General features: G+C 32.3%; 6 protein-coding genes across 9 annotated transcripts; 4 read left to right on the top strand and 2 right to left on the bottom strand.

The window, feature by feature from the left end:
• Positions 1 to 9,320: 9,320 nt before the first annotated feature.
• LOC124356662 (ribosomal RNA processing protein 1 homolog A) lies at positions 9,321 to 33,290 on the top strand. Its single transcript, XM_046807793.1, has 9 exons — positions 9,321 to 9,615; positions 17,530 to 17,609; positions 22,791 to 22,934; positions 24,371 to 24,535; positions 24,681 to 24,863; positions 25,108 to 25,382; positions 28,142 to 29,093; positions 30,062 to 30,140; positions 32,995 to 33,290. The coding sequence occupies exons 1-9, from the start codon at positions 9,438 to 9,440 to the stop codon at positions 33,147 to 33,149; spliced, it is 2,211 nt and encodes a 736-aa protein (XP_046663749.1). The 5' UTR covers positions 9,321 to 9,437; the 3' UTR covers positions 33,150 to 33,290.
• Positions 33,291 to 37,957: 4,667 nt separating this feature from the next.
• On the top strand, positions 37,958 to 49,541 carry LOC124356663. 3 transcript variants are annotated; one of them, XR_006921883.1, is made up of 4 exons: positions 37,958 to 38,447; positions 44,306 to 44,384; positions 45,576 to 45,910; positions 48,278 to 49,541. XR_006921883.1 is itself a non-coding variant. In XM_046807794.1 (3 exons), the coding sequence occupies exons 1-3, from the start codon at positions 38,415 to 38,417 to the stop codon at positions 45,785 to 45,787; spliced, it is 324 nt and encodes a 107-aa protein (XP_046663750.1). In that variant the 5' UTR covers positions 37,958 to 38,414; the 3' UTR covers positions 45,788 to 46,417. The 3 variants fall into 3 exon arrangements, 2 of the variants coding, with proteins under 2 accessions (XP_046663750.1, XP_046663751.1); XM_046807794.1 differs by lacking the exon at positions 48,278 to 49,541 and having other exon boundaries at positions 45,576 to 46,417; XM_046807795.1 differs by lacking the exons at positions 37,958 to 38,447; positions 48,278 to 49,541 and adding an exon at positions 39,725 to 40,031 and having other exon boundaries at positions 45,576 to 46,417.
• A 4,718-nt stretch (positions 49,542 to 54,259) lies between these two features.
• Positions 54,260 to 72,965, bottom strand: LOC124356664 (protein YIPF6). Of its 2 annotated transcripts, none has more exons than XM_046807796.1 (7): positions 72,807 to 72,965; positions 70,337 to 70,459; positions 68,529 to 68,607; positions 67,668 to 67,710; positions 66,569 to 66,694; positions 65,700 to 65,857; positions 54,260 to 60,195 (listed from the first exon to the last, which is right to left on the bottom strand). In XM_046807796.1, the coding sequence occupies exons 1-7, from the start codon at positions 72,834 to 72,836 to the stop codon at positions 60,080 to 60,082; spliced, it is 675 nt and encodes a 224-aa protein (XP_046663752.1). In that variant the 5' UTR covers positions 72,837 to 72,965; the 3' UTR covers positions 54,260 to 60,079. The 2 variants fall into 2 exon arrangements, with proteins under 2 accessions (XP_046663752.1, XP_046663753.1); XM_046807797.1 differs by lacking the exon at positions 54,260 to 60,195 and adding an exon at positions 60,567 to 60,631.
• A 3,294-nt stretch (positions 72,966 to 76,259) lies between these two features.
• LOC124356665 (39S ribosomal protein L48, mitochondrial) lies at positions 76,260 to 87,004 on the top strand. The gene is made up of 4 exons (XM_046807798.1): positions 76,260 to 76,438; positions 82,630 to 82,877; positions 84,266 to 84,368; positions 86,764 to 87,004. The coding sequence occupies exons 1-4, from the start codon at positions 76,421 to 76,423 to the stop codon at positions 86,947 to 86,949; spliced, it is 555 nt and encodes a 184-aa protein (XP_046663754.1). The 5' UTR covers positions 76,260 to 76,420; the 3' UTR covers positions 86,950 to 87,004.
• A 5,567-nt stretch (positions 87,005 to 92,571) lies between these two features.
• On the top strand, positions 92,572 to 98,758 carry LOC124356667 (KRR1 small subunit processome component homolog). Its single transcript, XM_046807799.1, has 2 exons — positions 92,572 to 93,275; positions 98,272 to 98,758. Exons 1-2 carry the CDS (start codon positions 92,733 to 92,735, stop codon positions 98,740 to 98,742), a joined length of 1,014 nt encoding a protein of 337 aa, XP_046663755.1. The 5' UTR covers positions 92,572 to 92,732; the 3' UTR covers positions 98,743 to 98,758.
• A 5,233-nt stretch (positions 98,759 to 103,991) lies between these two features.
• On the bottom strand, positions 103,992 to 113,827 carry LOC124356668. Its single transcript, XM_046807800.1, has 4 exons — positions 113,524 to 113,827; positions 110,409 to 110,534; positions 108,827 to 108,899; positions 103,992 to 104,575 (listed from the first exon to the last, which is right to left on the bottom strand). Exons 1-4 carry the CDS (start codon positions 113,566 to 113,568, stop codon positions 104,133 to 104,135), a joined length of 687 nt encoding a protein of 228 aa, XP_046663756.1. The 5' UTR covers positions 113,569 to 113,827; the 3' UTR covers positions 103,992 to 104,132.
• Between the last annotated feature and the right edge of the window lie 355 nt (positions 113,828 to 114,182).

Below are 114,182 nucleotides of genomic sequence, written 5' to 3' on the forward strand. Positions count from 1 at the left end.
GTTATGCAAAAAAGTGATGATCTGATCCTAAGATACTTAACTAACAGTCAGTACGCAGGTGTTCAGCAGTCAGTATGGTGTGACGTGAATTCTAGAGTTTTGGTGCATGGAATGGTAATGGGAAAGGGGGAAGGACTGTGATGATGGCGTCCATCAGCGTACGGTGCTTGCTCCTCCCTATCTATAAACATTTACACACCTTCCATTAGCGTACTTCATCTACTAAGGGGAGTATGTTTATCTATAGTAATAGGTTACATACAAAATGCGAAGCCCATTTAATAAATTAGTATTGTTACAAAACAATCTTCCTCATATGTTTCCTCTTTTGCAAAATGCTTCTCTATCAGAATCTCTAATATTTATTTTTATGTCATTACTACATTTTTTTGTTATTTTATTATGTATTTATGAATTCACTGTTTTTTTTAAATATCTTCATTAAAGCCAATCGGTTCCTAACGTATTAATATTCTTACAATTATGTCTATGTGTTTACAAGAAATGTTTGAATTTGGAAAGTTAAGAGTTAATGTCTGTATTTTCTTTTTATCTAAAGTTCTGTATGTGAATTTGGTAGGAGTGGTGATCAGTAGTACAGTTTACATACTTATTCTTATGAGTAGCTTTAAGCTCAAACTATTATTACAATCAAGTATATTTATATTTTTACTAGATCTGGTCAATCTGCTTCACACAAATGTAATATTTTATCATCTCCTTTCCTTGTTGTCTAGTCTAACCCTTTATATCGTATGTTGTTAAACAGTTGTTGTTTATCTGCTATTTAATTTTGTATGTATATATTATATACACATGTTATGTAATTAGCAATAAATATAACGTTTTACATTAACAGTGCTCATTCTATTTTCTGATTCTGCATTACCTTTGATTTTTGTGGTTATACTTGCATCTGTTGGATGTATTAATAGTATCAACATATAAAGGGAAGATGACATTTAGGTGTCCAATTTCGTGTTGGTAGCAATGTATTCAAGTCTCCATCACATGTAATAGAGAGTTGCCACATTGTAGATACATTACAATATTGTAATGATACTGTATGCCATGGGTGTAATCAGGATTAGTATTTCTTCACCGTCAGTGTTCATCATTTCAGAAGAACTCAAATAAAGAAACTAGCAAAGAAGGATCAAAATTGATTACTACACCAGATATAAGCTACTACCTTCCAATGAGTATCATTTTATACTGATAATAGGTAATAGGGTGGAATAAAATTACAAGTTTTGATTTTTAATTTGTAACAGTGGATAAGTTGCTTTTCGGTTAAGATAAGATAAAATAAAAATATGGGAAATATTGGAATATACCTTGATTTACCACAAGGATGTTACAATTACTTAAAATTGCAATATTTGCTACATATTACAGTCTTATTAAGAAGTTGTAACATTTTAAATTTCAAATACTGTCAAAAAGGAAGTTTTATAAATAAAACAATTTTATTACAGCGTATATGAAGCACGTATTGAGGTATCAAAAGAATGGTATATTGTATAAAATTTTTCTGATATTAGAGAAATAACCCATAAGAAAAAATTCAGTTGTCTTTTACAAAAAAAGTATAAAAGAATCATAATTGAACCATGAGTTTTATTTTTTTAAGTTTATTGTTCAGTTTTGTTTTTCATAACTTTAAATCCCCATAAATCAAGTTAGAAACAACTTTTTGATGACGGATTTCAATGTTTAACTGGGATTAAATAGACATTTCATTGTTTTACCAAACTCAACATATGCTTCATTGAAACTTTTTACCTGAATCCTGGATGGGATAAAAAAAATGAATGAATGAATAACGTTTATTCCAGCAGTTTATAGTAACATATATACAATGTTTCTTAAATGAAATAGCTATTATTATATATACAGCAGCTCATATATGTAGAAGAAATGTAAGAAAAATGTAACGAATAGCACAATGAAAATAACAATACTGGAAAGCCTACATGGGCAATCTGCCTGTGCGTAGGCCTAGTTGCATCTAGCCGCCAACGTAAAATTTAAATAAAACGCTGGAAAAGCATTCAAAATTCATGAAAATCCTACAACCAACGGCTTAAAGCAGTGGGAAGTTATATCAGTCTAAGTTTCGTAGTATTAGTAGCTAAACATGGTTGAAAACATAACCTAAGTATATTTATACTAATCATATATTTTTTTAATACAATTTAACGGTTTCAAGATCAAAATTAGTCCCAAAAGAAGTTTACTAAAAAGAGCTAGCTTCTGTCATCTACAAAATATTTCATATTACATTGTTCTGTTAAAGACATAAGAAAACAATGGTTTTTGATTGCATATATGGTTTTATTCAGTGCAGTTGAATAGTGGTATAATATAATAATAGTACAATATAAATAGTACTACTAAATAGTACATCTTCTCCTAACGCATTGGCATGCACTAGAGACTCACTAGAGCCTCGGACATGCACATGCTGTTTACTCACCCTGGAAGTGTATTGTGAAGCAAACCAGTTTGCAGTTTCAGCAGTCTCTCAAAAAGCTGAATACACCTGATCAGGTTCTCCTGGGGAAATTTACCACCATTGTCCTGAATGCCAAAGGTAGCACAACGCTCCCTTAGTATCCTACCAATCCAACATGGCTGACTGACTGCAGTCAATGTGAAGATGCTTCCCAGTTTAACTGCATTTAAGTGTGTAATTCCTCAACAAAGAATTACTCTCTTGTGCACAAACTTACCTGGATATTGTAAGTCCATTTCTATACTTAAGACAACAATTAAAATCAAACACTATTTGAGAAAAACCTTCAAGAGAAACGTGTATGGAGAGCTAACCAATTTCACAATGGCAACAGAGTAAACTTATATTTCAAACATGTACTAAGAATTCCTGCCAAGATTACCTTCAGAGAATTTCTTTTTTCTATCTATAAATATAATAAGAACATTTTTAACGTGTAATAAATACTTTCAAGATCACTGCTCAGCTGGTATCATGTCATGCATGATGTGTAAACCTTTCAGAGAAACGCCTAAAGGAACTGAATGAATAAGTTGATACATGGACCTGCAATATCTGTACTAATTATCCAAGGCAGCAGTCTGGAACATCCAACAAGCAAGATATCAGTCTTTAACAAGAGCTCAAGAAATCTGGAGAATGGACATTTCACCTAAGTCACTTATAAATGAGGGAGATCAATCTGCCCCTTACCTACACAGAGCAGAATTTCTCAAAAACTCATTGGCAAATATTGAAAATAGCCTAATTGAAAACAATCCCCTTGAAGACATTTTAATAATGAAGAAGAAAACTGGAAATGGCATCCAAAATAGGATCAACTCTTCTGGAAAAAAATCAAACTCCTTAAAAAAATCTCAGACTGATTGCCACAATAGCAAGTACTGAAGAAAAACTGGAGGAAAACAAAAAGAAATACATTTGCAAAATAGAATCCCTTAGTCAAGAGCCGAATCATTTGAAAATCCAGTCTAATAAAGAAAAACGAATTTCAGTTAGTAATGCAAAACATTTTTGAAGAACAGGACAAAAAAAATCTCAACAAGTAATTTACTGGAATTTATACAAAATTAAAAGTCTGGAAATGACGATTTCGACAATTTAGAAGAAAAAATCTGAATACACTGACAATCCTGCACTGACTAAAACCACGTCCACTCAAACCTCTGACGATAGTACCTCTCATACTTTAACACAATCCCCATCATTTCACATAGAAAATAAGCTATTAAAGAAAAGGCTCGACCAAATTGAGCAAGTTGGGAACAAATTAACAGACACCATCAATATCGTAATGAACTCGAAAGAACTATACCTTCTGAGCGCTATTCACCTCATACTGCACGCATCAGCCACAAAAGAACCTTTTCGTTAATACCCATTTCCATGTCAGTAATCCTAATGCTGGCATAAAAAGAAAAACCAAAAGACGGAATCTGTTTAGCGTGTTCGTACAAGTTGCAAAGAGTCGGAGGGCCAATTTCAACTATAAGATCGTAGAAATCAGTAAGAAATCTGACGAAACAGACGATGATAGTGACAAACCAACATAACTTACAGTGACACTATTTATTCAACAATACGAATATGGATCATTCCCGGCTCTAAGAAAAAAAGGGGCAACTCTTGACACGAAAAAATCTGAAACACTAACCAAATAGTGAGCAAATAAAATACTCCCTAGTGACACTTCATGATGTAATAGAGATCTACACCCATCTGGAGAGAATGAACACATGACCAGTTGTTAAATGAACAGTGCAAGAGAAGAAAATTTCTTTTCACAGCACAAGTTCTAAAAGAGGAGGAAACTTTTGAGGCGCTTTTAATCAAAAACATGGACGATCTTAATGTTTTAACCAGCCAGACCTCTTTCACATAATATATTAACCAAACTACCACTAGGAACCAGTTAAACCCTGTCCAAAAAACTGAACCCAACTGACATCGAGAGAGCCAGCCAAACCCTGTCCAAAAAACTGACTTCAACTGCCACTGAGGGAGCCAGCCAAACCCTGTCTAAAAACTGAATGTCACTGTAAATCTGAATACATAATCTCAGCCTGTAACGGCCCGGGTCCCAGTCGGTTGCATAGGCGGGGTTGAAGTAGTAAAGTCAGCCGGCAGTGTTATGGTTACTACCAATACCAAGTGTAGGCTGAATGTAGGTTTTTATCAGGGCGCCACCCCGTGGCGGGTTACTTTAGTTAGGGACAATACGGGGATCTGACCCTCCCGTAGTTGGTATAGCTCTCACTGGTAAGGCAGACTTTAAACAAGTAACCATTCATGCATGCAAACCTCGACAACAAAATCACTTAAGTTATGGACCTGAACAGAATTGAAAACCAATAGCTTTCTCAATTAGAATTAACTTAGGCCCAGGCTTGGTTTTTATAACAAATAAAGAAAATGTTCTAAGTATCTGGCAGTTCCTATACCACAATTTCTGCGTAGTTGTTACCTATTCTCAGTACTTTAATACTATCGGCATGCGCCAACTGTAGTTATATTATTTAGATATTTATAAGAAAAGGTTAACTTCAGTAACAATTAAGTTCCAATTATCAATAACTTGAATTTATTAATCACATTAAGATTATGATGTAAATTTAAAACATGATTTTTAGAGCCGATTTTTATTTTTATATAAACTAAGTAATGTAAATCTGAGGTCCAAAATTTTACCAGAAATAGTAAAATAATTAGCTAGCTCTCGACAAGTAATATATTTAACAGGTATGTTCTGGATGTGCCAAACTTCACTTAGTTGTTATACAAATAAACACAAAAACAATTGTACAAATATTAAAGTTTCATTTAAACCATCCAATTCTTGGTAAAATATTTTATAAATAAGAGGCATGAAAATTAAGACGTAGGTGGCCACCATGCTAGACATACAATTAAACATAGACAATACACAGATAAATATAGGTACCAATTTTACATATAAATTTTAACGCAAAACTAAACTAAAATACGAAGGCAAAAATTCCTAGCTGGTGTGAAGACACTCCACTTGCGAGCGAGTCCCGCAACCGTCCACAAAGTCCACAGCTGCTTTCAAATAACGTGTACACAAGTTCAATATTTAAGTATGGCCATACAAGAATTAAAAAAAGTTTGACTTATCGTGTCGCAGTCACTTCTCATGCCCGTGATTCCCCAACCAGTCAAGTCGTGACGCAAGGAAGTGAGGTGCGCGTACTCCTCACAGTCAGCGAAGCTCACAGTAGACCCCGCGTACAGTCTGTGCCGCTCAATGTCCAGGCGCGTGCAGTTTGCCTCGCGTACAATCCGGAATGAACACCAGAACCCTCTTCAAAAATATAGCAAATTACGGAAATCCTCCCAAGGAGCTGAAGAGGGTCTGTCACCTGCCTCAACTCTGCACTCCGCTAAAACAGACCAGGAACTCCCAAGCTCAACGTCCCGTTCGTCACTCATCACTCCCAGCGCTAGGTGGACGAACCTTGAACTTCAGCTTTCGTCATCCGGTAGCCTACTTCATTGTAACCGATAACAACAATCAAGTTATCTATCTGGTCAAGGTCAGGGTGGACACACTCCGTTTCCTTGGTGGTTGACGAATTTTGCGTTGGCGCGCCACTACGCAAATATAACTTTGTTTAGTTGATCAGGCTAAACTTTCGTCCAGTAGACCAAGAAACGAGCGTTTCAAGCCTGGACTAACATATGAAACACCTCTAAAAAAATTCAGGTGCTAAAGACACCCATCTCAAGTTTAAGGCACTCAGTAGGCATCAAAATTCAGCATTCATATCAGACGCTGGCAATAAATAAAAAGCGCTCTGATCAATCGTTAATCAAGAGCGAAAGAGAATAAATGTACACAACCCCATATAAACTTTTTACATTGAAACAAATAATTACTGACCCTTATAAAATTGCTGAGCATTTCAACAAGCACTTCACAACCATAGCTGAGGAAACCCTCAAAGAACGTCAAATTAACACTACCCCGCCGAGATATTATCAACCAGATACAGTTGTTAACAAACTTAAACTAATCTAAACTGACCAAAATGAAGTACGAGATCGTAAATACTATCATCGATTCACTCAAACCCAAAAAAGTCAGCAGGCGACAATAAGGTCTCAGCCAAACTTATTAAATTCTATAAATCATAACTGATTGAATCCATAGTGGACATAATAAACAGATCTTTAGAACAGGGCGTATTCCCAATAGGCCTTAAAACATAAAGTTTATCTAAAATATAAAAATTGAGACATCGCAGAAATTAACAACTATAGGCCCATTTCACTGATAACAACCACCTCCAAAATTCTGGAGAAAAATTACGGTTGCGTGTAAAGTCGGGTTTACGGGCGAAGATTTTACGTGACAACGTCTTTTTCTCGGTAGAATATTTATTGATATGAATATTATTAAATTGCACAATAGGAACAAGGAATTTAATGAAAATAAGAATTGCACAAATTTTAACTATAGAAATATATTTTGTTTACTAAAACATTGTACATAATTTGAAATTAATTAAAATTTGTTATTGTAAATGGTAAAGTTGAATAAAACATTTACTAAAATTGGAATTTGAAATTCTTGCTAAACACAAACTCCGCGCGTGGTGATTGGTCGGTTTAGTTCGTTTGTTTGGTCGCACTGTTATGACAGGTCAGAGGTTATAATTTGTTATTTTAAATGTTTGACTAGCAATACGCGCTGTTTCTTCTCAATCGACTGAATTACGATTGATTGCAGAGTGATTTAAACTAATAATTTACTTAACACTATCAACATTTGTCAATAGTATGACATAACCTATAAACTCAGTTTCTCAACTTCTGTGTCAATCTAACAATTAATCAATCAATCATAGTTTACGATAATGAAATATCAGTGTACAATTATTTACCTTTATTGTTGTAGTTGTTGTAAATGACGAATCTAAGCACTCCACATTTTCACGAATAAACATAGTTATCTGCTTTATCCCGTGCGGCGGACCCACAGTTATCTGCTTTATCCCGTGCGGATCCCGTGCGGCGGACCCACTGGACGGGCATCGTAACGTTACCGGGCGTTACACTTTTTCATGAGTGACTCCGAGCCGCAACCTAATTTAAGACGTTGTCACGTCAAAAAATTGTCCTAAAAAGACTCCATGAACTTCTTGAAGCTAACAGTCATCTGATTCCAAGGCAGCACGGGTTTCTCCAAGGTAGATCAAACACTTCAGCCTTTATTCAAATTGTGGAGTCTGTGATAAACCATCTTGTAAACCATCCGTAAACACATGATTGAACTAACCTGCAAGAGCAAAAGCACAGAATTCAAAGTCAAATCTAATCCACTGGAAGTGAAAAGAGCCGTACATTAAGGCACTGTGCTTGGACCAATCCTTTTTATACTTTTGACAAATGACCTCCCTAGCTTTCTGCTCAACTATTGTTAAACGGTTTTATATACAGATGACACAGCTATCATTCTTGGCAACAGAAACAAAGATCAGCTTGACATACTCAGTTTTATTGCCTTTGAAATGACAAAACAATACTGTGGCATGAATGATCTGGCTCTAAATGAAAATAAAACACAACAATTAATTCTTACTGAAGCTAAGAACAGCCAATCCCACAGCCTTCCGTTATTAACACAACCAAATACCTCGGCTTAACCATCGACAATACTCTTTCATGGACACCCCATACACATCAACTCATTAAAAAACTAATCAGCAACATATATATGTCACCAGACGAATGAAACAAATAAGCGATCCCAAACGGCAAAGATTGCTTACTTTGCCCTGTTTGAGTCGGATTTAAGATATGGCTTAGTGGTCTGGGGTGAAACAACGGCCCAGAACTTACAAAGTATCAGTCGTACAGAAAAAAAGCAATTAGGGCCCTCACCGGATTGAACTACGGTGAGAGCTGCAAAGAAGCCTTCAGAGAGCCAAGATCTTGACGATAACATCATTGTATATTCGCGAGAACATCATGTACGTTGTTAGTTCTGATCAAACAAGACTAGCGGACCAGCACTAATACAACACTAGAAACAGGCATAACTTCCTCCTGGATCCTCACCATATCAGCCTTTATGAGAAAAAGCCTGCGTACGAAGGTGTAGCTTTATTTAACTCACTACCAGACCACTTGAAGAGACTTTCTGTGAATAGACTGAAGACTGTCACAACCGACTGGCTCCTGCAACACTCATTCTACTCAGTGAAAGAGTTCTAGGACTGGAAGAACAATACACGATCACTGCCTTCATAAATAACTTGTTTTTATCTTTTTTTCTAGTTTTTTTTAATGACTGCATGTTCACTTGCTCTGTCCTAAATTTTTATTGTGATTTACAATTTTGTGTGTTATTGTTAAAAAAATCAGTATTGGTTCATCATACCGATAGTGTTATAAGTAAATATCGTTTGCCAATATCAATATTAAAAAACAGGTCGGCTTATCGTACTTTAACCACCAAATCCACACAAGAAAATAATATCTCGTAACTTTTAAAAGATATATCACATAATTCCTTCATATTCATAACTATTTTCAAATTCTCAAAAATTCAGTTACTTTTTGTTGTTTATTTTTTACATTAAACATTATTGTAATCAGTAAGTTGAAAATATATGTTAAATTAAAATATATAGTAATCTTTAATTATTCATTGGATACAAACAATCAAACCCTTCGTTAAACACAACCGTATATCGAGTATAAACCGCTTACCAAAGTCTTCCCAAGTCTGTCCAAACTTTCGAACGTAAATTGGTACCAAACGGAAATCTTTTTTTAAAATTTTGTATTAGTTTTCGTAGTCGTGGGTCGTGGTTGGGTTAGTGAATGCGTGTTATTTGTTAGGTTATTTGAGTGTGTTAGGGTTACTGATATTAATTTACTAATAAAATCAATCATGACTAAGGTTATAGAAGAAGTTCATTTAACGACTATTAAACCCAAAAACGAAGTACTATTACTAGCACAAGAAATATCGTTTGCCAAAGTTCTTGCATCTAACGACAAACGTCTTAGAGATCGCGGCCTGAGGAGGCTAAAAAAGTGGTTTACGGCCCGTTCTCAAGGATCAGCAGGTAATTAAAGGTCTCTAAGATAGGATATCCTTTTGGTGTAAGATCATTATTATAAATGTTTGAAATTTCATATGTATCATAAATGTTGTAGGTTATTTAGCCTATTTAAATTGCTAGACAAACCTATGGTTTGTAACATCGCTTTATTACACAAACTTTTGTTATTTCATTAAATATATCCCTATTTCATTCACAAATTACCAAAAGTAAATCAATTTGTGTAAACAAAACAGTTTAGACAAAGAAAAGGCAAAATTAACCTAAAAGTATGTCTGAGATCCTGTAGGTGTAGTGGGACAGTATTTTTAGGTCTTGCTGGCAGTGCGGTATCAGTTTACAAAATCGTGACCATGGAAAGGTATGTTAATTTTTTTTCCCTGAAAACTACAATTTTTCCTGAAAACAATAGTGAAGAAAAAATTCGTCGGCAACGAAAATCAAAGGAGTTACGATTTTTTGAAATCCTCTGAAAACTCTGTTTTTGACAGTACCTCTGGCAATTTTACTGAAATGATGACGTTAATCCTGTCAACGATGCCTGCCCGCTGCGCACTGCTTGCTCTTTTAGAAAAAAAAATTAACTCGAGCTTGCAAAAGTCGAATCCCAGATCACGTGATGCCCCTGATCCTTAACCCTCCAAGTGTTGTTCGACAAAATTTTGTCGGTTATTTTCCATTCTTAATGCAATAATGGCCGAAAGGCATCAATATAATACAATGATATACTTTCCCCCCAGTTTATATGCACCTGTGATAATAATACTTGGCTATAAATGCCCAACCCATGAAAAAAAAGTCCATTTTTCATGGTCACGGTATTGTAAATAAATACCGGCAGTGCTTTTCTTAATAATGAGGCTAGGTTAATTGGCTGCAGAATAATAAGTGCCACCACCACAATTGAGTCATTAACCTACATAAAACTTCGGTTTTCGATATTAGGATGATGGATAATATGGATGTTTCCATACCTGACAACTTTAGTGACATTATTATACATTCCTAATTGAGCTGAAGTATATTAAGCGGCCACCACCACAGTCAATCATGATTATTGAATCAATGATATTCATGCGTACTGAATCCCTGATATTCAGGACTATCCAAAATCACTGAAAACAAAACGTCCAACCAAATTACGTAATAGGTATTCCAAATATCAATATAGTTCTGCTGGTTTTAAATCTTGAAAATTAATGTATTAACGGTAAAGAAAAAACTATTTAGCCTATATATTTATAAAATGTTACACACAAAACCATGTAATATTTACTTACTTTTTACTATTTTCAAGGAAAAACATTTCTGACTTCTTATGACACAAAGAACACGGTATCAATTTACATTAACGTGACCATGGAAAGGTATGTTCATTTTTTTTCCTGAAAACAATATTGAAGAAAAAATTTGTCGGCAAAGAAAATCAAAGGAGCTACGATTTTTTTAAATCCTCTGAAAACTTTGTTTTTGACAGTTTTGACGCCATAACTCAGCGTCTGTTCAAACTCAGTATAGCCAGATTTTAAAAACCGATTATCATACCAACAACGAGAAATTGTCGTACTTTCATATAAAATAATCGGGTAAATCTTAAGCTCAGCGACTACCGCTCCAATCGCCGTAATTTTTTGCATACTAACACAGGTTAACGTAATTTCACCGAAAACAATAGTCCCGATTATCGCTAACATATAAAAACCAGTTTTTCGGCAGTAAAATGTTGGCAATACAAAACACATAAATAACGAGATTTTCGACTATCAAACTAAAAACAATGGCTGACCATGGTCGTTTTGATGAGTTTACAGTAGTCACGTGACAAACAGGAAAGTTACTGATTGGCCGGGCGGGTCACGTGACCTATAGGACGGCTTCGATTGACCGCCAGACGTAAACAAACAAACCCACATGGACAAGGAATAATTAGTGAAGTTATTGACATGGCGTGCGATGGTTCTTGTCACACGCTAAAAAGACCCTAGCTTGCGTATTCAAAACTCAGATCACGCGATGCTTGCTCTTTTAGAAAAAAAAATTAACTCGAGCTTGCAAAGTCCAAGCCCAGATCACGCCATGACTGCTTACACACACAAAACTCAGACAGAACTAATGCAGGTTTCATTACAAGCAAAAGGTAACCGGCGCGCGTTTATCACTGATAAGATAAGACGAGTTTATACTAGAAGTAGTACCTGGACTACTGCCCTATGAAATAATAATGCCAAAAAAAAAACGAATAAATGCGATGTCAGTCAGGTTTTTTTTAATTTTATTTTTTCCGACATTTTTTTTTTGGGGGGGGGGAGTAAACGGCTACGGCGATAATCGGGATTATATTTTTCGGTGAAATTACGTTAACCTGTGTTAGTATGCAAAAAATCTCGGCGACTGGAGCGGTATTCGCTGAGCTTAAGATTTACCAATAATCGTACCAAACACATTTAATGAAAAAGTATGTTATGTTCGTATAATAAGTTAGGTACTTTGGGATTATACCGACCACACCAGTATGAAGAACACAAAAATATAAATTTATAGAAACAAACATGATAGAACGAAAAAACAACTGTTTAATTATTACAAAATTACAAACATTTCCAGGTACTGTGATCGGTATTGTTGTCGCTGTTATCTTATCTTTCTCGAGAATCCCGATTAGGGCAGGGCGCGGCATCACATGATTTGCACGGTACTTAATTGCCTTTCCATTACAATTCAATTTATATTTCTGATCAGCCCCTCTAGAATTTGATATTTTACTGATAGGTACTATCTCGAGGGATGTTTTTCTTTCACCGACATCAGCGCGGGGCAGCACCTTTGGTGCTGCCGAAGTCCGCGCTGATGGCCGGAGGCACTCGCATTTTGGGTGGTGGAGTGTGATCAAGAATAAAAACAAGTTTTGAGTGTTTTTCAATAAAGAGTTTAGTTTTAGTTTGGTAATGTTTGTTTTTGTTGAATTTTGTGTTTGGAGAAATGTAGAGGTAAAACACGGAAGTTATAACAAAGCGACGCACCAGCTGAACAGGCGGCGAGACTCTGCAATCACGTTATCTACTAGACTGCTCGACTTTTACCTCTGTTTGAGGGTGGGGAGGGGTTTGCGATAAGACAATTCCTGTTTTATATTGACAAAATATTGTTCTACGCTAATCTAGTAATCAGTAGAAGCAAAATGTCAAATAACGATTCATGTCTGGGTGTGGTCGGTATAATCCCAAAGTACCATAAGTTATGTTATAATTCACTTTTGGTTTGTTACTTGTATAAATTTGTCAAAAATCTTTCATGGTACGATAACAACTACCCATCGTGTATCTTACCGGCGCATAAAATCAATGAAATTATCGTACCTTTACGATAATTATTGTACCTCTGGCAACACTATCCATATTTGACAGTTTGGTATTACTCCGACCCTTCTCAAATAAAGAAGGGACGCCATTTTGAACTACTGTTGTTCCTCCACGTCTATTCTTAACCTCTTAGTTCAGTAGTGGTAATGGCACACCTTTGTGTTGGATGTTCGGTATCTCACGTGGAAGCAATTCGTAAAGACGAGTATACGTTAATCCTGTCAACGATGCTTGCCCGCTGCGCACTGCTTGCTCTTTTAGAAAAAAAATTAACTCGAGCTTGCAAAAGTCGAATCCCAGATCACGTGATGCCCCTGCTCCTTAACGCAATAATGTCCGAAAGGCATCAATATAATTTAATAATATACTTTCCCCCCAGTTCATATGCACCTGTGATAATAATACTTGGCTATAAATGCCCAACCCATGAAAAAAAGTACATTTTCCATGGTCACGCTAATGTAAATAAATACCAAGAACACAAGTACATTGTCATTGTATTTGCCGCCATTAGTCAATTACCAAACACATGATTATCAGTATGTCAGTAAATATGACCTGAAAAATTGTTTAGACCGTTGTAACTGGGTTGATATTTTGGTTGGCAAAGATGCTAAAGATATGTATGACACCTTTCGTAACATTTTTATATATTTGTTTAATGTTTTTCTCCCTATGAAGACAAAGACTCTAGAAAACAAATGTGTTAATAATACTTGGTATTCACATCATCTTCAAAATATTAAAGATACTATTATATTTTAGTTTGAGGTAACTTAAAGTACTGAAGATAATCATATTAGAAGAATGTATAAACAAGCACTATGTGATCCTAAGATAAATGCTAATGATAACGTGCAATATATAAAAAAATTCTGGCAATGTAAACAAAGCAGTATGGCAGTTCGTAAAGAAAGAAAGGATGAAAAACAACAATTGTGTTCCTGCTCCTGATGCTGATGAACCCTTCTATTATACCATCTTGGATCAGTTTCTATAGATGATTCAATACACGATAACAGTCTAGATCTACTACAGAACACAAACCAATTTAATGTAAATTTTAAGAGGTTTTCCTCCTAAGGGTGTCATGGACTGTATGTTTAAGGTTAAGTCTTGTAAATCTAAAGGTGTGTGTGTGTGTGTGCACGCGTGTGTGTGTGTGTGTGTGTGTAATCATCTAGTGATGCAGTTAATCTCCATTATTGAATTTCTTTTGGCAAGGTGTTTTAATGAGTGTCGGAAAGTTGAGAAAGGTGACAGGCATAGGAATGACAGCTATATGCCAACTTCTCTAATCCCTATTATTTAATTAGCTAAATACTTGCAGTACAAATGAGAAGGATTTTCTATCAAGATTTTCCATGCGTCCATCAGTTTGGTTTTAGGCCAGGAATATCCATGGTTGGTGGGCTGGTGTCCCATGTTGTTGTTGAGTTTGATGAGGAAGATGCTATGACTATAGTAAGGCTTTCGACTGTCTTGATTGGGACATTCTTTTGAAAAAACTTTTAAATTATAAGTTAATTGACATTGAAAATATATTATTTTAAGCATATTTCTCTCATCGGCAACAAAAAGTGTACATTAATGAGGGATCCAAAGAGACTAAGTTCTACATGGGTTCCACAAGGGTTGGTTCTTGGACCTGTTTCATTTCTTATTATAATTAATGACTTAAGTAGTAATGTTCCATCTAATACCATAATGTTTGCCGATGATGTTGCACAGGAGGCTGTCTTTGTCTTGTCTTACAGGGGAAAGTCTTTGAGGCTGCCTTCCTGATTCGGCTAAATGCATTTCTGGAGCGTTTTGAGATTTTGAGTCCAAATCAGTTTGGATTCAGGAAAAACAAATCTACAATCGATGCAATTTCGAATCATCTGGATAATGTTGTCGATGGGTTGGAGAGGCGAGAACATGTGCTCAGCGTATTTCTCGACCTTTCCAAGGCGTTTGACTGCGTGCATCATGAGACATTGATGAACCAGTTAGAGCTTTGTGGCATTCAGGGTCTTCCTCATAAATGGATCTCGTCTTATCTCAGGGACAGATACCAGTGTGCGCAGATCTCAGGTGTCATATCGAGGAGAAATAAACTGGTTCATGGAGTCCCACAGGGATCTATTCTTGGGCCAGTTCTTTTTCTTCAATATGTAAATCGAATAAATTCATCGATCCAAAATGGAAAGATAATTCAATATGCCGATGATACGACTCTGCATAAAATCAATTCCAAAAGAAAATCTTGAAATTGAATCCTTCATTGCTGTCAATTTTGCTGCATTCAAAATTTTTCTAATATCAACTTAAGAACAAACAGTACAAAATCTAATGTCATAAACTTTTGTCTCCGACAAAATGAAGATGTAAGCCACCCGGCAGTTTTTGTAGAAAATGAGCTCTTGGAGAATACTGACTGTACCAAGTTCCTAGGGATGTACCTCGACAAAGGTCCAACCTGGAACAATCATGTGGACTATATCTGTGCTCGTGTTACTTCAGGCATCTACGCCCTGCGTAACCTTGTCAACTATTGTTCACAAAAAGTCTTAAGAATAGCTTATTTTGGCCTGATTTTTCCATACCTGACATATATGGTTTAAGACTTTGGGGCAGCTGTGCCAAATACAATCTAGTAAGAGTATTTAGACTACGAAAAAAAGCTGTTTGAATAGTTTTCCAATTGAACATCAGAGAGTCGTGCAGGGATGCTTTCAGGGAGCTTGAATTGCTGACTCTGCCCTGCCTCTATATATTGGAGGTTGCTCTGTATTGTTGATCGAAGTGTGTTCTTATTTGGGGCAGTGACATTCACTCCTACGAAACTAGAGGCAAGGAGAGTTACTGTGCAGAACAGCATAGGACGGTGGCTTTCGAACGCTTGCCGTCACAGGCTGGAGTCAAATTTCTCAATCTGCTCCCTGAGGGTCTTATACAATCGGATAATTTAAACCAGTTTAAAGCTCTTCTGAAGCGCCTACTGGTGTCGAATGCGTTTTATTCTGTCTAAGAGTTCATGGCTGGCTGCTGGGAGAATTAGAATCAAAATTTACATAACAATTAATTAGTAGAGCCCCGAGTCTCATGTTGTATGAATGTTGGCGTGAATGGACAAGAGATGTATGTTTGAATGAGTATTGTAAGTATGAATGTGTATAGTAGGGAATTTTTACTAATAACATAAACCTGACTTTTGCAATGCAATGTCTTATTGCCAAAATGCAATAAAGGAATTATTATTATTATTATTGTTGTTTACTATGGGAAGGAAACTCTCATGAAATAATCACATTGAAGAACTGTGTAAAAAGTTGTCCAGGATTTTATGTATTGAGATACCTCAGGAATTACTTACCAAAGTGCTTACTAACGTAATTTTAGTATGTTCTATGGTCTCATTTCCTGTGGTTTGTTACTATTGGGAAATTCCTTTAATGTAGATAGAGTATTTGTACTTCAGAAAAAATCCAATAGACTCATTACCTTTTCTTCTTAAAATGAGAATTGTAATCCTCTATTTATTAGGGAACACATTATTACAATGGTGTCCTTATGTACATTTTTAATGCCTAGTCTATACTAAGCAAAATTGATATAACCTGTTATTTATTGAATAAACTTGTGCATGACTACAATACTAGTGCCAGTAAATAATACTCATGTACCATATATATTAGGTGAAGTAGGTCCAAGTCTTTCTATGTGTCAGTTGGGGGGTACTTATCTAACAAACTCCCTAGAAAGTCACATGATGTGTCACACTGATTTAAAACCGTATTGAAGGAATGGTTAGATCCTTTTATTCACTGTATGAATTATAAGAACCTGATGTGAATAGTATGTTGTTTTAAACTATTTTGTTTCATACAATTATATATGAATTTTAAATGTTTTATATTTGACTTGATCATCTTGTATGTAAATGTTTGATGATCCAATAAATCAATCGACTAAAAGTACGGCAGTTGATTGAGAAACATTGTAAATCCATGAGCCAAGTTCACTACTTTGTATTTGTCAGTAGAGTACACCAGATACAGCTCTAGTATTAAGTTTTGCTTAATAATAGATCAATCTGTAGGTTAGGTACCTCAAAAATTAAAGCTTATATCTGAGAAACCAGAGGTATCAAATTTTTAGTATGCTATGTCTGTTTACCAGTTTTACAGAAAGCTTACAAATGACTAATGAAGATTTGTCAGTACAAGGGATATTACTGTTAGTAAATGGGATTTAAGAAGCAAAAACTAATTTTTAATATCGTCTTATGTAGGCATTTTATAGTGCACTGTTAACTTATTTGATATAACAATAAATGTTTGTGACCTACCTAGATGTCTCTCAAGTCAATAAAATGAAGACAAGAGTTACAGTATTGTAGTAACCACTGGACTAAGAAGAGGTCAGGACCTACTTTAGTCATTCTTGAAAAAACTGAATGCACCATCCTAAAATATAAATCCTGATTTATCCAAACTGAAAATGTTTTTATGGATTGAACGATTAAATATCTTACTGAAATTTACAAAGTGAGAGTTTTATATTTTGTTTGCAGATTTCACTAAAGAAGATCACATGAGAATATGGAAAGGTCTCTTCTACTGCATGTGGATGTCAGATAAACCATTAATTCAAGTAAGATAACACAGAGTTCTGTATTTATATATTGCATTATTGATTTAGTTATGTTTATAGTTATGAAGCCCAGCTTGCAACTGTTTCCTCTCTGATAAATCAGTGATTATCAAAGGAGTTTTGGGAGAATAAACCCTTTGAATAATAATATTTCAGGTAGATTTTGTATTTAAAAATCAGCCTATTGCAATTGTCATGGTAGCGCATACTTGAAGATTTTTCTTAACTCTACGCAAATTCATGGGTGGTGGAGCCCGTAGGGTATTACAATAGTGTCTACCCCCATGACGACTACCATATCGCTCCCCCTAAACCTACCAACTTTGATAGTGTTGCTATAAGAAGGTATATGTCATGAAATGCTGAATACTGTTGCCTGAGGTAATCTAAAAAAGATTTAAATATCTGATTGTATTTTAAATGTAGCAAATCTTTATTTCAACCTGGAACTACGTAATAAACATTGCTTATCTTACAAACCACTAAAAAAGTTGAAAATGTGTTGTTTGGAATAATATTATGTAAATTTCTTTATATACCCATGTAAGATTGTGTAATTTGTGTTGTGTGTCTACATTGAAATAATAAGCCATACACAAGAAAAAATACAGGGTGGTTATAAATTATTGTACACATTTTAAGATTGAATAAATAAATAACCAATCAACTTAAAAACATGGAAATTGTTTTATTAAATAGCAAATTTAAAACAGTTTTATTACCAATGAAGGACAAAAAGATTACTGTTACTCATACTTTTACAAGGAAACTAAACTAATTCCACGTGCTCTCCGAGGTTTGCACACAAAGTTTGTAGTCTAAATTCAACCTCACACCATGTGTTTCTGAGCATTGCTGGAGTTATGCTTCCAATAACCTCTCGAACTCTATTCTTGAGTTCCTCAATATCTTGAACTTTTTTTGGCGAAGACTCTGTCCTTGACATAGCCCCACAAAAAAAAGTCTAAGGGTGTAATGTCTGGGGAACGTGGAGGCCAAGGAATTGGACCATCCCGTCCAATCCAACAACCAGGAAACGTGTCATTTAGGCAGTCACGTACTATCTTACCCCAGTGTGGAGGGGCACCATCTTGCTGCCAGTAAACATTTGGTTGTCTATGCTCAATTTGCAGTATTGCAAAAAGTTCAAGCATGTCCAGGTATACCTCTTTAGTGACTCGGTTCTGCGAAGAAAAAGGGTCCTATCACTTCATCTATAGCCAATGCACACCAAACGTTTATTTTAGGGCTGTCTCTTTCTTGTTCTCGAACATTATGAGGATTTTCAGTACCCCAAATCCTACAATTGTGTCTATTCACCTTACCAGAAACATGAAAGGTTGCTTCATCAGAAAAAATTACTTTTTTCAAGAAATTGCTTTCTCCAATGTTTATTGTTTGTTCTTCGAGGTCAAGTAATCTAACAGCAAAATCGTAGCGTCGAGGTTTATTGTTAGGTTTTAGTTCATGTAATAACTGAATTTTGTATGGATGGAGCTTAAGGTGTTTGTGCAAAATTTTTAAGACTGTTGATCGAGGTAATCCTAATTCCAAACTTGCACGCCGAGTAGACTTACCAGGGCTCCTCATAAACAATTCTCTTACTTGATCAACAATAGCTTCAGAAACTGGAGGTCTACCAGCACCTTTTCTATGTTGGACATTTCCCGTCTGTTCAAACTGCCTATACCAGCGTTTTATAGAATTGTTACTCGGAGGATTGCGGCCATACTCTAAACGAAACCTTCTTTGAACAGTTATTACAGATCTGCTTTCATGAAACCAAAGAACACACCTTGCTTTTTCTTGCACACTAGCCATTTTGATACTGAGGTTAGTTAAGTGTTTGTTTAGTCAGCTGTAATTAACAGCTGGTGTGGAAAGATCCAAATTGTTGACCAGCTGACTATGTCACAACACAAGTCATTAAGAAGAATTATACCTTACACCCACAGTTTAAGTGACATTTTTACTTTCTTTTTACAACTACTTTTTATAATTATTGTAATGTGTACAATTATTAATTTTCAGTCAGTATATAAAACTGTTTTAAATTTACAATTTAATAAAACAATTCCCATGTTTTTAAGTTGATTGGTTATTTATTTATTCAATCTTAAAATGTGTACAATAATTTATAACCACCCTGTATATTCTGGTTTGTTTATGGATGCAGAGTTATTTAAAAATACAGTACTAATTTGTAGCAATTCGTAAATATTTTAAGTAATCTATAAACTCTATTAATGGATCACACATATATATTTAAATAGATCAAAATTTTAAAAAAGTTATGAAAATATTTGTTTTTAACAGGTTGACTGCCATGAGTACCATAAATGGCACTCAGTAGTTTACACCGTGGGGCCGTGAGTACCATATTTGGTACTCACCATTCTGAAAATTCAGTTTTATTTTTGTTTGTTTTTTCGAAACAATAATTAAATTAAATGTTTTTTCAGAAGGGTGTTTCTTATAAAAACATGTGTTTAAGCTTTTTATGACTTTAGCAAGTAATTTTATGTTTCAGTCATGTGACAGTTGGCAGCACTTGTTTTGTTGTTTATTTTTCAGTTGAATGGATTTGTTGGTTATGGTCACTTGTTGACAGTGCATTAGTGTAACTTAAAAAATGGATAATGAGAATGACGGATATATTTTACAACTATTAGATGAAAGTTTCAGAAGTTCTGAGGCAGGAAATGTTTCGTATGATGATAGTGACAATTTCATTGAAGTTTTTGATGACGATTCAGATGCCGATCCAGATTTTGTGTTCAGTTGCAATGAAACCAGTGACAGTGATTATTGACTACGTTGAACCAGCCCCAAGTACCAGTACTGGAGTATCACGGAAATGTAAGCTTATAACAAGTACACAAGAAAAATCATGTAACACACACAAAAATATGTCTAAACAATAATAAGCAAGTAACTAAAAAAACTCAAGTTCATACTAAAGCTAGCATTCAAATGGAACCTGAACAGCCTATTGTTGATGGGAATGACGTGAGTAGATCAAGATTATCCTAATAGGTCTCATAATCAACCTACTTGTTTTGAACATTGGGCAAAACATGGAAACCAGTTGACACAGTTTTCAATATATACCCATTCAATCTTGAAGGCGATGAAGTTGGAATCAACCCTGACATAATTAACACCATGACAAATTTAGCTCCTGTAGATTTCTACCAACTATTTTTAGATGATGAAGTACTATCTTTATTAGTAACTCAAACTAATAGATATGCTGAACACAATGCTTGACAGCTCAGCAAAATACAAACACAGGCATCAGTCCCCACTCTCGGCTAGGTAAGTTGAAAAATTGTACTGCCGAAGAAATGAAGAATTTCTTAGGTATAATTATGTTGATGGGCCTTCAAAATTTCCCAAGTATTACTGACTATTGGCGTCAAGATGATTTGTACGTGTCACACATTCCAAAAATTATGTCACGAAATAGATTTGAGCTCTTGCTGAGAATGTTTCACTGTGCAGACAACGAACAAGAGCACAAGGGTGATAGGCTATTAAAAATTTCAAAACTCGTGGCAATATTGAATGAAAAATTCAAATACTATGTAAAACCTAAAGATCAATATGTATTGATGAATCAGTTGTACCTTTTTTAGGTCGATTGTTTTTTCAACAATATTGAAAAATAAAAGGCATTATTATGGAGTAAAAGTATTCAAAATTGTGTGTGGATGGTGGTTACACATGTACTTACAAAGTATATGCTGGAAAAGAAAAGGAGCCTGAGCAAGAAGTTTCAGCCAAAGTTGTATTAGAATTAATGGAACCTTATCTTAATTTTGGCAGAACTCTGTATACTGATAATTGGTATACAAGTGTTAAGTTAGCAAAAACTCTTAATGATTAATAGTACACACTTAGTAGGAACAATCAGGAAAAAAACCGGAAAAATTTACCTAAAGACGTATTGGTAAAAAAGTTGAAAAAAGGTGAAATAATAGCCAGAAAAAATGATGATAACATTGTAGTACTGAAATGGAAAGATAAGCGGGACGTATTGATGTTATCGATGAAGCATGGTGACGAGATGCAGGAGATAACACTGAAGGGTGGAAAAAAGAAAATGAAACCTACAGCAACCATAGACTACAACAGTGGCAAGTCCTTCATAGACTTTAAGTGACAAATGGGATCTTATTCTTCACCTCTTAGGAGATCAGTCAAGTGGTACAGGAAAAATTGCAATTGACATTCTTCTAACCACATGTGTTATCAATGCTCGGTATTTGTTTCAAAACAGTCACAGGAAAGAATTTGACCATTTCCGAATTTAGAGAGTCACTTGTGAGAGAACTAAAAAATAAGGACCAAGATCTAGTAGACCTTCCAGGGCAACTGTGAGTTCTCATACACTTCAGAAAAGCAACAAACGAAGCAAATGTTGTGTTTGCTATAAACAGCATCAGCTAGAGGGTGGAAGGCAGTTGGCACAAAAAGTTACAAAAAAGGTTTCAACCATTTGTTCTGAATGTGAAATTTTTTCTCTGTTCGGAGTGTTTTTTTTTGCCAAATATGTAACAAAGGTCAAGTAGATTTATCACTAGGCAAAATTGTTATAATTCAATGTGTCTTATGAATTAGACTCTTATCTACACTGTATTGATGTGTGTTAGTTTGGTTCAGTTTTGCATAATTTTTTATAATATATCTTTTTTAAACAACCTGTGAGTGCGTACTTAATGAGCCTAACCCTTTTATTATAAATATTCATAGAATAATCTCAGATTTTCGTTTATGTTGCTTCTAATACAGCATGATAGATACAAAAATGTTCTTCAACCACAGGGCCATGAGTACCATTTTAGGTACTCGTGTTCACCCACAGGCCATGAGTACCAAATATGGTACTCACTTAAAAAAAAATTTATTTTATTAAAATTTTTACTAAATTTACTTTTTATTAGTTAATAATGTATGAAAAAAAAAACAAGTATTTAACAAATTTTATTAAGAAAAAAATTGTGGCCTCAGGGTATAGACATCAAAAAAGGGAGTGGCAGTCAACCTGTTAATGTTTACAATGTTAAAATGCTATTTGTGCCATCAATATTCTTAATGTACATCTAACTCTTAGACCTAATTATTATTATTATTTTGAAATTACTTTGTTGTTGACTTTATGTGTTACTATAATTTCAGGAAGAATTGGCAGAAGAAATTAGCCGTCTAATTCACAGTTTTGCATCATTTAAATCTTCCCTCTTATTTATTGAAACATTTTTTGAATCCTTGGGTGTGGAGTGGTTTGGCATTGATCAACTTCGCTTGGATAAGTTTATGATGGTAAGTTTTTAAACTGACTGTTTTATTGTCCTATAACACTACTAGTGTTTGTGTTGATAAATTACGACTCTTTCAATTCAATGTCAAGTGAAAGTTTTGGAACAACAGGCTTTTTTTTGACATTAACAACTGTGCCCAATACTTGCACAGCCTCAATCTCACAACATAGTCTTCAAAAACCGTTTGAATTTTGTCTTGTGCACTGCAGGCAACCTGTGTAGGTCTACCATCTTGTTGGCTGACGCACACTGGCAGAGGTCAGCTCTTAAAAATTGTTAGGAATACACTTTGATCGAGGGCTGACTTGGAATGGGCACATTGACCATGTTTGCGCCAAAATATGCTCAGGCATTTTTTGTTCTGAGATTTTTAGCCAAATACTGTCTGAATCAGGTACTGATTACAACATATTATGGTTTGATTTATCCCCATATTGGGTATGGAATGATCCTTTGTTTTGTATGAGTCAATGTGCCAAAACCAGAGGCCGAGATATACACAAGTATGAGACAAGTGGCAGAGCAAACTACTGAACTGGGAGACACAAAACAGTGGTTTATGAACGCCTACCCTCGCAAGTGGGTGTTTAATTTCCTAAACAGACTTCCCAATTCAGTTGAAGGTGCTCCAACGCATAAGGCATTAAAGACTCGCCTAAAACACTTCTTGGTGTCTCAAGCATTCTATAACGCATGTGAGATTTTGGCACTCGACTGGGAGACCGCCCAAGTAGAAGACTTGACTCCCCTGTACTAAGTGGGTTGCATTGGCGATGAATGAAAGAGGTGTGATTGAAAAATTGTATGTATGAATAAATGTGTATTGTTTATATGAATATCTTAAATCCATATTGATGTTTTCCTTACAATGTACCTATTGTAGCTGCAATAAAAAATATTTTGAACAAACTTTTGTTTAATTGAATGGATAATTTTAATAATATTTTCTTTGAAAATAGTTATTAACAAATTATGTATTTAGAAAGTGGAATATATTTTAAAATTAAATTAAACATTGTATGTCCAGTGATAGAAGTGAGCTCTAAATATACCAGTGATAGAAGTGAGCTCTAAATATATCAACATTTTGGTATTTTCTCAGACATTTGTTTTCATTCGTTATATATGAGTTGTCATAAAACACATTTGCAGAATTTGTCCACTTAATCGACTTTGATCAGAGTCTCGAAAAGAAATCTGCCTTTTTTCAAATTTTATAAACTATTGGAAAATTAAAAATAAGTAAATGTCAACTGAACTAATTTCTGTTCTCAAATTCATTTTTGTGTAAAAGACAATCAACACGAGTGGCAGTTTTATTGATGATGATGAAACTTAATGGTATCTTGGTTCTATCTTAGAAATAAACATTCAATTAATCATATTTAAACTATTTTTTAGTGATTCCATTTCAAAATGTGTCTTAAATCGTTCTAGTTGGTGAGGAGGTTCATGCGGCAAAGCTTTGAACTCGTTGCTCGCAGTGGGTGGTCCAAAGATCACGTGCAACAACTATCAGACGTGTACTACAGGACCTTGAATGCTGCACCCCTTGGGTTGAGTATGCACATAATCGAGGTTTTTTGTGAAGAGTTAGCCAAGGTAAGAATGATTGTTAGTGTCTGGATGTACAATTTTTCTACTGTTAGTTAAATTTAAATTCTCTAAAATATTGTTCAATCACCATCTGTTAATTAAAAAAAAAATTATGTTGTAGAGCGAATTAATATCTTAATCTATTTTACAGGTGGGGAAAGGTGAACTTTCAAGCGAAATCATCCTGCTTTTTATTACAATGTTTGCTCGCTTTTTGGCAAATCTTAAGGATGGACGACTCATATCTCACATCACTCGTCGAGTATTTTTGCATCTTATTCGTCAAACAGAAATGGGCGTAGAGCATGAAATGAAATTTGCTGCATGGAAAGAGGTAAAGTTTATCTTCTAATTTTAACTTTGATTTTGACAAGTAAAAGATTTTATAAGCAAATTATACTAAATTACATTAAAGGTGTCACAAGTGTAAAGTCAAACAGTATATCTAGAATTTAATTTTCTTTCGATATCAGATTGACTTCATTTAGTACAGAATATCATAATAACATAACATATTATGTTCAACTAAAGATTAAAGTTTTGTAAGAATTTCTTCATCAATGGCACGTGTGTTCCAGTATGGGTTCCCTGGTGGAGATATTGATGCTGCAGAGAGAGTGGAACTAGAGTCCGAGGAGGAGGAGGAAGAAGAAGAAGAAATGATGGAAGGTAGTGAAGATGAGATGGTAGAAGAGAGACAAGTGGGGGTGGATGCGAGAGCAGGGAATGTGGATGTACTGCTACCTCCTCTGGATTTTGATCCCTTGGAACTGCTTGAAGTTCTCAAGGAACTCAGGAATAAAAAGGAGACCACCATCAAAGCCAGAAAAGCCCTAATCCAACTCATATCGAAGTTAGTAGTACTCATATAGAAAGTAGTCTTTGTTACTCTCAAACTTCAATCAAACACCAATTTTATGAATTCAGAATCATAGATACGTAGATCTCTAGTAGATGGTTGCAAACCGTTTATCCCTAGATCTGTTTAAACCCCTTGAGTGCTATAGCCATATCCCAAATTTATATACATAAAGTGCTGGGCTGTATTCTGTAAATTTGCAAGGGTTCCGCAAAAACTATTGTACGTACAACAACTCTCCAACAGATTGTCAATAATTCTTTTTTTTTCAGCTATAAAGGAAAGAGTGTGATACATATTCTATTATTGTTGAAACAAGGATAAAAACTCAACATTTGACAATTTTGGTTCCCGTTAGAAACATAATTAACACTTTGTACCCTGGGCCCTTAATACATGTTTCGGTGTGGCTCTCTGGGGGTTTTATTATGATTTAAAAAAATTCTGTGTTATTACAGTAATTATGTTATAAACTCATACTATATATCTTTTTAAAGATAGAGATACATACTTTTCTTAATGTATACAAATATAAAGTTTATTTTCAAAATAAAATTATTACATAATATTGAATGTTATGTAAAAAAATACAAAAAAAGTTTTTGCTACATAGCTTGTTAGTTCAGGTAGTTCGCCTTAGTGTGGTAATTTTTTAAAGCACAATGGTCTGAATGAAATACAGGATCTCGCACATTTTCGTTTAGATCGTTCATAAAATCAATATTTGGTCCCAAGTGTGTCAAAATCATCGTAATTTTCCGACTCGGAGTTAAACAAAAGATCGCGAATTGCATCACTTTTGATTTCATCACCCATATTATTTAAACTAGAAAATAATAAGTAAAGAATATAAAAGAAAATCAACAGAAAGTCGAGAAGAAAGAACAAAGCGAGTGTAAATACAAAACAAAACACACGGATAACCTCACATTGCTTACATTTGCCTTTACTTCATTCACTAAGAAACTAAAGTTCAGATTTTTTCAAACAGTTAAATTCACATTTAGAATACATTATAATAACATTTGCTTCAGTATTTGTCAGCAAGATTTGTAGAAAACTTAGTAAGGCATCACTAAGACTCACAACAAAACACAACGTGAAACACTACAAAGCAAAATGACAGTACCGACGATCAGCCGCGGCGCCTACGATTAGCTGTCTAGACTCGCTTGTAATATGACGATAAATATACGTATTTCATTACTAAAACGTGACCCAGGGATCTCAAAACCAACAAATACGAACTTAGACAACCAATGAACATAATAAAAATATTTGAATCCTAAAATAAGATGACTGAGCTAAATAATACAATTAAATAACACGACCCGAGGTATACTCGGGCGCCGGTAGCAGGCGTTGCCGACGCGGCCCGACCTATACTCGGGCTCAGGGTACAAAGTGTTAATAAAATATTATAAACAAATAAAATTTAATTTATTATTATTTCTACTTATTTCCATTATTTAATCTTTTTGACATTATTATTTATATTTACCAATCTCATATTACGTGGAACCAATGTTACAGTACAAATGAAACTCATGGTCCTTGACAACCATGAGTTTCTTTAACAGTTTTGACCATTTTACAGTAACTCATTAGAGAACGATACAGTTGGAAAACAATTCCAAAGATATCCAAACCAAAATGTTTGTATTCATATTTATTTAGGTATCTTTAACTCCAGTCCCTAAAAAATCCAGTAGCTAAAATGTCTATAAATGAAGTTGATTAAGGTAACTTTATAGTTCTTTATGTATTTAGCATAACCCGGGATGTATTCTATATTGCTGTTCCGAGGAATTGATGTATCATTGTTTAACCCTCCAAGTGATAGCGGCTCAGACCGAGCCGTTAGGGACCCCGTCTGAATCGATAACGGCTCGGTCCGAGCCGTTCGTGAAAAACGACGTAAAATAATAACTAGTATCGGAATTCAGCTATATTTTATACTAAACGGTTTAGAAAGATTTCCTTTACTTGATACTCTATGTCGTATATTTTCAAGCAGATACAAATAAACATTATATGGAACTTGTTGATGAAAAGTACATTTTTTGGCAGTTTTTGATTTGTTTATGCTGGTGAAAAACATATTCAAAATCAATTTCATGTAAATATAAACTACAAGTGTTATACATCTTTGTGTTCAAACTTAAATTATTGTGAATCTTTTGTATATAATGAATTTCAAATATGTTACTATGGAAATTGTGAAAAATAACCTCAAAAATATAAGTTTTGTTGGAAAAATTTGTTTTTCAAGGTCATTAGTAAATAATACAATGAAAAAATTTTCTTGGTAAGTTTTTCTGTATCATTACCATTTAGTACATATTATAGTGAACATTTTAATATATAATATGTTATATTTCAGGTATATTTGATATGTTTTATGAATTAAAACAAAAAACACTGCGCATCATCATAAAAAGGCCTATCACTGTAGAGTAATATGAGTATCACTTGGAGGGTTAAGTTTGATAATTGCATCAGAGTATTTGTTTTTTAGAGAAAGTAAAACTGGATAAGCCCTATATACTTATCATAATTAAGTTACAAGTAGTTCACACGAGTTATAATTATAATCTTATTTTTGTTCAGGCTAGCTGTGTTTAAATTAAGCTATTTTAAACTAAATTAATTTCACTACGTAAACAGCTGTCAAATTGTAAAATAACCAATAAAATTTCAACTACAGAGATTTTGCTAAAATTGTCTAAATAAATATTTGTGTTTTTTTGTAGGTATGAACAGCTGAGTGCTGGGAAGTATCCACTTGGTCTTCACAAAGTGGCACTGCCAAACAAAATTGATAAGAAGAAGGAAGTAATGAAAGCAGCAAAGAAACTATATTTAGAAGAAAGAAAGCTAATTCATAGCGAGAGTGAATCTGAGGAAGATGGGGATGCTCAGACATCTAAGAAACAAAAAAGAGGAAAAGCAAAAAAATTTAAAAAATCTGTGTGGAAGATTTCTGAAGCTAATGACAATGAACATATAGAATCAGAACCCAATAATTCGTGGGAAGTCATTGAGTCAGACACGAAAGTTAAACATTTGAAGAAGAGAAAATCTGATAAGGTAGAAAGTTCGACGAATGGTATTGTTAAGAGTAAAATTAAAAAGGCAAAGCTTTCTCAATTTTCTGTTAGCGATAGTAAAGAGAACAGTTTCTCTTCACCAGTTTCCAGTACACCTAAGATTAGAGATAACAGAAATGTGTTGGAAAAAGCTACATCAAATCTTCAAAATATATCAACGGAAGAAATCAGCACAATACAGAAATCAGTTAACAAAACAAAAAATAAAGCGAGCAAAAAAACTAAAGCTGAGAACAGTGACACTATCGCAAAGATAAATTCTATAGCAGAGCCTCAAGACGATATTCAAAATAAGAAAAAAATCAGGCAACAAAACAATAAGAAATTACAAAATGCATCTTCACAACCCGAAAATGAATCCACGAGCTCAAAAAATGAGGAAATTGAAACATCAGATTTGAAATTGAACATGTCAACAGAGAAAAATAATGGTTGGGGTGGTGAATGGGATGAACCACTCAAAGATGGTGAATATGAAATATTTATTCCAAACAAAAAATATGTAGAGAAAAGAAAGTCACTCGGGCTTCCTTATCCTGTTTCTTCATTTGTTCAGAAATCAGCAGAAAAAATCACACCGGTTAACAAAATAAAAGTAAGTATTCTAGTATAACTTAGTATTTACTTGTAATATTTTGATACATACACCAAGTCAATAATTTTTAATTAAACAGTTCTGTCTGCAAATTATTAAATTATTAGTCATTGTACACTTCATGTCTTAAAAAAAATTTCTCCCTCCTTTTGAAAGGGACCAATCACATGATCAACCGTGTCAGACCAGTTGCAGAAAGGACTGTGGTAAGACTGCCACCTGGCATTCATTCACTGTACTCCACCAATGAGTTGTCGTCATAAAGTTTTGTTACATAAGCAGTAAAACGCAGTAATTCACTTATTTTGTTATAAGTGTCCTTATTTTGGTTATATATTTATAATATGTTTTTATGTAGTTGCAAATCACACAGTTACACATTTTATAATTTGTAGGAATCTACAATAAAAAGTATGTTTAAAAATCACTGATTTGAAATATTCAAAATAGCTTTCTGTTGAATTTAAAATCTAGGAATCTATGCTTTGAAGCCTATAAGATTCATTGTGTTTTACTAAAATTGTAACACTCCTTCTACCACAATAAGCTTGATCATTAAATCTGATTGCTCTTTTACTTTTTGAGTTAGATAATCAAGATCTTATCTGTGATGTTGAATCAACCTTCTAAGGCCTGAGACAACAGTGGATATGAAATTATTGTTGAGCTATTTGTAAAAGTTACTAAAAAAGGTTCCTAATAATTAAAAAGTTAAACAAATTACAAAATATACCAATCTCTCTCTCTCTCTCTCTCTCTCTCTCTATATATATATATATATATATATATATATATATATATATATATATATATATATATATATATAGCATTAATAATCTACACATACTTAGTTTACCAATAGGCTGTTGTTATTTTGATTTATTACTCACCGGGAACACAATAAAACAGGACAAAGTTGCTAAAACAATAAAAGGTGTGAATAATATTTTATATAACTTATGTTTCAGGCTGGACTGAAGAATCTGACGTCAACTCCCGGCAGCCAGAAGAAGGTGGAATTCAACCTTAGTGCAAACTGTTCACAAGGTAAAAGAAATATTTCAATCCAAATTAGCAATTTATAACAAATTGTGTTTCCTCTTATCTTTTTGGAATATCAGTACAACTCTCTAAAAGTAAACACCTTCAATATGCTTTGTCTCAAGACTAGAGAGCTTTTTTTTGTTGTTGAAAACATTATTCACAGATTCATTTGTCTTGACATGTTGAATATTTCTGCCCTTCAAAAAATGTAAAAAAAAAACTTAATTTTTTCAGCTAGAAGTGGTACAATCTTAGTATGCTACTCTGTGATTTTCCAAAAGAGAAATTTCCTATAAAAAGGTTGTGTACAGCAAGAGTAGAAATCTTGGCAAAACCTGACGTGACCTTATATCTTGAGATTTTAGTTTTCAAAGCAATGCCAAATATTAAAAAGTCGCGGTAAAAATATTGAAGATATTGAACATTTATAAAACAATGGATTCAAGCTGCAATTGAATTGCGTTACAGTTTAGGAAGAGATTAAATTTTACTTAGACTTCTGCAGGGATATGTTTCGCATTCATATCAAGTTGAGATAAAACAAAGTAAAACTGTTAATTACGTTTTTTCTCAAACTTGTTTTCTCATTTCTAGATAATGTGTATCTAACACAAGAAATACAAAAATTTTTGACTGGCCTGCTTTACTAGTTCCCTTTGCTCAGCCAAAAACCATACACAATATCACCGAATGCAGAGTCATCATAGTTAACTTTGGCGAGAAGTCAACTTCCGATTTTTAGGGGGCGGAACAACCATGTTGCGGATTAATCGGGGTGACAAATTTCAGCAACAACAAAAAATTATTAACCCTTTGAACCCCAGGCGACGAAATATCGTCGCCGAGAAGATATGCGAAGATCCCCGCGGCGACGATGTATCGTCGCCAATGAAGTTGCGAGAATCCCCGGGCGACGTAATATCGTCGCCATGGTATACGCGTTTAATACATATTTATTTGAAATCGTAAAATACTTATTTTATGAGTATTAATACATATTTATATGTATTTTATTAAAATACTAATTTTTTTATTTATTTATTTACTAATTTATTTATTTAGGTAATATCAGTGATTTTTGTGTTGTACGCCTAGAGGTTTTTACAAGTCGCATACTTTTATATAAAAATTCAAAAAAAAGTTTATTTTTAGAGATATCAATATAATTTTTTTTTGTACATACACAAAACTAAATTTAGAAAAATAAAATGTGGGTGCCCATATTAAAAATATTTCTTATTTTTTAATTAAAAAATCTTAAAATCAATTTTTTTGCCTAAAAATCTATATACATATATTTTAAAATTATTTTAATGCTGTTAAACATTTTTTTATACTTCAGACTAATCTTTTTCTGTGTATACAATTTCATTCTGGACATTTTGGTGTGTAATACAAGACAATAGCATAAAAAATAGCAAAAGTATTAATTTTTTTACAAACAGTATGCAAAACAGCTGTTTCTGCTCCGGGGATTCTCGGTAGTTCTTAGGTCAAATGATTTTGGTACGTTTTTTCCACCATCAATATTTTGGTCTGGGGTTCAAAGGGTTAATTGTGCGGTCAGTGCAAATTGAAAACATTTCTACATCTTTTTTAGCAATTCTACTTCATTTTTATTTAAATTGTTTAAGTAATACTAATCGTAAATATCAGATAAAGAACTGCCATGTAGCATTTGTAGGATAATTGGTGAGATAATGTTGAAAAATAATAAATGGCAGTGTAGTGAGTGAAAAAGGGCATTTGTAATAACAACAGAGACAGTTACATGTAGCTTGTGCGCTTGCCGCTGGCTGTGTCCGTATGCCTCTTCACTAATAGCAAGTGTTTTGATTGTAGCTATTTTTAGATTCCCTATTTTGTTTTTAGGGGTTTGAGGAGGATTTGCCGGCTGAGCCCTAGGTCATGAATAGAACATTAAATAATCACGTTGAGTGTTTGCTAGGTTAGTTGGGAGTGTGCTTTGTGACAAGCTGGTTTTCCGGAGATTACGTTTGACCATAATAAGGAAGGAAGGTGCTGCAAAAATACAATCAATAGAGTTGTATGCTCTTTTCAAGTCTACATATGTACAAACAATATATTTTGTTAGAAATCTTTTGATGTCTAAAGACCCGTTTTAAGTTGAAAATTTGTTTTAGATAAGATCTGTTAGGTCTTCTGATACTGGGGCTTGGTATTCACCAAGTTTTCTTTCCAACTATTGCCAAGTTTGATAAAGAAGATATAGTGAGAAAATCTTGTATTAACTCTAAACATTTATTGTAAACAAGTTCTCTCCCTTTTGTTCTTTTTTCCAATTTTCAGGAATTTATTTTGTTTGTCAGGTATGTTTTATATGCTGAAGCTGATTACAAATTTAATGTTCTACTACGATCCTATCTTCACTGAATGCTTTGTTGTCTTAAGTTTCTTGAGTTGTCTAATTAATTCAATTTCATCTGGTTCTTGTGATTCTTGTTGGTTTTATCAATTTTGAGTGGAGTTTTATCGATTTTTATGGATTTATTAGTGGGTTTCAGAAGGTTTTTAAGTTTCCCAAATATTCAGCTAGTTTCCTGCCATTTTCTTTATTGCTGTGGGTCAAACTGTTGTTTTAATTTTTCAAACAAAGACTTTGGGGTTGGTTAGCAGTTAATTTTGCTTTTACTGTTTGTACAAGTTTCTTGTATTGTTTTTTTCCAAAGTTCTTCTTAATAGTTAAAAGTTGGCCCATTTTATGTTTTATCTTAGCCTGTCTCATTAATCTATGTGTTTCTTCTCTCTCAGCTAGAAATGTATTGTTTGTATTTTCCGTTTTTTACTCTTCCAGTTCTATGAAATGTTAGTGGACATGAAAAATATTTTGTTTTAGATTACAAGGAGTACACACTGCAGGTGAAAAGCAGTAAAAAGCAAGTCCCATTTGACGCTTCCAAAAAACCAGTGCAAGGCCTGCTGAAGAATTCTACACCAAGCCCAATCAATCCTTTCTACAAGAAAAAACTAAGTTTCTTGAAATCACCATAAAACAAAATTGTTTTTTAGATATCCATTTTGTTGTAAATACTTTTATATATAAATTTATATAAGGATCTTCTGGCATGGTATTAATAATTGTGTATATATTTATTGTAATTAAATAGATTTGTTATCTTTTGTTTTTTAAAAGTGATTTTTTCTCGTGGTAGTCCTTTTTTCCAAAGTTAGAAAGTTTCGTGTGATAAATATACAATGTAGATGTACACACATTATACAATTACAACACAAGAAGCACACATGGAAAGTAAATACTGTTATGCGCTGACATCACCTCAACTCAATTGTAATCAGTTCACAGATGTATGTGGTGGGTTTGGTAGCCATACACTATTAACACTGGAACTGGTAATCGACAACATAATATCGATCTGAATTGATTTATGAGTGGCGACATTGTAATGTCAATCTGACATGCATATGTTTTTACAGTTCATGTAGTACATAAATCAACCCTACCACCACTATTTTTAGCTGTGTTTGAAATTAGAAAGAATTACTGATTTCAGTAGTGAAATTTGTTTTGCTGTTTTGGCAACAGTGGTGCCATAAAACTTGCCAGAAGGATCGTCTTCATCTAGTCATTTCGAAAATTGTTTCTATAGTTTGGTTTATTATTTTGGTTTATAGCTCTAGCTCTGTTTTGAGCAATACTAAGCTAAATTTTGGTTTTTGGAAACATTTAGTGTACAAATTATGTTTGTTTGCTAATTTTTGAAAATGATTGTACCCATAGTAACAAATTTAAGTACATACAAATACAAAAGTTTAGAGATGGTTATTAATTAATTTATTGTTTTGTAGTGCATATCTCTAAATTTTGGTATATTTTGTAAAAATGTAGTGTAAGAATTGATGTTTTTAATAATCGCACCCATAATAACAAATTGAACCTTTCGTGTACTGTTCGAGGTTATACCATATATTTATTTTTTCTTAAAGAGACCTGGATATGAAGAAGAATAAATTGGTTATATGAGATTCTAATATTTTTATATTATCACACTTTACTAGTTGTTTTCCCACCACTAAATAAAAGATATTTTTAGTTTAGTCTTTTTTATGGTTTATGCATGATGTTCTTATACCATAACTATCTTTACATTTTCCTGAAAAAATAATGTATTACACATATAGGTTTATAGTAAAAAGTACAAAACATCCAAAATGGCTTGCCAACTGAGAAGAAAATGACTGCCATTTTCAGTGTTAATAGTTTGAGTGGTTTTTATTGATGTCGTAACAACAAATTGATTTGTATTAAAGTTATCTATGATCATTTACAATATATAAAACTTGTAATGAATTGATTGTGAAATTTGTTCTAATATCCAAAATTTATTGTCAGATACATACAAAAGGAAAGGAATAAACAATTTGTTGTTCCATGAAAATGTTTGGCCTCATCTATATCAAAATCTATTATTTTGTGTGTGAGTAATGACTTTATCTAAAATTTTTCGAATTATCTTATTTTCTCTTTTTTGATTTTGTTTTATGTCAACCTTTTATTTAAAACTAAAGTCTAATTTTAATTTGATTACATATATACACAATAAGGAATAACAGATTTATTCAAGAAAATTATAAACATTTCATTTTATTTACTTGAAATGAAAACGTGTCTTAAAGAATGGGTTTTTAACTACAGTGAAATGTGAGTTGCAACATATATTACCTTAAAAACTATTTCTCAAGTCCAGTATTCATTTACTAAGTTTAACTTTCACAACTGGAGCCAAGACAAGAATATTAAACCATCTAGAACAGGACCTACTTTCTAGTAGGTAAGTAACTTACTAGCAGTAAGCAAATACTTAGGTTTTGTACCTGTATGAGCACTTCTGGTTTTAGTGATGTATATTTCCGATGCCAATATTGACTTTTCCTTGTTGCCAAAAAAGTTTATATTTATGGTGATTGTAATTTACTTTGTTCTTAGTATGTTTTGTTCCATAGTTGAACAAACCCCAAGGGTTTATCGAAATTAGAATAGGCTTGTATTCATATCAGGGACCGTAAGAATGTCCATGTAAAATTTGAGTACAATTGGTTGAATATTTTACACGTTGAAGCAAAACAAATAAAAAAAGGCACTATATTATTAAGATGTTTTATTATTAGGATGTTTATCCTAAAATCTTGTATTGTGGCCGAATCTAGTTTTAGGAACCGCTGTTCAGATGACTATTTTATTTTTGTTGCATAAGAACAATGATTCATCTTAAAACCATTTTACTTACACATTTCAGCTCCAGATGTCTGTGTTATTTTTTACAGTAAATGTAAAAATAATAATGAATCTTTACATGACACAGTGCTTGCCCGTTCTGTAAACAAAAACCTTTTTACCCACAATAACATTTTAACATTTGGTATTTTTGTTTTAGGTATTTCAGTTTAAACATAAATTTAATGCCGGTCAGATTAGTTATGTAATGTAAAATTATTTTAGAAATTTGTTAAAGAGAATTTAAATATTGGTAATCATCATCATCATCATCGTCAGACGTTTCCGTTCTCACGGGTCGTCGTCGTACACAGCCTCCTCCACTTTAGTCTATCCTTCCAGGTCTCCTCTTCATCCACCTGCATTTTCTGTAGTCCCCTTCTCTCTATGTCTTTCCACACTTGGTCCTCCCATCTTCCTCTCGGTCTTCCTCTTGGTCTTCTTCCTCCTTCCTCCTTCTCCAGTGCTATTCTAGGCATTCTATTATCTCCCATCCTCTTCACATGCCCCATCCACTGTATTCTTCTTCCTTCCATTGTCTCTTGCAGTGAAACTACCTTCAATCTTTCTCTGGTTATTTCGTTCCTTATTCTATCTCTTCTTGTAGTCTTCTCTATCCCTCTTAAAAATCTCATTTCTGCAGCTTGCAATCTGCTTAAATCCTTTTTAGTCCACGTCCACGTCTCTGCTCCATATAATAAAATTGGTTGGAAATAAGATTTATACATCAATACTTTTGATTCTTTCCCAATGTTCCAACTCCACACAATCTTCTTCACCATATTGAAAAACTTTCCACTCTTCCATATTCTGTTTCCTATCTCTTCTCTTATTGTGCCCCTATCTGTTATGATACTTCCTAAATAACAGAATTCCTTCACCTTTTCAAGTCTTTTTCCTTCAACTAACACGTCTTTGTTATTTCCATCCCTTCTCTCTACTTTCATTACTTTACATTTTTGTATGTTCATCTCTAAACCATATTTCTTCGCCACTTTTGCCCATTTCTTTAACTCTCGTTCTAACTCTTCTTCCCTATTTTCCCATATCATTATGTCATCCGCATATGCTATTGTCTTAAGTTCTTCTGCTCCTCTGTTTCCTTGTACTTCTAGAATAATTTCATCCATTATAATATTGAAAAGGAAAGGTGACAATATGCTTCCCTGCCTTACTCCTCTCTCTGTTTTAAAAGTATCTGTATATTTTTCTTCAATTCTTACCCTGTTTTTACATATGCCGTACAGGTTCTTTATTCTTTCTACTATTCCCTCACGCAATCCTCTCTTTCTCATACTCTCCCATATCCTTTCTCTCAGTACCTTATCATATGCCTTCTGTAGGTCTATAAACGCTACCATTGTATCTTTTCCGTATTCCCACCTCTTTTCTAACACTTGTCTCATCACAAAAATAGCATCCACCGTTGACCTACCTTTCCTAAAACCACATTGCTCCTCTCTTCCTGTTTCTTCCAGTACTGGTCTAATTTTCTGCAACAGCCTCGGAAAGGATGGAAAATATTGGTAATATTAATGTTTATTGAACTTCACGCCTATACTTGTAAATATCCATAACTGATATAAACATATATAGTATTTTTTATAAGAAATGAGTTATAGGTACAATTTAATTAGTAATAACCATATACTTATGCACAATAAGGTTGAAATATCTAACACAAACAATATATAATTATAAAACTAACAATTCAAGAAATAACCTGTTATTATTTGTCTGTAGCGCCTTCAGTCCTGAGTGTTGATTCTACTCCCCTCCCTTTAACATTAACACATGAGTCCGAACAAAAATTATAGATTGAACTTGGGATATGTAGATTACGAAACAAGTAAATATAATATGTTAGTAAGAAACTTCCATTTTCTTCCAACTTCTATTTGAAATAATACATTGAGCAATATTAGTTCCAAAAATAACCAAACATTAAAACAAATTTTACCTTTAAAGAAGAAAAAAATATTAATTGTTTGTGAATCATCAAGTTTAAAGAATTTCAGCAAAACATTTATTTATTAATTATTGTTAAACACCAAATAAAATATTACAGATAAAACAAAAATTAATTACAATTTCTCAAATACATTTAGTTATGTTTAAGTAAATTTGGTAACTACACTAACAGGATTTCTTTAAATAAAGGATAAGCTGTACCCTTAAACCCCTATTTTGCTCATGAGCCACTCGCTATGATTAAACAGAATAAGGAAGAGAGTTGATACAATACAAGGTCAATGGTACTGATAAAAAGTGCAGTAGTCACAGACAAGATTTGAAGCTGTGCGATCTCTAACTCAGATCTAGTGTAATGTATTAGACTGCTCGGCCATTGCGTCTCCTAAAAATAATTTGTTGTTTTAGGATGGAAATAACTCATGTGACTAATAAATAGGCCCCAAATCGTCCTAGCCATTGTGTACAATGTCTCACCTTAGCACACAAAAAATTTGCTAAATAATACCTTCTTTTTTTAGAGACGTCTTTCTCAATCATGAATTCATCAGAATTAATTAATAGATAATTAAATGGACTACTACTAAATGACTCAACAAGTAATGTAAGTAATTAATTATTAATCATTAATTCATCAGATTGTACTTGGATTGAACATGTTTATGTGATGTACTTTACTTGCTTAGTGAATTGTTTAACACTATCAGTGAAGTAACAAACATTTCAATTGACTGTTGAATAATGTTTAAAGTCGAACAGATGCCAGAAACCTTTTGACAGTCCATGGTTGGAGTCCATTAGGCACTAAGCCATTTCCAAACTACCGGAAGAGTTTCACCAGTTTTGTCACATTCCTACACAAAAGTCAGCATGTTCAAGTGGTTTAGACAGCATTTCTACAGTAAACAGTGTGTCGATAAATATTGGCCGAATCCTGAAAGCAAAGTTTGTAAAACCATTTATAAATGGTTTTGTTATGTATATGTGTTTATATTTTTGGTGTTTTATGTCTGGTTGATGAGTTGGTGTGTTCCATTAGTATAATTAAGTAGACTATGGGATGGGTACAAAATTACACAACAAATAATGTAAGTAACTAATTATTAGTAATTTATTACTAAGTGAAAATTTAGCTTTATTAAGTTGTAAAATAATTTCCAATCCGTAGTTTTACATCATCACAGATTGTCAATGTACCTCTTAAAGTCTTCTCTTTCAGTATTATAGAACACAATACTCTATAAATAACTAATTAAAAAGTTAAGATATATATTTTGAACATTTTTATCTAAAATTATTTGGATATCTTCAAGGTTGTTAATAAATTTTATTTATTTTTTAATATTAAGATATTAGAAAACATAGGCACCACTGGATTTTAAATATTTTTAACAGCATCAGAGGAAGCTTAAATAAACTCTGGAAACACCACCAAAAAATAATGTTTACACATAAAAACAAGAAACTTTGATAAAACAGTGTTTTAAAAATGATAAAATATGATACAATGGTACAATATTATTGTTTTCAACACACACACACAAAAAACATACTGTTTTAAAAATCTTAAAATATATAAGTTTTAAATTGGGTAGTAGTATAATAATTATGTTCAAAACATAATTTCTAATCAGTATTGAAAAACTCAAGCACAATTTCAGTTGAATAATTCAGTACATGTTCTTTTTATTTGTAATGAAATTATGTTACCTACAAACAGATGTTAATGTACCAACACACGATATAATGTTGACTCATATTACTAATTTTCAATTATTGTTTATCATGTGTCTACTTCTGGATGTGTTATTGAAAGGTTTAAATTAAATAAGGAAGTTTATTCATGCAACAAATCACATTTTGATCAAGAGCAACATGTAACAAAAAAAAAAAAATATATATATATATATGGGGAGGGCCAATCATGTATAGACACGAGATAAAACCAGTGAACATCGAAGCCTACATAGCTGTGTAGCTGAGGCTTAAAAAAAGAGAAAAAAAAAAATATATATATAGTCCCAGCGGAGCAAGTACTTTTTGTGATTCAGTCTTTAATAAAATTAAACTACGCTTTAATGTTTATATGTTTTAAATTATTAATTTTTGAAAAAATCTTTTTAAGTAAAACTAAATCATTTTAATTATTTAGAAATTATAAAAATTTCAATTTTGCTGTAATTTAGTCTTAAAAGAAAAGAATTAATTAAATGAAAGTTGGAACAATATTATACCTATCATGTTTTATAATAATCTCCCTTCCTATTGTTACACAATAATTTACAAATAATCTACAATACTTCTGAAAAAACATGAAAGATTTATTCATGGAATAACATGGAGAATGAATAAAATACACTTTTATGTTAGTGTATAGACAGTCACGGAGTGTAAAGTGCGTAGCGCGTAGAGTACAAAGGTGCACTTGACAATGGCTCGTAGTTTATTAAGGTGCCAATCAAAAGTGAGAGCAGACTGTGCCAAGAATAAATCTGCCGAGCCGTCCAATGTTGCCAAATGCCAACGCCACTGTCATTGACAGATCATTAGTTTTAGTTGACCATTTGATTGTCCATTTGTGTGAGCAGTGACAGTGGCAATTGCCTGTGAGTGGAAGTTAGTGTTTTCTTTGACTGTCTGATATATTTCTATCAGCCTTTTTACAAATGGAGGTAACAATGTAGAACCTATTATTACATCACTGTAATTGAAACCAACACTAGTTCTATTGTCATCTAATGGCTAACCAATAAGTTTATTTACACGATGTTGACTTTGGTTTTAAAATAAGTTCATGTGGTTATTATTCTGTTCCATTCTCAAAATATTTATAACAGACCAAATCTTGTATAAACATACCAGTTTACTTCTATTCCTTTATCACATGTCAAAATTATGTTTTTATTCACTATGGACTTAGAAAATCTGCAACTGATTTAGTCATAATGAACAGTATACTAGAATCTAATTTTCCTTGATAAAACAACACTTTATTTGCAAAAGTATTTTTAAGGCAAGGTTGTCTTGTATGTCAGAACAGGCCTACATAAGTATCAGGAATTTCACATGTATCTTTACCCCAAATATGTTGTTAACATTTAGTTCTTAATCATCGAATAAGTTCAAATTAAGATTGTAATTCTTTAAAATACTAATTTATAACTCTGTTTACAAGAGGTGTTTATATTTAAAAGAAATGTTTATTCTATAAGTCTACACAGAGTAGTCAACTCACAAAATTAACTTGATCTCTTCATTTTAAATGTTCTAAAAATAGACTGTTAAATCCTCCTATACCAACTATTAGTGTTGCAATCTCGTATGCCATTAAAACTTCAATAAGTGAAACTAATTCAAAATAATCATGTTTTGTATTTGTTTCATGTACTATTATCAAGGCAAAACACTAATCAAGTAACAAACTTTTATCATTTGAAAATACAACGTACATACATATAATACGGTCTAAACACCTGTTCTTTTCTCCTGTCTACAGTTGTGTTTTGTGCATTAAGCTGAAATTCCCACACAGATAAAGCAAAAAAATATCATCTCAACTATATAGCTTATACTCTCAGTAGGCTAAAACTCTTGTATCTACGAGACTCAAAAAATTATCTGATTTTCATATATACACTCAGTAATATCACTGGGAATGTCTATAGAGTCACCTCCATAGTGAAAAAAAAACAGAAAATAGAATTATTCTTAATTTTCAACCACGTAAATTAGGTTAAGAATACTTTGTAAAATCAAAAATTATGACAAGTTTACAAATTGTACACCTATGAAACAGTATTATCAGTAACAGATTACAGAATCAAGTACAGGACAATTATCACTTCAACACTTGACACTATAGTGAATTAGCATCGAATTCTCATACGCTAGAATTTTGTTGAAAGAAACCATATAAACCAAGGCTCTAAGTTCTATGACATACTTCTTTCTGGCATAAAGGTAACACAGAAGAGAAGCTTAAGTCTAAGTCTACATTAAAAGCACTCCTAAATCAGTTTACACCTTACTCTCTCGAAAAGTTTATTTTATTTATGTAGTAGGCATTGTTAGCTGATTTGTTTTTGTATTTTGAATATATTTTTTCACCACACTGGAGTGTACTCCTGAGAATCTTCATCTACGGTACACGAGGAAGATTGCTGTCTTCTCAGATTATGGGTCTTGAAGACAGGTCATAGGCATCTGAGGAAACATCTTCATAGGGTTGACATTTTTTTGGGTGATATGCTTTGTAGATAATGTAATGAACAGGAGGAAAACCTGATTTTTGATTGCCCTGCAATAGTAAGGGATGTGTTATGCCATCTTTGGCATTTCAGACAATGGTAGTAAATTTGACAAGGGTTGTTTGCATTGTTCTGTGGGACTGCTGAAATTATAACTGCTAGGCTTCACAGTACACTTGTGGGGTTTTCTTAAGGCCCTAGATACTCCAGTGGATGGATATTAGGCTCCCCTTTAGAAGAAGAAGAAATAAAATACAACATATGTTTAATTTTATCCTATACATTTTAGTTCTGAAAGTTTAATTTTAAGAATTGCACTGATAGGAAATATATGGGTATGATACCAATGTCAATAAATATTTTAATACAAAATTAATAAGGAAAATTTTAATTGAGTTTAACTGAGTTTTAATATATAATTGTAATAAAAGCATTCAAAAAATGTAAATCAAAGGCTACCCCTTTTACTTAAAAGTACAAGATATATCTAGTCTTACTTAGTGACTTTTATTTAGCAAAAATAATAGTTTCTTAGCTGGAATAAAATCTCGGAGAGTGTTTGTTAAACTATCTAACCTGCAATTAAACTGAAAATCTAACAATAAAACCATTCATTAATTCAACAAGCTCTATCAACCCGTAAGATGGGATTTCTAGACCATAGATTTCCATAGCCCAATAGCTTCTAAATGGTTAAAGTTCTAGAAGGCAGAGCTTGCAAAAGTCAGGAAGTGCAATATGCCAAACACTTCTAGTAGCTTGATGATAGTTATGTGATTACACAAAGTGTAGCGTGTAAAGGCCAATTTCTACAGCTGAAACTGTGTATTTTGTCTTCGTGTTCTGTATATACTACAGTCGTCCTATTCGTGTAAAGACTACTGTAGTTTAAGGAATACAAGAAATTTATGATTCTGACTTATCTATCAGAGTGGTTATAATAAATTTATTTAAATGTTCAGTTAGAACCTCTTATTGCTGTTATGACGAGTTAATCATATAAATATCTAGAAGTAAATTTAGTTTTAACTTAAATATCATTAAATCCATCAGCTGCTTGGTTACACCTTTATCCTGGATATATTTTGGTATAGGAATTTTATATCCCCAGATATAAAAGTTTTTCCAGAGAGAGAACTTATACAAGGTAGAATCTATTTTCCCTCTTGCAAAATCAAACTTGCCCCATCATCCATGAAGCTGTTCAAAAAGACCTAGAAATCAGTATATGAAAGTTCTTAAAAATTATTTTCATCTTCATTATCTTGAAAATTCACCATCTGCTAATAATTTTTCTTTAATGATGTTTTAAACTGCGGGAACAGGAAGAAATCTGTTAGTATCACTTCAGGTGTGTAGGGTGGATATCCTAGCCTGGTAACACTGTTCTTGGCTAAACAATTACACACTAACAAAGACCAATGTGCAGGGGTGTTGGCATGAAGCAAAAACTTGTTTCCCAACAATTTTTCTGGGCGTTTCCATCTGATAGCATCTCTTAAGCGTCTAAGAAATTCCACCTTAAGTTCTTTGGTCACTGCTTGTCCGTCTAGAATAAACTCGTAGTGAGTTGAACCTTTATAGTAAAAAAATCATTTCCTTACTTTTTGTCCAAGCAAAATGTTTCTTACCTAGGAGATGTTTTCGTCTTCCAATCAGGAGACTAATGTTTTCTTCGAGGCTTGTAGAGAAAACGCCATGTTTCGTCAATTAAAAAAAATTAAATCTGCACCATATTAATTAACTCAACAAACATTAACATTTGATTTTTTTGTGGTTTTCATTTATCATTATTGGAACCATTCACAAACAAATTCTTTGCATGTGCAAAAGATCATGAAGCATGCTGTGGACACTATCATGTGATAAATTTACCTCAAATGCAATTTTGTCAATCGTTAGTCTTTTGTTTGATAGAACTTGCTGTACTCTCTCAATGTTTCCATCACTTGTTGCGTTGAAGGTCGTCCACCATGAGGGTTTCGTCAATGCATACATGACCTTCACAAAAACATTTGTGCCACTCACAAACTTGATTCTTCTTCACCGTCTCGTCTCCATAAGCATGAATTAAAAACTCAAAGAGTCTCATGAGGTGACTTTTGAAGAAAAACACAAAATTTAATGTTTGATCACTGTTCACTAATTTCCATTTTCTTAAATCGAGAAGGGTACCTTGCAGGCACACGAAAACACTCTCCACAAGTAAACAATGGCAACTGAACAATACCAATTCTATAGATATTCTCTCACTAGGAGTAGTACCACTGCTGAATGCACTGTGTGTATATTTAAATTGATTCTGGGACCTTATTGATTTTACCGAATACAAGTTTATTTATATTAGTAACTGAAGTAAACATGGTTCAAGTTAGTTTATTATTCAATTTATTTACTAGTATTGATTAGATAGAAACATATAGTTAAAAAGCAAGGATTAGATAAAGTTTTGAAAAATAGGTAAACAAATATGTTTCATTTAATTTTTAAATACTTTTTCTATGAGATCTAACAAACCTCTCCCCTTTCACAAATTTCATGTTTTGTGTATTACTTATTATTTGCTTCATATTCCAAAGCATAATTTTATTTATACAAGAATATTGTTTTAACTTTTAAGGAAGTGCATAAATAATTCAGTAACGTTTCTAGTGATAAAATTATTATAACACACTGTTTTAGATACTCTTGTTTTTCAGAATTCTCTTGAAAGCAGATCAGATTCTCCAACCAGACAGAAGAAAGTAGATTTTGACCTAACCGCTACCAGTGTACAAGGTTATATAATTACTTAATATAAGTATATAATATTATTGCTATGATATAAAGATCTCACTTTTCTTAATATCGGACTATCTAAATTTGCCCATAATTTAAACTATTACTACACTTTACATTAATATATGTAAATTTCCATTAACATTGTTATTTGAGAGAAACTTTCTTTTAAGTTTTTTACATGACTTGTTTTTTGTTTTGCAAAAATATTAGTAATGCTAGCCTGTAACCGTAATCCTATATGCAATATTGAAGTTTGTAACAGAAGTTAAATTTTCAGATGCTTCACTGTAATCTAAAGTAGGTACAATTTTATCATTAACTCAATTGAGGTCATCATAGGTATTAAAAATAAAACATTAAACATAAATCTTACAAATAAATAATAAGGAAATACATATATACAAAAAACTACCAATGATTTTGCCAAAAAATGACATCACGGAACAATAATACTGGCTGGTGTCACCTTTTGACTTTTTTTGGCTTGGTTGGATTGTTCTATAAAAATATTTATAAATTAATTTTTTATGGCAAAATTTATTTTTTCATTTCTATTTTTAATCAAAATTCTTCGAACAGTGTAATCAAAATATTTGAACAAAAAAAATAGCTTGGAAGTAAAAGTCTAAAAACTTTTACACATTTAAGATAATTTTAAACAATTTTTCATATATAAAATAATTAAACTAAGTATTTACTAATTAATATTATATACTAAATATGGCCAAAATCAACTTGTTAGTTTAGTCATAGTCGATGTTTACAAACACATTCCCAGACATTTTCCAAAAACTTTTACTTTTGTCCACTGCAGCCCAAAATTTAAATTTTTTTACTACACATTTTTCTATACTCTTTGTGTGTGGGGAAGAAAGTAGAGCATGCTGGAGGAATGAAGGAGGGTGAAATTGTTCCTAATAATCATCACATACTCTAGTGTAAATACAGACATGAAGTTGCATTTCAATCAGTTTTTCTTACCAAAACAAAATGGTCAGTAACGCTGACCCAAAATTAGTTGCCTGCTCTATCAAAAAACAAAATGAGGTCACTTTTACTAAATTAAGTCGTAAAACATGTAAACTATTAAATACATTAAATATCTTCTCCAAGTTTGCTAATTAACATTGTATGTAATTAAAACACCACAATAGAAATTACAAACATCTTAATTTCTTGTTGTTTTAGATTTTTATGAATACAGGCGAAAAGTAAAAAGAGGAAAATATCCCAATCCCTTTGATGCCTCTAAAAAGCCAAGTCAAAGTGTTCTCAAGGATTCAACGCCAAGTCCGATCAGTCCGTTCTACAAGAAAGCATATAACATCAACTACTGGACCCCAGCAGTGTCAACTACACAACTTATAGAACAGATGGAGTCCTTCGACACAGATGAGTGAAACTGTTGGACAGACAGCAATGAGTTGTGTCGTGTCTAAAGACATTGAATCGTGATATGTGAAAAACTCATACAAACTTCTCCTATAAAAGTCTTTCTCAGATTAGTTTGGGTTTTTGTAAAAGTATGTATATTTACAGTTTAATTAGAAAATTAAACAATTCCACTGAAAAATAAAATACTACACGTATAATAATAGAATTTAAATACTGTAATTTTTTCAGTCACCTTTTATGAATCTGAAGCACTCACTATAAAAGTATATAAACTACTCACTTGTAAACAATGGACTATTTTGCTAGATTCTTTATACTGTCAAATAATGATATGGTGAGTTTAATGTGCTACTGAAAGGTAGAGTACTAGTATCTGATTTGAACCGGAACCGTACTACTGAAGGGTAGAGTACTAACTAGTATCTGGTGTGAACCGTGCTACTGAAGGGTCGAGTAATAGTATCTAATGTGAACAGTACTACTGTGCAAAATTATTGCACACCCCTTGATTATATTCATTAACTCAAATGTTATATTAACTTAAATTTAGCTTGTTTCATGTAAAAATACATATAGAATAGGGATGTCTTTTGTAATTAAACAGGATTTATTAGTAAAAATAATGTAAAAGTGTTTTTACATTACAGAGTACAAATTAATCGTTTCCTGTTCATTATCTTTGTAGCTAATTCTGTTGTGGTACATTTTAAATACCTGGTATTACTTCCTTTAGCACGAACCACAGATTGAAGCCTTCTACGCATCCCTCAAATGAGATTTTGTATGGTTTCTTGGGCGATGATTTCTCACTATTCCTGGAATGCTTGTTCGACCTCATGTAAAGTTTGTGGTGCGTTATCCCTAGCCTGAATCAGTCTTTTAACAGTGTCCCACAGATGTTCTAAAGGATTTATGTCAGGACTCCTTTGAGGCCAATCCAATCTGTTCACACCAGTTTCTGTTAGGTAGCTCTTGCAATGTGTGGGCAGGCGTTATCTTGCACTAACAGAAACTTTTCACCAATAAAAGGTGCAAATAGTATAACATAGTTTTGTAAGATGTGCAGTATGTACCTTTCTGCATTAAGTGCTGGGCGACGGACAGTTAATATTGCTGTCCAGGCTTCAAAACTTATGCCTCCCCAAAAACATCACAGAGCCGCTTAAAGAAAGGCTCCCTTTGAGCAAATCCCACTTGATAATATCTCTGCCCATTTCTTTTTCAGACTTGCACACGTATATTTTGACCTCTTAAACTCACTCTGGTTTCATCAGTGAATAGAACTTGTTACCATTACTTCCATTGAGTCCAGTTAAAATGATCATGAGCAAATTCAAGTCAAGCAACACGGCGCTGCGTGGTCAAACGAGGGCCTAGCCTCTTGTTGGTCACCCTAGGCCAGCCTTGTCCTGGCCTTCTCTCATCGAATTCTGTTTCCTTCACAATTCCTAGAGCCGTCTTACAGCTCTAAGAATAGTGGTATGATGCAAATCTAACATTTATGCAACTTCCCTGTAGGACTTAACCTTGTTGCAATAAACAGCTTTCCAGGGTGGCTTCAGCAGCATTTAAATAGCAAGGCATGATAAAAAAGAAACACTTTACACTCAAAACTTAAAAAATAATCAGCGATAATCACAATTCTGTACACAAGAGAGAATGCTCACTAAATTTCTGTAAAATAAGACTGGAATCCAGATTGACCTTTGTACCATGCAGAGATAAGGAAATATAGCAAATGTCCGAACTATGACCTTTCCCTAAGTTACATTCTACAAGCTTCTTCTTATTGGAATCAAATGCTTAATTTAGGAACAAACACTCAAATAATTAAGAACATTAACTTGTTTTTGTGGTGGTCTTGCTTACCTTTATGTTACTACTGATACCAAAACCACTCATTAAGTCTCAAGCAGATGAAAACCTTTTTTTTTAAAGGTGCAATAATTTTGCACAGGAGTGTATTAAGACCTGAGTTGCTCAGTAGCCAAAATGCTAACAATAACATCATTATACATATAATCTTCATTTTCTATTACATATGTGAAGGTAGCAGTAGACCTAGTGATACACTTCTTACTTTCCAAAACAAAATATATATTTTTCGCAATCACTCATGTCTCATACTTTTCATTTGTAGTTAAGTGCATAGCTATTAGCAGTAGAGCTTGTTCGGAAATAATTCTCAAATTCCTAACTTAAAAATACAGCCACTCCAATTATTGTTACCAAGTTTTTAAGATTTACAGTTATTTGGTAAAAAATTAATAATTCCATATAAATCTGTTGATATTTATTCTATAAATCATGCCAAATGATCAAAAGGTACAGTTGTAATCATTTGACAGAAAATTCCCCATCTCTTCATATTAATCCTTAAACTGGCAGTCATTTGTTCCTTAAATGGCAGGCCATTATTAAGAACTTTAAACGTTTTGTAAAAGATACATTTTTTCTATAGACCTATATGTGTAATATATTATTTTTTTTTTCAGGAAAATATGGATATAATTATGGTATAAAAACATTATTCATAAACCATGAAAACAATGACTACACTACATTTTTTGTTTTAATGGGGGACTGTCATTATTAAAGTGTGATAATAATATAAATATTAAAATCTGAGATAACCAATTTATCCTTTTATCTAGTTTCAGAAAATATTTAATGGTATCCAGGTTCTATTTAAGAAAAATTATAATGTATTGTAAAACCACAAATAGTACAGAAAAGGCTAAATATGTTACTATGGGTACGTTTATTGTCAAAAATTTACAAAAATGTATTTTTTATGATACATTTTTTTCAAAATATACCAAAATTTAAATAATTATATCCACTACAATACAATAAATAAATTATAACTAATTTTTTAATTTTTGAAAAGTGGTGAGATGTACTAATTTGTTACTATGGGCACGATTATTTTCAAAAATTTACAAAACAATATAATTTCTAGACTAAATATTTCCAAAATATACAAAAATTTAGTACAGTAGAGCCTAAAACAAAGCTATAAACCAACATAATAAACCATATATACTTATAAAATACACTTATACCATAATATACTTTCAAAAAACCCAACAATGTCTGGTATTAATCATATTGTTATAATGAGACATTTTCCACAATTGTATATGTCCTGGCTCAGAATGATTTCTCTCTTTGTAGTCTAATTAATATTAATAGTAAAATTTTCTACTAATCCCAATATTTGTGAAAGCCTATATACTTTTTTGTTATACTTAGATGTTTACTAGCAGATATAGATAATACGAAAACTAAAATTTTTTAAATCTTTTTTGTTAATAATGAGAAATAGTATCAAAAGTTATGCGTGTCAGTCATAATATACGTTTACATGGTTATATATGCCCTCCTAATGGAATATTTCAACTTTCACCACTTCCATCTCAATTATTTGCAGTTGTATATGGAACATATTGTATGTGGTATATGAAATATGAATATTGTATAGAAAAGGTTCAATACAAATGTATAAGTTACAAGTTCAAGAATTTCAGTAAAAGAATGTCACTATAAGTAACTAATTACACAAGGCCTCCTGCCTTTCAAAATGTGAAGTTGATTTTGTACCAGAATCATGTTTAAACTTTATAAAAGTTTTCATTTATAACAAGCAACTTGGTTCAACTTTATAATATAAGTTTTAATTTCTAATAAAATATTTATAAAAAGCTACTAGTTTAACCAAGATTAGAGAAGTTGCAATTGATTTAAATAAATATGTAAATATTACTTAAAAAAAAGTGAATTTTAATAACAAATATATTTCAAATCTACTTATTTAAATTTTAAATAAGTTTATAATATTATACTACTAGTGAGGACCTATGAAATAATGTCAACGATTGTATAAAATTTCTTGGCAGCTTTTTATGTAGTTTATAGTTCATTATGAATAAAATTAAGGTATTTTTTAATTCATTGCTGACACCATTTGTGATTAATATAAGCAAACACTTTAGCAACAAGATCTTGCAATATGTTACTACTTAGTCTTAAGCACTGTTGTTTTCCAATATAGCTTTTAAAACGAGTTTTTTACTAAAATGTCACAATTTGTATTTGAATGATCTCCACATATAGAACTAATTGATAGAAATAAATTATGTAATTAATAATTTTCAATATATTTTTTAAAGTTCAAATTGCATAAAATAATATAATATGTGCACCTTATTGATTAGGATTATTATGATTATGACCTGGTTGAGTTATCAACTGTATTTATCACAAATTTATCTTTTTATACTTAACTGATTTTAATCAGAATAGATTGGCCTTGTTTATTGTTTAGTTGATAATACCTGTATAATGAATAAGTGAAGTTACATTTGAATTATTTCAAGATTCCAACCCTGAAACTAATTTTTATTCTAACCTTACAACTTTTTAACACGTGAGAGATCGCACTCACTGCAGTTTGCCAAAATTTTTGAAATTCTGTAGTATTACTATGAATAACAGCATTAGCAACTTGGGAACTCATCTTATATCTTCCCATGTATTTCTTCACAAGATTTTGAAATCTGTCTTGTACACAATGTATTTTTTAAATAATTAAATTTTGGTGTCCCCTGTACGCAGTATAGCAATATTCCCTGATAAAAATATTTAAATTTATAAATTCAATCATTTACTTATAATAAATTCAAGTTAGATTTTGCAACTTATTCCTTTATTAAAAAAAATTTTTTTTAAAGCCCAAACAATTTTTGTATTACCTAAATAATTACATGTGACAATTTGCTCATACACAACCTACTGCGTAGTTTGAATTTTACTGCAAATTGTGCATTAACATACGTTATTTACAGATAATTTAAAGTAATATATTTGAGACACGTTTAGTCAAAGTAATCATATAATATTTTTGAGTACATTTCCTATTGAAGGAAAAAAACAAGTGCAAACTGCCTTTACGCGTCCAAGAAGGTGCGAGCTCTCATGTGTTAACAATCTTGGACAAACAATCTGTACGTAAATAATAGTCTAAGTATAACTGAATGTAATTTATTGTACTCATTATTTTGGAAATACTGATAAAAACCAATTAACAAGATAATAAACGTAAAAAATATAACTGAGAAAATAGCTAGCTATAAAGATTATTTTTTAGTATGATTTGGGATTGACCATAATATTGAAATAATTTAGTTATTCTAATTTGTAATAAAATATAAAATTAGTTTATTTTGTTTTTTTTTCATTTTGTTCAATCTCTTACAATCCCAATGCGGGAACTACTAATATATTAACACGTTCACGATGACGTGTACCCTAATGGGTACACGCGATCTTTCACAAGTGCTGTTGTGTACCCAATTTGAAACACATGGGGCTTTCGTAAAACATGTTATACACCCAATGGGGTATTTCCTTATTGCTTTTTACTGTTTACCTGTCTTGGTGATTTGTTAAATTTGATCCCTCATATAAATACCTCAGACTATCCTGTTGAGCGCACGATTGCCTAATGTTTTAGGTAAATTAATTTTTAGGTATCCCTTGGGATACACAGAGAAATATTCAAAAACCATATTGAAATAATTGTTTTAGTGCAAAATTGTGAAAGCCTATATACTTTTCTCGTTATACTTAAGACGTTTAATCTAAAAATAAAACTATTTCGGTATCTTGTTATTATTATTAAAAATTCTGACAGCATATAAAAAAGTGAAAAAATTGGCTGTTGTTGTGAATGTGTTAACATACTGCCAATGACCTATCACCTCATAAATGAAGCCATAGGCACACGATTAAAATTAAAATGGTGTATAAGTTTTTGTTCTGTATTTAAACACCTCTACTTATTATTTTTTTTTTTTTTAATACTTATCTGTAAATCCAATTGATAGAAGGTGTCACACTTTGGATCTGTGATAGAGAGACCACAGGTTCAAATTCTATGACCAATGCACTTTTGATCGATCCTATGGACCTTGTACTGTACAGACTCTTCCCCTTCCTCTGACTAAGATCCTCTACAGGCCAGTTGATGTGTGCTAAGCAGTTCCAATCGTGGAACTGTTGCAATGAGTTCATGATACCTGTGGAGCGGTTCCGGCTAACAGTTCCATCACAATGGAACTCCATATTCATCTCATTTGTTAAATCTCGTCACATCCTGTATATCAAATTTGCTTGGTAGCAATGTGACTAAGTTAAATGATGTTTCAATTAATAATCAGTGGTTAACTTTCTAATAATATTTATAAACCCATGAAATAACAATATTTTTATTACAAAAATATTGTTTTGTCTTGGGCAAATATAGGAATATACAGGGTGTTTCAGACCACCTGGCTGCAATCTTCTGTGATTGAACCATTTGACATAGAGTGATGCAATAAACTGTAATCCTCATAAATCTCATGCGGCGAACGTTGCAAATTTGTTTTTGTCACATTTAAATTACAGGGTGTGTCCAAAAATAAGGGTAACAGGTTCAAATCTTGTAAATTTAAAATAGTAAGATAGATCATGTGGCACATCATTTTAAAAGTCTGTGAACACTAAACCATTTGGTACAAACGTTTTGAAAAATATACTACTTTTTCTTTCTCTATAACCTTGCACCACCTAATTTCACACCAAGGAACTAAATAAGATTACTTTCAACTTAGAAAAATGCCTCTAAATAAGAATGTCTTTTTAATTTTAAAAGATAAAAGTGATATTTCACAAATGGTTTAATATAAAAATACGATGTGTGATAGAAATGAATATTTTGGCAAAAGTAAAAGTGAATTCATAATCTTTAACCATATTTACTATTTGTGTGATCAGCATTGTGTTATTCCTACTAGAATATGGCCAGGTACAGAACGTTTTCAAGCTTAGCATATTACTGAGGTATTCCTTCATAAAATATGTGATAGGATCACTTTTAAATGGGTTTTGTAATTAAAACGGTGCTGAGTATTAATTTAAAAAAATTAAATAAATCCCCATTCAATAAATGAGATTTGTAACAAATAATCAACATTACATTAAATTTACATGTGTGATTATATGTGTGAAAAAGGACAGGTCCAACTTGACATCAATAAAGGAACAATACTCGCTAGACCTGACATATAAATGTCAGCTGAGTGGAATGTATTTTTGACAACCAATTGGCATTGGATTGCCTGTTATAATATAAGCATTTGCATAATTTTAATTGGCTAACTGACCTAAAATATTTTGTTATTACAGTGAAACATTGTTTTTTGTTTTGGTTATTCCATAAATGTCTAAAAGTAAATACACAAAAGCCTAATGAGTACCTAAACAATTTTAAGAGATCAAGGCTTCAAAAAAACATATCAGCCTACCAACTCTAAACTTTGATGTATCAGATGCAATTCTCTCTTTTAATAATGTTCAAAAGTAAAAGTAGAGTAGAGATTTCTTATTTTACCAGGTGAAGTTAGGGCTAAGAAGCCTTCTCTAACACTTAACCTGGCAACCTGTTAATCTGGTTTACATAACCAAAATATATTTAAAAAATATATAAAACTTGAAGCTGGAAAAAACATGGTCAAAACTGTGGAGGTCCTTGATTGGAAACGTGTATTATTATTTTATTTTACATTTCAACGGCAATCTCCGTTTTTACGGTTTAAATAAAGCAATTAGAAAATAATCCTAACTACTAAAATTAATAATGCAGATGAAAATTTTAACAGTGAATAATTGATATGAATAAAATTATAATAAATAGAACAACAATAGAAAAAATGAACACGAATAAATAATAACAGATAAAGCAGAGATAGATTTTGTTATAACAAAATAACAGCACTGTCAAGGCTGAAAAGGTGGCTATCGGTCTTGAGAAAAACATAATGTCAAAGGGAATACTATTAAAAAGAAAACTGAATATGCATGAGGCTGCAGAAGCCTACACACAAACCCACGAACAGTACATGAGGACATTAAACAAGGGTAATTGTAAAACGTTTCTTGTTAAAACATTTTGTTTGATTCCCAAAATTTACATTTTTAATTTTTCACATATCTTGAAAACCATTGAACTTAGTCTCACACAACTATTACCACATATACTTTGCACATATTTAATTCTTAACACAGGGTTATATCATGTCAAAAATATATATTAAACATAAAAGAAAATGTTTTTAACAATTAATTATTAAATATTTTTTCCAAACATTTTTTTAAAATAAATTTTGTTATATATTTGAAACACACGATGAGTAAGAAACCAGGAAAACGTACAATTTTCTAAATAAACAAGAAACTGTATAGACGTAACTCACATATAATTAGCGTAATGTGTCCAAAAGTTAGTGAGTTTAAATGGAATATGGTGGGTCCTTAAGAATTTAATTAAATGCATTCAAAATGAATACTGGACTGTATTCATACTGAAAGATAACTTTTATTAAATTACAACAATTTTAAATGGTTTAAGGATACAATGAAACAGTAAAACATAAGGCGTTTAAATAAATTGTGTATTAACAACATTTATAAGTGAATGTATTTACATTTCAACAACTCAAACTAAAACAAATTAAAATAAATAGTGCTTCAGTAGATTGCCCAAATCAGAAAATTTACCATTTAATGTATTCTACATAAGAACATTTCAAATACTTAAATGGACAATTTTAATCAGTCAAATCATTAATGAAAAGACACTTCAATTTAATAGTAATAATTAACCAAATATAGCTGGACCAAATATTACATTAAATAACAATGCTGAATACTGAAAAAGTATCAATATACGCTGTTATAGCACCCACTGGAATAGTTTTAATGAAATAAATATATAACAGCCTATTTTATATACAAAGAAAAATGTCTATGGATAATTACGATTTGAATTCTGGTTGTCTCCAAATTCTCAGGGAATTACTGATTCGTTACCAGCTAATTGGACAATCTTAATTTTTTTTTACATTAGTACAGATTTTTTTGACGTTAGTGATCTGGATAAAGTTTTACTCTACTGTGCAAGTAATTTAGTTTAGAATCTAGTTATCCTCAAACTTTTTATCTATAGTTTATGTCTGTATATGTATATATATATATATATATATATATATATATATATATATATATATATATAAACTATACATAAAAAGTTTGAGGATTTTTAGATCTTAATGTTGTTATCAAATTGATCCAGAAGATCTAAAAAAAAAAATGCCTAAAAGGCTATAGTATAATCCTCATGCATTAACTTAGGATTCATGGTGCTGTTCATATATTTGCTTATTTATTGTTCTCATATATGATACATTAGTATGAGCTTAATTTATTTTAACTCAATTTAAAATCAAACCAAGCAAGAATACATTTGTTTTTTAATGGGCTGAGAAGTGAGTTGCAGTTGGGAGAGTCTGGCCTTGAACAATGCAATAAACAGATTGCAATAATATTGAAGTTGACTTCTTTTCAGATAATATATTATGGATATTAGATATTCTGGATCAATTTTGATAACAATTTCAAGATCTTAAAATGTTATTGGCAGAGTAAAGTACTTAACACTTTGAGTGCTGGACCCAAATTACAGGCTTCATTATAGAACACTGGGTGTTTTAGCGATTTTCAAAACACTAAGTCAAAAACCCATTATACATAAAAAAGAATGCTTATATTTGTATTTCTTTTGTTTTTTTACCTTTCTTCTAACTTTGACTTTGAAAAATTGTAAAATTCTTATAATACTAAATTCCTGAAAAATTTTAGCTCACGTTTTATTAGAATCTAAACCAAACACATTTACATTAATTTGACAAGATCTTATTTGAACATAAACTGTCAATTGATGATTATGTAAAATGTAGTACACTATAGTTTTTTTTAGTATAATATACATTGAACATGTATTTTTGCATAGCAGATTTTGCAAACAAGCCAACTTCTTCTGTTTTGTCAATAAGCTGTTTCAATAATAATTAGTGCGCATTCTAGTTTGAATTGTGTAACTAACATCACAGAGTAAACAAAACCCTTAATAATATAGATCACACAATATAATTTTATTCAAAAACATTAATTACATAAAACGGCAAGACCCTCATTCTTCTGGAACTTTGCTGCCTGTAAAATATGGGATCCGCACTCAAAGTGTTCAACAAAATCTCACCATTATTGAGTTATAAATTATACTTTATTTGTTTTGTTTCCAAAATTTCCATAAATGGTATTCAAAACCCAGTATGAACTTTGACTAAACATTATGTTAGTTTACTTTCTCTACTTACAGGAAATACCCAATTGTAGCTTCTAAGGTCAACATGAAATAGTAAAAACTGGAATGAATAAGTCATTGAGAGGTTAAAAATTATTACAAATACAATTGTTTACAATTATTTGTGACAGATTTTCAATTATTTCCTAAGAATAGTTACATCTTTCCATACATATTACAAGTTTATCATGCAGTCTGATTCATAATCTAAAATATATGAAAAATATATATGAGAGTCTTAATATAAAGTAGTTATTATATTTGAAACCAGTTCATAAAACACACTGAACATTTTTATACCAATTTTTACACACTTAAGACAAATATATATTACACTGATGTTGGCAAGCAAACTGCATCCATAGTTTGTATTATATTATTTTATTTATTGTTTTACTTCTTATGATGGATTTCCACTTAAAATACATAAAATATTAGTTTTTATATGTATGATTGTTATTAATGAACATCAAACAAATTCTTGAAGAATAAGAGTGCAGAATCTTCATCTAATGCTCCATATTATTAATTATTACAAACTAACCAGACACAAAATATAAATCTAATTGTATATTGAAAGCATTTCGAAAAAGGCTAACTGCTTATTTTAAATTAAGGTAAATACATTTTGAAAGATTCAGTGTTGTATCCACAATTGATATTACAAAAAGAGGAAAAAATATTAATTTTAAATAACAAAAATTTACTAATTATTTCTGCTGTTCACATTTCAACCCCAGGGCATGCCAATGTAGATAAAATCTACAATTTCTTCTTTCTATTTTAAAGTGTTTTTAACTCAGTTCCAAACAGATGCAACATTCTTATTAATTTACGTCTATAAGCATTTTATTTGCTTTAAAACTAAATATTGTATATTTAGAATATTTACAATCATCGCCACTGCTTTTTTTGTCAATAGTGCTGAATTCATAAACAACACTGAAAATCCAAAGCCCGCTGACAACTGTCTGTGAACATGCATTTTTGATGTAGTATTAAGTGTCTATCAGACTAAAATGCACATCAGACAGTGCAATAGTCCTACTAATACAGGAAATCACCATTAGAAAGCACAGAATGTCCGGCTTACATAGAATTGCAAAAACATCAATAAACAAGTTACGCAACAAAAAGCAAAATGTATTTATGTTCTGTCGGATCCTTGAATACTCTGTTGTATCGGTTTATTTAAACTTCACTCAAATTTTATTTATTCCTAGTAGTACAAACAAAAATTACCCATCAACTACTGACTCTCTGTGGTTGGCAATTGGGAGATAGTCATTAATTCTTTGAGCTATCATTATGTAGATATCATTGTAAACCTAATTGTTAGCCCTGTCTACATACACAGTATTATTTTATCAATGCATATTGCATTAGAATTACTCTTGAGTTAAATGGACTAAAATTCCTTTACCTCGATTAGCCACTCTCTCATTTTAAACAAACTTTACAATCTGGGCATAGAAGTATTCCCCTTAACTTGTTTAAGAGCTACCTGGAACAATGCAGCCAATTGGTTAAAGTTAAGAACACAGAAAGAGGACAGATCAAAACCACTCCTTGTAAATACAGGTGTACTGCAAGGATCTGTCCTTGGCCCTATATTGTTTATATTATTTATACCCTTGATATTTGGATGGACTCAATTGGGTGTTATAGAAAACGGTTACTTTTGAAATGTAGAAAGTGCTTTCATATTATAAAAAAAACTTGTGCTGCATGACAATCTCAACTGTTGCCTCTTTAAGTACTTAAATTACCCAGTTGTGAAAGTAATTTTAGATAAAACATAGTTAAGACCACTCAGGTGCTGTAAGTGTATAATCACGAAAGATGCTGAAAGTGCTAATAAATTTATGAGAACCGAAGTGCGTAACAAAACCATTATGGCAAACAATTCCTGCCGTTATGTACTGAAGTAAATTTTTGAAAATGAAAAGTAGATCTCAGACGTATTTGATAACTTTCTTACCAAACTGAATATTCATTGAACATAACATGATTAATAATATGTAAACAAGTAATGCCTAATTTGATATAACAGATACTTGTATTATCTAACTATTAAATACAGGAAATTAATGTTTATGAGTTATTTTTATATATTTCGGCTAAAGATTTTAATTCTACAATCTTCGTAAAAGACTAATCTAATACAAAAATCCATTTAATCCATTTATCTCAACATGGAAATAAGCTACAAAGATGTACTTTTTTATTAAATGACCGTAAAACTACATTTTGTAATACGTAGTTAATTAATTTAAGACAGCTCTAACATTTCTTTCGGGCATAAGGATTAGGCATTTTAAGTAAGCTGCATTCGGGCAGCTTGCGGTTACAGCGGGTTACAAGTTTGGCAATGCCGCTCAGTTCTTGCTGTTCCAAGGTATATATATATATATATATATGTATATATATATATATGTATATATATATATATATATATATTATTTCATGTTCATTTAATTCAGAATTACTAGTTACAATGAACTCAGAGTGGATTTATTTCTGTTAATTTATGGCAATTCTTCTTATTTTATATATGAGGAACAAAAACTTTGCATACCAATATAATTTACTTATCTCTGGACATTTTTGTCCACTTGCTGTTTACAGATATGTAAATAAAGCGCTTTAATTTTGTATGTTAGCATTCATAATAAATTTTCCAAAATTTTCTGTTTTTATGCCTGTGCATGCTTTAAATTTTCAGGTGTGTAATTACTTTTTGTTTACATTTATAAAATACTTTTAGAAAATAACATAACTTATGACATTATTAGTCATATTGGATTTAAAAATTGTAAAGAAAATTTTCCATGCCATGATAAAACGTAAAAAAAATTTTTTTTACGTGTAAGGTTTTTTTATAATAACTAATATTATAGAGCAAAATCATTTAATGAATTGAAAATATCTTTATACCGTGTAAGATTGCATACATCAAATACAACAAACTTTCTAAAGTAGCTACTACACGTTTTATTATTTACAGAATTGATTTTTGTGTGCCATTAGCAATATAGAATTGAGTGGCTATGATTTTTTTTGTAACAATATTACCATATTTCTTAACAATTGATAAACCAAAAGATAATTTCATGTGTTACGCTCTGTTATATTTTCCTGGGAGCTCTTCGGTTTTCACAGTAAAGTGAATGAAAATTAATTAGTAATGTTTGTCATCACTTACTTTTTCCCCTACAAAATAATGATTATTCCCAACTGCTGCATTATCTGCATGCATAATTAATTTCAGTGCTTTACACTGTGTGTATTGTTTTGTATTAAAAGCAGTTTTAACAGATTATTGTGACGTTCATTGTAAAACTGACAGGTATTTTGATACCTGTGACCTAAATATAATTGTAATACAATATTACACCATATTACAGTGCTTTTATTTTTTTATATAGTAAGTGGCATGAACTTTCGCACATGTTGGACACATCACAAAATACTTCAATATCTAACACAAATGATTTTTCTACGGTCACTTTACTCAATATAACTTTGTGTCAACTGGTTTTTTTCCCACTTAAGTATTTTTAAAATGATATATTAACAAATTTAGACACACTGCATTTAATTTTTAGTGGTGCAAAATAATTGTTATTATTATTGTTATACATTGACTACAGTAATAGGCTTTTAATTGTTCATATTTGCCAGCCTGAATGTATTAGCACAATGTTTGTACCAGCTATTACATATTTTAAACATCGAGGAAATAGTCCAAAAAATAATGGAATACGACCAATATACATCATTGGTTTATACGAGATTCTGCACATGATTTTATTGGTACCAGATATATTAATATAAAAATTACCTTTTCATTCAACTAAAACCGGGAAAGTCTTGTTCACATAAAAATAACAGATATCTTTGTGCAACTCTTAAAATTACTTGTGAAATGACCTCAGACCAATAAATGTGACGGAATGAATTAGCGAGGCCATAATGTGAAATTTACAATAAGTTACACAAGACGTATGTACAGCAAATACTGTTCCTTGACACAAAACACTGATCACTCTCAGACCGTGTGGGAGAGGACAAGCCACGAGATCACGAAGTAGAAGAGGAATATTGGATAGACGGCGAGGCCTTTCCTGCCCACAGGTTGGCTGTCTCCTAGGAACAGGGTGGATGCTGGAACACAGGATTTAACTGATTACTTTACAAAATACTTTTACAAGTACAGTCATCTCTCAATTAAACATGCCCACAGGTTGGCTATCTCCTAGGAACAGGGTGTATGCTGGAACACAGGATTTAACTGATTACTTTACAAAATACTTTTACAAGTACAGTCATCTCTCAATTTAACATGCCCACAGGTTGGCTATCTCCTAGGAACAGGGTGTATGCTGGAACACAGGATTGAACTGATTACTTTACAAAATACTTTTACAAGTACAGTCATCTCTCAATTAAACATGCCCACAGGTTGGCTATCTCCTAGGAACAGGGTGTATGCTGGAACACAGGATTGAACTGATTACTTTACAAAATACTTTTACAAGTACAGTCATCTCTCAATTAAACATGCCCACAGGTTGGCTATCTCCTAGGAACAGGGTGGATGCTGGATTCAACCAATTACTTCACAAAATACTTTTGCAAGTACAATCATTTCACAATTAAACATGGTCAAAAAATAAACAAAAGTTCTCTAAGGTGTGTGGATGTTTAACATGTGTTCAACCCATAACTATCAGTTCAATTTGCCCTTTCTGCGTGTTTTATTTATAATGTTCTAACTCTTATATAGATCATGGTATTTGCTTCTAATTGATCTCATTCTTTAGCTCATTGACTTTTTTTAATGTTCCAAGTTATATATATAAAAAGCATAAATATTTTTACATTTTTATTTATATTTATAATTGTATTTATTCCTTTTTTCTAGTTTGGAGTTGAAAGCACTATGGGGCAGCCCTTTTTAGTTTAAAAAAGATTCATCAAAATCGGTTCAGTAGATTCAGAAAAATTGGTGGACATACATAAAAAAAACACACACAGAAACAGGTTAAATTGTATAACCTCCTCCTTTTTGAAGTTGGTTAAACACTACTAATTCAGACACAATTACAATAACTAAAAGAACAAAGGCCTGAGTGCTCAACTAACACCTAGCTAACTAACCTTGACTCACACAGATGTATTGACATTACATTGTGATCAGTGCAATGTGATTGTTATAGAACTTACTTGGTAACAATAAATTAGACGTCATACTAATTGCTAAGCTTTCACAAATATGAAACAGTTCAGGTTATATAAAATCGTAAATAATATTATTAATCTAATAACAACCATAATGTGTACGTAAACATTACTTATTTTGATCATTACCAGTAATTTAATACTAATGGAGATATGTGTTACAAGGATAAAGTTGAAACTACTGTCGTTGAAAAAAGTTTCTATGCAATGATATAAAATATACCAAAACGTTATATTTATCATAGTGGAAGAATTAATATTAATCTTACCAATATATATTTTAGATTATTTTTTTAGATAAATACATATTAATTATTGAAATAGATCACAAACTTGAAATTGAATTATGAGGAACCTAATTTTAATAGATGATAAGTAGCATGACACTACAACCAAAACAAAAGTTACACAACCAAAAAAAACAACACCAATCCTTGGGCACCAATTTCTACTGCCTTTCCAATTTCTGTTTTTTTAACAATTTTAGTCTAAGAATTTGGAAATGTCGGAAATTAACGGGATGACGGGTGATTTTCTTATATAAATGTACTAGATCCAAAACACCCATTTTGCAATTTTTTAACTTTACAACTAAAAAAATACTTGATTTATGAAGTTTTATGTCTGATGAGGCATTTATAGAATCACGACCATAATAATAGCTTTCAAAATTTAAAAAATGTATACCACAATAACACCCAAATTGTTGTAATATACACTTAAAAATCCCCATGTTGAAGGGTTAAAGCTCTTATAACTAAAAATAAAGCAAAAATCTATTATAAATTACTACAAAATTACAAAAATGGTACTTTTTAGAAGTAGATTCTTACATTATTGATTATTCATTATTGGTTTTGAAAAGACATTTTTATAATTGACAGAAGCTAGTTTCATTTCACTATTTGTTCCAAAATAAGTTTATTAAAAAAAATAATACAAGGATTGGTTCTAAGAACTTATTCCATTAACTTGGTTTACAGTATAATACATGGTATAAAGTTTAAAAAACTCAGTTCACTTTTAAATAATTTTTAAGACAGTGCTCACTATTCATCTTTGTAGTACACTGTAAATGTTATTTTATGTAACTGTAATCTGTGACACCTTCCCACGATGTCAGTTCTTTAAAAGGGAACTATGGAAATAACTACTAGACTGTGTATGAAAATAATTGACTATTAATTTGTGAAACATTTATTGGTGGTATTCAACAGCACCTGTCAAATGTGGCAATCACAAACTATTTTCACTTGATTAGACAAGCCGCAAAATGTAACACTGTTTTTTCGTCGCATTTATACACTCAAAGGTCTATTTAGCCAGAGCATTCAGGCCTTATTTCTAAGTGGTACTAGCCAAGCACTGTCAAACTAGGAAAAAGCTTGGGAATGCTTATGCAGCATGCAATGCTTATTGGCTGATTTAAGCGTACATCAGTCAGACTTTGCTTCCTCCAATGGATTCTTTCATGCCACTCAAAATAACGTAATAAGATATAATATTACGTCCATGCCAGATATAAACATGTGTAAATAGACCATTCAATTGTGTTACACACAAAACAAGTGTTATTTATATCTCATGTAATAGCTGTGAGCTCAATGGAATGTCAAGATAGCGAGAGACAGTTGATAAGTGATAAGGACTAGTCAACTGGAAAGGTGAGTTGTTTTGAAAATGATGGCAGAAGTGAAATGGAGTGGTAGGTGGGAGTGACATTTGGATGTGGGATTAAAATTCTTCATGTAAATAAATGTGACACATATATGCGCCAGTTTGAGCTAATAAATAAATACGATTCACTATCAGTTTTAAAAGAAAGATATAATTTAATAAGGACAGAATAATGCTATGTTTAAATTACGTGTAATATGTTAATACAATTATTAATTTATAGTGTTTGATACTATTTTAATATTATGAGACTATTCCTTATTTTAATCATTTTTACAAATGGTGAATAAAGATGACTTAAAATAAATGGTATGTTTCAAATTAATTCAATCTTGATTAAAATTATACTTTTAAATTTAAGTTACAAAGTCAACATTTTATTTCAACTCCTTCACTCACTACGTGGGATCTGTTATCTCTTTTATCAGATTCATTTTAAATTTGTTGCACAAGTTCAATTTTACTTCGTTTTTATAGCTACAGAAAAAAAGAAAATATATAAATTAAATAAAACAAACATTAACAATTCAAAATACACTATTAATATTTTTACTTATTGAAAGAAGCAATCTTTTTTACAAATGAACAAGTTTTTTTACATAAGTTATACCAAACTGGAGAGATTAAAAATTATTTGTTTTCTTCTAAACATGGTTTATACACAAAATAGTGATGTAAAACACTGTCAGACTATATTATGGATGAAAAAATTAATCTACATTTTTGAGTTTAACCCTTTAAACTTGTCCAACTCTAATTTTGTGAACAACCACTACATCCAGATATACTCCTTTTCATATTATCAGCTGTTTTATTTTTGTTACATCAGCTATTATATTGTGTTACTTGATGTTTTATTATGTTAGAAAATGTCTAGAAGATAGCTGTCCAGTTGGTGGTGCAATCTCGTGGACAATACTTAAACTACTTGGACGCCATATGCTTTGTATCATACACAAAATCATTATTCGTTTATTACCTTATCAACTCTCGGTTGACATTATTTGAGATGTTGGTAAACATTGTTAATTGTTTACTTTTTTTATAAAAATTTAAATAACATGTTAAATGTGCTGTGTCAAAAACTCCTAGAAATGGTAAAAATATTAGGTGTTGGTGGTCTTTTTAGTATGTAACTAAGCCCGGCGATTGGGTGTAGCCATGAGTACAGGAACACAGTGGTTAGTAAAGAATCAACTCAAACTCAGAAAACAAAAGAATTAACTTTGGAATTTGTTTTGTTTGGTTGCTTAGTAACAGCACTATTTGGGTCAAAACTAGTGGGAAAAAAGTTATTTTAGAGACTTAATTAAATTATCAAGACTTAAAAAAATATGTATTTAAAAGACAAATTGGATAGCAAATGTCTAATTGTCACTCTCACGATTTCATCATAATTTGTTAATGTCTTTATTCATTTCATTACCAGATCAATAGTATATAAATAATAAAATAAATAGGAACAAAACTGATAAATAATAATAACAATACAGGTAGATGTAAACAGTAAAGTAATGTAGTCTTTGTGGGAAAGAAATATGTACAAAAAATAAGTTGGAGATTAAAATCTTGATTACTTTTACCTCCTACACCAATTTCTACTGCCTTCCAATTTCTGTGAAATGGAAGGGCTCCGGAGCTACTTTGCATAGCTTTTAGTAATCACAAACCAATACAATAATTCAATCACTTTTTCCAGTTTGGTCCGTGTTTTGTCTTTTCTTCAGGCAACTTTTCATATTTAAAAATTTTTTTAGCCTTTGAGCATCCATCACCAATAAATTTGACAACTCAGACTTTTACTAAGTGAATCATAAAAATTTTGTAAGATAAACATTCATTACTTAAATTAATTTTACCAGCCCCATTACCGGTCATCGCATTATAACATACACTATTCGAAAGTCTGAGAATTTTTTTTAGTGGTCTTTGGATTTCTCTTGGTCTGTACCACACATTATTTTACATCGCTTGCACCAGCATGCAGTTCCCAGTGATGCGCAAGCAGCTGTTTTTGAAAATATTTCAGAAAAAATTACCAAAATAAACTTTACAACATTATACATTTATGTTTTCAGGACAAAACTTCCTACAATTTGGCTATGTTCACCTTTAAATATATGTGTTATTTGAAAAATATTTAGATACTTTTTGCAAACAATTTTTTATGTCACAATTTTTACATTAGAGATAAGATCATGTTTTCACCTCTACCTTGTACTTCAAACAAATCATTAAAAATAAAAGAATTTACTTCAGTTTTATGAATACGTCCCATTGAATATTTTACTATCAAACGTCATTCATTAATAGCCAAATGAGAACACAAAGGAGAATGGAGAATCTTTACAAGGACCCATGCCATTAAAAGGAATTAAGATGACAATGATATAAATAAATATAACTTCCCCAGAAGCTTTATTAGTATGTGTGAAAGTAAAACAAATTATTGTTGTTGAAGATAAAAATATGATAACGGAGTTGATGATTTATTTTAGCAGAAGGAAATCATAGCAGATAGTGTGATAATAGTAAATATTTTCAATTAGACATATTGCAAACATTTGATTCAGTATTATGTCTGCACGCTACACTTGGATTTTCATGTTGATATATCTTTTGATACACATATTGTTTCTATTACAGTTCTTGAAGAATTTATTTGTCCTATTATATGGACATTTTCAGAGCCTGAGGGTGGATTTACAAGTACTAGAAAATGTAAGGGTGGAATTATCCACACTACTCACCAAAGGTGGCCCAAGCAAACCCTAGCATTGTGACGAAGAAGCGCAGAGTAAACAGGATATTGTCTTGTTGGAACAGAAGGATGAAGCGACACACCAGCAGCGCTATGGCTGTCGGCAGCAAACAGTATCCGAGAACACAAACACTCTGGAAGAATGATCTGAAATGCCAAACAATAGTCACATTGGTTTTCTCTGACAAATAAATTTAGTCATACTATTATACAAGTTATAATTCACATTACCATATCAATGCATTTTTTCAAAAACCTAGGTATACAGCAGTATATTAGTTACTCAAACTAATCTATTAAAAAAGGTTATTTCAGAGTATACATGTTTTGCTAATTTGTTATACGTTATACAATTTATTTAATGAGCATTTTAAGTATACCTTCTCTTATTAATGAGAGTAAAATAATTGTGCAAAATTTTTTTTGCCAGCTGAGTTGCTTGTGAATATACTGCCTTGCTGGAAATCTTTTTTTGAGGCATAATCGCTTATTCTGCAGTTTAAATTGTTCTTTTATTTTTATTGAAAGTGATTTGATCCAAGATCATTAATGTACCAATAGCTAAGCAATAAAATTAAAGAAATTCTTAAAAAATTGTAATAGGTCATTTTTATCTCATGTAGTATTGTACGAGTAATTATAATATTATTGAATATTCTGTTTGTCTAATTATTTTCACTATAAATACTAAGGTAGTGATAATCATTAACCAAACGGGTTTTCCCTACATGTATACATATTAAAAATATTAGGCCAAAACATTACAATTCATTACCTATATCCTACTACAGTTTTAACTGCATTTTATCACAAAACCCAAATTGTATATTATATTTATACACTTTTCTTAATACATACATATTTCCTCCAAGAAGTTTTGAGTTTAGGGTGACAACCATTGCTCCTATCCAAACAATAACAAACACTTCGGCAAACTCTGGTCCGCCATCATACCCCGCCGATGATGCCTCTCCTTGCAAGACCCTGCAATCATAACACTTCTGATTGCACACTGATAAAGATTCTTCTCAATTTCAGACAAATTACTGAACAGTTACATTATATATAGGTATGTTTAATTTAATTAACATAAACAAACTTAACTTCACAGAATATTAATAAACAATTAATTATACACAACTAAGACAACAATAACACTAAATCCTTATTATGCCACAAGGCTGGCCTCTGCATGAAAAAAATCCTAGATAAAACAATGTGGAACACTAATGGATAAAGTGTTGGAACATGTCAAAGTCTACTTCATCAAGAGAAAGTAAAGAACAAACTAAGTCGAAATTGATCTACTGAACGATAGATGCTACCTCAGACATTTATGACCAGTGTTGTAATAAATGCAATAATGCACTATTTTCTTCTTCCAATTTATTTATTTTTTAAGATAATAGACTGTTCCGACAGTGTCGGTTTATTACAGATCTATTTGATGAGGGAACATACATGATTGTTGACCAGGAGTAAGACTGAATTAGGATCTCTTCAGTCATGAATCTGACATTATAACCATGGAGGCAACCTTGCGAGCAAATTCTATGTATTTTCTGAGAAATTCAATGTTTACTTTCTAAGAAATAGCAGGCAATTTAAGTTAAAATTACAGTGTCACTGTGGAATTTGAACTATTGTACAAAAATACACAATAAGCACCAAAACACAGTTATTGGAGACCAATAATACTTCATAACTAAGATTACGGGATGTTGTGCCTTGATGTTGTTGAACATCTTGTGTCCGTTCAAAACTAAGATGTTTAAACTACAGGTCTCACAGCTTACCTTGTCACTAGTTTATTAACAAACACTGTTTCCATACTTTAGCGAACTTTACATCATAACTGTACAATTCATAGTATACACATTCATTACAAACATAATCATTCACTCATGCTGAAGTCCAAAACCTTAAATAGTTAAAATAAAACATAAACGTTACTTACATAGCCATGAATGTACATAACAATAGCGGTCCCCATAAATCCCCTGGAAAAGAATGTTATCCCTTGTAGAAATATCACACTTACATATTGAAATGGAGAATTCAAGACAGAAAGAATGTAAAATTATAATTAATTTTTTAATAAATTCTAATAGTGATTTAATCAATCACGTTTAGTGATGTTAAAAAATTTATAGATAACGAATGGAAACACTCCCCTAACTTCTATGAGAACGAAATGTGTAATATTTTAAACAAGAAGCCTATGCTGATAACTTTTTTAAGTCCACAAAAGAAAATACTCTAACAACTTAATAATCAACTTAAAAGTTAAATAACCATGAATATCCTAGAAAAATTTTGAGACAGATTTGTTAACTATGAAACCTTGACCTTATGAAACTTCAGCTAAACATCAACGTTATTATTGTGAATTTCGGAGGGGTTTGAACCCCTAGTCGGCCTTTTTGCTGACTACAGCCTTGTGTAAACATCAAAAAAGTACATAAAAACTTAACAGAACTTTAAAATGAAGACATCATGCTCTTCAGTGCTGCTTAATAGAATGGACAAAGTAATTTAGAGTATACAAACTGCATCACCCATGTTTTATAGCTTTTATATCAGTATTCAAAGAATCTATACTTTTAAAAAGTGATGCTAAAGTTAAATAATTTGATCCTTCTGCTATACTGACCTGAATTGTTTTATTGCCATAAACTTATTGAGATTCTGATATCCAATTATACTACTAATTGGAGGCCTAAGTGTAGCCATTGAGCTGACCTTTTCCATTATTTTTCTACGAATTTGAGAAAAAAATTACAAACAATTCATAATATAATATCACAGTTTTACTTACATTCTTTTAATAAACTCTTCTTTTCTGTTGGATATAAAACATGCTTAAATTTTACACCGACAGCTCCAAGATCTCTCAGCTGAAAAATGTTGTATTAAATGAAGCATACAAATTCAAAATATGATGAAATATGTTTTTAAACCGTCAATTTATTTTGGTATGACATATTCCTCTTATTTCTTTTTGTTCAAAAATGTTAAACCTAGGAATGACCGTTTAAGGTGGACTCCATTACCTGTGTGCAATCAGGTGTTTTACGATTGATTGTTATTCACTAGTTAGAATGCAATATTCCATCATTATTCCTGGTTGCAGGCCTTTAAATGACTGTGACTTCTAGTCTATGTTTAGTGGTATATGACTTATTTTTAGCTTGAAATTGGCTCTGCATTGTTTTTCAGCTGTTATTTCTTTGCATTACATGAGCAGCTGAGTAGTTTCTAACCTAATCAGTTTAATTTTTGTATAGTCATAGTGTTATTGTGTTTTAGTTTTAAACTATGTTAGTGACAAGTGATCATAAAGGCTGATTCATGAAGATCAAGTGATATCAAAGAGTGATTTCTAATGGGAACTGATTAAGTGATTTTATTGAATAAAAACTGGTTCCTTGGGTAAATAATTAATATTGTTATGTACTTTACTGTGATTTTGTGAGAACATTGTCTTGTACATCTACTATACCAGATTGCTTAGATTAAAACATAATAAACGTACAATACTATAATAACGTATTTTTATTATTATGTTATTTAGCAACTGCACATGTGTGAAAAATTGACAGTTTAAACATTTATCTGGTGCCATGTTTCAAGTTCTAAGTGGTCATGCTGTTTTAATACTTTGCCAGCCTTTATTTAAAACTTGCCAAAAGTAGAACACTTAAGTAATTATTGATTTTTGTACACAGTTGTATCAGGTTGTCTGGAAGTGTAGATTACAGTACTGATACATACAATAATACTTGTAGATTGTACAGATGTTTTTTTCATGAGAGGAATGAAAAAATGTTCATAAATTTTTATAACATTCCATCTTCAGCCCTTCTTTAGGAATAGTAAAGAAATAATACTATAAAAAATGTATTGAATATTTACCAATAAATTCAAAATATAAAAACGACCAAAATGTAATAGAATATAAGATTATCTAATTAGTTTTGTGCAATTTTTAGAATGGTTGCACCAGAAATTATTTTGTGAAAACTTCTGGGTACAATAAAAAGCTTTCATCACTACAAAAAAGCTATAAAATTTAATTCCATATTACTACTACTTCTACTACTACTACTACTATATTTATGTATCTAATAAAAAAATGCTATTTGAAACTAACAAAATCATTTTTATTTTATTTATTTCTGAACAAAACCAGTATTTGTTCAGAAACAAACTATATGTTTACTAAAATATTCTAAAAAAACCTTGAATAAGATTTTTGCCTTAGTGCCACATCTTTTGTTATTTTTATGTCGTTGCTGTACTTTATAGGCTAACATGAACCTTTTTTAAGATGTTCTACAAATAAGATGTTCCTGACATGTTGGGTCTACATAAAATCTAAAGTAGCCTAGGCAACAAAGTTAGTACAAAATGCTGTTTATGATCTTCACTAATTTATCTCCTAATCATATTCAATATTGTGTTCAAACACATAACTAGCAAATAATTATCTATAAGAATCCTATTTAATACTTTTTTTCAAATCCTCTACATTCAAAAAATGTTTGAATACAAGATTCAGAATATTTAACTCAAAAACGCATCAACCAGATGTCTAATTGTGATGTATAAAAATGAACAACTCACCACTGTTACACTAATTGGTTCATCTAATGTATTAAAGTCCGGTTGACCAAGACTTTGAGGCTTGTTCATCCCTGGAATATTCATACTTCCTTCTACAGGCCCTTCATAGAAATCTTCATGAAGCTGCAAAGAAATAATGTCATTCAATTTCAAGCACATATTATTACTTTCTAAAACAATTATATCCATTAGTTAAACATGGTTGTGAACTTTGAGGCTGTAGAACACTCCAAAGTCCCTGGTTTTAATACAAATTAACTTACTTGTAATGTTATTCCAAAGTCATTTTACTATCTGATATCTTTACACTTTACAATATTTTAGCTCAACTTAGTGTTATGACAAAATTATGTACAATAAGGCAATTACAATGAAATAATAGTTTAAAAATCTAATTTTACTACCAACACTTTACCGTGCATGAAATACACATTTTGCAGTGAAATAAACATTCAGTTAATTCCGCAATTTAATAACAAACTTTACTGGTAAATTAAATTAAATTTGAAATAAACTAAATTTTAACATTTAAAACCTAATAGCACTACTGCTGTTCAAGATTATCCAAATAGTTACAACATGTACCTACGCATCTTTGTCACTTAACCTTTGAACAAAGTAAATTATGATTTGGTCAGTTGGTATCACAAATCAGCTGATCAACAATATAATGTTGTAAGAAGTGGATAGTATTTGTTACCTAGTCTGTAATAGTTACAAAGGAACTTAAACTTTATTCAATTTATCATGTTAAAAACCATTAGAAAAAACTGCATTAATCTCTAAATCCCTCTTCCCAAACTTCCAGCAAATGATCATTTAACCTCAGGTATTATTGGAGCACTTTAGCTTCAATATTCTTTAAGTTGCTACATTACTAAGAAAATATTAAGACATGACCAAAACTGCCTTTTTGTGGATTTTTAAAGTGTATTAGTCAAAAACCAAAAGGCAGAAAAATTAAATATTTGCATTTTAACTAGTCTTGGTCCATACAAAAATTCAACAAAATCTGAAAAGTCAAGGTCCAAAATTATATTTTCATTGATAGATTTTACATGGAATAACCCGGGATGTTTTTCTTGTTTCACCAGAAGTGTGGGGATGACACCAAAGAAGCCCGCACCAACTGATGGCCAGGGGCATTTCTGATCCGTATTTCCCCAACTTCAGATCACTCCCAGATTGTCCAAATTCTCCAACGTCAGATCGTCAGATCATGTTGTAAGATTTAGAACATGATCTAGGATCGGGAAAGCACCGATTGGAAATGCTTCTGGCCATCAGTGTAGCATTTGGCACCACCCCATACTGCTGGCAAAAATGGCAATGTTTTAATTGTGTCAGATACATTTATCCTTCAAAATAGTAAAAATGTATGTGAATATTATGTCGTTTTGTTTGTTATATGTTATAAATAGATATCCTAGTCTGTTTTTTTATTCTACATAACATTATTACATATACTGTAATTTGAAACGCAACGTAATTAAAATATAACAAAATTTGGTATAAGTATTGGGTAGACTTTAATAAGTGGCCTACACTCGTAATTCGGCTGTTTTTATCGAATGGTTCGATGTTTTTATCCGAAGGAGTAATTCGATATTACAATTTATTTAACTTAGCATATGATTTCAACTTATTAGTTATAGTAATTGTAATGTAAACAATAAACAAGAAGAAGAAACTAATATTTTTAGAATTAGAAAATGGCGATGAATATGAGGAATATATGTGAGATATTTCTCACAAGTGACGAGATTTGTTTAAGTAGCTTGGTGGGGTTGATTCAACATGTGGGGTAACACGACATGGGGAGAATTCTTTCCTCCATTTTACAAAAGCGGTTACTCATTAATATCAATCAGGGCAAGTTATAATTATTGTAAGGTTTTTTTGATATCTAAGTCTAGGCCATACTTGGTTTTGTTGTTTTATAATGTTAGTGTTAAAAACTTATTTTTAAAAAACTGTAATGTACGAGATTCTTCTTGTTACAGTAATTTATTATAACTCTTATTGTGAACGATTTTTACATATCGGAGTTGGATAATATATCGAATTGTTAGATAAAAACAACCGGATAACGAGTGTAGGCCTAGGCCGCTTATTAAAGTCTCCCCTAAGTAGTTATAGCAAGAATTCTTTACTCATGAATATTGATGATTCCATATTATCTGACTTAAGTGTTGGACACTTATTATACTGCAGCCTCTACTGTATCGTATCAAGCAGTTTTAACATCTACATAAATTCAAATTGTTTAGGTAAATATGTTCCTACCACTTATAAGTACATTCTACTTACTTAGTAAATTAAAAAAAACAATATTGTAGTCAAAAAATAGTGGTCAGACTTAAGATTCTAGGATTATTACACTGAATGTTAATGATGTTCACAAGCTATTTGGACAAACCATTGATCTTCTACTATTACTGAACTAAAATTTAACAAAACAATTACTTACATCCAGCTTTGTAGATCCATCTCCAGCCATGATTTAATATTTGATATTGTAACTTCAATAAAGATAACCTATATCTCAGCGAAACTTGTTACAAGTTACAACTAAAATTCAATGTTGGCATTGGCATGTCAAAACAGCTGACGTTTTGGACGCTCACAAAGATTGGCACGGGATTGGCAGCGATAACAGCGTCTGCTCAACAGCTGAAAAACGAAGTATGTTGATGGTTAATCTATTTAACATTTTCTCTAGAATCCCCAAACCTGTGTATAATTAATTGGAATAATTATGCTATTTTAGCCACAAACAGTGGTAACAAACAAAAAACATAAGTAAGAAGAGCTACCTTCAAATCACTTCAGACCAAAAAGAACAGTAAGCACAAAATTAGTCTATGTGATACTACAGTTAACCATGTAGTGACTGCAAATAATGTAGGTTCACTTGAGGATTTTCCGGCTGAAATCAAACCCGGTGGCTTCAGCTATGCTATAGAGGATTATCTTTACAAAATATCAGACAATTTTGTGAAGAAGGAATAAAAAACCTTTTGGGTCCCTATTCTGGTCTCCAACTAAATGAAGATAATTGTAATGAAGAATGTTTTATCAATGATCCACTTCCAACTCCAGCAAAAAAACCAAACTTCACATGAAAGAGAAATTAAATTCCATAAGATGTAAAATAAGTAATTGTTATTTTGGGTACTTTGGGATTATACCGACCACACCCAGACATGAATCGTTATTTCACATTTCGTTTCTACTGATTACTAGATTAGCGTAGAACAATATTTCGTCAATATAAAACAGGAATTGTCTTATCGCAAACCCCTCCCCATCCTCAGACAGAGGTCAAAGTCGAGCGTCTAGTAGATAACGTGATTGCAGAGTCTCGCCGCCCGTTCAGCTGGTGCATCGCTTTGTTGTACTTCCGTGTTTTACCTCTACATTTCTCCAAACACAAAAATTCAACAAAAACAAACATTTACCAAACTAAACTCTTTATTTAAAAAACACTCAAAACTTGTTTTTATTCTTGATCACATTCCGCCACCCAAAATGCGAGTGCCTCCGGCCATCAGCGCGGGCTTCGGCAGCACCTTCGGTGCTGCCGAAGCCCGCGCTGATGTCGACGAAAGAAAAACATCCCTCGAGATAGTACCTATCAGTAAAATATCAAATTCTAGAGGGGCTAATCAGAAATATAAATTGAATTGTAATGGAAAGGTAATTATGTACCGTGCAAATCACGTGATGCCGCGCGGCCTGCCGTAATCAGGATTCTCGAGAAAGATAAGATAACAGCGACAACAATACCGATCACAATACCTGGAAATGCTTGTAAGTTTGTAATTTTGTAATTGAAGAGTTGTTTTTTCGTTCTATCATGTTTGTTTCTATAAATTTCTATTTTTGTGTTCTTCATACTGGTGTGGTCGGTATAATCCCAAAGTACCTTATTTTGTATCCTTTAAAGCATGTATTATTGTGAACATCACACTGTGGCGTAGCTATTACTGGAAGGATTGAATCAATGTCAATGTTATGTTTAGCTCCAGTTCACTTTCCCCTTAGTGCAGCACCTGAAATCTAACGCTGTCACAGACTTTACTCCTGGAATCTGGAGTGATGTTCGAAGAGATCCAACTCAACAAGGTCGGTGACTGATAAACTTAAAATGAACTATTCATTTCGACGTAAATACGTCGTTTCAATATCAGAGACACCTAGGCTACAAAAATTAATGTAATCTAGACGAAGAGGTATTCTCGTTATCTCATTAGGTGCACAGCTCCCAAATTAAAACTAAATTACCAAGAGCTAGAATACTCTGAGAAAGTAAAAAATCTAGGACTTATTATTGACAAACACTTAAGATGGACTGAACAGGCTTCTTTGATATGTAATAGGGTCTTTGCCGGTGTTCACAGCCTCAAGCGGCTGGCTTCATATCTACCACAGCAAGTTAAAATAATGCTGATAAAGACTCTTGTACTGCCTCACTTCAACTACTGTGACATAGTCATTAATGACATGACTGTGGAGCTTTCAGATAGACTCCAGCGTGCTCAGAACTTTTGCATTAGGTTCATTTTCAATCTCAGACGTGATGATCACGTAACGCCCTTCTTCAAACAATTATCTATATTAAAATTACAAGATCTTCGAGACTATCACTCACTCATTCTGTTGCACGCTATTTTAAATACAAATTGTCCCAGTTATCTTTCAAACAACTTTCAATTTATGTCTGAAATAAGTGAACGAAGTACAAGGAGGGGTACATCCTTATTATCTATACCAATTCATTGAATAACTACCTTTAGTAAGTCGTTTAAGTTTCTGCCTGCCGATTGTGGAATGCCTTACCTATAAACATCAGAGCCATTGATAAGCGCGCTTGCTTTGGGGCGGAGGTCAGGGCCTGGATGCTGGGGGCTCAGGGGGTATAGCGGTTGGCGGCTTTGGAATGTGGTACTTAGGGCAACTGAATGCAAGTTGAATGAATGCGTGTATGTCTTATTATAGTTTTATAAATATTTATAAAGTTACATTAATTGTAGATTTTTTTTAAAACTAAGATTCTTTTAACGTATAAGGTAAATAAATAGATTTATTTTTAGTTATACATGTATATGTATGTTAGTTTAATTTTTTACGAGGTTAAGTGGTAGAGAGGACTTTATAGTCCTAACTTCGCCTCTAATAAAGACATTTTTTCATTTCAATTGAGCGTACTACGATGTTTTAGACACGATCTCTAAGCACGGTGGAACAACCGAGTTTTTTTACTCATATCGTAGCTATGGTGGAAAGGGTTGAATCAATATCATTGTTGAGTTAAGCTCCATTTCACATTCTCCTCAGTTAGCTTAACTCGCAATTGACAACATACTGTAAGCTAGCCTTCATCAGTATATTATTCAATAAAGTGTTTTCTTTCCTTTATTTTTTTGTATCCACATGCATATCTTAAATAAAAAATTGAAACTATTTCAAATTTTTTAATAAAAAATTAAATCCTAAGAAGAATGGTGTATAATATATGCTGTTACAACCTTGTGGAGTTTATTACTCCTTTAGAAAAGAATAAAGAGAGTATTTTCCTTTAATGTTTTTTCCCCGTAAATGCACTTTTTTATTTAATAACATTTTAACATTCATAACTCAATCAAAATTTGAAGTATTACAATAACTTTTTTAACAAAACATTCAGAATTTACTGATGTTTCCATGCATACCCAAACTTCATTTTTCACTTAGTTGAAGATGTGGTTCGGTACCTAGGTTGGTCACATATTTTGAAAAGGTTTTGAAAGCTTTAACGATTCGACTGCTATGGAGTTACCTTTCTGATTTTTCTCTAGTCTTTGATGCATATCGCATAACGTCATATAATCTCCAATTGAAAACATTTTCGTGTTCTTTGGATTTGTATCATTGTTCATCATATGGCATTCGGATACGACTCATTGAGAATTCAGATTCAACACAAAAATTTAATAAAATGGTTAATTAATTTACCATTGTTTATTTTATCTTTATGAAATAGTGTATGTTAGTGTCGATGTTTATCTGAAACTTTGTCGCAAGTAGATTGTTTACTCCAAAATGATCAGAAATATTACAGTAAGTTTGTACGGTTTTTAATAATTTTAACGAAATAAGCTTTTGTTTAGGTTATGTTTACTTTGCACAACCCTTAGAGCTTTCTATTATATTTTGTTGAATGCACATCTGTTTTTTGTGGAATTTGCAGGCTTATTTGTAAAATTTATAAACAAATGTTAATCATATTTCTTATACATTTAACTTAAGTGTTGAATACAATAAAAAAAAAAAAAAAAATAGAATCAGGCTGTGTAAGTGTGAAACAAAAAATTAAATTTTGGTAATTTTACCGGCTATACAAAAATATATATTATATATAAATATGTTTTGTACCAGCTGCTACAAAAATTTTAGGTAATTGTGAAAGTAACGGCTAGAACGGCATAATACGAGTTTTGCATTATTAACTTATTGGAATCGTCCTACAAAACAAAACAATATAAAGTTTGACAGGGTGGAAATGAGAAATAACGAAGTTTTAGACATAAAATATGGAACAATTATTCACGTGCGGAGCAATATTTCCATGTTGTACATCTGTGTCGGGCATCATGTGACCTTTTGTGATCGTGATTCAACCTCATGATGACGTCATCGGATGCGGCACCATCTTTGGATCGGTGCTGCCCCACACTGATGTCAACGAAAGAAAAACATCCCTCGAGATAGTACCTAGTATATCAGTAAAATATCAAATTCTAGAGGGCTGACCAGAAATATAAATTGAAATGTACAGTAGTGCAAAGGCAATTATGTAAAGTTTATAAAACTTAATAAATCATGAAAACCCTAATATAAATATATAAATGGACATTAATATAGAACACTTACCAGTACTTTGGGATTATACCGACCACACCCAGACATGAATCGTTATGACATTTTGCTTCTACTGATTACTAGATGAGCGTAGAACAATATTTCGTCAATATAAAACAGGAATTGTCTTATTGCAAACCCCTCCCCATCCTCAGATAGAGGTCAAAGTCGAGCGGTCTAGTAGATAACGTTATTGCAGAGTCTCGCTGCCCGTTCAGCTGTGGTCGCTTTGTTGTACTTCCGTGTTTTACCCATACATTTCTCCAAACACAAAAATTCAACAAAAACAAACATTACCAAACAAAAACTAAACTCTTTATTGAAAAAAAACTCAACACTTGTTTTTTATTCTTGATCACACTCCTCCACCCAAAATGCGAGTGCCTCCGGCCATCCAGCTGCCGAAGCCCGCGTTGATGTCGACGGAAGAAAAACATCCGGCTCGAGATAGTACCTATCAGTAAAATATCAAATTCTAGAGGGGCTGATCAGAAATATAAATTGAATTGTAATGGAAAGGCAATTATGTACCGTGCAAAAAACTTAAATAATCATGTGATGCCATGCGGCCTGCCGTAATCAGGACTCTCGAGAAAGATAACAGCGACAACAATACCTATCACAATACCTGGAAATGCTTGTTGATTGATGGAATGGTAGTTCTGTTACTCAACTACATCGTTTTATAACGTTCTAAGTTCATTGAAAAAAGTTTAAGCGTTGGGGGCATATATCGGAATCTGACCCCATTAACAATTGATAATCGTTGTAAGTTTGTAATTTTGTAATTAAAGAGTTGTTTTTTAGTTCTATCATGTTTGTTTCTATAAATTTATATTTTTGTGTTCTTCATACTGGTGTGGTCGGTATAATCCCAAAGTACCCACTTACCATTAGTGTGTTCCACAGAATGTGCAGAAATGCCAAACTCCAACGAAACATAGCGTTGTCTCAGTGGCTTCAAATGCAACAACTTGGTGACCAAACCAAAATATGTCTCTATGTCTAAGTGCGTTTTTTCAAAAAAGAAGCCTGCCCAGGCCGATTTTAAAATTACAACATTTAAAACTTTTTTACTACTTTTATGAATTAGTCCCGGCCGCAGATAATATTTACAGATATCTAGACACAGCACACAAACAGAACATTAAAACATTAAAAACTTAACTATTTATGAATATACCCCCTAAAACCATGTTATTTGTCATTTATCTCCCTAAAACATATATATTTTTTGTTCAGGAGGATGAGCAGAATACGTTGCTAACGTTAAATTCGTGATTTGCCAGGTCAGCCTTTAACCTCATAATTGCCAAATTTATTAAAGTATCTGTATATTAAAATACATATATCACAAATTGAAAATTTAGCCAAATTGTAGCAAATGCAGTCATGCACACAGAAATGTATAATGTTTCTATTAGTAAATTCATAATTTTGTCCTGCCCTTGATGTTCTAGGAACTCCTTTTACCTCAGTTCAAGAAAATCACTGACATCACTTTATTAAAGAGTCTCCCTTATGTCACTAAATTTACATGGATCACTCATTTTAAATTTATTGACATTGTATAATAACTGAATAAACACATACCTAAAAGGAAACAAGCACCAAATAGTGTAATACAGATGTTTGTATCTGAGTGTCAATAAACAATCATACATGATGTGCCAAGATGATGGCTGATTCTGACCACTAAACAGGCATAAATACTCTGAAATCAAGCTTTTGAATGGTATAGTTTATAGTGCAATTTGACCAGTAAAGTAAATTTAAGCAGTGAATGTTTATTGACGTGGCTTGTGTCGATTGCACTTATAAAAAGTCCTAGTGGACTCAAATCGCTGGGAGGCTTAGTAGGCTAGTATTATAGTTAATAAAATAATGTGCTTTAATATTATTCATGCAACGTTTATTGATTTTAATTAAAAGTATGGTTAGTATTGATTTCTAAGGATCAACATGCCCAAAATATAAACACACACCGCCATTGAGCTCATATATATATTACTTGTGAAGTACATAAGTAATCATGTTTAAAGCATTTTTACAAGAATAGCAGTTTAAACAATATTTACATCCTTTTCTTCGGATGTGTGATATATACTGCTCTGAAAATTAAAAAACAAATAGTATTTTATGGAATTTTACCTGCATACAACAGTAAAATCTAGTGTACGTACTGTTGTATTAAAATATTTTAGAACAATAAAGAGTTATAAAGTAAATCTCGGGAGGGTAAAATCTAGACTAGAGTAGTCTATATATATAATATATATATATATATATATATATACATTACTAAATATATAGTTGAAGAACATTTAAGTACATTTCATTCCTACACCTCATATGAAATTTCAGAAATTTTAAGACTATATATATATACATTACTACACTCAGTATCTATATGTATGTGACCCACTTGTACATAAAAACTTTATAAAGTTATATTATATAGATATTAAGAAGATATTTTAGTTAGAACTGTCACATTTAGTTTATCTAGTGTTGTAGCTGAACCAGGGCCTTATATAAGGGGGGGGCCTTAACTCCACTTGAAATCTTGAAAGAAAAACATTAACATTGCATCCAGCAGTTTGTTTTAAGCTAGAACACATGTATGAGGTCCCAAAGTTGAACAATTTCCTGGGAGAAGATTCCCGAGAACCTATTTTTGGAGGGTACATCCTAAACCAGCCAGTTTGTCAGTCACCCCCCCCCCCCATTCTCAGAAATAATTTTCTATGTATTTCACTGAGTTAAACAATGCTTATTTTACTTTAGTTTGAATTTATATCTTATTTATATCAATAAATTAATTTGTTTTGATATACACTCTATTCAATTTACTTCATATCAAAAAGATTCTTATTTTTCATAAGAGAGAGAGTCGATTTTAGTTTAAATATTAAATCATAGTTACACACAGAATATTAAATAAATTTTATAAATTACAAGTTATTTATCTGCTGTTAATCACTTGCACTAACCATACAAATATATTTACCAAGTTTCATGGAAATCAGATTAATCTAAACATCCAGTCTGCAGGGTTTGAAAAGGTTTTTTGTGAAATACATACACTTAGGACATATATTTGTGAAGTTGATTTTTTTGTACAAGTAAATACAGTATATATAAATTACATTTGAAAAATATTTTAAACCAATTTTAAAAAAAAAAACAACAACAATCAGATATTATTTATTGGTTTATTATGAAGCTTCGGGATTGTTATCATACCTTTAACTTTTATGCATTAGATAGTTTTTTTAAACTTTAAGGAACGAATTTATCGATTCATATAAATTACTTAAAACTATAAATATCAAAAAATCAACACAATGTATTAAAGATCACAAAAATCTCTTGCTTTTCGATTATAGTGAAATATTAAAATCAAAACAATATTGATATTAATATTATGCCTTATGGTGTCCCCCAGGGATCAATACTATGGCCACTCCTTTTTCTGATATACGTCAACAGGTTTAACTCATCAATCCAATGTGGAAAAGTGATTCAATATGCTGACGACACACGACTCTCTGCATCAGATCAAAATCAAAACACGATCTTGAAATTAAGTCGTTCATCGAACTGAATTCTTGTATCGAGTATTTTTCCAGAATCAATTTGAAAACAAACATTTTAAAATCAAACGTCATGAACTTCTATCTTCGGCAGCATGACGACCAAGAGCTCCGGCCCGCGGTGATGGTGGACGACGTTCTTTAATGAAGCTGAATCCACCAAGTTCCTTGGAATGTACCTTGATCGAGGGCTGACATGGATACACCCACGTTGAGAGCTTTCGCTCTAAGGTTGCCTCGGGAAATTATGTCCTGCACAACCTTGCAAATTGTTGTTCTTTGGATGTTTTAAAACTGGCTTACTTTGGTCTTATACATCCATATCTGTCTACGGCTTGAGATTGTGTGGGCCGTTGTTATAAAAACATGTTTCAAAGAGTTATATAGATCTCAAAAGAAAGCCGTTAGAATGTTGTTAAAGTTGAACCCCAGAGAGTCGTGCAAAGACACCTTGGAGTCTTGGATTACTGACTTTACCAAGTCTCTTTATTTTAGAGGTTATCCTGTACTGTCGACTCAAATATGAGTTGCAACGGGGCAGGGATGTCCACCAGTACGGGACTAGACCAAACAACTATTCTGCTTTGAATCAGCACAGAACGATGTCTTATGGACGCTTACCATCCCAAGTTGGTGTCAGGCTAATCAACAGGCTCGCTGAGGGTATTAATAAATTAAACTATTCCAATCAATTAAAAGCACGACTAAAACACTTCCTGGTGTCAAAGAAGTGCATTTTACTCTGTTGTTGAGTTCATAATGGGCCGCTGGGATGAAAATATTAGAAATTAATGAAGTTATTCAAAACTATTTACACAACCTGTTTTAATAGATAAAAAAAGACCGAATGACATCTTTATGCTGTGTGCTTTATGACATACTGTGTTTATGCAAAATACCTATTCAATTTATGATGGTTTTATTTTAAAGCTGTGGTTTCAATTTAAGTTTCAACTTAAATTCCACTTTATGACGCATGCAATGCAATTGTAACTATTGTTGGTGCAATAAAGAGTATTATTATTATTATATAGATAATATTCCATAATATTGAAGATGAAAGAAAAAATCTGTTAGGATAACAATTTTATTATTTTATATTGCTATCCAGAAGATTTATAACAATAAAAATGTATAATTTCAATACAAATATAATTTCAAAAAGGAGTAATTCAAAATCTGCATACTTTAATTCAATAACTTGAATTAAAGAATGCAACTGCATAATTTTTTTTTAGGTCAAAGTTCTTTATTTCTTTTCTCTAAATATACTAAGAAACCATGAATAATATAGATTTTGAATGATAATTAAACTGTATGATACCCAAATAATGAAAAATCACAGATAATATATTTTTATTTGACATATGCTTATTTATACCAACACATGTGATATATTCTGGAAATAAAATATTTATACTTTTGGAGTTATCATAAGATAATTTATGATTTTCATTCTTTTATCTTTAATTCTTTAACCATTTTTTTGTTTCTTGTATCCATATTGTACATATTGTAATGTTCTAAGTATTTTCTACAAATGTGTTATTTAATTTCAAAATTTTATGGGTTTGGGTTTCTCATACAATATTAAAATGTAATTTTTATAAACTAAATCATAAGGAATTTTACTAAGTAGTATAAGGACTTGGATTTTGAAAATTCTGTGGTTACCAGATAGTTTTATAATATACTCAAACAAGGAAGTTGTAAAAGTGGAAATAACCACACTAAACACACACACATGTAGAATTTAATTTATTATACTACTAATGTTTGATCATTGTTTTCCAGAAAATAACAAATCTGTGTCTGAACTGCAACAAATTTGTAACACTGCCTGAAACATCTGCTGTGTTTAAAAGAAGTTACTGCTACCTGAGCCAGTTTGACCCACCGTATTTAAAAAGTCTTAAACCTGAAATTCCTGAATACGGACCTGTTAATATACAAATGAAAGGCTATGATTTTGCTCTTTTGGAAAGCTATCAGAGTTTTGTTCATCGAATTGCCAAAACAATGGAAATCGAAGTGGAAGAAGGGTAAGTTTTTTAAGTGTGTTTTAATAGCTATATTACAATAATTGATGTCTGTTTATCCATATTTAATAATTAATTACGTAACCAAGTTAATCATTAGTGAAACATGTTCTTAGACATATTTACAGGGTTGGTGTTAATTTCGTCATAGTAATGAAATTAATAATTTTACAATAATATAAAGAAACGAAACACAAATGCCTCAGTAATAAAATACACTGGCAGACAGTCTCAATGTAGTTGCAGGAAATGTCTCAATGGTCATTAATTGTTGTAGTTCTAGTAAAATCTTTGAAGATCACTGATATAAGAGTTAGTAAAACAGGATGTAAAGAAAGGCACTAAGTTGCATCAGTTGTCACAAAACCGTATGGTGGGGACCTCACCATTTTTGAGACCGGCTGATTGCCTTCTCCACTTTCCTTTTTGAAGCATATTTAGCTCCTCAACTGTCATCTGGAAAACAGAAAACCCCTCAGCCCCAGTATGGTCATTTTTATCATCCTTTAGAAATAGGGGTATTTGCCCCTGATATCAGGTGCAGGATTGTGTTCTCGAACCACAGCTGAGGCAACAGCCAGTAACTAGGGACCACCCGGCGACAGCATCCGCTTCCCGCTCCCCCACACTCCATTGGAAGACATGTGGATCCGATCGTCCATTCCCCTCTTCGTCTCCACAGACGACATGAAGATCCTGAGGGATCAGTAAGCTATCAACCACCTACACAGTCTCCTGCATGATCAAAGACACCCAGGTGTTTCCCCTACTTTGGGATGCGCTACTTCCCAAACCGCAGTTCATCTGGAATAGACCCGCAGCAAAGAGACGTGTTGAATCTGGCGGTCCGTAGACGGCATTCTCCTTAGACACCAGCTACTACTCTGGCCCAGGTCCCTCTCACCCATTTGGAGACCAACATGGGTGTCCCTCAAAGAAGGAAGTAAGAAAAAGTGGATGGGGATGTGATAAAGAGGTGGGGAATTTGATAGTTGGGTTATATAAAAGAGATGAGAGAGGCCACAGATAAAGACCCCAAGAAGAGAAGGTTCTAAGCTCCCTTTTAGGTAAGCAAATAATACTCCAGGCCTATTATCTAGTCCTCCCCGTACTTGGTGGGGGCAAAGCCAATCTCAATAAAACATCATGAAATTCTACTACAGGAAGACTGAGGCTCTAAAAATCTATGATGTAAAAATATAAGTTGTTTTAAAGTTAAACATATTCAGGATGCTATAGCTCATCTCACGGTTAAGTTTCTGGAACTAATTTAAATAGTCTAAATTAAACCAGTTGAGGTATAGCAATGTTAATGCCTAATTGCTTAACATGTTTTTATAATAGCAATGAAAATCAACAACTATAAAATAATATTATTCAATTCTTTTCAGATGGGCTACTCCTGCTACAATTTCAAAAATTAAGAAGTTCAAACCAAATAGTAGCAACATAGACTGTGAATATACATTGTCACTTTACGAGCGTAATGTTCAGGTTAGTAACTTAATTTATCAAGGTATGAGTATTTGTTTGATTATAGTTTGTGTTCAAGGATAATATTAATCCAAGTATTGGAGACCTAATTAGTACTCTTCACTAATTAACTCATGATAACAGTCAAGTTGGCAATAGTTTATACGTAAGTTTGAATATGGTTGAGTTTGCTAAAAACGTGCTGAATCATGACAAGCCCTGCAGGTGATTTAGTTAAATATCGTTTCACTTGTAAACTTATGGTACAAATAAGACAGTTCTTTATATAAAAAAGAAGATTAAAATCAGAAAAAGTAAAAATAATGTTTGACTCTCCCTTAACCCGGCGCCAGGCACATTACAGAGTTTTGCTCTGGGTTGATATATTTTAGTTGTCAAACACTAGTATGCTGCCGGTTGCGACCATGTTATTCCTGTCACTTCACAAGCCTTCTTCCTAGGAGCGATTGGACAAATCCCTTTCTTGTTGCGTCACTAGCACCAGTGATGTTCCAGAATTCGTAAAGGACAAGAGTTTACTCCGTGTCCACCCCATGTTATGAATTACTGGAGTGAATATCCATGAGCGCCTGTTTGAGTACTTAGAATATACTGTGTTTCAACTTGTGTTCTAGTTTGTGTTTATGATTTATTTTGTTATTGTGTTCTATTTTAAGAGTGAGTAACTATTAAAAACATTTTTCTAATTAAACATGTACTGTATTATGGAAATGGACTCAACTAAATGTTCTAGGATATCCTGGTTGCTAGATAGTGTGTAAAAAGAGGAGGAATATGACTATGTCAGGTTAACCAGTACATTTGTAATTGAGAAGTATCTTGTAAATAGCAATAAAGAGGATGTGAGTATGCAGAAGAACTCAGTGATGCTGATATTGATGAAGAAATTGAACACTAACATGATGAAGAATCAAATCCATCAACTGGAAATTTCGTAATAAATGACGATGATTTCAATGACTTACAAGCATTGCTCTTGGAAAAACGTATGAATGATAACATATTACCAAATATTAACAGAAAACTTGCGTACACCAGTAAAGGACATGATATGTTGTAGAATGTAGAACCTCAGAAACAAGTGCTTACGTACACCCAACAAATATTTTGAAAATGTAGATGGGTGTTATGTAAGTAGATCTGCACAAAATATGGAAACACATATTCAATTATTTATGAATTAAATTATAAATTCAATAGTAGAAAACACAAACATTTGGATTGACAAGAACAAAGATAATTTTATTAGAGAAAGAGATGTAAGCCAATAAGTGTTCAAGAAGTAAAACCTACCATCGGTATTGTATATATGTCTGGTGTCGTGGGAAATTCTCATTGAATTCTGGAAAAAGAAGTCTGGACTCAAGATGGAACAGTAATTGAATGTTTTCAATGTATGATGTGCATCAAAATGTTTAAGTTTTAGGGTGGTGTGTTTTGATGATGTGATGATACAATGAGACAGAGAAAAACCAGACATACTGACTGCTATTAGAGATTGGTTTTAGCAGTTTATAGCTAACTGCCAAGAAAATTTTGTAGAAAGTGAATTCGTTACAATTGACGAAATGTTGCAATCATTTCGGGAGCAATGTGTATTTCACATGTATATGGAAAACAAGCCTGTGAAATACAGAATCAAGATCTAAACTTTGGTTCAAAATTTTTAAGAAAACTCAAACTAATAAGCAATAGATCTTATTACGGTATATAGTCCCATTGAATTTGAACAGAAGTTACAGAATTATCTTTTTCCTTTACAACAGTGTATTTTGTAGTTCAGTATCTTCTAAGATCTTACTTCCACCTACAATATTGCTTGATTATTATAAACTTACCAAGTCGCTCACATCTGTTTAGACTAGTTGAAACATTTTTAAATAGAAACTTCTCTGTAATCTCTCAATGAAATGTGGATTATAACATTGAAATTCCTATTATCTTTGCAGGTGTAGATTGATGACCATTCCTAATAGAAATGGACAACACTCTAAATAATAAACCACTTGTTTTTGTTATAGATCTAGATTAGAATGAAAAAAAGTTAACTCTACATCAATATATCCATATTGTGTACAATTGACACAGATGAGACAATGAACACCTCTTCATCTAGATCACACTTGGAAGCTGCCGGGAAAACCAGTCAGCTGTTCAATGGTTAAAGTGCCTCTGAACTCAAAAAGATGTCTTCGTCATTGCTTTTTTTAGATCTCTTCAGCCAGACTCCAGGAGACATGTCTGTGACTGTGTCAGATTTCAGACGTTGCAATTTACAGATGGTGAATTGAAGCTAAACTCAACACTCTATTTTTGCCAAGTCTGATTGGACATTCGAACATGTTATTACAAAATAATTAAACAAATTGAAAATTGTAAATGTTTTTGTTCATAGGTAGTGGACGTTCCATCGACTAAGATGACGATGTTTGTTGAGCTGGTTCAAGCAGCATTGCCTCAAGGAATTAGCCTCAGTGTACATGAACATCAACAAGAGCATGAGGAGATAAGATACGTGCCAGACTACGAGCTAAAAGAGCTTAAAACACAATTGGAAACATTGTCACAAAAAAAGAAATAGAACAACATGTTAGTGTACAACTAGTATTAAAGAAGATTTGTGTTTATTGTTGCAACCTTTCTTGCTCATTAACTCCATCTCCTAAAGCTTCTCTGACTTTGATACATCTGGAATTATAACTAGACGTACATTTGTAGATAAAAAACAACTAGGGAAGTTCTGAGTAGGAAAGCTTCAAGAATTTTGTAGTGTAATTAACAAATAAATGTATTTTCTTTTACAGTATTTAATTCTTTAGTATGCTGTTCTTATAGTAAGCATGGCGACCATTATCATTGGGATTTTATTAACAATTTGTTACAATTATATTGAATTAGACTACTCATAACAGGTTTAATATTTACAACTAAGCAAAGTCAACACATTAACTATCACTACTGTCAGTTAAGAATAATCACTATACATTCAGCATTTTAGTAATTATCCAGATTGTAAAATTACTACTATTGATGAAATCTTGTAAATGAGAGCACCATATACAATCTTAACTACCTGTATAATAGTTAAGTTTATTTGTAAGGATGGTACTGCTGAGCAATTATTCGGTTAACTTCAATTTCTTTTATATTTTAGTATGCCGACAAGGGAGTCCTTAAAAGTAAGAAACATGAAAAGTTAGTGTCGGAAAGTCATTGTTGACGTTGGAGAGCAATAAGAGTCCATGCAGTGTCACTGCAGTGCGAATCTGTCAGATCCTGTGCTAGATGGGGAGTCTATAATACGTATTATATATAGATGAAAGTGTATATTTATCCTTGCCTCATTTAATTAATGGATGCAATGCACCTTCTGATTGGAGTGCTACGACGACTAAGCTTTAATTTAGGCACTATCTCAAGGTATGTTTTAGAAAAATTTTGTAGTCATACCTTACAGTAATCGACACCACATGTTCACTTGTGTGAAATGTGGCTTCGTCTGAGAACAGCACTCATTTAATAAAATTGGAATTGTCATCAATCTCATTGAGCATAAAACTGACAGTCGTACGCTTAGGGTATCGACAGGTTTAATCGGATGTCTTAACTGAATCTTATAAGCATGAAGTCTCAATGTTTTACGAATAACATCGTTGACTGTCAATTTGTTGTTTTTCAGAGAACACGTACTGTCTTTATACGATATACACATACTTTTTTATACCAATTTAGTAAAAACTGGATATTTTTTTAATGGGATTTATGGGACCTCTTAAAGACTTAGTAGGTGATAACTAGTATGCTAATATATGAGATTCGTATGATTCCATAGTTTTATCTCCATTTTGTTCACTATAATGTGCATTCCCTTGTTTTACTTCAGGGGAAAACCTCATATGGCGTACCCAAGTTCACTCTCTTAGGACTGTTTTTCTGTTTCTATCAGGCTCACATCAAGGGCATGTATAATCAGTACTTTCTCATACCCAATTATTCAACATGATCTGATCGTGGAAAAGTACTAATCACAAATTCTCCTGTTCACTGCGGGCTTTGGTTGCTTTCCGACACTTTGTTTTTTTACTTTCCAAGTACTGACTGGTCATCATACTAAAAATATGAATGACATTGAAGTTGACTCAATAATTGCTCAAAAATCATGTAAGGATTGAAATTGTTTGGTTGGTTACATAGGGTCTCCGAAAAAATATGCCATGATTTTGAGTGGCCGTTATTTAAAAGATAACTAAACGATGTATGCATCAAGTTGAAGGGAAAATATACTAATCATCCTGAAAACACCCCATGGGAGTAGTTCCATCTTAATTACAGACACATTAAAACATTGTGAACTATACCCAGCTTTAGAGAATCACCTTCAAGCATTGTTCTTGAAGATTGGTTAGGCTCTATTATATTTTCAGAAATTTTTTGTCTCTCTCCCCCCCTCCGCCCCGATACAGTTCGAGGACTTTAGCTGCGCGGGTGACCTTGAGTGTGTGGTGATTGGCGGGAGGGGTGGCGGGTTTACTACAATGCGCTGCGTCCCGAAAACATTTCCTGTGACCCATGGGTAAAACCCTCCTTTCAGCAATGTATTGACCCAAATAACTCATCACAATCGCTACAATCAGTGTTGTGTGACAGTGCTGATTATGGTGGAATTAAATAATAATGTGATAATAATACCAAATAATAGGATTTATCCTTATTTTTCAGTTGTTACAGTGTGGGTTAACGTGTTTTTAAAAATAACGTATTTGTCACTACTAATCTGCAAATCGAAATCGTGAGTTTAAAGTCGTTAAAGAGATTGTTACGCCTTCATATAAGCGGCTAGCACGCAAACGCTAACACAGATAGCGTTTATTTGTTGACAGGGTAGTATTTGGACCCTACGAGCACAGCTAAATTCCTCCAACTATGTTATAACCAAACAACAATTTGAACAGTTTTTCACAGCATTGCGGAATAAATGTATAGCAGGAGGTGATTACAACAGAAAACGTCAGGCACTGCCTAACATTATAAAAAAATTTGCACTTCATTAGGCACTTTTAAAATTACATATACAGAGGGCAGCAAAATTATCTGTTGGATTTCGCCACCGTACTGTCTGGTGAGTAGATGGTGGGAATAGGTGCGTTCTAGAGCCAACACATGTACATTTGTGTTAGTCATAGATCAGTGGTCGACTGAGCATGTGCGTTTGTTGGTGAGGCGTTTTATAAAATTGGCGAGTTCTGCGTTGCTGTTTAGTAGCAGTTCTGTAGACGCTTTGACATGTGTCTAAGAAGCTGAACCCCTACTCGCAACACCATTGTGCTCTGGGCGAATAACTTAAAACCTACTGGTTCAACGTTAAAACAGTAGTCGACAGGCCGTCCAAGATCAGTCCGGACATCGGAAAATATTGAACGAGTAAGAGGAGCTGTGTTCTCTGAAGAGGGTGGTCAAACAGTTGCAGTCAATTCACATTAACAGTTTACTTTTATTTTAAAACTATTAGGTCTTTTTGCGGCACCCATTACCTCTTTATGCAAATAAAATCATGTATTTTTTTATTAAAGACTGAAGTCCGTTTTGAACAAAATTTTATTTTTGCTCTTTATGTTCTTAGTATCAATAACTTTGGATACTGAATATGAATTAAAGTAAAATCTCTTGCTAATCGAAATTAGGACTAGACTCATTAAGAATATAAGACAAAAGATTAACCAAATTAGCTATCTTTTCTTTCTAACAGGTTGACTGCCATGAGTATTATATGTGATACTCATTACTCAGCGCCCAAGGCCTGCCAAGGAGATTTTCAGGTCCGTCCCGTGGGGCCACACCTTTTTTCCTTCAAAAAAATATTTCTACCTGTAAATGTTGTTTTAATATAAATGTTGCCTACACTCATTTTGAAGTAAAATTGTTAAAATTATCGTGAGTATCAATTTTTTATAATTTTAATTTTTTAGGTTAAGAAACCTATAAATTTTAGATGTTAAAATCTTATTTCTATGGACTAAATAAAACAAAAAACCAGTCAAATAGAGAGGAACACAATTTGTTTATATAAAACTGAATCAACTGCCTTTAGCTTTATCCTTCAAAATTTTACTTTGTAGATGAAGAAGAAAATTTCTTTCAAAAGTATTACATACATCACACACTGTACACTCTGTAAAAACTTGTCTAGCCGATCTCTGGGCTTCCTTTTTTTCATTGAAATGTTCTTGTAACATTTAGAAAACTTGCTTCACCAGATTATATTCTTCACATTTTTATTTAACACCATACTGAAACTGGGACACATACCCGTTCAATTTAAAATAGCCCAGCTATCCGTTAAAACCAAGGAATCCTTTCGCCCAGGTGACTTTATTTGATTATTATTTCAAAACTATTTGAAAAGCTTCTTTTGGTCCTCCTCTGTAGACTAATAGTCATAGTCTCTGCTCTCTAATTGAGAGATCGCGGGTTCAAATCCGGGAGGACCAATCATCTATAGACAAGAAAACAGTGTGTGTACTTTGAAAATAAACCAGTGAACATCGAAGACGTCATAGCTAAAGCTGAGGCTTAAAAGAGAAGCAAAAAAGAAAAGAAAAGATTCTCTGAGAAAACTAAAATCATTAATCGGTGAATATTATGTAGTTCATAGTCATTAGTTTGGTTTTAGACTGTAACGTAACATAAAACAACAAGACTACAGAGTAGTTAAAATGACACGGGAATGCGTAGCAAATAAAAGTTATAGTTCGCTTACTCTTTTAGATGTCAGTCAAGCATTTGATAAAGTGTGGCATACTGGTCTATTGTAAAAAAATAATACATTTTTGCCCCATTATATTTTATGATACTAAAACCACATTTTTCAAACCGATCTGACCAAATGAAATAGGAAGATATTCTTAGTTACATTCAATAGAATCCAGAGTTCCACACGGAAGTGTTTTCAGATCAGTTTTTAACCTTACTACATATCGCTGACCTCCCAGAAAATGAACTCAGATTGCAACTTTCGCAAATGATACTGCAGTTTTGTCGGTGCATAAAGATTGTGTTCAAGCACTACATTGCTTGCAATAAAGTTTAGATACAATTACAAATCGGCTTAAGACATGAAGAATCTAAATTAACGAAAATAAATCAGTTCACATAATGCCTACATTAAATAAAAATTCTTGTCATCCAGTTTCTTTGAACAAGTTAATTTAGCCCAAGCAACTGAAGAAATGTACTTAGCCATGCGCTTAGATAGAAGGCTTACATAGAAATTCCACATTTGGGCGATGAGACAACAGCTAAACTTAAAAACAAAATAATGAATTGCACATAACGTAGCTATTATGGGAAGGGTCGATGCAATGTGAGTGTTAATTAGCTCCAGTTCACCTTCCTCTTAGCACTAAACTGGAGAAAAAGCAATTTTTGTGATTTAATGTTTATTGAAATTAAATAAGGCTATTGCCATTTATGCAAATTCTTATTCATTCGTTATATATAATTGGGCTTAAATAACACACCATCGCGTCATCACTAAATAGACTAAAACGTTTCCCTTGAAAGCAAACATTCTACTAAGTATTTACAGTAAGTGAGCAGATCTGAGCCGTTCCGATTTCCAATACCAACTCGAAGATGCTTGGGGTTTGTCAGAACTGCCTGGATCTGCCCCGTAACCATTTTTCCATCGAAATTGCTTCAGCTTATTTATCTTGTACAGCCCTTACGCTAAATTCCTGCAGTTAAATCCTTCTTTAAAATTTCCTAAATATCTTTTTTCACTAACAACATTGTGAACAAGGAAACATAAATGTTAGTTAATAACCAACTAATTCTAATATGCATCGAAATTACTTCAGCTGATTTATCATGTATAGCCCTTACATTACATTCCTGCAGTTAAATCCTTCTTTAAAATTTCCTAAATATCTTTTTTCACTAACAACATTGTGAACAAGGAAACATAAATGTTAGTTAATAACCAACTAATTCAAATCTGGTAACTCAGAATCGGCAACCACGATGTAGAAATAACTACAATTAAACAATTCAATGTAGTTCTAAAATCTAAAGTGTGCGCAGCTGCATAGAAAATCCAAAGTCTAAAAAAAAAAAAAAAAAAAAAAAAAAAAAAAAAAAAAAAAAAAAAAAACACTCCAAAGACATTCGTGAGCACATGTTTGCATGTGTCTGTTTCTGATGTTTTACTCTTCTTCTCTTCCTTCAGTTCAGTGAATGTTGTCTGTTTTGTAGTAGGTGGAAGTCGTCGTTTTGTGTATCCCATGTTGTTTTGTTTATAAGTCTAATGTTAATGTTGTTGTTTTAGTGTGAGGAGTTTGCAGTGTAAAAAAGTTTTTATTATTAGCAATGGCAGAGAATGACAGTGAAATAAAAACTACCGAAGTAGTAGAAAACGCATGGACTTTGAAAATACCAGAATTTAAACCTGAACACAATCCTCATGGTCTCCTTGAAGAAAGTTCGTTTTCTGTTATATTTCCTAAGTATCGAGAACAATATCTTAGACAGTGCTGGGATTTGGTAAAAAATTCTCTTGAGTCTCATCATGTTAAAGCAGAACTTGATTTAGTAGAAGGTAGCATGACGGTGAGAACTACAAGAAAAACATGGGATCCCTACATTATTTTAAAAGCAAGAGATATGATTAAACTCTTGGCAAGAAGCGTTCCTTTTGAACAAGCCCAAAAGGTTCTTCAGGACGATATTGGTGCAGACATAATCAAAATTGGAGGTATGGTGAGAAATAAGGAGAAGTTCGTGAAAAGGCGACAACGGATCATTGGACCAGCTGGATGTACATTAAAATCTATTGAGTTATTGACAAATTGCTACATTCTAGTACAAGGGCAGACTGTTGCAGCTCTAGGTCCTTACAAAGGACTTGTTCATGTAAGTATTATTCATAAAAGATTGTGAACTATCAGTATAGGGTGTGACTGCTTTTGGATAACAAACTTGGTGCAATAAAAAGCCAGAATTATTAGATAACCGCTAAGTATAGCAATTATATACAAGGCTTTAGTATAATAAGTTTCCAACACTTGAATGATCAATATTCATGATTTTCGAATCCTTGAAAGAACTAGCCTACTTAAACCAAATTACGTTATACGTATTTCAAATTATAGTATAAAAAGTATTAATTTTATCATGGATAAAGAATTGCTAGGCCTATGTGTATTTATAAAATGTAACAAACGAAACAGTTAACATTTACTTACTTTGGTAAATATTAAGCTCAGCGACTACCGCTCCAATCGTCGTAATTTTTTGCATACTAACGCAGGTTAACGTAATTTCACCGAAAACAATAGTCCCGATTATCGCTAACGTATAAAAAACCAGTTTTTCGGCAGTAAAATGTTGGCAATACAAAACACATAAATAACGAGATTTTCGACTATCAAACTAAAAACAATGGCCGACCATGGTCGTTTTGATGAGTTGACAGTAGTCACGTGACAAACAGGAAAGTTTCCGATTGGCCGGGCGGGTCACGTGACCTATAGGACGGCTTCGATTGACCGCCAGACGTAAACAAACAAACCCACATGGACAAGGAATAATTAGTGAAGTTATTGACATGGCGTGCGATGGTTCTTGTCACACGCTAAAAAGACCCTAGCTTGCGTATTCAAAACTCAGATCACGCGATGCTTGCCCGCTGCGCAGCGCTTTGCGCTGCTTGCTCTTTTAGAAAAAAAATTAACTCGAGCTTGCAAAGTCCAAGCCCAGATCACGCCATGACTGCTTACACACACAAAACTCAGACAGAACTAACGTAGGTTTCATTAGAAGCAAAAGGTAACCGGCGCGCGTTTATCACTGATAAGATAAGACGAGTTTATACTAGAAGTAGTACCTGGACTACTGCCCTACGAACTAATAAGACCAAAAAACGAATAAATGCAATGTCAGTCAGGTTTTTTTAAATTTTATTTTTCCCGACATTTTTTTGGGGGGGGGGGAGTAAACGGCTACGGTGATAATCGGGATTATTTTTTTCGGTGAAATTACGTTAACCTGTGTTAGTATGCAAAAAATCACGGCGATTGGAGCGGTAGTCGCTGAGCTTAAGATTTACCCTTACTTTTTACTATTTTGAAGCATAAACATGTTCAACGCATAATAGTTCAAAATAATTAATCAGTACCAGTATTGATGGTTATGATTAAGTAATATCGTTTGCCAATTTCGATTTATAAAACCGGGTCCGCTTATTGTACCCTACACCTTTGTTCTATCAGTGACTTCTTTTAAAAATAAAAAAATATAACAAAAGATAGTTACTTTAGAAAACTAATAAAATACGATTTATTGTGTCTTTGGGTAGGGTACGATAAGTGGGCCCGTCTTTTTTAAATCGAAATTGACATACGATATTACTTAATTATAACCATCGATATAATCAATCGATACTGATTAATTATTTTGAACTATTAACTTAATAATCTATATCAACAGCTGTAAACACTCTAAAATAATACACGTAGGATAATATTTAAATTTTACATAAGTAATTCTGATTATTAAAAATGGCAGTCAATTTTAGAAAACTACACGATGTTGCTTTTTTGTGCCTTCAACATGTTGGACTCGTACCGAAAAACCCATTATGTGAAATTTGTGGGAAAGAAACAACTGTAACTGTGAGAGTCTGAGTAAATATGGTCGTCTTCAGTTTTCCTAATTTTGGTTATAATAATTTGTTTGATCACTGTAAATTCATATTTTACTTGAAACATATGATTGTTATTGAGGACTATATACCTAGGTACTTTTATATCGATTGATAGTCTAGGATTTGAGATGCGAATATTAAGTATCGATGACTATATTCTTCAATATAAAAAACCGGGTCCACTTATCGTACCCTACCTGTCTCTTTTTTTTGTTTTAAGATATTTGTTTTGTTCTTAAGTTTTTTATTAAATTTAAATGTAATAATTCCTATCACCAGTCTGTTTTAATTTTATTGTTCCATTAATGGTTATGGTTCCTATTAACTATTAATTTGAAACATGTGACTTTAATTTAGTATTTTAGATATGTTGATAACTATCAATGGTTGTAACAAGCGATATAAAAACCGGGTCCGCTTATCGTACTCTGCCCAGCAAAACATGTAGCCTACATAGCTATTGTACTTGCGGCCATTGTAGATGAAGCAGTATTAGTTTCAGTTACAGGTTATTCTGTGGTAACCTAGTACAGGGATACTGTTAATTCAGTAATATCTGAACTGAATGATTTGGTGCTCTCAAAACGACTCTGGTTTTAGGTTACTCGGTAATAAATAACAGCCGAGGTGATTTCGTGTAGGCAATGAAGTTAGGAATGGAAATAATACACCATGGAATTATATTATACAAAATAAGTAGGCTAGGTTTAGCTTAGGTTACCATAAATATGTTACTAGTAGTACCAAAGTTGAGGATAACCTTTAAGCGCTCACGTGATCTGAGCTTGAATTTGGATACTACCTCGAGGGATGCTTTTCTTTTTTTGCCAGAAGTGCGGGGAAGTGCCACCGAAGCCATCACTGATGGCTTGGAACATTTCCAATTGGTACTTTCCCGAACTCAGATCACGGCCTAAATTGCCCAACATGATCAGACAGATAAGTTGTACGATCTAGGACATGATTGTTATTCTGTAAAATAAAACAACTGGCAATTATTAAATAATGAATATCTAGAGGTCAAACATATTTATATTCAATAGTTTGAACATTTGTAATCAAAAGGTGATTCGTTTGTCTTGATAGTCACTTACTGCACCCAGCAGATAGATATTTTAAACTTACCTAATGTAACCATAGTATCCTGGGTACTAGGCCTATCTTATAAGAGGTATTGGTATGGATTAAAGCAAATTTAAAAACACTGTAAACAAACTTAATCAAAACTTTCCACAATTATTATAAATAATGGAAACAAACCACTTTAATTGATTTAATAAATGAGCAAAAGTAACTTAACAATTGCATAACCTAGCACTTATCAAATCGCCTGGTAACTTTCAATCACATCAAAATATCAGTCTTCTGATACTAACTCTTTGTGTGTTTTTCAATTACATACATATTAGTTTTTGCCATAAAATGTATACGAAATAATTTTTCCACAACACTTATTGGCACTAAATTAGTGCATATATCTATGTGCTATGTATAGAGTATTCAATTCTTTTAAAGAAAATGTAACATTTTGTTCTTTATTTTATGTAGTACCGTGTCTAAAACCATTTTGCTTTATATATACATATAAATGTACGATAAATAATAAAAATGTATATATATCGTTCATGAATCGTAACAAATCTGAATCCAACAAGAAAACTTCTCAGTAGATGGCATGAATGAAGATTTGAGTTTGGTCCTAAATAAGCTAGTTTACATCAGAATTGTAACCTGCAACATGTGATTACAGTTGTTTCCTTCTAATGTGCCTAATTTGTTACCATAAGACTTAAAGAAGTATGATCGTGACATTTCCATCAGAAAAGATCAATGCTTTACTGAAATTCCACAGATTGGAACATTTCTTTTCCTTAAAATATCAATAAAAATTATTCAGCCTTACCTTTTTTTGTTTATTGATATCATACAAGAATGTATCAAAATCTTCTTTGAGAACAGACTTTGCAGCATATTTCATACTAATTTTTAGTTTTCCACGCTAAATCTTTTATATTCTTTTTATCAAAGATTGAAAGTATGTTGTTAATTTTTTATATCCCAGGTTCAGGCCAAGATGCAATTAGTTCGGAATTTAAGGAAGATGGCTCGGAAACAATTTTTGTATTTAAAAGGACTTTGCATATGACATATTTTTTTTTAATTTTTAAACTCAAAAAAATCTACGTTGATATCTAAAGTTCAACAATTCTAACTGTCACATTTTTCAATGTCTCTATATGTTTATCAGTTTGTAAATAACGTTTTTTGTGAAAGTAAGTTTTCATCATACTCTGTTCTTCAGGTGTGAAACCCCTAATACATTAAAAAAACTCGTTAATTACAATTGCACCAATGAACTGCCACTCAAAGATATTAATGATCCCTGATTTGTAGACAAACGGGATGAAGTCCCATAGAGAATGAACCCAAGTAGTATTACTCTTCAGGAGCACAAACTAACGAAAGTGGAAGACTGCAGTCACTGGGCATGCTAAAATTAATTTTAGCATAGTTCTGATTTATTGTTAATATTTCCTTAGCATTCCAAACATTTTTATAATCCAAACGTCTCGACCAAACACAATTAACACAGTCCGCCTATGTTATCAAATTCGTTTGTACATTCATTTTTCATCATAATGCCCATACCTGATCCTTGTTTAGTAGCTTTAGTACAGTTCCATATATGTGTATAGTTTATTTTTATACAACTAGATATAATATGGCTCAAGATGTCTATCTTATATGTCTATTTTTTCACAGTAAATTCATTTCATTAACATAGCCTCTAAATAATAGATATTTAATAGAAAGAATGAAATGAAAGAAAAGAAACAACAAGCAAATAAGGCTCGCAAAGAAAAGAGAAATAAAGCTTTTGAACCTCGTCACGAATCTTGACTTAAACATCCATTATTTAATCGAAAAATATTTCATTTTGAACAAAAACTGTGTAACACTACATATTTTGCTTCTTATTTGAATTTTCAGTACATTAATAAACCTTGCATAAATAAACCTCTAAAATTTCCTGACACTATAGGATATGACATTGAAAAGCATGACAAGAATGTTGTAAACATTTTTTAAATAAATATCTAAAACTTGCTTGTATTACAATATAATTTCAAATACTATAATTCTAAAGTATAACTTTGCTATCAGGAAAACACAATTTTTTAAATATTTCTTCTCCTTTTTCAGGTACGACAGATTGTAACGGACACTATGAACAATATCCACCCAATCTACAACATTAAACGGCTAATGATACAGAGGGAACTGGCCAAAGATCCTAAACTGTGCAATGAGAATTGGGAAAGGTTCCTACCAAAATTCGTGAATAAGAATATCAGCAAGAGAAAGCAACCGAAGAACAAGAAAATAAAGAAACCATACACACCATTCCCACCTCCTCAGCCTTTGAGCAAAGTGGATATAATGTTGGAGTCTGGACAGTACTTCCTTAAGGATGAACAGCGGAAGAAGAGAAAGAATGAAATGAAAGAAAAGAAACAACAAGAAGCAAATAAGGCTCGCCAAGAAAAGAGAAATAAAGCTTTTGAACCTCCTGATGAATCTTCGCTGAAGCGTCCATCTGCTACAGTAAATAAGTCTTCTGATGTAAATATTGAAGAACTAAAAAAGAGTGTTAAAAAGTTAAAAAAGAAATAAAAATAAATGTTAAAAAGTTTTGTGTTTTCTAGTAAATCATGTTACCAATATATTTCATAGTCTAATTTTGTTATTAATAACTCCTGGGGCAATCTGGTGGAGATTGATACACATTTGTTATGGAGTAAAATTGCTGTTGGGCTCTATTGGTTTAAATATACTAAATTACAAATGCTGTTAGTAAATATGCTGCTTAGAAACACAATTTTTAGTTGGTGACTAGCAAGCATTTCACTAATACTGGGTGGTTAAAATCTGGTGGATACTGTGGTGTTATTGTACTATTGGTAAATAAAATCACCATTCTGATAACATTTGCTGTTCAAATCCAATTTTCTGTGAATTACCATTAACATTCAGATTGTTAAATCTGAACCACCAACCTGGAGAGCTTTTACTGCATTAATAATATATGTTAAATGGCCATGCTGCAGCCATTCTCCTCTGTATGATTTTATGGTCAGCAAAGTTCTCAGCTGATTATAATGATAAAGTAAAAGTAAAAAATGTCTTATTTTACCAGGCGAAGTTAGGGCTAAGAAGCCCTATCTAACACAACCTGGGGACCAACGGCTTAAAGGTGACTTCCGAACCACCACCAATGGCCGGGCAGGCGGGCCGCTTGCAAGGACAGGATCGCTCAGCGGTCAACTATCCAAGCAGCGGCCACGCTCGACGTTGCTTGATCTGGTTATCTTGCGATAACCGCCGTACCCGCTACACTGCGCGATATCATCGCAAGCCTAGGTTGTGGCAAATGTACTGTTGTTTAACCCATTCACCTACTTCGACGGAGCCATTCCGCCGCGGGCCCTGCCATACTTCGACGGAGCGCTTCCGCGGCAGTAATAGTTCACTTTAAACTGGACAGATAGCTGCACTAATCAAACTATGTTTCGTTTCTATGGTTAATTGTTTGTTTAGAACAATATTTTTTTCATTAGTTGGCTAAACTGACGTAAGCAAAGAATAACAGATGGATTTACTCCATATGATACCTGTTGTTGTTAGTGTCCGTAAACATGGCTGGTAATAGGTTACGTGACAGTGAAATAGATCGTTTTATGAACGATTCTAATAATTGTAGTGAAGAATTCAGTACCGGAAGTGATCAATCAGATGTGGAATGGGATCGTGTGACACGGAAACAGTTTGAAAACTCCGATATTTTCGATTCAGAAGAGGAATTACCAACTCTTGACATCGGACCGGCAACTGACTTCGTAGGCCTTGTCAATGCAGATCAATTCTTATGAATATAAATATAAATATGGTAGGGTATATAATATAAAAACGATATAATTGTGTGTAAATATACTATGAAATATACAAAACTCTTTTGGTGTGTGACTTCTAAGGACAAATAAGGTAGGCTACACAATAATAATTCCATTTCAGGTTTTCATTTTGAGAACAAAAATATTGGTGGTGGACAAAATAAAATTTTATCTAAAAATAAATTTATGTTATAGGTTATATCTCTTAATAGGTACCTTAATGCACAGTTTTTTTTTTTTTTTTTTTTTTTTTTTTTTTTTTTTTTTTTTTTTTTTTTTTTTTTTTTTTTTTTTTTTTTTTTTTTTTTGATGCAGGGAGTTTTAAATGGTAGGTAGGCTAAGGTCAAGAATAACACTGCTACAAAATTTTTTTTGAAAACGATTTACTAGGATTTACTAGAAAGTTACAGCTAAATATCTGCACACCTAAATAATAGGCAAAAATAATGGAATTCCTTGGCCCAACTGTGTGCTAAAATATTAGTAGGTGAATGGGTTAATGCACGCAATCCTGAGATAATTGTTTAAACTTTGCATGAGTATAGAAGATTAATTTTTTGCAATAAAACTAGTATTAATATTGTTTATTTAGATCTATATACATTAATAGTAAATAACAAAAAACCAAACACCCAGGCTTGTAATGATATTTCTCATATAATTTCACAACAGGGTGGGCATTAAGAGCTATGCCTTGATTCAGTGCATAACAATATAATATTGTTCTGTTATGCATTGTGTTTTCTGTCTATTAATCCTTTGACTGGTGGGTTTTTTTCTCTGCAAGAGTGCCCTAAAAAGTGATTTTTTTTCAGTTTTAGACTTTGTATTGTCTAGTTGATTTGGATCTACTTCAGGAGAGGTGTTATGAAAAACGCTCAATGTAACAGGTTTAAGTTTTTTTATGTATTTATGAAGAAACTACCGAATACCTGTGTCTTCGCTTGCAGTTGCTACATTCCGTGTATGTGACTGAATAGTTCCGATGATTTCAGTAACACAACTATTTTAGACCAATCTAGAGGAACTCCAAAATCGAAGTTTATATAATTATCAGCTATCTATTTCTCAATGTTCATTATTAAGAGGACCAGAAGTTGAGCAAAATTGCAACTAATGTTATTTCAGGTTTTTCACTTCTACTTCAAAACAATTCGATTTCCAACGCGAAATTGGAGGTTGCTATTTTGCTGCAAGAAACAATATATAGACCTATTTATAATTTTGTAATAAGGTTGGATTCAAAGCAGTAAAGTTTTCTATACTGTATGAATATTGTTATTGAAAATAAAATCACATCAATAATACTAACACATTTCAATACTTGCATTATGACAGTTGACATCCGTATATGAATATGATACATGGTGCAGTATATTACATGTTCTTGCTTCCCAATCCATGTTCGTAATGTCATACTATTTCCTTGGTCCAGTCTAAGATTTATATCAGTATTTATACCTCACCAGTAAGAAATGGATGTGATGTCCCCCTGACGATATTCTGTCATTATAATTACATTTAGCGTCTAGTGTATTGTTTTGATTGCACTTGTTCCCACAATGTATTAAGGAAACCAAATTCAATACCTTACATGTACACATTTCCAATTTAGTAGGCCTACGTCCAGAATGGGTAAAGTCCAAAATATATTAATTAGTTTACCTTGTTGCCACAATGTAGAAATAAGAAGTTTCGTTATGGCTTTCACTCTATAAAATGTAAGCGAAGTGAACGTACCGGTTAAATTAATTCAACATATGGTCGTGCTGTCATAATGCAATGTTTATACAGAATGATTACATATAACAGGCTCTTTCACACCCCCTTAGAGATCAAGATTTTTTTGTTACTTTAAAGACAAATGGGGTGTTGCCCAGAGGAATTTCCAAAATAGAATAGCCTTATATTCATCCCAGGGACCGTAAGAATGTCCATGTAAAATTTCAGTACAATCTGTCAAATAGTTTATGCGTGAAAGTAAAACGAACAAGCAAAGGCTCTTTCGCATTTATAATATTATTAGGACTGAAAGAGCCTGTTGAATGTAATAAAATATTCTGTGTCAAATTTGTTTTATGAAAACATAACTATATGTTTAATATTTTCAATTTATTCATAAGCAAGTGATAATCGGCAAAACAAGGCATACCACACTGAGCCCGCCAATTGTCAACGCACATGTAGTGTGTTTCTCATCTACTATTATCAATTTCCGATAGCAAAACTTGTGTTCTAACATTCTGTTTTAAAAACCCTGGTAAAGCTTACCATGAGCATACACAATAGTTTCTTAGATAGTAGCATCAGAGTGTTTCACTCTGATATAGTTAGTATTACTGTGGAGTTGATGGAAATATACGGGATTAAAGTTGCGTCAAATGTATGGAAACACTGTAATCTTAATATTTTAAACTGTAAAAGATAAAATGTACAAACTTTGTAAATCTATTTTTTTCTGCAATAATCATTATATTCCTACATTGAGGGGGGGGCATAGGTAGTGGCATGGAAATCTTTAATGTAAGCCTAGGTCAATATGATTATCACTTTAGAGGTCTTTATTATAAGAAAATAATAACACATACCACACTTAACATAGCTATGGTGGGAAGTGTTGATTCATTGTGAATGTTGAGTCCAGCTCCATTTCACCTTCGTCTAAGTGCAGCTTTTGAACTCCGAAGCTTGTACAAACTTGACTCCTGGAGTCATGTTACCAAAAAACAGTTGATGAAGAAGAGGCTCAAAATGAATTCTTTACGTCGTTTTGACATCAGTCACCTCGAATACAAAATATAGTGTAATCTAGGTGAAGATGTATTTTCATTTTCTCAAGGTGAACATAACATTCATATTGAATCAACCCTTCCCACCATAGCTACAACCTCTTAATCAAGATTACATTATATGTTGTAGTCAGGTGTCTACAACATATAACCAACAACATATAGTTAATTATGAACTTCTTCTCCACCATCTTTGTTTGGATCTCTTCAGATGAAAAAGACTCCAGATTTCAGGAGTCAAGTCTTGTGACAGTGTTGTATTTCATATGCTGTACTAAGAGGAAGGTGAACTGGAGCTGAACTCAATATTCACATACCATACTTTATAAGCTTTGTTCATTACAAAATGGTTGGTGTTGAAATTTGATAAATATTAAACATTTAAACGGCCACTATTTTGTAAAGAAGAAATGTTTAGTAATCACTACAAGAAAACGGAGCACTTTGAATATGTATTTGATGAATAAAGCTTATGAAGTATGGTATGTAGCATTATTTTCTAATAATAAATACCTTTAAAATGGTAGCAATCTGACATAGGGTTGCACTTTAAGATTTCAATCATTCCCCATGGGCCGTCCTGTCTATGTAGATTAGTTATTGCACAAAATAAAATATTTAAGATAGCCATACCACATTGTGAACATTTTTTTGTAGGTGTCATCTGCTATGATTTCAAAAACATTAAGGCGTTTCCAAACATTTAACACAAACTGTATATTACTTGAAAAAGATAGTCACTAGTAGGTTACAATATTTTTAATATGAAAACTTAGGATCTGGAGCAGAATTGCACGCTATGAGTAGCAAGGTCCGGGAATCTAGCCTGCTCTTGATTTGTCATTGTAGCTGTATAATTAGTATCAAAGATAATTTGTATCCAGTTATAAATGACATGTTTATAGACAATCTTTTAATAATCAATAGAAATTATTCACCACCACAGCTAGAAATTTCAAATTTGTATATTTCTTAGTACAGCAGCATTTGTGAAAGTTCAGTAAGTAATTGATAATTTAAATTCCATGGAAGCTTAACTGTTCTAAAGAATTCATCTGACTTAAGTAGCTTGTTCACTTATAACGTATTGAGAGTTCATTTCATCAACAGACTATGAATACTGACAACATTTAATACTAAGTATGTTCAGAAAAAGTATAGGACAGTTGAAAATTAAAAGACAAAGTTTTTGAGAAATATATTTTTACAATTTCAAATCAACTTAAAAGCTAGTTAAAAATAAATAATTACTAAAATATAACGAAAAACAGGTCTTGTAAAAATGGATTATCAGCTATATAAAACATTAGTTCCATAACTCGTCTTACAGCAAGAGGTCTTCAGGATCTTCTAATTTACACCTCTGTTCTTTTTTCATCCTCTTTTTGAAACTTTTCACACTTTTGTATAAAATACTGTCTTTATCTTGTATTATCTTTATAAAGTCATCTGGGAAAGTGTAATTATTAATTTTAGCAAACCCATTCTTTATTTCTTCTCTGTACTGTGGAGTCAAATCTGAAACGAGCTCTTCTACTTTTTCCCTGAGCATCACCAATGGTGTCTCCAAGCTGAGGGTTGTCCAGTTGTGGACACTTTCATCACTGTGCATGGACGACAGGACACGAATCATGTTTTTCAGCTCTTCAGTGCTACGGTTCCAACTTGTGTTCGAGAAGTATTTGTTGATTACATATTCATGGAGGCAAAGGTATACGATTTTAGGCAAATCACCTGGGTATATATCTACATGAAGCCACAGCTCTTCTAGAACAACAATTTTTTAATTACAATTACCAACACATGATCAAATTCATACATATATTATGTATTAATACTAAACACACCAAAGACTAAACCCACATTTAGTTTCAGTTTGTTGATCAAAGTGTTATTCTGCGAGTTAAATGGTGAACTATATTGTTTTACTTTTATTTTGTTGTTTTATTTTTGTTATAAAAGGTAAATAAAGTATACAACTTTACAAGTTGGATAAATCTTTAAAATCTAACTTTAAATTCAAATAATCCTTTTTTGAAATATCCTTTGAATATCAAACTTAATTAGAAAAGATTTTCATCAATTACTTTTCACTTTTTTACTACCTTTTTAATTTTTTGACTTGAAAAAATAATACGCAAGAGGACTAAAATGTAACATACAAGATTTACGAGTCATAGATTAGTTATGGGAATGGAGTGGTGATGTTTCCAAGATCGCCACCAGAAATTCACTGGGGTCCACACAGTCAGTGATTCTCATCTTATTACAGGTGCTTGTATTGCATTTCACTACAACTAAAGTCTTGAGCAAAGAGATTGCAGAAACTAGGCCATTCTGCTTCAGAGATAATCTCCGTGATAAACATTGAGTATGTGGATGATCAAAAAAAAATATAAAACAGTGGTTTAGGCTGTTCAATTTGTGATACCAAGAGCTTTTTCCAACTCCCGTACAGTTAATTAACGGTTTTCATTGATTATCACAAAAAAATGTTTAGTGCTTGTGATTTCCGGCCTACCAGATTATGAGTCACTCAATGTGGCCATCACTGAATTGCCTAAACCAGTAATTTTATCTAAGCACTCAATCAACTTGTTACCAAAAGCTTTGTGTATCATGAAGATTACGGTATCTCTCAAGCAGAATGGTCAAATTTCGGGCACAACTTCATGTTAACTCTTTGCTGAAGATGTTCAGTCTCAGTGAAAACGATGTAATGACATATGAAGCAGATCCGTGTGACTTACTGAATGGATTACAGCGAATTCTTGATGGTGGTTTCAGAAGCGTCACGTCTCTATTTCCAAAACTGATGTGAGATGATCAGTCGCTTGAAAATTATCCATCAAAAATTAAAGCCATGACTGTACTTTAAAGGCTAACAAACAATATAAAATGTATGGAAATAGCATGACAGATAAAAAAAATTAGAAATAAATGTAAGTGTCCCAAAATAAACCAAATTTGCCTATGTCAGTTGAGTTCTAACAAATTTTATAATAAAATGTTGGGTGTTTTATGACATTGTATATTTGTAACACAACTAACAAATTTTAGATTTTTTAATGGAATTTTCAAATTTACTTTGAAAAGGTATATAATTTACTTTGAAGAGAAGAGATAGGAAAACAGAATATGGAAGAGTGGAAAGTTTTTCAATATGGTAAAGAAGATTGTGTGGAGTTGGAACATTGGGAAAGAATCAAAAGTATTGATGTATAAATCTTATTTCCAACCAATTTTATTATATGGAGCAGAGACGTGGACGTGGACTAAAAATGATTTAAGCAGATTGCAAGCTGCAGAAATGAGATTTTTAAGAGGGATAGAGAAGACTACAAGAAGAGATAGAATAAGGAACGAAATAACTAGAGAAAGATTGAAGGTAGTTTCACTGCAAGAGACAATGGAAGGAAGAAGAATACAGTGGATGGGGCATGTGAAGAGGATGGGAGATAATAGAATGCCTAGAATAGCACTGGAGAAGGAGGAAGAAGACCAAGAGGAAGACCGAGAGGAAGATGGGAGGACCAAGTGTGGAAAGACATAGAGAGAAGGGGACTACAGAAAATACAGGTGGATGAAGAGGAGACCTGGAACGATAGACTAAAGTGGAGGAGGCTGTGTACGACGACCCGTGAGAACGGAAACGTCTGACGATGATGATGATGATGATGATGACTTTGAAAAGGTAAAGTTAAACAGTAAGTAATTGTTTTCATTATCTATTGAGGATGCAGAGGCAATGTTTTCAACAAATTACGGACTGTCTGCAGTTTGTAAGTTTTCCTGTGATGTATTTGGTTCTTTGACACCTGATGAAGAGGGTAGATTTCAATCTTCAAAATGTTGTGTAATATTTTTCATAATGTATAATGATACCAAATGTCCGAAATCCTATTATACTTTCTGTAATTTTAAAATTGTTTTCAATCATACAGTTCATTTCTAAGATTGGAATAATGGAAATATTGTGTATTTATTTATTCATACCTATGGAAAAGTACGTTTTAATGTTATCAAAGGCTAACAAATAATGAAGAAATAATATAAAAACAATTTAAAATTGTTCTTAAACAAAACATTTAACACTGAAAAGATAACCATTTAGTAGTGTTTTTTTGTAAAACATGACACAAATTTTTTAAGATTCTGTGAAGAAAGAAATTCATTATAAATAAGAAATCAAAATAAGCACCAGTCAATACTAACCTATCAATATTTGGCTATTCATAAATGGTATCTTATTGAAATGTTTCATTTACTGGAATCATTTTTACGCAAACAAAGGGCACAAAACCTATTGGTAATTTATACACTGGACTCTCCTCTTTCCATTTGTATACAATATACTGCCATAATTCTTCTTTGCATTACTAAACTAGCAAGTAGGCCGAAGCAACACGTGTTGTTTTACCAGTACTAGTATTATAAATTAACTTGGCACTAGAGAATAATGCCAACTCCTGGGTTAATAGAATATGTTGAATCACAGTGTAATTTATGAGTAATTTCACCTTTCTGAGATCAAATTGCTAGTTTTTAAGCATAATATTTAATACTTTTCATTACGTATTAAAATAAACGTTATTCTAATAACATAATATTAATAAACTTTTGACACTTTTAAACTTTTATTTTTCGTACGATGTACATTTTGGAATCATTGATTCCATCTTCAGGTACAAAATAAGGTTAAGTTAAAATAAATAATTCAAATCAATTTGTCATGTGTTTTTTACTACCTTGGTGGCTAAATTTGTTGTATTTAATTTCATGTGAGATCATTCATTGTATATTGTTTAAAAGTCTATTGAATAATAAATTTTTTGTTAGAAAATCTTTGTCATTTAATAATATATTATGATTAATTTTGGCACTTTTGTAAATTTCAAAATGTTCTAAAGTAGATAATAAGCGACTTTTTTTGCTTGTGTGTAAAATTTCAAGATTGTTTTCGATGTTAGTGTATGTATGGCCGGTGTTGTTTAAATGGTCTGCATATTTTGAATTTGATGATGTTTTTAATGCTTTTATGTGTTCATTAAATCTAATTTTGAATGATCGGCCGGTTTGTCCAATATAGTGGGATTGACAATCGTTGCAATTTAATTTGTATACTCCACTATTGTTGAATTTTGATTTGTTGAATTGCTTTTGTTTTTGATTAAAAGTCCAAGGTTGTTCGATGTTTTGAATGCCAATTGATATCCTTGTTTATAAAATGATTTGTTAATTTTGTGACAATGTTTACCAAGGTAGTCTGATTGAATGTATTTGATATTTCTTTCTTCTTTCTTCTTATTTTCTTTCTTTTTGTAATTCTTCAATAATATATCAATCTTGCTTGGTTTATATCCATTATTTTGGGCTATGTATTTAATAATGTTTAATTCTTTATAAAAATCTTCATTTGTCATTGGAATTTTGTGTAATCTGTCGATCATTGATTTGAATGCAGCCATTTTTTGGTGATATGGGTGATTCGATGAGGAAGGAATAACTAAATCTGTGTATGTCGGTTTTCTGTAAATTTTGAAATTGTGTTTTTTGTTGATCTTGGTTATAGTCAAATCAAGGTAGTTTATTGCATTATTTTCTTCAATTTCACTGGTAAAATTTAGATTATGATGGATTTGGTTTAAGTAGTTATTCTAAGTTATAAAATGCATTAAGAGGTTTCACAGTATGTGTCATATTGTTTTATTACGCTCTCTTAGTTACACAAAATCTTTAATGGCAAATATTCACAACAAACCATGTTAACCATTAAAATTTTACATTAATGAAAATTAAATTTACACTAAAAAGCACTGCTGATTAATTGAAGAGAGCATATACCATATAATAACATGAAAAAATAACTCAATTAGATTGTAACACTTAGTACCAGTATTAATTTTGATACATGCCAGATTTTTAACGTAACACTGTACTTCTTTTCTTAAGTCACTTCATACGTTAAAAATGTACAAGTAAATTATAAATAAACACATTACTTCTGATTTAACATACCTGGAAATCCATAACTGGTGACATCAACTTTATTGACTAAAGCTTTACCTCGGAATTCTTCATGATATGTACACTGTAACAAAAAAGAGAGAATTTAACATGTAAATACAACAACCAGCACTGGAGTACTGTTCGTATAAAGATAAATAAACTTATATGTTTATGAATTAATACATTAGAAAATAGATAAGGAAAGTTCTGGAACATTCTGTGAGGCACCCCTGTTGCAGCTAGGCTTCATGGAGCCTTCTAGAATAAGAATACAATGACTTGTGGTACTCCAGAAATACAAGGTGCGTGCAAACAGGATCTACTGCTCCTGGAAACATAGTCCTCGTTTGAATAGTTGCTTTTTCATTTGACTATGTGACAGTTTTATCTAATATTAAATCATCAAAAACACTGCCAAATACATCCATAAGACCATCTGTTATGTTCATTTGTTAACACTATATATATTAAAACATTTGGGTAACATAATGTATTTTTCAACAATCCTTTGACACTCTCATAATGCTTGTATATTCACAAAAACTATCCAGTTGTGTCTTGTTTTTGGCAGAATCGAATTATGCAGTAGAAGTGAAAACACATCTACAATTTTGCTACATGTGATCAGTGGACACAAATCTATGTGTGCCATTCCATCATGGAAAGAAATTTGGTACAATGAGATGAAAGACCTAGCCATTTATGAAATATAACCTATTGATTAACTAGAGAACACTGGAAAATCACTGTGAAGCCCTAATGCAACTGGCCAAAACAAGTATGGATAGTCTGAACTTTGATATCTTCTAACTTTTGGGAGCCTAAGAAAGGTTCAAACCACTGGATTACAGAACTACTACAATATATACAACCACATGGATAAATGCCTTTAATAGATATTGTTCTGTGGGATTGCTTTCTTTTGAAAGCCTTAGGCTTTGTTCTTGACTTATGATAATTTCTGTCATTAGTAGATAGTAGTCAAAAATAGTTTGAGATGATACCACAGGATTTTGAAAGGACTAGATTTCAAACCAGAATACTATATAATGATCAGAAGATAATTTGTATGCAAACATTCCCAATTGTATCAGAAAAGATTGCTTTTTACATCGTTTTTACTGAAGCTAATAATAAATCAATTATTACCTTACTGTCAATTATGTGATTATATTTAATTCTGACAGGCAGGATTCTGTTTTGACATTTCAACAGCACATGGCATTAAGATGAATTATTTATTACTATTTCAGCTGGGATCAGAAGCACCCAAACAGAAATAAAATTGTGCTTACTGATTAAATGACGCTTAGTTATCTTTATTAATATCTAACAACATCCATTATACCATATAGACACATTAGACAAAGACAAACTGATACTATGCAACTACAATGACAGTCTAAAAAACCATTCATAGTAGTAAGGAAAAACTAGCCAATTGCTAACTTATCTCAATTTCATATATTACAGAGGAAGTTGGTGTAAAACACTTTCAAATTTTTCAAACTCTTATATTATGTAGGATAATGTTTCCCCCTATGAATTAAAATATTTCTTGAGAAATAGTGAGAACATATAATGTACTTACTTCATTTTCATCAGTGCAAAATATTAAATAAATGTCATTGGTCAGCTGGTATCTTTGCACTGGTGATCGTTTATTTTTTCTGAGGCATTCAGGGCAATATTCCATTTTATTGCAACCTGTGCTGTCCTGAAACATCACATAATGTTTACAACACGGTTAAACTTTGGTAAACTCACTAGAATGAATTTTTAATATTATTGTTCTAATTTTGTAAAAAGCTTTAGTTTTTTCTCTCCAACATTTTCTGGCATTTAAGAAAATACATGTCTATGATAAGAATGATTCAGACATAATTGAAGCTACTAGTAAGTGACATTTTAAAGGAAAATCCTAGTTAACTTAAATTTAACTGTATGAAAAATAAATGTATACTGTATTTTAGTTTTTTGAGCTAAAACTGTTACCATTACTACAAGGGTTGTTTTTTCAACTTCCTCATATCAAATTGTTACACAAAGTGGCTAACAACTCGACTGGTTGGCTGGAGGTTGAAAATGGCTGAGTCACCAGCACCAGACACAGGGTGGAGGAGTGACACAGCGAGACAAAGGAATGCGGGATCTTGAACAAGCCCGCACGAGTTTTTTTTGTCCTGCCAGGGTGTGGCTGAGTTATATGGACTGCTGGATTACAAAGTGCCTAGTTTTCGGGACCCTTTACCAAAATTAAAGATAAACTTTACAAGCGGTCACATGATCTGAGCTTGAATTTGAGTACTGCTTCAAGGGATGTGTATTTTCATCAGAAATGCGGGGTGGTCCAAAGCTCGCACTGTTGGGTATGGGTATTTTCAATCAGTAAATTCTAAGGGTAGGGTACGATAAGCGGTATGATATATCTCTAACCAAAGGTGTCTCCATTAATACAATGTTCATCGCCATCAGTGCATTCCAGTACCTGTCAACAGGTTATTTTTCAAGTCCACAGCCGAAGATGGGAATGAGGGGGGGATAATGTAGTATTCAGTAATGTCTACTGTAGCAGTTAGTCATAGGTAAACCATAATCATGAGCAAACAGTTGGTACGAGAATGGTCATGACCGCCCACACCCGGACAGTAACAAGGTCTCGGCCTCCTCAAGTCCAATATGCAGTAGAAAACTTGTAACTTTATGTTTGAATATTTCAGTAGACAAGGTTTCGAATAAAGAAAAATTACTAAATTTGTTACATATATTTCTAAATAAGGTCTGAGATATATAAAATGAGTTAGTATTTGAATATGACTTAATTAATGGTATGACAGAGATCCCCACTCTATTAAAGTGCCTGGTATTATAAGAATGTGCCGTTAAAGAGAAAATTGTAGAAAAATGTTTATATATGTTTATTAATATACTTTTTATATACAACTGGCGTAAGGAAAGAATTGATGTTTCATGAAAAAGATTGTAAGTTGGATATCTCTTACTTTTCCTAAACCCTGCTTTTAAAATACTTTTTTGAATAACAAAAAGAGGTTCAAGGACCGATTTTCGAGCTCCTCCCCATGCAATGTTTTCCAAATGATAATACAGACTGTACGTAAGCAAAATACACAGTTTTAATTTCTTTGTCACTTAAAATATCACTTAATCTTCTGAATGCATAAATGTATTTTCTGACTTTTTTATAAATAAGCTACATGTTCCGTCCACTTTAAACGATGATCGAAAACCACACCTAAATACTTATAGGACACTACACTCTCTATACTCTTACAATCACATATTACATTTGTGTAAGTTCCACAATTATGAATTTTCAATTCATTGAATGGGCATTCTGAGTTAATGCTTAAAGAAATAGGCATAAATTTTGTTTTTAAGATGTTTAATGACAGAATATTTTGATCCAACCACTGTTTTATACTCATCAAATCGTTCAATGCCTTGGCCTGTGCTTCTAGCCAACTTCTTCCTGAAATAAATATTAAGGTGCTGCCGAAGCCCGCGCTGATGTCAATAAAAGAAAAACATCCCTCGAGATAGTACCTATCAGTAAAATATAAAATTCTAGAGGGGCTGATCAAAAATATAAATTGAAATGTAATGCAAAGGCAATTATGTAAAGTTTAAAAACTAAATAAATCATGAAAAACTCAAATATATAGATGGATATTAACAGAGAACACTTACCATTAGTGTGTTGGCGGATATAGCTAAACAGCAGCAACAAAAAAGTGGTCTATCACAACGAAACGACACAGTCTCCCGGTTTAAAAACACCACTCGACCGCACGACGAACAAATACACTCATTTTTAAAAATGCCCTGTTCTATTAAAAAAGAGATAATTTCGTTTCGGTTAAAACGTAAGCTCTTTACGTGCCCTACGAAACACTCCGACACACACAATTCACTAGGGTTGGTTGAACTAGTGGATGGTTGATTCATCATTGTAAACTCACTCACTCAATCCGACCTACTGAACACGATATCTTGTGTAGAACTGACCTATGCCCCGGACAACTCAGATAACAGGTATGCTATCAGGCTGCTATCAGTCCCGGCCGCAGATAATATTCAAGTAAACAGATTATCCAGACACAGCACACAAACTGAACATTAAAACATTAGAAACTTTACCACTTATCAATATACCCCCTAAAATAATGTTATTTGTCATTTGCACCCCCTAGTACTATATATATTTTTTGTTCAGGAGGGTGAGCAGAATACGTTGGTAACGTCAAATTCGTGATTTGCCGCCCCGGCGTTTAATCGTACTGGTACCGAAAAATAACCTGTTGACAGGTACTGGAATGCACTGATGGCGATGAACATTGTATTAATGGAGACACCTTTGGTTAGAGATATATCAGTGCTCCATTCCTGGGAGATAAGTTTGTATATACATATTAGGTATTAATAATACGACTCTAGCCTACGCACAGGCTGCTTGCCCATGTAGGCTAATTTCCAAACACTATGTTTAATACTTTTAGTTATTTATTTTACATATATTAATTATCAATTTATATATGAATACTAATTGTAATAGTATTGTAATTATACAGGAAATAAACTTTCTTTCATTTCATTTCATTACAACTAAGCCTAATATATAAAATAATAAATGTTTAAAAAGATAAATTTTGTTTGATAATTTTAATTGTTACTAAAAAACTACTTACTCCATTAGTTGAAGGCTGGTTCTCAGTACAATTAATTTTATTCATTTCTCTATTACAACCTACAATTTCACATAACCATCTGCTGAAATGTGTGGTTAGGTTAGGTTTCTGTTTCTATTCTGTTATAAACATAAAAAATATACTGCCATATAGATTAGAGATGGGCGGTACATTACGTATTAGTGTCAGTAACATCGTTATTCAGTGGCAACCTAGTACCGGGATAACATGTTACCAGTACACGCTGTTATTTCGGTAGTTTGGCTGAATGATTCTACGTACTCGTAACATGAACATCTTTCTGCTCAGTAACCAGTTACTTAATAACACCCGAGGCTGTGATTGTATTCGTGCAAGCAATATGACTAGGAACGGACCAGATCTGGTAACGCTTTCCTGGTATTAGGTTACTGAGAAACTCATAACATAGTAGAGTTAGCTGGATGGTGCGGGAAGGACAGGGTATAAAATATTAGATAGAAATAAATAATAACAAATAAATGAAATATATTTATCAGAATAGAAACGTATACTTGTTTCCGGACAAATAAAAACATCCCCAATTCATTCGTCATTCAATTGTTCGTTTTCAGTTATAATTAATTATAAGTTGTCTATTTAAAAGTAGTCTACTATTCTAAATATTAAATTGTAATGAC

This window comes from Homalodisca vitripennis, chromosome 3, assembly GCF_021130785.1.
Source record: "Homalodisca vitripennis isolate AUS2020 chromosome 3, UT_GWSS_2.1, whole genome shotgun sequence".
Taxonomy (NCBI): Eukaryota; Metazoa; Arthropoda; class Insecta; order Hemiptera; family Cicadellidae; genus Homalodisca; species Homalodisca vitripennis.

Coding starts and splice junctions, on each gene's coding strand:
- LOC124356662 (XM_046807793.1), top strand. CDS start 9,438: ATGACTAAGGTTATAGAAGAAGTTCATTTAACGACTATTAAACCCAAA. Junction 24,864..25,107: donor AATTTGCTGCATGGAAAGAG/GTAAAGTTTATC, acceptor CGTGTGTTCCAG/TATGGGTTCCCTGGTGGAGA. Junction 25,383..28,141: donor CTAATCCAACTCATATCGAA/GTTAGTAGTACT, acceptor GTTTTTTTGTAG/GTATGAACAGCTGAGTGCTG.
- LOC124356663 (XM_046807794.1), top strand. CDS start 38,415: ATGGGATGGGTACAAAATTACACAACAAATAAT. Junction 38,448..44,305: donor AAAATTACACAACAAATAAT/GTAAGTAACTAA, acceptor CTTGTTTTTCAG/AATTCTCTTGAAAGCAGATC. Junction 44,385..45,575: donor AACCGCTACCAGTGTACAAG/GTTATATAATTA, acceptor TTGTTGTTTTAG/ATTTTTATGAATACAGGCGA.
- LOC124356664 (XM_046807796.1), bottom strand. CDS start 72,836: ATGGCTGGAGATGGATCTACAAAGCTGGAT. Junction 65,858..66,568: donor AAACTTCTTGGAGGAAATAT/GTATGTATTAAG, acceptor TTGGCATTTCAG/ATCATTCTTCCAGAGTGTTT. Junction 60,196..65,699: donor GTTTGCTTGGGCCACCTTTG/GTGAGTAGTGTG, acceptor CCTGTGTTCCAG/CATCCACCCTGTTCCTAGGA.
- LOC124356665 (XM_046807798.1), top strand. Junction 82,878..84,265: donor GAAATCGAAGTGGAAGAAGG/GTAAGTTTTTTA, acceptor AATTCTTTTCAG/ATGGGCTACTCCTGCTACAA. Junction 84,369..86,763: donor TTTACGAGCGTAATGTTCAG/GTTAGTAACTTA, acceptor TTTTGTTCATAG/GTAGTGGACGTTCCATCGAC.
- LOC124356667 (XM_046807799.1), top strand. CDS start 92,733: ATGGCAGAGAATGACAGTGAAATAAAAACTACCGAAGTAGTAGAAAAC. Junction 93,276..98,271: donor CTTACAAAGGACTTGTTCAT/GTAAGTATTATT, acceptor CTCCTTTTTCAG/GTACGACAGATTGTAACGGA.
- LOC124356668 (XM_046807800.1), bottom strand. CDS start 113,568: ATGAATAAAATTAATTGTACTGAGAACCAGCCTTCAACTAATGGA. Junction 110,535..113,523: donor ACCAGCCTTCAACTAATGGA/GTAAGTAGTTTT, acceptor GTGATGTTTCAG/GACAGCACAGGTTGCAATAA. Junction 108,900..110,408: donor TTTGCACTGATGAAAATGAA/GTAAGTACATTA, acceptor TTTTTGTTACAG/TGTACATATCATGAAGAATT.